This window comes from Enoplosus armatus, chromosome 17 (assembly GCF_043641665.1).
Source record: "Enoplosus armatus isolate fEnoArm2 chromosome 17, fEnoArm2.hap1, whole genome shotgun sequence".
Taxonomy (NCBI): Eukaryota; Metazoa; Chordata; class Actinopteri; order Centrarchiformes; family Enoplosidae; genus Enoplosus; species Enoplosus armatus.
Genome location: NC_092196.1, coordinates 14,790,039 through 14,901,164, shown reverse-complemented (window position 1 = coordinate 14,901,164; position 111,126 = coordinate 14,790,039). Strand labels below are relative to the sequence as shown.

The window sequence follows — 111,126 nt, the reverse complement described above, 5'->3', positions numbered from 1 at the left end:
TGTGCTCTAGTTCCCAGTGCTGCATGTGCTGGTAAGAGCACACACATTAATCCCACATACAGTACATTAACTACAGCAGACCCTCAGCTCAAACTATTGTGTAAAAAAAAGGACAAAATTAACAGTGTATTTCTGATGTAGTCTCTGACATTTGTCACCCACAGGAGAAATCTGTGGGTCTGACGGTTACTCATCATCACTGTGGTAGGACACAAATGTGGGTCACAATACATTTTGGAAGAGCCTGTGAACAACAGAGATTGTGGAGCAATGACTCAGATAAATGTGAGGTGAGATTTGAGTCTCTGTGTCAAAACAAGTGAGAATCACTCATCAAAGTGGCGCCTTTTCTATGACTGTGGTATTCTATGGTATTCACAGATGGTTCTCAGAAAAACCTTCCAGATAATAAAAAACATTCACAGATCCACGTGTTACTCTGGACATGATAAATACGTGGCTTAAATAGCATTGAAATTATTACTTTTACTCATTCGTCTTATAATAATACTACTAATGATAATAATTTTCCTAAACAAGTGAATATTTTAGATTCAAGGGTGAATTAACTGGATTTCTGTTCAATGTAATTTCACTTATTTTAGACATTCCCCAGAGACAAGCTCTCATATATCTAACCCAAAACTGACCCTGTCTGTGCTATCAACATGAAGAGGATAAAATAACAACAGAATCTGTGGACCACTGCATTCATATTGTTCAGGATGTTATTTGCAGGGCACACAAAAGCACATAATTCTGCAACAGAACAGATAAGTGATCAAAGCAAATAAAACCTAATTTCCAAGATTTTCAGTTCTCATAATCATATCATGTATTTACCACCTAATAATCTAGACTCTGACATAGGCTACTCTGAGGAAGTGAGTGGGCATCCAACACCCAGAGGTGAAGCCAGGGTCTCCGAGTGGGATCAGGGACATATAAAAGCGGGGATAATGGGGGAGGAAGGAGGAAGGAGGAAGAATGAAGACGTGCAGCTGGGCCAAGAGATCTGTGGAAAACTCCGGACAAAAGCACAGGAAAACTGGGAAGGCTGGGGCAGGTCCTCTGGGACAATCACAGGCCCAGAGAGGGGGAAGCCTCCTCAGTCCTGATTTAACTGACATAAACACACACACTCTTTGTCTATGGAAATAAAGTCAAGTTTTCCCCCCAGATCAGAGCACACATGTGGGGACGTTTCCTTACTCCGCTCATGGTTTGACAGCAAGCAAATATTGCCATGCAGGAGCAACAAATGGTTGGGAAATGTAATAGTGGTGAGGAGACAGAATGTCTAATTCAGACAAGATGACAGAAGTGAAACTAACAGAGTGGGAGTACAAACCCTGACAGCCTCCAGGAACAAATTACTTTTGATTTGCATTACTGTTCATGTTTGCTTTTGCCTTGTTCTGAGAGAATATGCTTCACCACATATTAGGCTTCAAGTGTGATGCCTTCACTATAACTGGGCGTGATCAACTGGGCACCATAAATGAGAGGCTTTACATCATTTTCCCTGGCACGCGGCATTACAAGCTCTGTCAACTGGCAAATGGAAGGGAAAGTTGGCACGGCTGTGAAGAGAAGCAGAGGCAGGAGAAAAGGAAGGCTGAGAGTTACAGGATCAGGTACTTGTTCAAATATGCCAGCGGCGCCTGGCTTGATGCCACGTAAATGCGTCTGACAAACATTAAACACAGTCGAACAGATCAATCAAAATCTATTTGTATAAAAGAAGTACAACTTAATAATAAAGTAGGACCCAAGATACACCATGGGCACACTTTGGTGACCTCTGGGCACTGGTATTTCAACACTTGCGTGGTTCAAGTTCAGTCAAAAGAAAAGAGCATTCAAACTGACTGAGATCCACCTCTTCCGAAAAAAGCCAGTAAAAGACAAGTCACAGAGGAGTCCAAAACACACCCTCATTTCTGGGAAAGCTGCTGGAGTGAGTTTGGCGCGTGGTATGTGATGTTGGTGGGACTGTTGAAATTGTCCAGATATAACTGTGTGTGTGCAGTTCCATTCAGGGAACTTGAGTTTAGCAGTCTGGTACACAATGAGGATTCACAGCCTCTGGGTATGACCACTGACTGTGCCAAAGATAGAGGGGCAGGGGGAGGAGTGAAGGGGGCTGGGGGAAGGCTATCCTATTTAAAACTGCACAGTGCTGGGATACTGTATCAGTCAGGGTGTTCCATGAGCTGGTCCTCTGGTCTGACAATGATCTGGGAAAAAGTAAACAATGCAACACAGTGCTGTCATTACAGCACTTGAGGCCTGTGCTGCATGCATTGCACTATGGTCTCCAATGTGGATTAGCAACACATAAAAGAGTATAACATTTTCTGGATGTATTTTCAATATTATGTTCTGGTCTATCTAACTCTTCTGTAATAAGTCGGACTTAAGAAAGGCCGACCATCAAGTTCTACTACTGTAAGCTTTGAAACAAAACCCTGTCAAGGGATTTCACCCAGGTAAGACTATGCAATTGCAACATACCTGAGATGTAGATTTCTGTCTCGAGGCACCTGGTAAAGAAAGATATTTATTGGGTTATCTGCGGACACGCCCTCTGAGAGCTCTTCACACTAAGAGAAACATCAAAGTTCAAGGAGCCATTTCTGCTTGTCTATAAGCACCAGCCTCCTGAGAAAAAAAACACAGCTTTCCCACAGTCCTGAAAATGAGCTTTGTCCTGAGGTTAACCGGCCTCAGACACCATGTCAGTGAGAACACAAGCTACGGTACCAAAAACACCCTGTAACTACCAACCTCAAATTAGATCTTTTCATCTCTGCTACAGCCTAATGTTGGCCTTCACCAAATAACTGTGAAAACAATTCATAGTAACCTGTACTTTCAATTTAGTCTCGCCCCTTTTCTCCAAACATGTGCATCAAAGGTTTCTAGTAAATTGTGTGAATGCCGGTTCATGTATGACTGTCTGGCTCATGACAGATGAGGTGCTGACTGAGAGAAGGGCTGGGTGGCATGCTGGCAGATGGAGGCCTTGGAGGCTCAGAGGTAGACCTGAAATAGCCCTGCTGCTGCATTACAGCATTACATCACAACTGACTTCACCGTCATGGCTGCCGCTGCATCACGCCACCGCCAAGATGTCATGGGACGCGAACAATTGGATGCAACGGCTGTGACTCACACAACCGAGCCGTCAACAGGGGAAGCACTCTGAGATCGTGCAATACCCAGTGTACTGTATTTCCAGGCAGACAAACATGATGATCTGTCAAGCAACAAACACCACACTTCCTGTAAAATTAAAATCAATGCACCACAACCAACACATGTTTTAGGCAGAATGTATCTGCTTACATTCCTTATTGCATATGCATGGCAGACACTTGAGACACAACATGGTTCCTGTTTTTCCACAAATACCACATTAGACACTGACAACTTAGTCAAAACCGTAACCACATCAAAGTCAAATAGGTACGAGTACCCGCGAGGACTAGATCAAACACTGCCTGTGGGCTCTCTCACCATCAGTCTCCTGTAAACCATACCTGACATGCCTGTTAAGCTAACGTCTCTTTGAGTCAGTTGTGGAAACAGTTATAGCCAATATATTAGCAGGAAAGCATGCGTATTGTCTCTAAAGTAGCAGAACAAGTTGGTTAACATGTTTGACCTCTCCAGATACTGCTGCCGTGCCCTACATTCACAAATCAACCGAGGAGGCAATCTTCACTGTAGCAGTTTTCACACAGAGCAGATGCTGGCTGTCATGACAGATACATGACAGTCTCAGAGAAATATGTAATTCAGCTCTATAATACAACCAACTCTTCAACACTATACACTCACAGGGAGTAGGTCAATTATTACAAACTTAGGATGAGTGGACGACCATTGTTCAAACCTACAGAAATGTATTTCAAGACCCCAAAGTCTCCAAAGATACAAAATATCTATTTTTGTGAAGGGAGTATAAAATAAGGCACAATGACTCCCTGCAGTGTAATGGTCCAGCCATAAAAGACATGGTGTCAACTGTATTGTTATATAGAATGGATTTTTTAACAGCTGCTTAAGGAAACTTTATGGGAAAATCGCAGCGTCCCGTCAGGGTGTAACAGAACGTGAACATGAGAAATGCTTAAATGAAAAGCATGCAGAATTATCAGATTACCCTAAAGGATAGAAATTGGTATAGTGGACTCCTTTAAGAAATGCATGCCCATTAGCTATTAAAGATACAGACAGACTTAATACACCTTACTATTTAATCTTACTCATTTAACATATGTTCAGAGCAAATTTCTACCTGGTCAGAAATAAACATAAACTTCAAGTCGCCTGGAAAACAGGATTGTTTGACTCGTGATACAGATGTGTTTGTTGGTGGAACAGCCTGAGGTTATTTAGAGAAGCATGTGCTCGGCACACATGGGACTGTTCAGCCCAGTGACGCTCATTTCGCCTGAACTCGGAAAGAGCTCAACCCAGAGACTGAAGAAAATGACCAACAATCACAGAGAGTACACCCATGTTCGGGAACAGGCAGATTCCAGGAAATCTAGTCCTACTGAAGACTGTGTCATCTTATCAGCAGTGCATCGAATCTACAAAGAGAGCTCATTCTGGACTAAAAAAACTGTGTCCTGCTAGTGAAAGCATCAGCTTGAAGTAATTAGGCCACATGTGAAAAACATCACTATGGTGCTATAGCATTGTGATGCATGCTTTGAAATGTATGGAAAGAAATGGCAATGAATGAAGGTGTTACATAACCACCGAGCGTAAAAATCTTGCTCTGTAGCTCTTTTGAAGGCAACACCATGAAGCAGTTGTACACGACTGTGCACTTGGCCAGACTGACGGACAGACAGACACCGCGCCATGAGTCATGCAGGCATGAGTACAGTGTGGCCCCCTCAGCAGCCCCCTGAAAAAACTCACATACCAGCCAGTCAACACAGGCCAGCCTGGATGGTCCACCTGCCTCAGCAGAGCTACACCCAGCTCCCTCCAAGTATCACATACCCACATGCACCCACATAAACATCCAAACACACACACACACACACATTGGGAATATTCTCTCTGGGGTGCAGTTGGAGCAGATACAGAGGATGAGCATGACTGCCACTATCACACATCAGGGCCCTGCTTTATCGGTGTGATTACATCACCGAGAGCAATGATCCCCCTTCCTCCATGTGATAAGGTTTCAGGAACACTGGGCACATAAACCAGGCCATGTGCTCCTATGTCCTGTCTGCCAAAATAACTCAGCAGTTTCTAATACAGTACGTCTATGGTTTCACTTCAGTCTGCCCAGGTATTGTGGGACATTGGAGCGCGTAACCTTTCCGATGTCAACAAGTTTGCAGTTTGTTAATATGTGAGCTGCCGTCTTGGAGCTTTCGACCTCTGATGAGTCAAATCTAGACATTTAGGTGGCCCCTCCATGCGTATGATTTAGTGGAATTTGTTCCCTTTTGTGACTGTTTGCCATGACTCACTTTGAGTCACTGTGCGTTAGTGCCTCATGAAACCCACAATTCAGAAGAAAACAAAGACCTAAGGATGAAATAATTCAGTTTCAAAGGGGACGAGTGCAGGGAGATGATATGAGGGGCACATGCTGTTTGCTGCTTTTTTCATCCACACGTCCATCATGAATTATGTAACATGTGTGGAGCCGTCAACAAAGCAAATGTGTGATGCTGCTATTTGTTGATTCACAGAAACATGCATAAACACTCATGGTTGCCTTTGAGGAAGATGGTGGTGATGCTGACTAGGAGAAGGTGGAAGAGGAGGGAGGAGGATGAGGAAGAGGTGGAGTGGGAGGAGGATGACATGGATGAGTGAGGTCATGGTGTGACTTTGTGCATGATGTGTTGCGTGATTATTCGGTTCATTTCTTTGTCCACCATTACAATTAGGCCGAGCTATCTTCCATCAGCCTCCAGAGATAATGTTGCCTGATTTTGAAATTTAATCATCAAGCCTTTGGCTCATGTGGTTCTAATGAAAGTAATCTCTCCTTAAGTTTAAGTTTAAAAAAAAAAAAGTACAGCCTGAGTCTCATTTTGGACATAAGGCTCATTTCACACCTCATTAATTCCACTTCACCATCTCTTGAATGTGTCGGGTATTTCACACTTTTTAAAAAGGTGATTGGGCCTAAAGGTAGACCCAATTATACTACACGAGCACTTTAAATAGTCATACGTTCACTATGAAAACTCCACTAAAAGCACCGCAAATGGCTCAGCAGCACCCTGTAACCTACACGATGCTCTGACTACGTCCAGCCTGTGTGTGAAGGATTCCCATGTCGACCAAATTGACCAGTAATTCAATCGACTCGTCCAAGCTCGTCTATTCCACACGATCACGACGCGTGAGTGCTTCCTCCGACTGCTGCCTTCCGTATGGCGACCACAAGAGACAGTCATGAAATAATGACACAACTTACCCTTAGAACAACCAGCTCAGATGATCTCCAGCAGTGAAACAAAAAACAAATCCGGTGTCACAGATTTTTCCCCCAGGCAGCAGATGAGTGGTTTGTCACATCATCCTGATAGCGGCGCAGGACTAAACGCGCTTCTTTTCCACCCCGCAGATGTTTTTAAGCCAAGCCCGGTGCCGTGGTATTAAATCTGGTCACTCTTGATCACACTGGCAGCAGAGGCAGTCCAGGATGATGTGGCCGAAATGTGGCTGCCGTCCGGTTCTCTGCTTCCCACCTAAGGATAGAGCATTCCCACACTGCTCCATGGATCGACCCGGGGTAAGTTTTCTTCTGCCGGTTGTAGCCTAATTCAGTTTGGCGGAGAGTCAGCCCCGCCCTGGACTGGAGACGGTCTGTGGAGAAGGCGAGCATGTCAAGATCACCAACCAATCGGTGTGTACACAGGGAGGCGCTGCCTCTCCCGGTTAACGGCAGTGACTAAGCGATATCCTCAACCAGAGTGGGGTCCGGGGACTGAAACCGGGGTTTAACCCTCTCCATCTGCAGTGATTCAATGTAAAATTCTCAGGGGCCCACCCTTACATTAACAATTAATGACTACATTTCAAATGTAATTTGTAATTTGTAATAATAAAATAATTTCATAATAATTTCGTGATCTGCAGGGAGGAATGGGAAAGGGACAACCCCGATTCAGTTTATACTTTACTTCATTGTGGATTTGGCTGCTTTTATTGACTGACATAAACATTTGTGAGGGAAAATAAAATTTAAAAAAATCATAGCATTTCAGACAAACTGATGCTATATTTTTTCCATTTGACATGGAAAAAATATAGCATCAGTTTGTCTGAAATGCAGCTGATTTTGTTAAGTAGCACTACCTGAGTGTCTGGAGCTGAAATTAATAATTATAAATACATAAATGTTGATAAATGCATTGTGTAAAAGGTGAAAGGACTTTTACAAAATTAAACCTTTCACCCCATTTTTGGTCTGTGTTAGACAAACCATGCAATGTTGCCACATGACACGATGATGATGATGATAATGAAATCACATGATATCAGTGATCAGTAGAGCAACCGACCATGAACGCTGTCCTCTCAGTTGAATTATACAGACCTGCTTTATTACTTAGCCAATGAAGAAACTGCTTGTCTATTAACTCTTATATAAATGCCATAAACTTTCTTCAAATCAATGAGCATCCACATACCGCATATTTGTCATATGATGCTAGAGTTCAGGTCTGCTGGTGTTAATATGGCCGACTGAAGATTATTACACTAAGCCTGAACACTTTGGTGTATTTTTTTCCTTCACATTACAGCTGCACATAACATTTCATTAAAATACAGTCAAATTAGTAAAGCTATTTAAACAGAACAGCAGAATGTCCCAGCTTTAAGAAAATAGAGCCAGCATTTCAGGCTTGCTTTGATGATTCCTATAATATTTTGTATAGTGTGCTGCAGTATTTTGCACAATTTTGCAGAGGAGCATTTATCTCTCTTTAACTCCAGTGTGAACTAAATACTGAAGTTCAGGTGCAGTTTTTGAACCAGCAGCAGCACCTGAAAGTTCTTAATGTTGAAAGTCGTTTGTAGTTGTTTTGCACTGCTCCTATCTAGGAGTCCTTTACATGTCTGTGCCCTGGGGGCCCTTTGTCTCATTATCCATCCATGAATGTAGGCATCAAAAATGATGATAGATAGATGGCTGGCTGGCTGGATGGCTGGCTAGCTGGCTGGCTGGATGTATGGATGGATGGATGTTTATAGGGGGATGAATGAATCCATCACAAATGCACACAAAAATTACATTCATGTGTGGCATGCCATTATTTTCACATCATTGTTGTTGAGATTCCTCCCATACTTGGCTTGTGGGATTCTGCAGCCATGTCTTAGTCATTAATTCACACCCAAGCCTCAAGGGCATTTCCAAGTGTGAGACCATTTACAGAAAGACAGTCCAAGGCATTTTCACAGCAATTATCTATGAGACTGCATATCTATACATTTCAGAATCAGAATCAGAATCAGAAATACTTTATTGATCCCCGGGGGGGAAATTGTACAGTACTGGTGCTCCCATTCAAGATTAGAAAGCAGCATAAATTTAGAAATAAAAGTATGTACAAAATATAAAAATAAGAAATAGAAAATAAAAATATACACATTTACAATATTTAAGTGAAAAATAAAAGTAAAATTATATATACAACAGCAATGTATATGTATGTGTATATATATATATATATATATATATATATATATATATATTGCACTGTCAGTATATGTAGAGGATTTCCAGTCTGTTTATTCTGAGTGACACTCAGAGGGAGGAGTTGAACAGTTTGATGGCCACAGGTAAGAATGATTTCCTGTGGCGCTCAGTTGTACATTTGGGAGGAATGAGTCTCCCACTGAAGGTGCTATATTACATTATTATATTATATTATATTATAATATTATTATTACTATTATATTATATATTAATATTGACTGTATTAAAAAAAAGTTAAGACACCAGTAAGACAGACAATGTTCCTTTGACAAAGTTTCGGTGTTTTTAAGACTTTAATAAATACATTTAATACATTAATACATGGCGGCTTCAGAATCATTTTGCTTTGTACTGTAAAAGAGAAGATTTTCATTAGAGAAAATGGAGCCCTTCTACTGCATTGGGTAATACACGCTGCTGCTCCATCTAATGAAAAGACCATTTCAGTGCATTCCATCATGGTTTCAGTGAAAGCTCAGATCCACCTGGGAATATTCTCCAGAAGAGAGATGAATGTTGGGAAGCAGAAGGTTTCTGAGGTGCTGACAAGGGGCACCAAGTGCGCAGTTCTCCTCAGATGAGGTTTCGGGGCACAAGCGTCTCAGGTTCCTGGAAAAGTCTACTTCATGGTTGCTTTGATGTACTTGACGATTAAGATACTCTCCACTGACTGTGGCAGCCAGTGCCTTTCTGCTATTAAAATAAAGGAAGACATAATATGATCCCATTTTTAAGCTGACAGGGCAAACAATTTGTTTGTGTTACGAGAACAAGGGATCATAAGAGTGCCTGACTTTTCTATTCAATAGCATTTTCTACAATTACAAAAGTAAAAGTAGCAATAATATAAAAAATTACATTCTTTATTTAAAAAATTACATTTTTAATAATAATATAACAAAATCACATTTTGTTATATTATTGTATGTACTATTATATTAATGATTTAATAATCCTGGTACACCAGTGTTGAGCTAATTTTAACTACTTTTTATACTGTTCAGTGATTTCAATAACAGAAATAAATGTAGTGAAGTAAAAGTAGCATAAAATAGAAGAACTCAAGTACAACCTAAATACTTAAATAGTACTTAAATACTGTACAATACTTGAGTAAATGTACTTACTCTATCTTCAAGATAGATATATATTCAGCAGAAGTGTACATACTTTCATTATAACTAACAGGAGTCTCTCTACAGGCAATGTAGTAGTCTAAGTGTGATTTTGAATTTTTAACACCTCCTCCGCAGCTCCACCACACCCAAACACAATCAGCAGCTCTCCTCCCAAACAGTAAGTGAATAGTTAGAAACATCCAATCGCTACATCACAACTGAATTTAGTCACCTCAAATGTGCAACTGGTCTGTATTTCACAATATGAAAGGCTCGAGCTTCCTCTCAGCTAAAGTCTCCTCTCCGTCTTGCACCCATGGGTCTCGTCCCTGCCAACATGACTGATCGCCACACTGCAAATCGAGCTGATTCAGAGACATGCTCCTAAATTAGGCAAAAGATAGTATTTCCACCACAGGAATGAGTTTATCGGACTTCATCGACTCTTTTACATGTGCTCAGCTATGTAAGGACCGTTCAGTGGCCTACCGGGAGTCTCTGATTGATATACCATGAAGTTGTAGTAATTGATGGTGAAGTTTCCCCTGGGATAGAAGAGGGTTGAAGCTGGGGCAAAGGCAGCAATTAGGAAGCAACACAGGTCCTGTAGGAGCACTCAAGGCCCCCTGAAGCCCCATCAATCAGATGCAGATAAAAAGGTTGAGTGCAAGGGTAATGTTTAACCAAAAGGACATCGTCAAACGGTTTCCTTGTTCTTCAACCAAGCACGGAAGTGGAGGGGAGACCATCATTTCTGGGTTGAAACCACAGAGAGGCTCTAGTTCGTACACGGTTGACATGGTTTACCACACCAAAGAAATATTCAGAAGAGTCCAAATGCTGTTTACAAGCATGTGATTTTCTTTTTAAGGATGCTTTGACGGGTCTACTGATTCTGCTACGACAAGAAATGTCGAAATGATCATTGATGGCATTTTGGAGCTCTGCATGCCTACAGGAAAGACATTGTAATGTCACAATGAAATAGGACGTTAATTTAAGGATTTGTTGGTAACTTGCACTGATCCTACAATCAATACCTGGATAGAGCTGAGTTAAAATACAGTGCATGCTGGTTTTCATTCAATAAAAAAACACATACTGTGCATTACTGGCAAAAGGTAACCAACTGTACTGCTGCAAAGAGTAGAGAAGCAGAAGGAGGCTGTTAAAGAAATCAAAGAGGGCAGAAAAGCTTTCACTGTGTGGTCATGTTGAGCAGATTTGTACTCCCTTGCTTTTGTGATAAGACCAGTAAGATCCTGCAGACAGCCCACTCTCCCTCCCTGCCTGACTCAACGGTTGTTCCCTCTGAGAGCCACAGGTGTGAGCTGAGACAAGAAAGCTGTTATCAGACTGGACCGGGAAAGGTCAGGGGGCTGGAGATTTTAGTGCAGGCTCAATCAATAAACCAAATAGCTGGGAAGCTGAGTTTTTGTCTTTTAATGATCTACTAAAACAGCCCTCCAACTGGTATTGACTCTCATTTATTCTTTCAAACTGATATATAGTATTAGAAAAACTACTATGGGTTTATTTACTTTGCTTGGTAGGTTTATAAAGTAGATTATTCAAAATTGATTCTGTTTCTCAAGTGTGTCTCTGCTGAACAGAAAACTATCTGAACCCGACTCTCAACTCGACTGATGCATCACTAATTTTCTATCATGCAGAACAAACAGAACAAAACCATGTGGTATTGACAAATATAAGGAAAACACAGACATACAGTAGACATATGCATGGTATCCCCCAACCTGTGTTTATATACCAGTGGTTCTGTTAAAACCTGTGGGCATGAGATCCCAGATGTGGAAAAAGACAAACCTGTTTCTCCATAAGCATGTCTCTGTTGTGCAGGTGTGTGAACATGGAGTAATCCTCCTGCTTCCCCCTCCCAGTGAGAACCCACCCACCTGTGCAGCACACACCACACCTCTGCAGCAAACAAGAAAAGAGACTCATGAATCATTAATTGTCATCTCTTAATAATTAATCCTATCAAACACTGAGGATGCAGATGACTACCAGGTTCTGAAAAAATAATTGCAGTTAAAGATGCTACTGGAAAGGTTTCCCGGAAGCCATTACGGAGGCTGATACGCAATATTTATATTTGAAGTGGCCTACTGAAAGCTGATCTTTGCGTTTATGTTTTAGTATTTTTAAACTTGCATCAGTTACTCAATCTGATGTATGGTAGAAAATGATAAGATAGAAAAAAGCATTAAGATTGCAGCAATTCATAGTGAAAAGGCCTCTGAAAGACCATTTAGACTATTATATGACAATGAGACTGTTTACCGCCACACCTTGCAATGAGGATTGCTAACACTAAAATCTGTTATAAATATGATGATGTCATGTAAGCAATACAAATTTAAACACAGTATAAAACAAGAGGTTATCTCAGCAGCTCAAAAGCTATGACACATTGCCCATAATAGTTTGCTGTGTTTATTTACAACAAGGAACGTGTCCTTTTTTAAATCATGACTCTCATATGAAAAAGACACAACAGCAAACTCTCACACAGTTATGATTGAAGTATAGTACCTACTGCTGAAACATTACCACTGTACCACTTGTTTTGTTTATATGTCGTATTTGACAGTTTATCTGTTTGAGGGCATTCATGCCACACTGATGCAGGTAACTATTAGTTTGGAAAGTTTGTCACACTTGATGGAACTGCCATTCAAACCTAAGACATCATGAACATGGCAGGACAAAATAGTGATATTATTTTGGTCGATCCATTCTTATCATGTGTTTGATGTAATATCTTCATACAGACAGTTATAAACCAAAGATAGCAATGACAGTCTGTCGCGGTATTGAAACTATATACAGTACATGAATATATATACAGATTCATGAAAAGTACATGAAACAAATTTAAACATTTCAATGTACATTTTAATTTACATAAAATGTATCAAAATAATCAGAACTTTGATCAAACAAATATGAAGAGTTTCTTCCTCTCTAAACACTGCATGCCGAGAGGATATTATAGGATTCTCTGACTCATGGTGTAGTAAGATATTTTCAGTCTGCCTGCATTCTGCTTGTCCATCTGCACACACAGATGAGTCTCTGGCGTCTCTGCTCAGCGTCACTATCACTGTGATGGCTGCTGGAGTTGAAAGTGATCCAGAATGCAACGCTACAGCCAAGCTGAGGCTGCTAAGATTATCAGAGGCAGCTACAATGAAAGCTGCCCGGCCCAGACCTCACCATCACTGCTGACAGGCAGTGGAAACACAGTCAAAGCAAACAATGGCCTTCACCGGTCCACCAGCCGCGACAAAGTCAACAACCCATGCCAGGACTCTACTGAGCATGCTCAGCAGATTTCTGTCTGCATCATATCCTGGCTCAATAAATCAGTCCAGGTCTTTATGTCCATAAGTACTGCACAACATTGTTCCATTAGAAATACAACTGCTCTGATCCTGCAGTAGCATAATGTCACTTACTATTTGTGAATAAGCAATAACTCTACTGTTTGAGAATTTTGACATTTTCTCTCAAATCAATATCTAATATTATACACTATATTTATTATTCTCTATTACCAATGATCCAATAACTAGCCATGAAAATATTTGAAGTGGGAATATTTATGATTTTTTTATTTATTTTCATGAGCATGCTGCACTTTCTGGCACCTCTCCAAAGATCTGAATCTTTCAAATTCAATGAATGAATAAAAGACTGAGGACATCAAATATCAAATTTATACTTTATTAGCAAAGCATTATACAAATAATTTGCACAATATTTTATTAAATGTTTGTTATGAAATGTGGAAATGAGAAAGCTTTTTTATTTGTTCTGAAACTCTTTAGAGGTTTGAGAAGGTGTAACTAATTTCTGGTGCAAAGTAAATGTAATAAAACCAATTTGATTAAAATACACTTCAATTAAGAGTGGAATGAACAACTCTCTGGCACTAATGCACATAAGGCTTGCTATAGTCTGTGCCTCTTTTGTAATCATAGTTTGTCTGTTTGTACAAAAGTATTGAGTATTTGGCATCGATTATGACATGCAATGTAATGTAAGATAATGTAATTTAATTTAATCATCAATGCTAATGTTAGAGCACAAAGGCTTTCCAGACTAAATACAGTAATGTATCAGAGCTCATGCTGCAGCTGAAGAAAGCTCAGGAGGATCTGCAGAAGAAAACTGTCAAAGTTGAGTCCAGCAGGCAGAAGAACAAGGCTGCTGAATATCAGAACCAAGAAAATACCCTGGCTGTATAAAGCTGCAGTAGAAACTGACAGTATTAATGAAGAAGCCCTGAAGTTTGTTTTCTGCAATGTGGGGAACAAAGCCATCTCCCAGCAGACCCAGTGTGCACAAACTGCAGAGATTGAGAGGGTCAATCTCCTGCTGAAAAGCCACAAATGCAGCTCAAAATGAATGGAAAGGAGTACCTTCCGCAGGATGATGAACTTGAAGAAGCCGTGTAGAACCAGAGTGAGCTGCAGCTAAAAAAAACGTGCAGCTAAACATGTTAATGAACACAAAGCACAATTAAGAAGTATGTGAAAATAATTGCAAAATGATTTTTAACCTTAACTAAGGTTTGTTGTCTGTCATCTGATACAATACATCTCAAAAACGTAGTATTTCCTTCAATTTCAATGACACAAGAAATCTATTTTAAACACAACATACAATGCAATCATCAACTATTCCAAATATCTATTCATTCACCCTATATGAATTTACCCATATATCTATCGGTCAATCCATTCCTATATCTGTCAATGCATGCATTCATGAGCTTTAGGATCAGCACAGTGCTTCCAGACAACAGCACGGCAAACTTGTAGCCTACTTTCCTGATAAAGTTGTAGTCTGTGGCATGGCACCATGTCACACACTGTTAGTCTTCCAGAAAGCCACATGGACCCACAGTGCCTGGGGCCAAACTGGCGCCATCCACTTCCTGGGCACAGGCAGGCATGAGCACACCAGCTCTATTTATAACCTGTTATTAGAGCGGACTGTTTTCAAATGAGGCTGAAAAGATAAGACAGCAGCGGGAAAAGGGCACTCTCAGGGAGGGTTTTACCTATCAGCAAATGTGGTTGTTATGTGTAGCAAGCAGACAACTTTGGACTGCAAAGTCATGTTTGAGACAAAAACACAAGATGGACCTTTTTCCTCACGTCCCGGATAGACTCCCTAAACAGGAAACACTGAATGGAAACATTCCCAATAATCAAACACTGATTTAATGTCCGTCAGCCTGAAAGGATGCGCGGTCCCTTTAAGAGATACAAAACAACATTTACTTCCTGTATGTTAGTACTAGCATAACTCTTCTATAACACTCAAGTAAATTATGAAGTAAATCTTTTAAAATGTATATAAAAGAGTTGCTGACATTATAAAAGACACAATGACAGTGTCGTAAAGGTGTTTTCATTTTTTAGCCCGAAGTGTTCCGCGGTAACATTATGGCAGGGAGAAAAAGAAAGATGCTAGCATTGACAGTAGCAGCAGCAGCAGCAGCACCTGAACAAGCAGTCAATAAACATAAAAAGCGGACGGGTTTTAAACTAAACGTTTCACCTGCCAGGACGAAGAAGCCCACTCAGTATGAAAATGCTCAAAGTGCTGAGACCGAGCGAAGCCATTATTTCACCAAGAATGACCTGCAGCTCAGACTCGGAGAGGATTTTTTCAACCAATCTTGCATCAGTTTGTCTAAAGCATTTCTCGGCAAGGTAACGTTTATGCTGCCTTAATTTTACACCAGTTTATGTTGTAAAGTTGATTTCTGAAAGCCATTAATGCTCTGTATGATATATGCGAGTAATAAAGTTTGTGTCAGTACAGTTTAAACGTTTTAAAAAGTCCATGTGCATTCAAACGATAAGGAGTTTTTTTAAGGCTGCTCGTAAACTGATACAGAACGGCGATTGACATCTTTTGTTCAGACAGTCAACACTTTAATCTGTCAAAGCTACAGGGACCTGAGACAAGAGTCTTATCTAAAAATGTTGCCACCTCTCTGGTTACTTTGTATTTCATGCAGGAGCTTCATTAAGTGACCTGTCAGCTCTGGTATTTGAGTTAATTACACTCAGCTACAATCTCACTTCAATCTACATGGTCTAACCTGCATCCATACCACTCCCCTTAAATGTAAGGCTGCAACTAAAGATTATTTTCACTATTAATCGATTAATTGTTTGGTCTATAATGTGTTAGCAAATAGTGAAATATGCAAGTTCAAGTTCCCAGAGCCCATGGTCACGTCTTCAGATGTCTGGTTTTGTGGGACCATGATCAAAAGATATTCAGTTCACTGTCAGAGGTTAAAAAACAAGCAAAAAACACTCACAAAATATTCACATTTGACAAGCTTGAACCAGCCATTTTGGCTTTATCGACAATCAGAAATGTTGCCAATTAATCTTCTGTTGATTGACTACTCAATGAATTGTCTAATCATAATAAAGCACAGTGTCTGTCTTGTTCCTTGTCCCTGCAGGTGTTGGTCCGCAGGTGTGCAGATGGTACTGAGCTGCGAGGGAGAATAGTTGAAACTGAAGCCTACCTTGGAGGGGAGGATAAAGCCTCACACTCAGCAGGAGGCAAACGCACTGAGAGGAACACCGCCATGTTCATGAAGCCTGGCACAATCTATGTGTATCCAATCTATGGCATCTACCTCTGTATGAACGTATCTAGTGAAGGTAAAAACATTACCCACCAAAGGTGCCATTTTGCCTACTGATTCGTGCTAACAGAAAAAAATATCATAAAGCCTTTAATGTGCCCTCCTCCTAGTGTTTATAATCATTATGACATAAAATCTATGCAGTGGTGTTTTCTATTTCCAGTGGGTAAAGGGCAAAAGGAAGGAGACAGAGTGGAGCCTTGCTGATTGATGCATATTGTGTGCCGTTTTCCACAGGGGAGGGTGCTGCCGTGCTGCTGCGCTCCCTTGAGCCCCTGCAGGGTCAGCCCGTCATGAGGCAGCTGAGGGCAGCCAGGCGCAAAGAGGGAGCCCGACAACTGAAGGACAAAGAGCTCTGTAATGGGCCTTCGAAGCTGTGCCAGGCTCTAGATATACCACGCTGTTTTGACCGTCGAGACCTAGCCTCAGACCCAGAGGTGTGGCTGGAGAGGGACCCCAACCCCAACACAAATCCAGCAGTACCCCACGGTATAGTATCAGCACCACGCATTGGAATTGAGTCCCATGGGGAATGGGCCAAGAAGCCGTGGCGTTTTTATCTTCGTGGGCATCCCTGTGTTAGCGTAGTGAATAAAGAGGCAGAAAGACAGTCTCTGTCTGGAAATGTAATGAACGATTTAGGTCCCTCAGATGTGCAGTCTGACACAGGACAGCACATTGTCAAAAGGAATATTCCTTAAACTACTTTGCCATCTGTTTCCTTTGAACTTCACCATTTAGACAGTATAAAAACTGTGCTTGCTTTGCTTTGATAGACTACGTCTTACACATAAGAAATTAAGACTTTTTGAAATAATTCCAATATATTTGTATAATTTTATAGTTCATAGAAAGTCAAGATGGTAAAATAATCTCCATGACTGGTTGAAAGTCTTAATTGTAATTGCATAGATTATACAAAATGTTTCTCATCCATTTTGTAAGATGCTTATTTTGACACAGTGTATTTAATGTACTGAGGCACAGTTGTACTGGAAATCATGATTAAGTCAGCTAGAGTAAGACTCAATTTATCAGTGCCTATAAACAAAAATCAGTTCTGAAACATACCTTTACTTACTGTTTTGTTTAGGTCTTCCATATGTGTTTTCTAATAAACATTCATACTTGAGAAATTATCTCCTCAGTGATTTCACAGATGTTTGGAACACTCTGCTTCCCTCAAATCAAAAACAGCCTGTCTGATGTTTAGAGTCTTCCCTTTCTTGCTGTCTTTCTCACCCCACCTCTGGGATTCCTGAGGAGAGGTAGCTGAGGTCTGGAATGATCATTACTCAGTGTGCCCCTCTGTGGTCAGAGCAGATGATCTAACACATCTGGGACAGGGGAAGATGAAGTTAAACCCACACAACACCAATATTTCCAATATTCAGAGTAAACACTTGAGTCATTTCTGGTATGTACAAAATAATTTAATATTGTAAACAAACATTGGCTCATAAAGGGAAAACACTTTCTACATTTTGTAAATCTGCACACAGTAATGCAATCATTGTGTCAGTTGATTTTAAAACAACACTGTTGAGCAATAGCACTTAGCAGTGAGCACAGCAGGCTATTAAGTGCTCTCAAACTGACATCTTTTCCTGTTGGTGAGAGCTGATACCGTCTCTGTGCCACTACTCCATGGGTGACTGAAAGATTGAAATAATGGGATCCTCATGGTTGGTAACCACAAGGACATTGCGGAACTTGTCAAACAGCGTCTTGAGCTGCGAGCGCCTCATGTTCTCATTGTACATAATCTCTTCCAGGTGGTGATGTCCCCGGAAATAGTGAAGTAGCCTGGAAGCAGTCAACATAACATGCAGAAAAAGGGGTTTTACTGAATCATTAGCTGTGAAAATCAACCATGAGGTAGGACTTTTGCAGCTCTGATGACATTTTTCACTAATGTGCAGTTGGTATCACACAACACAGATTACCAGATTGGTAAGCTTTCCCAACAATTTCTATTTTCAATATGCGCACAACTAACAGCTGCAAAGGGTCTTGACTCTCCAGACAATATTTCCAATTAAATTTCCCAGTATTCTGTGAATGCAATTAACTTAACATTATTTTCCAAACCCATGCACAAATATCTTCTTATTGCCTAAGAGACAAAGCATTAACGGCGATTCATAACATCATGAGTCACTTAAACTTATCCCAGCTGTTAAGGCGCCTTTAGACTGTGTGACAACAGCAACCGTGTAAGTTTATTGCAAGTCACGCTGTGCGAGACGGGTACAATAAAATTGTGGTTGCAATTTGTGTCAGACTGTACAATATCAATTTGAGGCTTGTGTAATGAATGTGTGGTAAACTGTAGCACCATGATGTAAATAGAAAACAGCATATGAGAGCTTTGGTCATAGTTCTCTGCCAGAGTCCCACAGGCTTGTTTTTTGTTTTGTCTCCATCGTTTTGGTTTGCGCTGGCTAATGTATTCTGATTGGTTGGAATGTGGACGAGGGTCGTAGTGGCAGTCACATTGTGAGTTAAGATTTTACCACGCTTCTCTCACGATTGTCAACTTTCAACTCAGACAGCCCGAATTCGCCAGATTAAAGGGGCCTTTAATATGACTAAAAGTAGAGACTAATGGAGCTAAGACTAACAAAAAAGCACAGAATATGCACTGGGTTTCTGTTATAGGCAGGCGTAATTACCTGGCAAACATCCGTAGATCCTCAGGATTTTGGGCAGCAGGGATGTTGAGAATAACCTGCCTCTCGTGCTCTGACAGGCTGGCAAGAAGCGTCTCTGTCATCCTCTTGTTGAGCGGAGAGTCCCCACCAGGCAGTAGCTCTGCACTGGAGTTGTCCATACTGGGACTGGTGAGGGTCATGTCATCACTGCTGGCTATACACAAAGGAAGCAGACAGATGATCATAGATTATCTATTACCCTGTTATACCTCTAAGAGTTTGGCAGAGGAGAGAGGTGACACGACATACTTGGAGAACCAAAGCTGAGAGCGCTGGGGGTGCTGAGACTGCGGCCTCCTACTCGGGCAGCCAGTGGAGGGTCTTCATCCCTCAACCCGGGCTCATCCTCACTGGGCGGTACCAACAGGCAGACATAAGTGTGCAGCTGGATCAGAAGGCGGCGCTGAAGCATCCACACCACCATCTGGATCAGCTGGGCCTGGTCAGGAGCAGAGCAGCAAACTGCATCAAAGCTGAGCACAGGATAAACATTTAACAAGAAAAGCTCAACACGCTCATGACCTGAACCAGGTCAAAATTTTTAAATCAGCCGTGGGTAACAAACAAGCTCAAAATAGAGCCTGTTCTCATGAAAAATACAGGCTGCAGACGCTGGCTGATGCTCCTTTGCCATTTATAATTCATCACCGATGCTCAAGCAGCTCTGCCAAAACAAGGTGGGTCTGAGGAGACCAAAAGGTTCCACTCTTACAATACAGTATCTATATATACTAGGTATTTACCAGGAAACTGTAATTTCACTTTTGTTTGCTTTGAATTTGTACAAAATGTCTTGTTCATAATGTCAGTCAATTATCCTTTAATCTAAAACTTTTTTTTTAATATTTCTTCAAAACTAGAAGCATTCTTTTCACAATTACAGTTGTGTCAAAGTAAGTTCACTTCAGTGTGTTCAGTGTTTTAGAAGAAAACTCTGACATATGTTCACCAATATAGGAAAAAAAAACCATAAGAAAGTGGACTTGCATTTAAAACCAGGGGAATTGTCTGACCTTTTTCATACTTAATATTTCTATTATTTATTTCATGTTCTATATAGTTTTTCTGCAAAAAAACATTTAGGGTGATAATGATTACTGGCTGGCTTAAGGTACATGTATGTGTAGTGTATGTGCATATGTGTTCCAGTGTGGAGGGGTAAGGTTATTTTCTGTGTATTTGTACTTGTACAATAGTCCTACCTCCTGTGCAGGAGCTTCCAGGGGGTTTCTGAACTCGGCCAGTGAGACAGGTAGTGAGAACTTGGCTAACATGGAGGGCAGATCATGACCAGGAAACTGCTGGGAAAACTGCTCAGCCAATGGTGAGTATCTATCCAGAGACAGATGGCACACATTATTCAACAACAGAGAGTTTTTCCATTAACTCAGCTTTTAAAAATTATTTTTTCACAATGTTGTAAAGGAAAGGCTATGACAAGTGCTGCCAATGCCAAAGTACAGGCCTTGGAAATCTGAATGTAATAACAATAAAACTGTGTTTTTGAGACCTATGTATGGCAATATCATAAGCCAGGCAATGGCATGGATGGGTGCTCAGCAATATTATGGCTCATTAGCCGCAATCATCATGAACACTCACAGGCAGATGTTGGCATGAGGAGACAGCATGTAGACATTGTTCTCACACAATGGGTAGATGATGATCGCTTTGCCCCAATAAACCAAGTGAGCAGCAATTTGAAAGATCTAAGAGAGAAAATTATTTGTAAATAATGTGATATAACACTAAATAACAAAGTGCTTTGCAACTGAAAACCATCTGTAGAAGGAAGATATAAGAACTTCTTGTGCTCCTCCGAGTTGTGTAGTCTCTTGAATGTACACACATTGTCCACTAGATGGCAGTAAGACACCATCAACACAGTAACCTCTGGGTAAACAACTTTCACTTTTCAGTCATACAATATATTGCTACATACAGCTAAATGGATCATGGTCTTTGATTTCCCCAATATTATATGATATAATATAATATATAATTCAATGCTTCAAATTTTAAGATAAAAGCCTTTTGAGATCAGAGAATGACATCTGGTGTTATAAAGTAACTGTCCTGCACCTGAAGTAAGGCCAGGTCAGCATCCTGTGCAAGCTGCTGCAGGTTTTTCACTGCTGAGCAGGTTTTGATGAGGCGCACCATCGCAGGTGAGCAGTCCAGAGGAAGCTGGTTTAGCAGAGCCTTCTCACTTTCCAGCAGCAGCAGGGCATGATAGGGTCTGGAAGATCAAACAGCACGTGATACAGCTTCTGAATCAACAGACCTCCTCTTTAGAGATCAAGAGAAGCCAGAAGGAATCAGCTTTAGTACCAGTCTGTGCACTAAAACAGCCTGTACATGTGTCCATGTACAGAACAACTATGTGTATCTGAGAACACAAACTGACCACTCTGATTAATTAAAAATTAAATCATCTTTCCCCACAGCTGTTACAATTTCATGGCTTAAATGCACCTGCACTAATTTCACCTTTGCATAATTTGTCAGCTTAAAAGGTCAGAAATAAAAGGAGAGGTAGAAGTTGATCACAACTCTGATGTAAGTATGCTGAAGTAACAATAGGTGGCAGTATGGCCCACAGAAAACTACATGGTATTTGGATGCTTTAAATAGTGAGTCAATACTGAAGCTCACAAAATAGACAGTCCTTAATCAGCTGTTAAACAGACTCCTTTGACATAACAAACTGGCGGGGACTGGACTGGCACTTTTGAGGATCTCAGACTTCTTGTTAAGCAAGTCGACCTGTAAATCAACAATACATCTAACAACACAGATTAAAGACTATAACAATCATGTGCTACTAGTATAGGTCTATGCAGGCTGGCTGACTAAATGTAAGTGTGTGTGTGTGTTAGGGTCATGAGTTCCTCACTTCTTAATTTTCTTTTTCCTCAGCCAGGTCGATTCTAGGATATTCTAGAGGAATTAAGTAGAGTATAAAGGAACAATATAAAAATGAGAGTAAATAGGAGGTGGTCAAATGTGTCTTCTATCCCCAAGAGATGTGGCATTTGTAGGCAGAAAAGAAGGAGACTATATTAAAAACTAATAATAAAGATTTAAAATGTATACATAGTAAAGTATGGCAGTTTATATGTAATATCTTAATATCAGTTTAAATTTTGCATAGAAAAAGTCTTTATCTGTAATAACACTTGTGATAACACTCCCTATTTGTGTTTATGCTTTGAGAAGGGGGCAGAGTATCTGTGGTTAGTTGTGATAGGCCATTTTTTTAGTGTCACAGTTGTCACTGCTGAAAGGGGTGTTGCCAGAAGTCTAATTTTAAAAGTTTCAACCCACATAGAGCAGTGTAGATGCTGGTGTCTGCCCTGTGTGATTTACTGTAAACAAGTTACTCTTCTCAAATAAAATGTTATATTAAAGTACAAGACAAACCAAAAAAAAGTAAAAACACACCTTATGGCCTTAAGACTCCGCTCTAATGCCTCTGGGGGGATATAGTTGCCGCCAATCCTGTGGATCTTGTGTGGTAAACAGAAGCTCACCTCGAGCCAGTTGTTAATATGTAGTCGCACCACACCAGTTGTACAAAGGCTGCAAAAACATCAATATTAGAGTCAGCTATATGAGCAATTACATACATTCTGCATGGTGAGAATAAGGGAGAAATAACAAAACAAAAATAACAATGTGTTTAATTACATACCTGTCGTAAGCCTCCTTCAGGTCCCTGGCCAGCTTACATTTAGGAAGAATTTGTCTAAATGGGGACTGGGGGCTTCCATCCGCTTAGATTGGAAAAAAACAGACAACACAGTCAAACCTTTCAAATCTCAGCTACTACACATCATCTCAATGTTAGTATATTGACAAGCTACACTGTTCAATAATAAATATGCCATTATGTAGAAGGATTTCTATGAAACTCTATAGATTGACTGACATAGAGCAGTAAATTGTGAGGTGAGAGAAGTGTGCATCTCACTCTCAGTCATCGTGGTAATCTCATCTTGGACGGCCAGCATCAGTTTGGCCTCTCTGGTCAGGTACTGGCAGCGCCGCTCTTCATGCTGCAGAGCGATCGCGATGCGGCGTGACAAGTTGTGCATGCAGCTGATGACGGACGGGTCAGCATTCGCCTGTAGAGGCCAAAGATGAGAGGGAGCCACTTTTTTAAACAGTGTCATTTTGACAGAAACATGTTTGTAAAACTCAGTGATGACCTATTACACTGCATTTACAACATCAGTGCTTTAATTTGTTGCTCAGTTAACATTTGTGTCAAACATTACCAGCCTTTAATATGTAAATGACTTTAGAGCACCTTTATGTGAGGTAAAGATCTTAGCATGTAACACACTTAAAAATGAATACAACACTTCATTTAATACAACATTTAATACAGAATGCTTGTCATTATTATGTTATAGCATTTAAAATATTCAACCATTGTCAATTGCCAGACTTAGCAGTTTGTTAGCTTCACCTGTACAATCATCACTTGTGATGCAATCCAATTCAGTTACCCTGTAATAAATCCTATCACTGTAATGCTTATTGTTCTGTTTTTATTGATCATATTATTGATTATTATTATTATGCCTCTACTCTGTGGTACTTCAGGTGGTGTTGTATTTCATTATACTGAGAGGTGTTTCTGATGTTCTGTACTCCTCAGGTATGTAAATATATAAAATGACATAATCTCTTAGGCATTGCAAAGTAGATCAGATGCCCTAATATTCTTGCAGAATATAAAATAAAACAACAAACAAAACTATATGAAAGAACATATACATATCATAATATAAAATCATCTACTGGTGTACACATTTGTATTGTGAATTAAGAAGAAATGTTAAATTGAATGGTTAAACCTTGTATAATGAATTATTAAAAACACAAAAATTACTTCCATTGGTAATATACCCTGCCATATTAAAATAACCAAATGGGACTGTTATTCTTATGGAAATTTACAGGGTACAATTACCACAGTTGCTGGGCAGATATCATTGACAAAACATGACTGAGCACTTCTCTCCCCATCTCAGCTGTACTGGGGTTTACTGGGTACAGTGACTCAGCATGGGCAGGAACAGGCTGTGCCTTGTTGGGCAGCATGATTAAGTATACTAAATTGTCCCCTCCTCCCCCTGAGTTCCCGTGCTCTCACAGATAGAGTATGCTGGAATATTATCACTCACACACACCCCTCCCATTCACAGAACACACAGATTAACAGAACACAAAATCTATGTGTCCCACCCACAGTCATCCGACTTAATTGTGCCATCATTTAAAATAAAGATATAAAGAAGTTAATTTGTAATATTAATATTACCATTTATACAGAAATTATTTCAACTGCAAAAGCAAAACAATTCAAATTTCAAATCCAAATTATAAGTCTTTTCATACCCTTAGTGCAAACACCACGTTAAACAAGATCATTGTAGGCATTTCTCTCTTAGGTGAAGGATCTGTCTTAGAAACCTGCACACAAAGACAAACATTTTATTCATAAGTTGCATAAAATAAACGTGTTAACAAAAAAATTTAAATCTATTTGTAGATTTATATACGATACATCAAGACTTATATAATATAAAAAGCAGTATAATTCACAAATTGAAAAATGTAACAACAAGCACAATGTTATGCAACATGCAATAAATCAACCTTTACCAAACCTGAAATGTTCCCTTTTTGTTGAGACTTTGTCAGAGGAGTGTTGATTGAGCTCTATGGTGATTTTTAAGTTATGTACACTAGGTGTTGTTGTATTGCATTACAGTATAATGTAAGTGGGTGATGGTGAAATGAGAAATGACCTCATCAACGCCAGATGGCAAAACATGTCAATATTATAATAATTAATAATAGAATTCAAGATGGAGCTTTTCACCTTTTAATTGATATTATCAATTACAGGTATCTAGTACAGTTTATAATAACAGCTACTGCAAAATACACATCACAAGTGATTCTCTGGACAATACATCACACCTGTTTTGTTGTGTTCTTATACTGTGCCTTCACAATCGATTTCTTGTTTCTGAACACTGGTAAATAGCTATCTGGTCAAAGGAAAACTACATAACCTCTTGTTTACACTCACTGGAACTCAAAAATGACTTTACATGTTTTTAGTAGGAGCCATTTTGTTCCTTACTTGAATGATGGGAGGATGCTGAAGGAGAGTAGGGTGACCCACAAATCGAACATTGTCTATCTTCAGTTCAAACTTCTTTCCACAAATATCAGATTTGGTGGCCAGGATGGTGGCGAGGATGATGTCAGAGAACCTTAAAGAAGGAAGAACAGACTCAATAAGAAAAGTGTGCAGGGTGGGATGAGAGGGCACAGAAAAAGCTGGGACGAGTAAGAAAGTGTAAATTAGCTCTGTTTGTTTACATTTTTCACATTCCTGTCTATAAGAGGGGCTGCGTTAATCAGATGCATCTGCCTGTAATTTAATTCAACAATGAGAGTACAAATAAAAAAGCTTGTGTGGCTACTGGAGAGGAGGAAAGAGGAAGAGGCCTCCTTGCAGAAACAGTGAAGTCGCTGTATGAATGAAGAATGTGAAAGACTCATGCTGGTTTGTCTTAAGTAACTCATGCTGCAATCAAAGGGATAAAAATCAAGGCGTTAACTTCCAGAAAAAAATTAAACACACTATAGACTTACCCCACCAACACAAGACTGTGTAGCAGTTGCTTTATTGTAGTTTGCAATTGTTTTGTAATACTGAGTCTACATGCTAGAGGTAATATAATCAAGGTGAATTAAAACTTTAATTATAGTTTTAAATTGTTGGATTGCTGTTGGCCTTTTTTTTTTTAAAAAGGCGAAAATCCCGAATTCACCAAAGCACTGATTCACTGGATCTGCTACTGATAATTAACAAGGATTTTTACTGAGATTAGGGTTGGGGATCCATAAAGGACACAAAATAGGAAAGAAGGGGATAAAAAAAGACAGGGGTGATCTAAGCGAAGGAAAGGTGGTTTAGAATGATTTGGTCTTACCCTGCTACCAACTGTTCGTCAGTTAGTGGAGATTGTTCTCTGAAATGGGAATTGGGCCATAAAAAAGAAGAAAAAAGCAAACAAAAGGGAAAATGCAACACACAGTTGGGCTGAAAGCATAAAATGGACATCAAAACAACCCGAACAAACATGTGATACTGTGATGTGAAAATGCTGGTCTGCATGTTGATTCAAGCAAAGTACCAGTTCACCCTGACTAAGCTTTAATGTCATTAATGTTGGAAAATTAGCTTAAATGCCGGCTGTCATATTGTCAACTGTCTTAAAGGCAACTAAAAATATTAACATTACTCAAAAAGATATAGTGCAACTACTGCAGTTTATGCAGTCATAACCAGCCACTTATATACTGCAAACCACTTTATACTGGTCTTCATAAAGCTGTCACTGCATGATTTCAAACTGCTCTGTTGTGCTGTTAACAGGTTGATATCCTCTCTCTAAAAGGTCACATATTCTTAAAAAGCTGTAAAACTGGAATACACACTATAAATGCCTGTTTGAAGTGGAGTGAGTAGGGAAAAACTGAGCCAAAAAAAAAAGAAGAAGCCAGTTTTATCTGATTACGCCAGGTAAGCTGAATTGATAAAATACTTTAAATGAACACTTGCAGCTGCTTCTTACAGCCCTGTGACCAAATTCATTTCAACCCACCAACGACTGACCAGCATTACCATCCATAAAGCGGCAGCATGATGAAAACTAAACACTGTTGGAAAGCAAAAGGACTGAAAGGTTCTCTGTCTGACATTTTTGTATTTCTCAGAAACAGATGTCAACATCTTTGAATGTGCAAACAGGGAGGAGCTCAAGTAGTTAGCAAATTCTGTTCATGTTTCATACAATTTCTGCCACAGTCAGGACCGACTGCTCAACCCTCATCATGAAAAGCTGATGAGGTTCACTTAAACTCACGCAGCTGGTGTTCAAAACACTGCTGGAAATATTCAACTATGAGATTGTCATCTCAATTTCTACTTGCTCATTTTTGTTTCTGCAAATTATCTGTGAAATTCTTACACTGGTCATTAACTTTATACTGTCTATTTGTAGAGTAATTTGTTCAATATCAATATTTGTTCTCATGTGGCTCACCACCAGCCCAGTTTATACCATAAACAACAGATGAACCTTATTCTAATATACTTTAATGACAAAACACATTTTCACACATGGTTTAGTGATTGTGGACTCATTTGAATATTATTCAACTTAACTTTTGTCATATCTGCTGCATCCATATACAGTTTCCTCTTTTGCTAAGGGGATAAACAAGTCATCCCCTCTTCTTTTCTTTTTTAACTTTTGTAAAATCATGATGTGACACAGAACTGCCACCATCATATTTTTGTATCTATAACCAATTCCTGTTTGCAGTCTTACAATCTTCAATGATTGACAGCTTCTTGTCCAAACATTCATGTCAAAAAGTCTGAAGTGGTTTAACAACACATGAATTTGTTTATTTAAAGAATATAGAAACAATCAGTGCCCCAGTTTCTCACTACTGGAGCTAACAAAAAATAAACTCATCTGAAGTGGAGGTTAAAGGCTTGTTTTTATTGCCAGTTCAGATAAGCGAGCATATCCAAACTCAACCACATGAGTTGAATTAAACATGGGCCAATTCCTCTTGGGAAATACAATGAGGTTTTTGAAAAAATAAAATAAGATACAACACAACGGGGGGGGGGGGGGGGGGGGGGACCTAATGAGAGTATCTCATGCAGATCTGAGAATGGGTTGTGTGTCCCTCTACAGTCAATTTCCCTATAATGAATCTATATTATATTATAAGCCCAGTAATATATAAAACAAAGACCAAAAAAATACCTTGAATCACCATCCTGATCTTCAAGGCCATCCCCGGTTGTGTTCAGTGCATATGGACTTCGTTGTTTTGCTTGTGGACAGAAATAATAGTGTCAGTACACACGATTATTGATGCCAATTAGAAACAAACAAGACGTTCAAATAAAAATCTGAATGTCAAACGTGTGTCAGAGAGGTGTTATGTAATACCAATGCTCTTTTACTGTATGAAGCCACTGTTTGTTGTTGTGAAGAATCTTTCTCTCTGTTGGTAATAAGAGTCTACTTGTGAACATTGTTGCCAATGCCAAAGTTTTCCAGTGTTTGGCAGGTCTTTTTAACCTATTTTTGCCATATTAAGCATAACTCTGCCTTAGATGTCCTATGTTGCCATGAAAACTAGCTTATATGAAAGTTATATAAAAGGTATGGACAAAATAACAAGTACACGTGAAAGGACACTAGCTAATGCTAAATTGAAGGAACTAAATCACAGTTACATTAAATTCATCAACATCCGTCATACTAAGTTCCAACAATCACAATGACAAATGCAAAGAAAGAGGAACAGTAGACACAAGTGCTATTTGCTATTAACCGAGACATGAGGCCTAAATTAGATTACAGTAATAATCTAATTATTACAAGCATTGTAGAGGTTAAATATTTTGCTGGGTTGATATATTGGGCTTAATTTTATTGGAAGGTTTTTGTTACTTTGTCTAGCCTATGTAAATGTAAATGTATGTGAAAGTGAAGCTTGAAGTCACGAGTTTTCCTGAACAAACAGCAACTAACGTTACCGTTAACTTAAGTGATGAACTGTGATTATCTGGTGAAAGCTAACTTAATGCTACGCCTACCTGTAAGAGATGACGGACATTCAGCCACTCTTTGGAATGGGTATCGAAAAAGTAGTTTGTTCCCTCGGCTGCCAGAGCTAACCAGTATGACGCTAATGGGGCTTGTTTTATCGCCAGTTTTGTACACGCTATTTTGTGACTGACTGTACATGGATTTTCGGTCATCTGGTAACCCGGCTAATGGGTTAAACATCATGTTAGCATTCTAGCTAACTTCACGTTAGCTGCGACACAATAACGTCTGTCGCGAGCTGTGGGCTACCTACGACCAAACTGTGAACGTTAGCTTGTTGCAGGCGATGCTTATTAATGTCTGCCATACACAAACACCGACGCTGGACAAATTACAGTCTAACTGCCTTTAATTTGGAAGCCTGGCCATTACGTCCTCCCTACCGGACATCCATGTACTGTTGCGGTTGTTTTGTGCCACTTTGAAAAACGTTCGGCTGGAACAGAGAAGACAGCTGTAAGATTCCCCCTACTTCAACAGTAGTCGGTGCTTTCCTCGATCCCAGTTAGCATTTAAACTATCCATCTATCTATCTTATGAACTGAGTGTTTCATTATGGATTATACAACCAATGCTACAACCGAAAAACCGTCCTGTAGACAATACAAAAAAAGCCAAATATCCAGTCGTAGTATAGATTGTCAAAACATGCAGTAATATGATTTTAAGATTAAATCCGACAACAAATTCCAAATTATTATTGTACTACACGTACCATATCATCGGTGCATTTGGCAGTTTTGCACTGAAAAAGATGCTCTTTATACAGTATTTCTATTTAAAAAGCCCCCCAAAATAACATCCTTTTTCTGATAAATATGTTCAATGCTATATTATATCCGCTAGATGGCGCATTTGGCAGATTGTGGTAGCTTTGAGGCTGCATACTGTAGGTATTATTTAGGTAGGTAGGTAGGTATGATTTTAAAAACGATTTAATTTCAGAAATTAATGCCCCAGACTTATCCACATTACTTCATAACGCAAGGGTCCCAGGAGTCACTCATTTCAATCTCGAAATTAACCATTTTAAATGTCAACAGAAGTCTAATAATCTGTCTAATATAGAAACTCTTTTGTGTTCAGTCAATGCACTTGCACCACACAACCTGTGTATGCAATTATCGGGCCTATAACCAGAATAGTGCAGAATTAAATTAAGTCTTAAATTCCAGACTCGCAAAGATAAGTACATCAAATAAAGACCCTGAACACAACATGAAAGAGACCAAACATTAATACTGACACTCGGTGTGTATTGGCAACAGTTCCACAGTTGGTCGCCCTCATGATGATACGGTATTTTTTGATGGACTGTTATCATTCATTTCAGATGACCGCACCCATTTATATCAAATTGCACATTTTAAAGAAGCCAGAATGACGGGCAAAAGTATTTTTCCTCAAAAAGATAAGTCATAGCAAATAATTTAATTTACCACTGACCCACTCATTAATGAGTTGTGTCAAATGGTGAAACACCTTAAATTCATCTACCTCTCAGATATTGATAATGTGAGGCTGTAAAATCACTGAAGATATCCCATTATTCATAGCTATTGAAATTATTTTAAAAATCCTGGATTATTCTACATCAAACGTTAACCTTGTATCAGAGCCCTATAATTGTTATGGTGGGCTCGGGGCTGTTAAGATTAAGATAATGAGTTTAGTCTCAGAGTGACAGAACTGATTATGATGATATGAATTTAAAGGTGAGATCAAAAGCCCCTAATCCACACTGTGCTCAAAGTATTATATAAAAAAAAATGTATTGACTCTGTAATTGAACAGATGGCCTCACCATTATAACTTTTATATATGTTGATATTTGTTTTTTGTTTTCGCCCACTTAAATCGATAATAGCTTGTTTCTAAAAAGCTTTTACAAATGATCACACACAAAGAGATATATTTAATTTGAGTTTTATTTGGTGCATTTGGCAACAGCTCCAAGGCAGTGCGTAAGACATTTTGAAAACACTTGTAGCACATTATTTGAATGTGAACTGCGTCTCCAGACTCTCAGTGGTACTGTCTGCCCAGGGCAGAGACGACCACAGCCAGGAACTTCTGCCAGGCTTCTTGGACATCAGCGGTGAAGTACTGACGTCCAAACTTTGCAGCCACACACACACTGATCATTTCAGCAAGAAGCTAAAACGAGAAGAATAGGATAATGATCACATTAAGTTCACAGATCAGTGATAGTCTAGAATGGACTGTGGATCCCTTCATGAATTTGGGTGTACAGAGCAACATAACAAAGTGAGTAACATACCCTGAAGTTATCAGGATCCACATGGAGCTTCTCAGAGTGCATCACGCTCAGCTTGGCGTAAACATTCTTGATGTCGTCCAAGTTCTTCACAGCTCTTTCCAGACCTCCCATCACTGTCCTACCATGTTCGGCCACCTTAGGGTTGCCGAGGATGGCGGCGTTGGTGGAAATGTTGCCAAATGTTGTGAAGTGTCTCTGAGTCCACGGATACACAATCATAAGCCTGGAGTAACACGATCCATGATAAAGAAAAACGTCAAACTACAACACATAAAAATAGTTTCTCAAGGAAAAGGCTAATAATGACAATTAGGCCTACTAATGTTATGGGGAACAGTATATAAAAAAATAAATCTGCCAATATGAAATGACTTTTTCATAAATGTGTATCTCACCTGGTCAGGGCCTGGGGTCCAATTTCAGCCACATCGATCTTTCCCCACAGGGTTGTGATTGCGGCGCGCTCAGCATCTGTCCACTTGACCATGTTGACGACTTTAAGATTTTCTCGAGCTTTTTTCCAAAAAATCTCCGATTTTGCCTTTTGCAAATGCCTGTCTTTTGGAGGTTTTTATTAATTACTCAATGCCACACCTCTCAGCCCTGGAAGCATCTGATTGGACTAGAGACGACCAAATACTGGGCTGTTACCTATAATGAGTTAGATAGGATCTTTGCCAGTTCTGTAAAAAAAAATGATAAGAATAAATTGGAAAATATCCACGAAATTTATGAATTGTTATGCGACTTAAAGTAATTTCCATAAAATATATAGATATGATAATTTAATTTGATATTATATTTTCCATTTATATTCCAAGAGGTGAAGTTTTTGCACCAATTTCTAAATGTTTCTAAATGCACCAGAATTAAATCCAAATCTTTATAAAACGTCTTTATACGTCCGTTAGTAATATTCATAGATTACATTACATACATTGAAACATACTGCACTGTGTTTATTGGCTACAAAGGCTGCCAAACTAAACACCTTGTGAAAAACAATTTGATATTAAAGTAAATCTCCATCACAGGCACTTGTCAACACTGTCCTTTATGATTGCATGCCTCCCTCATATCAGGTTATTTTCACTTTGTTAAAAAGTTTCTCTTTGTTGAGCAGTTTGTACGTTACCATTATTTTCATTATTATCATTAATTTCTTGATTTTGTTGTTCTGTTTTTTATTTGTTTATTTATTTGGTTGTCCAATATTCCTTTGAAAAGCTACATTTGTGTAAGTGTTTGTAGCCTACTAGCCTAAGTTGAGTCTGAGTTATTTCAGAGTTTAGGTTTTATTTTATGAGACATTTTTCACTTCTTTTCACCAGAACTTTGCCTATTCAAGATATCTTTGTGCACATTAAAACCTGTGGAAACTATTTGGCAGGGCTGTCCGCACTTTACATTAAGTGCAACCTCTCCTGTCGTTGGTCTTGCTGAAAATATATTTTTTGTATGTATTTCAGCATATGTTTATATCTGCATACGAATTAAAATCCATTATATATGAAACTATGTAAAATAACTGACACATAAAAATATATGTGAGAACAGGGAGTGGTTTTTTTTATCTCAAAAACTGTCTTGGAAACGTTTGGCAATTCCTTTCACGGAGGTGTGGTTTGGATTTGATACTGGGGTGTGGTGCAATTTGGGTTGATATAAAAAAAGACCGTTAACCAGCATCTTCATATGAGAATATCTTCTTTTAGTTAAGAAAACTTGAAGAAAAAGCAGCCATGAGTCTCACTGGAAAAGACAAGTCCGTGGTGAGGTCTTTCTGGGACAAGGTGTCCCCGAAGTCCTCCGAGATTGGAGCTGAGGCTCTGGGCAGGTAAACTGTTCTTTTCTCTTTTTTTTTTGTCATTGTCTAATATTTACATGCTATTCCCTTTTTCATCATTAAATGTTCTTTATTTCATCCATGTCTGACAGGATGCTGACTGTATACCCGCAGACCAAGACCTACTTTTCCCACTGGGCTGATTTGAGTCCTGACTCCCCACAAGTGAAGAAGCATGGTGCCGTCATCATGGGAGCAGTTGGAGAAGCCGTCGGAAAGATTGATGACCTTGTTGCTGGTCTGTCCAGCCTCAGCGAGCTGCATGCCTTCAAGCTCAGAGTGGACCCTGCCAACTTCAGGGTAAGCTCAGTGAATGCAGCAGTGGTCACGTTGTAGATCAAACTAAATGCATGGTAATAACATCAGGTCATCGTTAGTCGAGATATTTGTAAACTATCTTCTCTGGGTGTGTTTTCAATATTAAAGTTAAAATATGTCATATTTATGTCATAACGGTTTATCTCATGTATTTTTTTCCTTGTTGCTGACTTGAATTTTTATTTGTTTCTTGCACAACCACAGATGTTGGCCCACAACATCATCTTGGTTACGGCCATGTACTTCCCCACTGAATTCACTCCAGAGGTCCATGTCTCTGTGGACAAGTTCCTGCAGAACCTGGCTTTGGCTCTGTCCGAGAGATACCGCTAAACTCCAGCGATCCAGGAGCATCGACTTCATGCATGCGGCATGTCGTCCACAACAATGTCAATGTCCCTTTTAAAATAGAAGGGCTTGGTGAATAAAATAAATTGATACGAAATGTGCAGATGCCCGTGTCTTCTCTTCTACACTGACAAAAATAGATTATTTGATTATTATTGCTTTCATGGTAACCGAGTTTTATTGGGGTTATAATTCTTATTTAATAAAAATATTTGTTTTACTTTAGGGATTTTTTCCAGCAACATTTTTTATTTAATATTGTCACTTTTCATGAAAGTGATGTTGTCATTAATTCTCACCTCCTCACCATTCAGCCAATCCCCTGCACACTCCCCACAGTAGGCTCAGTGTGACCTATCATGGCCTTAATGAATACTGTTGAGGGGCTATAAGAACTTAAGACACTCCTTAATCGTACTTACAAATGACGTTGAGCGAATAGCTAATATTAATGTAATATTAATAAATTAGTGTAATTAATAAATGTTTATAAGATATATATCAATTTGTAAAGAAACATAAATGTGCCGGTTGGAGAGCACACCGAGGCGCTGGCCATGGTCCTAATGGTGTGGCTGTCGGTGGTGATGAAGCTGTCCGAGGTACACGGCCCGGTGTCCCAATGAATGAATACACCTGTTTCTGTTGTTACACATGTATTGTATGTTATCAGTTCTCCTCGTTGCTCAGTCTTGAGTAAATAAGCCTGGTGTTCTTTTTAATCTGCCCTTGTCTCCAGATCTGACCATTATTTACAGCGCGGGGGTAAAATAAGCCACCCTCTGTTATAGTTCCGGGCACACCCCAGAAATAATGTGCATCACTACAGTAAGTTTAATGTCTGAATGTGTGCCACTGCAAGATGTTTTGCTGTGGAGCTACATTTCAGAAACATTCAGAATTGGGTATGTTATAACAAAATAGGGCTATAAATATAGGACATGTCATGTCTTTTGAGCTTATGAATAATTACAATGACGCTTAATGGCAGTTACTTATGACAGGTACTACAGAACTGCATTTTAGTCAGTTTGTATGGTGTAAACTGTAGATCTAGATACAGTTTGGGATCAATTAAACTCAAATAAAGACATTTATGAGAAGTGATTTTACAAACATGATTTAATCGGCTGACAATGTTTCAATGTAGTAAGGCAGCCTGCATTATCCTCATCATCAGCAGATTGTTGCATCAAGTCTAGTTATGCAGCGGCCAGAGCTTCCTAGCGAGTAGGAGCGCCCTCTACTGGATTTATTACTTCCTTGTGCGAACACTGGTTTGGATGAGTAAACCACATCACCATTTATTTACATTAGACTCACATTAGACAAGTGGTTATACAGATGGAAAGTATTGTAAGACAGAAATCTGCTATTATTTCATTTACATTTGAGCTGAATCAGAATACTATAGTCTTTATTCGTTAAATTAAGACTGAGAGAAAAAGACTAAAAGTATTTTAAAATGAAAAAAAAAAATGTAATTTGTCAAGCATTTCAAGCATTTTCCAAATCTGATCCAATCCCTAAACATTAATTCGTTTCAGTACTGAGTGCCTAGGTCGTCTTTTGACTGCACATGGAATTCATACGCAATATCCTTCTGATATAATGGCAGACAAGTTGCTAATATCGAACACAACCAGCAATAACTGTTTCCTCAGCTTCAGACACAATCTAAGAAGCGCAGATTTGTCCTTTCCTTATCATTTTTGCAAATCCGTACAGCAGTACTTGGCCAACCCACTGCCCTTCTCCGTCCAATTGCATATTTTTGGGAGGAGTGAAACGGTTCTTTTAAAAGTTGCTTCTGGTACTGACCCAAGCAGGACTAGTGGAACAAATCTACAGCCGCAAAATGGTCGAATGGACAGACTTCGAGCGCGCCACCATCCAGGACATCTTCTCCAAGATGGACTATGAGGTCGTGGGCCCTGCAGCTCTTTCCAGGTGAGACATCTTTTTTGTTTTTATATAAAAGAAGTAATTTGTGCATTAACATAGACATTTTAACAATTGCGAGTTATGCATGTTTTTACGTGTTTCCTCAGGTGTCTGGTCGTCTACCCCTGGACTCAGAGGTATTTCGGAAACTTTGGAAACCTCTACAACGCCGTTGCCATCAAAGCAAATCCGATGGTTGCAACTCACGGAAAAACTATCCTCCACGGTCTGGACCGGGCTGTGAAGAACATGGACAACATCAAGGAAACCTATGCCGAGCTGAGTGTGCTGCACTCCGAGAAACTGCACGTGGACCCCGACAATTTCAGAGTAATGTTATATGGAATAAATAAGACTGGAATTGTTTATTCATATTCAAAGATTATTCCAAAAAATCGCCCCACCTTTCATGTTGTTGATGTTTTCTGATGCTTGTTGTGTTGCAGCTGCTGTCTGACTGCCTCACCGTTGTGGTTGCTGCTCAGCTGGGTAAACAGTTCACTGGAGAAGTCCAGGCAGCTTTTCAGAAGTTCCTGGCCGTGGTGGTGTCCTCCCTGGGAAGGCAGTACCACTAGAGAGCTGCAACAGAAGACCATCACATGTTGATCATTTCTTTAAAAGCTCTTTGTTTGTTTTTTTATCATGTCTTAAGCACATAAATAAATAAAACATTGAGCATACTTAACAAGTTGTACGTTTTTTTTCCTGTGGTTAGGGTCAAATCAGGAAGACGTAAGATTGGTATTACTCAAGAGTTCATTTGCAAAAACAGATAAATTCCATTCTTAAAATGAGTAAACCAACATCAGTTTGATTGATATTCCCTAGAGTGCACAAAAAAAAAACATGATTTAGGAAAATAAATACAAACGGAGATATCTGTTTTTCCAAATGAACACTTCATATATGTTCAGTGCTGGAAAAAGCATTTAAATCCAATCGAAGTTTCAATGCCACAACGTAAAAATAAGATTCAAGTAAAAGTCCTGCATTAAAAGTTGTACTTAAGTAAAAATACATTGGTATCATCAACATAATGCACTTACGTATCAATAGTACTATAAGTACTCATTATGCAGAATGACCAATTAAAAAATGTTATATTATCATGTATCACTACGTATTATTATTACATTACAGTATTATAACATTTTCCCCTGAAACGCAGTGGAATAGAAGAGAAGCCAAAATGAAAATACTCAGTGAAGTAAAGCACAAAAACACAGCAGGACCTACTTGTAACTATATATGTATACAAATATATATTTATATGTATATATAAAAAGCAAGAGGTTTCCATCTGAAGAAAGAAACATATATATATATATTTGTTTTTTTTTCTTCAGATGGAAACCTCTTGCTTTTTATATAAATGTGTGTATATATATATACAACATATATATTATTTTATTTAACACATACATGATTTAAGTATTGACATGAAAAATAACAATGATAATGATAAGACATCATAATATAGCATTAAGTGGCCATTGCCGCAGTGGTCTTTCTGTATAATGACTAACTGGAATATTATTTTCACATTGTGATATTATTTGTAACTTTGACCTAAGGATCTAAATACCACTGAGCAGTACATAGAACTTATCTAATAAATATGTTCTATATAGAGAGAGAATATTTGTTGATGTAATTATCGTAGTATTAATGGATATTATTTACATTTCTTCTGTATTGACTCAAATTCAAATTCAAATAGGTTTTTAACCTTTTTCATAAACAACTATAACGCTTCTTTCGGTATTGTACGAATATTGTTCTTTGAATTTTTCCTCCGCATGTATGAGAATCAGCATTGACCTGACTTGAACCCCGTTTAATCTACCTGCACCATAGAAATTCACTCCAGCACACAAACAGTTTCATTGTATTTGATCTTTTATTCATATTCAGACTGACAGAGAGTTTCCAAGCCCATGCTGCTGTCCGTCATCTGCTCCTGCTCCTGTTTGCAGTTTATCGGTATTTCTCTGCCAGGGCACGAGCCAGGGCAGCCAGGAACTTGTCCATAGACACATGGACCTCAGGGGTGAAGTCGTTGGGGAACATGATGGCCAGGACCACAAGGATGTTGTGGGAGAGAATCTGCCAAAAGAGGATAATGACACTTAATCCAATCGCCAGTCCTAAAAGAATCGATGTTCATAATAATCGTACATTAGGCATACTGAGTGTAAAAGACCCAAATATTTCAAATGACCTTCTTTTCAAGATCTTGAAGAGACGGCCAAAGAACAGCAAACCAACCTCCCCTGTGCATCACTGATTTTCATCTTCCCCCTTTCTCTTCTTTCTCCTCTCACAGCGATGACTGCACAGCACTTCGATGGAGATTAATGCAGTCCACTGAATCTCAATTCAACCATATGTTGGCGCGAGCTTTAACTCTAAATGTAAACCCTTAAATGAAAGCTGAGTCTCACACAGTGTTTTATTTCAAACGTGCAGGAGTAGCAGTGCTACACAGACCACCCTAAAAACGACCACAGTGTTAATCATCTACCTTGAAGTTAGCAGGGTCCACACGCAGAGTGAAGGCGTGCAGCTCGCTGAGGTTCAGAAGACCCGCAGTCAGGTCGTCGATCTTCTTCACAGCATCAGCAACTCCAGACATCACAGTAATTCCGTGCTTCTTCACAGGGGCAGAGCCGGCGCTCAAGTCCTTCCAGTGGGAGAAGTAAGTCTTGGTCTGCGGGTACACCACCAGCATCCTGGGTAATACATGTGAGTAAGTGAATAAGTCATAAATGGATCAAAAAAAATCAAAGGGAATTTTAGAATCAGGTCAGTTTGGGGTCATGTTTACCTGGAAAGAGCATCAGTGCCGATGTCCTCCGCCTTGCCGGACACTTTAGACCAGAAGGCCTTGACTGCGTCCTTGTCCTTAGCAGTGAGACTCATCTTTCCTGTTGATTATTTGGTTGAAGTTGAATGCCGCGATCAGCCCGCACAGTGCGGGGTTTTTATGCATAAACCAGGGTATGGGCACACCCGGACCACCTCCAAGATAGGCTGCGTGGCATTTGGACGGGTTCCAAATGATATGTTGCAGCTTGATAAACACAAAAAACACAGCATGATGGCTCTGAAGACTAGTTCGAAATACACGAGGAAACAACAAGTTAATCATAAGTAGTTTTCAAGTTCTCTTCACTTAAGAAACTCAAGAAGTTAATGGAATTCAGTGTCCGTACTTTATGAAATCCAAAACACATATGTCCAGTGACAGCAGGAATATATGGCAGGAAGACGAGTTAGAAATTCAAACTTTTAAATCAATTGGCCATGAGCAATATGGGCTCTTGTGTGCGAGCTTGTTTCAGATTTGTGCCAAACTGGAAATAAGCTTTGTGAGAATTTTTACATAATCTTGAGATTTGATTCACGACCCTGAAGTAGCATACTTCTGTAAATATATACTTCTTACACTTAGATTAAATAAGTCGAAAACTTGACTTGACTTTGACTCTGATGTTATATTATTCATCCTCTGACGTTTTTACATGATTTACGGAAATCAATGCTTTTAGTAGTTTCATTGTTTACAGAACATCCCCAACATATGCTATGACACATTAAAAGTAAAATAACTTGTATGATGTATGAAAAGTTAAACCTATACGGTGTCAACATCTTTGACAGTCCAGGCGAACTGATTTGAAATCTAGGCTCTGCAATTAATTAATATTGAAGGATTTAGTTATCAGTTGATACCAACGTGAAGACCGGGGTCATGTGCGGTGAAGCTTATCTGAGGACAACTGGAGTCTTCACAGGGTGGATCCGCCCAGAGGGGAACGAGATAGTTTGCAGTAGCTTCTGATATAGACTGCAGCACGACTAACATTTCTCATTTCATTTGTGGTTGAAGTTGAAGTTTCTTCACTATCTATTTCACTTAATCGCATTATACGGTTTTATAGATTACCTGGCTGCCTAATATTCGTTCAAATGAGTCATTTTTTAAGGCTAAAACTTTATTGAACCACTGGGATGTGATGACTGTTCCACAAATCCAAAAGGCTCCAATTTTAGGCCTTGTTTGTGGCTACTCATAAAAAGTTTGTTAGTAGTTTCACGTGAAACAATAGGCTGTAACCGTTCACATCTGGAGACACACCGTCAGAAAACACCAATGGACAGATGGTGAGCGTCACTGCAGAGGTCTCATGGAAAAATACAAAATCTATTCAACCGTAACACTTTACTGATCATTTTCAAGTGATATCTGCTCAGTGTTCTCGGTGTTTTTGTACATTTGTAACCCAGAAAATCTCTCATGACAGGCCAACATTTCTTCTTTCTTCCAAGTGGCTCGTTACTATCAAGGCTTATTTCAACCTGCACTTAAGACAGATAAGACAGAACAAAATGTTTTAATTAAGCGATAATTAAAAGATTTTTTTTTCTCTCAGACACAGTAATCAAACTGTTTCGTCTGTTGCCTTTTGATTGTAATTCGATTTCCTCACTGTTCACACTCCTTGGCATGAATCCCACTCGCTTGGAAACCCTCTGAAACCCTCTTTTTCATTGTAATCGACCTAAGCAGTGATACTTTCTCTACACATGCAAAAACCCTTTAAGCATATTGCAAAAAAAATCAAGTTTATCTAACATAAATCCATCTGTGTTTACTGAGGTTTCCTCAATGCATGTGCTTTGATAATAATAATGTGAGTTCTCTATATATCTCATATATGACGTTAATAGTCCTGGCAGTAACCCAGCCAACCCCAATGCAGTGATTTGGCTATTGGTCTGAAAATTCAAGATTCAGGTGGCTAACACTACATGTTACGTGCTGTTAAATGTTCACATATGTAATACGTAATGTCGATGAGTTCAGACACAAAATCATCTTTACATTTTAAGTGGGCGTATACCCTGTAAATTGAATAGGACTATACTTGTAATTCCTATGAGAAAAATGTATCTGGCCATCAACAGAGTACACATTGAGCCCCTTAAAACAAAACTGAGAGTAGAACTTGGTCGTACATAATTGAGCTGGAGCCCCCCAGTGGACTTGCAATCGTCCCTCTCCTCTCCACCATCATTGTATTCGTACATGCTCCATCTTTAAATATTGTAGCGACATGGACCTCCATTATGTGAGTATAAGGATTCAGATATACAAAAAACTATGAACGTGAGGCACAACATTGTTGGAAAAAACTATCAAAGTAGGACTAGTTTGGGTCCTGATCCTGCTGTCCGGCTGTCAGCGGCCACGGGAGCTGTCCGAGGTCCTCGCCTCTGTCAGAGCCTGCGCTTATAGTAACCACTAGGGGGCAGCGCCAGCCCGTGACTGCTCTTATTCCAGCTGTTTCCCTTGGACTTTTACAAACTATTAATTATCCATGTATTATTTATACACGACAATAAAACTCTATTTTTAAGCATCTTTAGTCTCCAGGCTTTTACTGCATCTGCACTTAAAGTATGTCCACATACTTGACACTGTTTATGACGACTCAACTTCCCCTGAAAAAACCTTTGTCACCTCAGGATGCCTTGGTTAGAGAAATCACAGTATTGCTGTACCATCACCACTCAGTGATTTATCAACAGTGGACACACTGGAGTGTCACCAGGTCACTAACTCTATGGTGGTAAGAGCAATTCTGTATTTTGGACCTTTGGTTGAGTAAAGCATAAATCCGATCATAAGATAAGATAAGATAAGATAAGATAAGATAATCCTTTATTCATTCCTCAGCTGGGAAATGTGTATTTCTTTCTTTCTTTCTTTCTTTCTTTTTTTTTTCTCAGAACAGCAATCTGGAGTTTTGGGATGTACTTGATGACACAGCAGCTCCACACCCAAGTCTTATTTCATTGATTTACTTCCAACACCTGATGTGAAATAAAAAGTGTAACTGACTATTGATGAAGTTGTCTAAAATAGCTTCATACTTATTTGTAAACAGTGTAAATCTCCTACTACATAGAGAACCACTTGAGTATCTAGAGTTTCTAATTGGTCTGTGATGGTTACATGGTGGTTATGTGATTAAGGCTCATTGACTGATCATTACAATGTGTTGAAAAACAGACTTGAGGATTAAGAAATTAATTAATTAATTAGCCATCTCTATTGTGGTATTACAAAACATGAATGTACTGTTGTGAAATGACCCACCAGAAGAGAGGAGCTCATAACATCCATCATCTTTTCAGCACTATAGTGGTAAGGACCTGATGTGCCAGACTAATCACTCCGTTGATATACAAAACACAACATTGGATCCCCACTGAGATGCTATTTATTGTAACATATTCTATAATTCAGGTCAGAAATTCCATATGTGGAGGGATAACAAAAAAGACTGAAGATCTTTATTCATTCTATATACACGTTTTATTACCGACAATATAGTGAATTAAAATGTATAGTAGTGACATCAAATGGTTTCCCACACAGGTAAAAACTTGTAGTTCCACTAAGAACCTCAGGAGGTCTCTAAACCCCATAAGAACCACTAAAAGTATTTGTACCATATATTGACGTTGTTACCACATACGCAAACTGGATTACTCAGTTAGCATATTGAATAAATATTATATACCTTGCATGATTAGGCTACATACAGGGTTTAAAGATGAGTTTTATTTTTTCTCCAGCTGGGTTTGTGGAGCTCTTCAGAAGTACTGACTGCTCATAGCCTCGACCACAGCAGACAGAAACTTCTGCCAGGTAGCTTGGGCCTGAGGGTTCAGGTCGCTCCTGAGTTTGCAGGCGATGGCGATTGTGATGCAATCGGCCAACAGCTGTGGACAAAACAAAAAGACACCACGACTCCAGGCTGTGTAGGAATATGGACGTTGTTTAACATTAACGTATACAGTATTGCTGTAAACTACTTGGATTGCTTACTTTGAAGTTATCGGGATCCACTTTGAGTTTTTCGCAGTGCATCCGGCTCAGAGCAGCATATGTGCCCTGGATGTTGTCCATGTTCTTCACTGCTTTATCCAGCGCCTTCAACACCACCTTACCGTGGGCTGCCACTTTGGCGTTATTCAAAACTGCAGTCACAGTGAAGATATCTCCAAAAGTACCGAAGTACCGCTCGGTCCAAGGGTAGACGATCAAAACCCTGTCAATGTGAGGGATGCAGTTATTTTGCATGCAGGGGTTTTGTATGGTTTATTCAAGCATTACTCTACACTTAATTCTTCAGTAGACTATTATTTAACCAAAACAGTTATGTTGCAAACTAGACAACCTGCCGACTACAAATAAGGGGTTTCTTTTGAATTTAAACATAAACCGAACAGCATTAATCCTGCAATTTGTTTTTTAAGAAACATTTAAAATAACATTAAAACAAGCCTCTTCCTACATATCACTGGCAATAAAAGAAGCCCCACAATTATACTTCATATCCTCGGTTTCACATCCTCTACCTTGCCAAAGCTTGTGGTCCAATCTCATCGATATTAACTTTTTCCCAAACAGCACTGACCGTGCTGCGCTCCTTGTCTGTCCACTCAACCATGACGTCAGTGTAATCAATACACAGCCGGTTTGTATTGATCACCGTTTGCCTCTACACATTAAACTGAGGAGTGATCAGCTCTTCTGTTCAGTTACAACACTAAAGGATGATGGTGATGAGCTATCAGTACTGCCACTGCTAACATCTACACCTGTCATGGAATAAAAACTGCCCAGAGATTGCGGACATTTTTAAATGTTTTTCTCGAGAGCACTTTAAATTTACCATTCGCCCTGGTTCCAAAGTTACTTGCCAGGGGGCTGTTAAACTGAGATTATGCAAAACTTTCATTATCTGAACATTCAGGCGTCCTCCGCCCAAATAAATTATCTATAGGTCCACTTAATATCGAAAGTTTCCTTACTGCAGCACTTTCGGGCCATGATAAACGGCCATTTCTTGTCCTCAAATGACCTGATGTTTTTAAAGCAGAGAAATAAACCGAGGACAGTTGTTGCTTTGTTGAGTGGCAGCACAACTCCAGCGTCTTTAATCGACCTGGAGAGGACACTATTCCTCATGTGTTGATGAGAAGAATAAACGTATAAGAAGCGTATGGTAATATATGCAGTATAGCCACTTCGTTTTAATGGGCTCAGATGAAAGGTCATTTTGATATCAATTTCTTGACGTCATCAAATGTGTTTATCCGTTGCGCACATATTTCACACCGTTATCACCAAATTAAGATCATGGCCGCGCACATTTTGACCAACATGACATTGCCCGATGTGCTTTCAGAAAAGCCAGACAAAGGTTTTGTTAGTATAAAGTCATTACATTACGGAAACCAGTTGATTTTACTATGGGGTAGCCCATCACCACAACAGACTGGGAAACACCTGCTGTTCCTAACAGCCTTTAGATCCGGGGACCTTGAAGTCGTATCATTTGTTAGCCGAGGACGTATTTGCATTACGTTTTGAGTATTTTGTTTTACGCAATAATGTGTAAGAATTGATGCACACTCTGACGAAGTCTTTTAACAGTATAACTTTACACCAGACAACACCAACTTCTCACACAAAGAGAGTTTTCATTGATGGGATTTAACGTTGGCGAGATTAGAAGCCGCATGTTTTCCTCCTGTAAAAGTGATCGATCAGTAAACAAAATCAACTCTTAAATCGACAGTGAAGGCGTAGCGCATTTAGCGTATAATAAAATACATTTTTGATAAAAAAGTCAATGTTTTACAAATGTTCAGTTCACACACACGTGTATTTTATTGAGTTTTCACTGATGGATTTGGCAACAGTTTCAAGCAGTTCATGAGATGTAAGACCACAACCTGACAAAATGGCCATAGGTTTACATCAAATATTAGCTTAATGTTGGAACTATAATGGGCTCTTATGATGCAAATTTTTACACTTTTCATGCCGAGGACTAAAATGACTGGACACTCCAATATTACAGGAAGAGACGGTGAGTAATAGTGATTGGCATTAAACACACATTTGATTGACTCTGTCTTACCTTGGGATTATATACTTGTTTAGTCGTAGGGTGTTTTTATTTTGCAGTACCCCTTTCATGTAAATGTAAATTATTATAAAATAAATCTGCAACGAGTGCCATTAAGGATGAGAAAAACTGAACAGGTTTTCTTTTCCAAATGATCGCACAAACAGATGTGAAAGCTGCATTTCATGTGAGCTTTATTTGGTGGATTTGGCAACAGCTACAAGGCAGAAAATGAGACAATTCAGAAGCACGCGTATGACTGCTGCACGTCCGTGTGGAGCTGCGTCTCCAGACCCTCAGTGGTACTGTCTGCCCAGGGCAGCGACGACCACAGCCAGGAACTTCTGCCAGGCCTCCTGGACATCAGCGGTGAAGACAGAGGGACCAAACTTGGCGCCCACACACACACTGATGCATTCAGCCAGAAGCTAAAATGAGAGGAAAGTGACAGGGTTGCGTTAAGGGAGAAACTCACTTAGATCCCTTCATGAATTTGGGTGTAGGGAGCATGAGGAGGTAACATACCCTGAAGTTATCAGGATCCACATGGAGCTTCTCAGAGTGCATCACGCTCAGCTTGGCGTAAGCATTCTTGATGTCGTCCAAGTTCTTCACAGCTCTTTCCAGACCTCCCATCACTGTCCTGCCGTGTTCGGCCACCCTAGGGTTTCCGAGGATGGCGGCGTTGGTGGAAAGGTTGCCAAATGTTGCCTTGTCAAAGTGTCTCTGAGTCCACGGATACACAATCAGAAGCCTGGAGTAATATGAATCACAAGGACGGGTAAGTAAAAGTCCCCAAAGGAGCAACACAGCAAGGATCCGTGACCCACTAATAAAACAAGGTTTACCTGGTCAGAGCCTGGGGTCCAGTTTCATTCACATCGATCTTTCCCCACAGGGAAATGATGGCACTGCGCTCTGCATCTGTCCACTGCACCATGTTGACGGTATGAAAGTCTCCTGAGACTTTTGTCAAGCAAGTTCTTTGATCTCAAGCCCTTTTCTAAAAATGTATATTGGAGATTCCAATTTTTATTCATAACGGAATGCTCCGCCTCTCAGCCGAGGAAGCATCTGATTGGACAAGTTGCATCCTCCGATTAATGACGTCCATATTATGCCACTCATTTACCTCAGTAATTTGGCAACTATCAGTGCCCATCAGGTAGTGTGACGTTATTTGAAATAAATGTGTTTTTTTAGATGGTACCATGGTAAAATTGGTAAAAAAAATAAATAAATAAAGCCCGTTTAGAAAACTTTTATTTTAACAACAGCACGAATTACATCCTTACGATACAGCTGGATCAACACCTCTCTAAAACTGTTTCAACAAAAACTAAACATCATAACCATCATAAACATGAAGATTTAGTGCAGGGCTGTTCTATTAGTCTATTAAAAGAAAGTTAGATTTTTCTGGAGACCTTATGACTTTATTCTCTGTTATCAATCTAATTTTTCTTCCACAGTGGCCCAACACTTTATGTTTTTAAGTCTGAAAAACTTACCAAACATTAACCATTTTGCAGGCATATCCACAAAACAAGACAACATTTCATCTAAATGACCATCAGTCACGTGGCAATTACGGGATAATGGGGAGTGGTAACTTTTATCAAAACTGGCAATGAAAACTTCGAGCAGTTTCTTTATCGGAGGTGTGGTTTGGATTTGATGCACGGGCGTGGTGCCGTTTGGTTTGATATAAAGACTCTATGGCAAATTCACTTCAACTGCATCTTCTGATCCATATTTTCTCTAACTTCCTGAAAACCCGAAGGCAGTCATGAGTCTCTCTGCGAACGACAAGGCCCAGGTCAAGAAGTTCTGGGCCAAAGCTGAGACGAAGGCCAGCGAGATTGGTGGTGAAGCTCTGGGCAGGTAGGCTCGATGTCATGCATATTAATTCAAAAGTGAAATGACATTCTCATTAAGGACAATGTATAGTGAAGTAGAACAAGCAGGGGCTTGAATCCTTTTCTTAATTGTCACGACTAATCATTTATCTATTTTTATTCCTGCCTATATTCTTTAGGATGTTGGTTGCCTACCCTCAGACCAAGACCTACTTTTCCCAATGGGGGACGGATCTGACTCCTGAAACCCCACAAGTGAAGAAACATGGCGCAGTCATCATGTCTGGCGTGGCGAAAGCCGTCAAATGCATTGATAATCTTTCCAGCGGTCTGAGCTCCCTCAGCGAGCTGCATGCCTTCAAGCTGCGGGTGGATCCCGCCAACTTTAAGGTAACAAAAAAATGTGAGGAGGTCGTTGAGGTTGTTGAGGTTAATAGCCATTTTTTACCTCTTTTAATCAAATGATTATGCAATATAAACCTCAAATACAAATGGCAAAAATACCATAGAACTACTGAATGAGATTTTCTGGTCTTCTTGATAAAAGAACACCTGTCCCATGAGGTCACTGTTAAAAAAGGTGCTTTCAATGGCTGACTTAAACTAATATATGTTTCTGGAACAACCGCAGATCCTGGCCCACAACATCATCTTGGTTATGGCCATGTACTTCCCCGCAGACTTCACTCCAGAGGTCCACGTCTCAGTTGACAAATTCCTGCAGAGCCTGGCCTGGGCTCTGTCTGAGAAATACCGCTAAACTCCAGCAACGCAGAAGCATCGAATGCCTACATGAGGCCAACAATGTCAGCAACCCTTCAGGGGCTTGTTCAATAAAAACACAAACATAAAATGCCTGGCTGTCATTTTTTTTTGTTGTCTTATCTGAAAGAAACATGTTTCCTTTTATTAAATTTTGTTAAATTGTAACCGCGATGCTTGGTTATGGCGAAACCCCAAATATAACAAATGCTACGAAGAGTTATCATACGTGTATGGAGGTAATTTAGTCCCTCCGAAGATCCTTGATGATTAAAATAAAAATAAACGCCATAGTTTGAATCTCTTACTGATTTCACACACACACACACACACACACACCAACATGACCAGATTAACCCGCTAGGGGGCCCCGTGGAAAAATACTGTATAACTGCGGGGCCCTATTGAGCCCCTGTTTGGGGTGATTTAGTCAAACAGAAATGTATTTAGGAACATATACATTTTGTTCCAAAAGACATGCAATGCATGACACACGTTAAAGCCCAACCTTGGTTTATATGTTGCTGCACGGGTGAATATTCCCAAACAACTCAAATGACCACAAACCAACTAACACAAAATAAATACTTCAGGGACTCTGGACGTGTTGTCGCTCAACCCAACTGCTAATCCAGCCTCGCACGAAAGAAAGGATTCGCTTGGGCTTTTAATGATGGTTTCACAGCAAATACAAGGCAGTTCATAAAAGGTGTCCGAGACACTTACTGTTGCATGTCCTTGAACTGTCATGCGTCTCTAGCAGCTCATGGTTTACCCAGTGCAGAGACAAAGACGGCCAGGAACTGCCAGGCCTCCTGGTCATCAGTGGTGAAAATGGAGCGGCGAAGACCTGGCGACCAAATACAAACTTATCAGTAATGAGCTAAAATGAGGGCGATTGATCCACGACAGAAGTATTGGACCTATATATCAATCGATCGAGGAAGGTGAAAGATGCGTCAGACTGACTGTTTCTGTGAGTGCAACACCCAGCTCTAAACATTCTTGATCCATGTTTCATACACCCAATATATAATAGTTTGTCGTCAATAAATGCTGTCTCAGAGCGCATACAGAGAAAATGGTGTGTTGTAAGTAAGAGATTATTGTAAAAATTGTTGTAATTATTGACTGAAGCGCCCTCTGCTGGTGATTTCACATGAAGTTGGGTTGGAGGTTTAGGGCTCTAGTAAACAAACTTGAGTCATATTGCTTGCTTCTGGGGCACTTAAATTGTCTGATAGTGAAACACAGCTTATAACATGTCTCAAATCCATGTCCGTATAATTTCAAACTGCACAATTTACAACATGTATGTTGCCACAGGACAAATAGAGATATCTGTGCGGAACCACCACCACTAAAGCCATTTGTGTTTCTGTCTCAGAAGCAATCTAAGCGGAGCAGATACTCTTATCATTGTTGCAGATCCATAACACAACACTTGTCAGGCCCACAGCCCATCTAATCGCATGCTCCTGGGAGGGTAGCAGGGTTACTTTAAAAGCTGCATCTGGTGCCAGTGAGCACAGGATCTACAGACCCGAACAGGAAAAACCAGAGCCGGCAAAATGGTTGAATGGACAGACTTCGAGCGCGCCACCATCCAGGACATCTTCTCCAAGATGGACTATGAGGTCGTGGGCCCTGCAGCTCTTTCCAGGTGAGACATCCTTGTTCTTTTGCATTAATAATATTTAAGATTATTATTCACGTAGGCCTACTGTGATCACAGATGTCCATTAACTTGGCACACAGATTTCATGTCTCAGTGTAACTCTGTAACATTTATGTTTTTACGTGTTTCCTCAGGTGTCTGGTCGTCTACCCCTGGACTCAGAGGTATTTCGGAAACTTTGGAAACCTCTACAACGCCGTTGCCATCAAAGCAAATCCGATGGTTGCAAATCACGGAAAAACTATCCTCCACGGTCTGGACCGGGCTGTGAAGAACATGGACAACATCAAGGAAACCTATGCCGAGCTGAGTGTGCTGCACTCCGAGAAACTGCACGTGGACCCCGACAATTTCAGAGTAATGTTATATGGAATAAATAAGACTGGAATTGTTTATTCATATTCAAAGATTATTCCAAAAATCGCCCCACCTTTCATGTTGTTGATGTTTTCTGATGCTTGTTGTGTTGCAGCTGCTGTCTGACTGCCTCACCGTTGTGGTTGCTGCTCAGCTGGGTAAACAGTTCACTGGAGAAGTCCAGGCAGCTTTTCAGAAGTTCCTGGCCGTGGTGGTGTCCTCCCTGGGAAGGCAGTACCACTAGAGAGCTGCAACAGAAGACCGTCACATGTTGATCATTTGTTTAAAAGCTCTTTGGTTTTGTCTCAAAAGCAAATAAAACAATTAACAAATTCAACAAGATGTTTGTCTATGATGATGTCCAAAATGAATCATATTATGACAATACACAAAGAAAAAAAAATGATAGGCTGCCACATGTGCATGACGTGAAAGCAACATATGTTTAATTCTGCATAGTCTATTCTGTTAGAGTTTATTGCGTCGCTGAATATCCAATTTATTATTTAAAAAATAGTAATTAATTAAAGTGTAATTTCCATGACATTAATCACAAAAACAAAGCAACAACTACTAAAATATTAGCTTATTTCAGGTAATATGTAAAAACACATTACTATAAGTTATATTTTTGGAATATAATAATAATAACAACAACTAGTATTTATTTTATACTCTTACTTAGCGTGTTTACTCATGCAGGCTGCACATCAACTCTTCTTTATAGCTGGGCTAACACGTTATTGCTGAAGATTTTCTTCTTTGCAACTGTTAGTGTGTCACTAGTGACCACGTGGGTGTAAAAACACTGCATTATCCGCAATGCATAGCCTATTACATATAAATATTGTCACATAAAGAAGACATTTGTAGCACAATTACTTAAAACTAATGGGTTTCTACCATATTTTGTTTGCGACCATACGTTTGAAATTCTTCTAATTTAATACCATGTGTTGTTGAACTTAAACAACAGCGGAATTCTGATGCACACCAACATATAACAAAGACAAACAAAACAAACAAGACGAAACATGCAGCAAAAAAAGCCCCAAAACGAAAGTTTTTTGTATTTATGTATTAATTTATTATATGCGGAGTAGGCTCATGCTGCAGTCTCCGTCATCTTCTCCTGCTGTTTATCGGTATTTCTCAGCCAGGGCCAGAGTTAGGGCAGCCAGGAACTTGTCCATAGACACATGGACCTCAGGGGTGAAGTCGTTGGGGAACATGATGGCCATGACCACAAGGATGTTGTGGGAGAGAATCTGTGAAAACAAGACAATCACACAGATGTTACTTATATGGAGTTTTCGCACCTAACAAATATCTGTCACTGATATTTGCTGCAACATTGAATGCTCAGTCCATACTCCAATCTTCATCTAGCCTACTGGCCCATTTGAACAACGACAGGTTTATCTGAATGGAGCAGCATTATCTACACTGTACATAGGGACATTATGTGCATGGTAATGACAGATGGACTTGTTGCAAGTTTGGAAACTCCTCAAGGTCGTAAGTTTGAGGATTGCTTCATACAAATGACAGGCTACCATCTTGTATTAGAGGCTATCTCTGCACCTTGAAGTTGACAGGGTCCACACGCAGAGTGAAGGCGTGCAGCTCACTGAGGTTCAGAAGACCTCCTTTCAGGTCGTCGATTTTTTTCACAGCATCTGCAAATCCAGTCATCACAGTTATTCCGTGCTTCCTCGCCGAGGCAGAGGTGGGGCTCTGGTCCTTCCAGTGGGAGAAGTAAGTCTTGGTCTGCGGGTACACCACCAGCATCCTGGGTGAAAAGAAATACATGAGTGAGTGCGTATGTAAATGAATCAACCAGTGTTGGAGCAGATTACATCAGTCAGTGTTGGGTCATATTTACCTGGCCACAGCATCGGAGCCGATGTCCTCCGCCTTTCCGGACACTTTGTCCCAAAAGGTCCTGACTGTGTCCTTGTCCTTAGCAGTGAGACTGGTCATCTTGACTGTTGATTGAGAGTTGCTGAAAGCTGTGCTGAGCCCAAACCGTGAGGGGTTTTATGCTTGAGACAGACCATGGACACACCCCGGGACCTCCTCCAAGATAGGCGACTCAAGGCGTTCCACATGAGGTTGCAGCCTCCATGAGATAATAAACTAAAATATTTTCATGTTGGCTCTGGATTTTCTGTGAATTTCACCGTACAACGTCAAAGTGGCAAAATCTGTTCAAATCGTCTGCATTCATGTGTGTAGACTTTAGAAAATCCAATCTAAAAGTCCCAGTGAAAACAGCCAACAGCTGAAATGTGCAGCATAATCTGAAAGTTTCGGGCCACTAAAATTAGGCAGGAGAGCTGCACCAAAAAATGGAGTCCGTTTTATATGGAGTCCGAGTAAACATAACCTTTGTTGCTATGCTTATGTTGCTAGGGATGATCCAGCCACTTTTATCTTAAGTGATTCATGCCTCTCTACTTGTTCTCGTGTATGAAACTGAAATGTCATTAAAAAAGTTGAAAACATCAGTCAAAGAGTAGCATTACTCAGTCTAGAAGACAGGCTACATTTTTTAAATCAGACTGCTATATATTTCTTATTTTACTGTCACACAGCTTTCCATTTATAGCCATGACATAAAATGTGTTTAATATGCACACCGCTATCGTTTCTAAAACACGACTAAAGACGTTTTAAGCGTCTGAAACGACGATTTTAAGCTGTTAGAAAGCTGTGTACATATTTTAATGTGACATGGGGGCATTTCCTCCCCTTGTAATCTTATTTTCCAGCAGGATCAGGTAAATGTGACTTTATCTGTATGTATCACAGCCACTTGTCGGTGTACTGAAAACTAAGCTGAGCTAAAATGACATGTTCAGATGAGATAACATTTAAAGGCTATCAATAGAACAGCCTGCAGTTCGCATCGTCCTGCCTGTCTGTTCAGCCCAGGTGGTGATTCAACATGTTTCATGCATTCATTTTTTAAACATGTGACCATTCAGCATTCAGGGTGAAGTTGTGGAACTAGTGAAAATTACAGGTCTCTGTCCAAGGTGCTGATCCCGGGACCTCCGGAGATGTGGGAGCTGTCCGAGTTACCAGCTGGTTTTCACACTGATGAGATTCAGGTTCACGGCTGACTTTGGCCGCGTGGGTAACTCAGCTATTGAGACAAAGTATGCTTCAGTAAAGATGAACAGTTTTTACATCCTTGCCTCTTAAAACACACTTGGTGTTTGTACCCTATCGTTTTTTAATTCAAATGATTGTGTGTCTGAGGTCCTTCTTTGCATTGTTGAATGGGCTCTGCGGGGCTGCGAGGGGTTATACTTTACAGCCAGACTGGAACTATTTCCTCTGTCTCAGAAACAATCTAAGAGGTGCAGACACGCCCTTATCTTATCAGTGTTGTGGCCCACCGCCCATCCACTCGCATGCTCCTGGGAGGGTAGCAGGGTTGCTTTAAAAGCTGCATCTGGTGCCAGTGAGCACAGGATCTACAGACCCGAACAGGAAAAACCAGAGCCGGCAAAATGGTTGAATGGACAGACTTCGAGCGCGCCACCATCCAGGACATCTTCTCCAAGATGGACTATGAGGTCGTGGGCCCTGCAGCTCTTTCCAGGTGAGACATCCTTGTTCTTTTGCATTAATAATATTTAAGATTATTATTCACGTAGGCCTACTGTGATCACAGATGTCCATTAACTTGGCACACAGATTTCATGTCTCAGTGTAACTCTGTAACATTTATGTTTTTACGTGTTTCCTCAGGTGTCTGGTCGTCTACCCCTGGACTCAGAGGTATTTCGGAAACTTTGGAAACCTCTACAACGCCGTTGCCATCAAAGCAAATCCGATGGTTGCAAATCACGGAAAAACTATCCTCCACGGTCTGGACCGGGCTGTGAAGAACATGGACAACATCAAGGAAACCTATGCCGAGCTGAGTGTGCTGCACTCCGAGAAACTGCACGTGGACCCCGACAATTTCAGAGTAATGTTATATGGAATAAATAAGACTGGAATTGTTTATTCATATTCAAAGATTATTCCAAAAAATCGCCCCACCTTTCATGTTGTTGATGTTTTCTGATGCTTGTTGTGTTGCAGCTGCTGTCTGACTGCCTCACCGTTGTGGTTGCTGCTCAGTTGGGTAAACAGTTCACTGGAGAAGTCCAGGCAGCTTTTCAGAAGTTCCTGGCCGTGGTGGTGTCCTCCCTGGGAAGGCAGTACCACTAGAGAGCTGCAACAGAAGACCGTCGCATGTTGATCATTTGTTTAAAAGCTCTTTGGTTTTGTTTCAAAAGCAAATAAAACAATTAGCAAATTCAAAAGGATGTTTGTCTATAATTATAACCAAAATTGATGTAAACATGAACAATAATGTATTTGAGATGAAAAGAATATTGAAGACTGACCTTTAGACACGTGAAGTTTATAAAGAGAAACAATAGCGACGGTGAAATGTGGTAACAGTGGATAAACTGTCCTAAAAAACATACTCCGGGTGAAAAACAGGAGGTATGAAGATGAACCACAGTTTCCTAAACTATGATTGAAATAGATGAAGAAAATAAACAATATTTTGATCATTTTAGTGTTGACGTTGTTATCGTTACAGAGGAAACAGAGGGCAGGCTGCCTATCTATAGATGAAGAGGAAACAGAAATATTGTTATTTAAATGCTCGTGATGTTTTGGTTCATCACTTACTAGGCTGTATCTATGATTTATTTTATTATTATTATTATTATTATTATCAGTAGTAGTAGTATCGTTATAAACAATAATAATAATAACAATGAACATGAACTCTTTTTTATGGCAGACAGTTGTCACATGATTTTAACTAACGCCACATAAGGTGTTAATTTATTCCAATATTCTGGGAAAAACGTTGTTTTCACCAAATAAATGTTTAGAAAATTGTAAGATTTGTACAAAGAGACGACATATGTAGCCTCCAATGTGTTTTCTGTTCTCTTTTGTTTTATAAAACAATGGGAAAAATGAAAATGTTACAATTAATCTGTCCCTCTAAGTTTGATATTAGGCTATGCTAAGTAGGGCTGTAATTAATGATTCTTTTCATTATTGATTACTCTGCCGATTGTGTAATTTAAATGAATCAATTAATCGACCAGTCCAGTGATTCCCAACCAGGGGCCTACTTGTACCACAGGGGGTACTTCTGCAGTTGTCAGGGGGTAGACCTGGAAAGATTGCAAAGTAGGCTAGCTCAACTAATTAAAAAGATTAACTCATTAAAAGAATATAACCACATATTAAGTAATGGACAAATGGTTGAAATAGTTAGCTAAAAGTAATGGATAAAAGGTCGGCGCATTTAGCTTCACCTGATTGGTAGGCTAGTCGGGCGAATGCAAACTTGACCAAAGCAATCTTATTATTGAAAACCACTGGTTTAGTTTATACAAAAGTCTATCTATTAAAAAAAAGAGTCAGAGGTTAAGTCTTCAAATGTTTGGAGTTTTTACCCAAAATATTACAATAACAATCGATGGCCAAAATATTACCGATTCACTTTCTATCGATGGACTAATCAATTCATCGACTAATAGTTGCAGCTCTAATGTTAAGTGTAAAATTTGACTTGCTTATTTTCAAGTGAGCTTTGTGCTGGAGCCTAGTTGTGATATTTAACAAAGCCTACTCTCATATAGGACACAAATCATCATAAACGAAACAGAAAAACAATTGCTTTGCTTTTTGCATTCATTTATTAATCATTATGCAATGGAAGCTCATGCTGCAGTCTCCGTCATCTTCTCCTGCTGTTTATCGGTATTTCTCAGCCAGGGCCAGAGTTAGGGCAGCCAGGAACTTGTCCATAGACACATGGACCTCAGGGGTGAAGTCGTTGGGGAACATGATGGCCATGACCACAAGGATGTTGTGGGAGAGAATCTGTGAAAACAAGACAATCACACAAATGTTACTTATATGGAGTTTTCGCACCTAACAAATACTTGTCACTGATATTTGCTGCAACATTGAATGCTCAGTCCATACTCCAATCTTCATCTAGCCTACTGGCCCATTTGAACAACGACAGGTTTATCTGAATGGAGCAGCATTATCTACACTGTACATAGGGACATTATGTGCATGGTAATGACAGATGGACTTTTTGCAAGTTTGGAAACTCCTCAAGGTCGTAAGTTTGAGGATTGCTTCATACAAATGACAGGCTACCATCTTGTATTAGAGGCTATCTCTGCACCTTGAAGTTGACAGGGTCCACACGCAGAGTGAAGGCGTGCAGCTCACTGAGGTTCAGAAGACCTCCTTTCAGGTCGTCGATTTTTTTCACAGCATCTGCAAATCCAGTCATCACAGTTATTCCGTGCTTCCTCGCTGAGGCAGAGGTGGGGCTCTGGTCCTTCCAGTGGGAGAAGTAAGTCTTGGTCTGCGGGTACACCACCAGCATCCTGGGTGAAAAGAAATACATGAGTGAGTGCGTATGTAAATGAATCAACCAATGTTGGAGCAGATTACATCAGTCAGTGTTGGGTCATATTTACCTGGCCACAGCATCGGAGCCGATGTCCTCCGCCTTTCCGGACACTTTGTCCCAAAAGGTCCTGACTGTGTCCTTGTCCTTAGCAGTGAGACTGGTCATCTTGACTGTTGATTGAGAGTTGCTGAAAGCTGTGATGAGCCCAAACCGTGAGGGGTTTTATGCTTGAGACAGACCATGGACACACCCCGGGACCTCCTCCAAGATAGGCGACTCAAGGCGTTCCACATGAGGTTGCAGCCTCCATGAGATAATAAACTAAAATATTTTCATGTTGGCTCTGGATTTTTTGTGAATTTCACCATACAACGTCAAAGTGGCAAAATCTGTTCAAATCGTCTGCATTCATGTGTGTAGACTTTAGAAAATCCAATCTAAAAGTCCCAGTGAAAACAGCCAACAGCTGAAATGTGCAGCATAATCTGAAAGTTTTGGGCCACTAAAATTAGGCAGGAGGGCAGCACCAAAAAATGCCTACGATTTATATGGAGTCCGAGTAAACATAACCTTTGTTGCTATGCTTATGTTGCTAGGGATGATCCAGCCACTTTTATCTTAAGTGATTCATGCCTCTCTACTTGTTCTCGTGTATGAAACTGAAATGTCATTAAAAAAGTTGAAAACATCAGTCAAAGAGTAGCATTACTCAGTCTAGAAGACAGGCTACATTTTTAAAATCAGACTGCTATATATTTCTTATTTTACTGTCACACAGCTTTCCATTTATAGCCATGACATAAAATGTGTTTAATATGCACGCCGCTATCGTTTCTAAAACACGACGAAAGACGTTTTAAGCGTCTGAAACGACGATTTTAAGCTGTTAGAAAGCTGTGTACATATTTTAATGTGACATGGGGGCATTTCCTCCCCTTGTAATCTTATTTTCCAGCAGGATCAGGTAAATGTGACTTTATCTGTATGTATCACAGCCACTTGTCGGTGTACTGAAAACTAAGCTGAGCTAAAATGACATGTTCAGATGAGATAACATTTAAAGGCTATCAATAGAACAGCCTGCAGTTCGCATCGTCCTGCCTGTCTGTTCAGCCCAGGTGGTGATTCAACATGTTTCATGCATTCATTTTTTAAACATGTGACCATTCAGCATTCAGGGTGAAGTTGTGGAACTAGTGAAAATTACAGGTCTCTGTCCAAGGTGCTGATCCCGGGACCTCCGGAGATGTGGGAGCTGTCCGAGTTACCAGCTGGTTTTCACACTGATGAGATTCAGGTTCACGGCTGACTTTGGCCGCGTGGGTAACTCAGCTATTGAGACAAAGTATGCTTCAGTAAAGATGAACAGTTTTTACATCCTTGCCTCTTAAAACACACTTGGTGTTTGTACCCTATCGTTTTTTTAATTCAAATGATTGTGTGTCTGAGGTCCTTCTTTGCATTGTTGAATGGGCTCTGCGGGGCTGCGAGGGGTTATACTTTACAGCCAGACTGGAACTATTTCCTCTGTCTCAGAAACAATCTAAGAGGTGCAGACACGCCCTTATCTTATCAGTGTTGTGGCCCACCGCCCATCCACTCGCATGCTCCTGGGAGGGTAGCAGGGTTGCTTTAAAAGCTGCATCTGGTGCCAGTGAGCACAGGATCTACAGACCCGAACAGGAAAAACCAGAGCCGGCAAAATGGTTGAATGGACAGACTTCGAGCGCGCCACCATCCAGGACATCTTCTCCAAGATGGACTATGAGGTCGTGGGCCCTGCAGCTCTTTCCAGGTGAAACATCCTTGTTCTTTTGCATTAATAATATTTAAGATTATTATTCACGTAGGCCTACTGTGATCACAGATGTCCATTAACTTGGCACACAGATTTCATGTCTCAGTGTAACTCTGTAACATTTATGTTTTTACGTGTTTCCTCAGGTGTCTGGTCGTCTACCCCTGGACTCAGAGGTATTTCGGAAACTTTGGAAACCTCTACAACGCCGTTGCCATCAAAGCAAATCCGATGGTTGCAAATCACGGAAAAACTATCCTCCACGGTCTGGACCGGGCTGTGAAGAACATGGACAACATCAAGGAAACCTATGCCGAGCTGAGTGTGCTGCACTCCGAGAAACTGCACGTGGACCCCGACAATTTCAGAGTAATGTTATATGGAATAAATAAGACTGGAATTGTTTATTCATATTCAAAGATTATTCCAAAAAATCGCCCCACCTTTCATGTTGTTGATGTTTTCTGATGCTTGTTGTGTTGCAGCTGCTGTCTGACTGCCTCACCGTTGTGGTTGCTGCTCAGCTGGGTAAACAGTTCACTGGAGAAGTCCAGGCAGCTTTTCAGAAGTTCCTGGCCGTGGTGGTGTCCTCCCTGGGAAGGCAGTACCACTAGAGAGCTGCAACAGAAGACCGTCGCATGTTGATCATTTGTTTAAAAGCTCTTTGGTTTTGTTTCAAAAGCAAATAAAACAATTAGCAAATTCAAAAGGATGTTTGTCTATAATTACAACCAAAATTGATGTAAACATGAACAATAATGTATTTGAGATGAAAAGAATATTGAAGACTGACCTTTAGACACGTGAAGTTTATAAAGAGAAACAATAGCGACGGTGAAATGTGGTAACAGTGGATAAACTGTCCTAAAAAACATACTCCGGGTGAAAAACAGGAGGTATGAAGATGAACCACAGTTTCCTAAACTATGATTGAAATAAATGAAGAAAATAAACAATATTTTGATCATTTTAGTGTTGACGTTGTTATCGTTACAGAGGAAACAGAGGGCAGGCTGCCTATCTATAGATGAAGAGGAAACAGAAATATTGTTATTTAAATGCTCGTGATGTTTTGGTTCATCACTTACTAGGCTGTATCTATGATTTATTTTATTATTATTATTATTATCAGTAGTAGTAGTATCGTTATAAACAATAGTAACAATAACAATGAACATGAACTCTTTTTTTATGGCAGACAGTTGTCACATGATTTTAACTAACGCCACATAAGGTGTTAATTTATTCCAATATTCTGGGAAAAACGTTGTTTTCACCAAATAAATGTTTAGAAAATTGTAAGATTTGTACAAAGAGACGACATATGTAGCCTCCAATGTGTTTTCTGTTCTCTTTTGTTTTATAAAACAATGGGAAAAATGAAAATGTTACAATTAATCTGTCCCTCTAAGTTTAATATTAGGCTATGTTAAGTAGGGCTGTAATTAATGATTCTTTTCATTATTGATTACTCTGCCGATTGTGTAATTTAAATGAATCAATTAATCGACCAGTCCAGTGATTCCCAACCAGGGGCCTACTTGTACCACAGGGGGTACTTCTGCAGTTGTCAGGGGGTAGACCTGGAAAGATTGCAAAGTAGGCTAGCTCAACTAATTAAAAAGATTAACTCATTAAAAGAATATAACCACATATTAAGTAATGGACAAATGGTTGAAATAGTTAGCTAAAAGTAATGGATAAAAGGTCGGCGCATTTAGCTTCACCTGATTGGTAGGCTAGTCGGGCGAATGCAAACTTGACCAAAGCAATCTCATTATTGAAAACCACTGGTTTAGTTTATACAAAAGTCTATCTATTAAAAAAAAGAGTCCGAGGTTAAGTCTTCAAATGTTTGGAGTTTTTAGCCAAAATATTACAATAACAATCGATGGCCAAAATATTACCGATTCACTTTCTATCGATGGACTAATCAATTCATCGACTAATAGTTGCAGCTCTAATGTTAAGTGTAAAATTTGACTTGCTTAATTTTAAGTGAGCTTTGTGCTGGAGCCTAGTTGTGATATTTAACAAAGCCTACTCTCATATAGGACACAAATCATCATAAACGAAACAGAAAAACAATTGCTTTGCTTTTTGCATTCATTTATTAATCATTATGCAATGTAAGCTCATGCTGCAGTCTCCGTCATCTTCTCCTGCTGTTTATCGGTATTTCTCAGCCAGGGCCAGAGTTAGGGCAGCCAGGAACTTGTCCATAGACACATGGACCTCAGGGGTGAAGTCGTTGGGGAACATGATGGCCATGACCACAAGGATGTTGTGGGAGAGAATCTGTGAAAACAAGACAATCACACAGATGTTACTTATATGGAGTTTTCGCACCTAACAAATATCTGTCACTGATATTTGCTGCAACATTGAATGCTCAGTCCATACTCCAATCTTCATCTAGCCTACTGGCCCATTTGAACAACGACAGGTTTATCTGAATGGAGCAGCATTATCTACACTGTACATAGGGACATTATGTGCATGGTAATGACAGATGGACTTGTTGCAAGTTTGGAAACTCCTCAAGGTCGTAAGTTTGAGGATTGCTTCATACAAATGACAGGCTACCATCTTGTATTAGAGGCTATCTCTGCACCTTGAAGTTGACAGGGTCCACACGCAGAGTGAAGGCGTGCAGCTCACTGAGGTTCAGAAGACCTCCTTTCAGGTCGTCGATTTTTTTCACAGCATCTGCAAATCCAGTCATCACAGTTATTCCGTGCTTCCTCGCCGAGGCAGAGGTGGGGCTCTGGTCCTTCCAGTGGGAGAAGTAAGTCTTGGTCTGCGGGTACACCACCAGCATCCTGGGTGAAAAGAAATACATGAGTGAGTGCGTATGTAAATGAATCAACCAATGTTGGAGCAGATTACATCAGTCAGTGTTGGGTCATATTTACCTGGCCACAGCATCGGAGCCGATGTCCTCCGCCTTTCCGGACACTTTGTCCCAAAAGGTCCTGACTGTGTCCTTGTCCTTAGCAGTGAGACTGGTCATCTTGACTGTTGATTGAGAGTTGCTGAAAGCTGTGATGAGCCCAAACCGTGGGGGGTTTTATGCTTGAAACAGAGTATGCACACTGGACCTCCTCCAAGTGCGGAGGGCGGTCCAAGTGACTGGTCGCAGTTTGTATAAGATAAAAAAAAAATCTTCTCACCGTGACTCCAAAGCAAACCTCAAATTATCATTGTAATGAAGATTGAAATATGCAATTACAAGCGTTAATAAAATGCATTTCTGATTTTTAGAATGTTTTATTGTTGTCTGGTACATCACCTTCCTCTGTTAAAAATGTTGAAACATACAGAGACCAAGCTGGCCTAATTCGAACAGGTTTCAAATCTAGCCTCTGCAAACAAAACAACAATGTTAATAGGTTTGTTTATCAGTTGGAAATCTTCCAACATGATGACTAAAGACATTTTCTGTGTTTCCTGCCATAACATGGTGTGTGGCTTATCTAAGCCACTACACTGCAGCTGTGAGGGTGGATCCACTCAAAAGAACAAACAGATAAGCTTTTCCAGTGTGCAGTTCATCTGATATCTAGTGTAGTTATATGACGCTGCGTTACACAACTGGAAACTGGCAATTATAACCAAATGAGCAGAGTAATTGTTTTAGGGTAAAAGGCTTTTGGATGTAGACAACCTTTTTGCCTTAAAATAATCAAAAATAGCCAGCTCATTTCTGATTGTGTGTCCTCTGAAATGTTATATTGTCAGATATATTGTGCAGACTTTGCATACAGTAGCATGTTATCTTACGACTCCTCCCAAAGACAAGCAGCTGTCTGAGGAAACCAGCTGGTGTTATGACACACTCCTTGAGCTTGTCACCAGACCTTCAAAATGCTAATGGCATAAAATAGGTCACTTCACATAGTCTGTAAACACAAATGATTGTAGAGCACCAAACACCACACCACACATCTGACTACTCTGCTTCCTCCTCTCACCAGCCACAACACCATGTGGAAACCCAAACTCGTCTTGATTATAGTGATGGTTTCAGGTTGGTTTGAGATCTACCAACAGCCTTGATTCAGGTCAGGGGTCACAGTCTCCACATGCCCAGTCCTGGACTATCACCTAAAGAGCTAAGATGAAAAGGAATCCCATATCTTCTTCATTTTAACTAATAAATCAGTGGGATAGCCCCAACCCTCAATTTAGTTTTTGTTACGAGTCATCCACAACCAAGGTATTCGTGGCTCTTTTCGCTAACTGCTGTGAGGCTAAAGCCTCGAAACCAAGTTAACACCCAGATGTACACCCTGCAGGATGTGCTTACTTAACTTCAGGAGCCGCCTGAGAAGGTCAAACCAGCTCCAAAGTAGACTTAGCATCTGTGACCACAGCTGGCCACAACTGGTGAGAAGCCATTTTTGACACATGATCAGTGGCTGAGGCCTCTCGCTTCTTGCCTGGTCCCGTTTAAGACTTGGTTGTTTTTAACCTTTAGAACAGCGCTTCAGCACCTGAATGTCAGTGTCTTTGAAGAGGCAACTTTTCCACTGAAAGAGAAAAGGGATTTGTATGCATTTTCAGTGCATCATTCTTGCCTGAACATCAGCGTGGAGGCAAGGTAGAACGTCCGCAAACACAGTCAGCGCCATAACAGTGATGTTTACAGTTAGCACTGGGCTGGCAAGTTGAAAAAGAAAACCAATCAGCTTACAGCAGGAATGCAGGAGGTCAGGCCGTACACCATTTGATTATTCCTGGTAAGTGGGGGGGTTAGCATAGGAAGGAAATCAGACCCCTTTCTTCCCTCTGTCTTTTCATTTTTGTTTTTCCAGGCATGAAGCAGTATTTCAGTAACCTGACCTGGTATACAACACTTAACACATCCATTACAATGGACATGAAGAAAATGTGTGAGAGCTCCATCTACTTCCTGGTGTGTAATGAATAGGCTGAACCCCAATTCATGCCCTGATTTGCCATGCTTTTAAGAGCCGCTGGACCAGGCTCCATTTAGGATGTTGCCCAGTATAACAGCTCTGTTGTTGGCGCTGACTTCTGCCAAATGTCTCAGCAACTTGTGGAAACCCTCTTTTGTGGCGTCCTGCCTCATGATTCAATTGCTGTTTCAAAAGAAATCCTGCATTCTTGCCTAAAAGCATAACTAGTACTTAAAGTCCAGATTATTTCACTATGGGGGTTCCCCCTTAATAACATGAATGCATGGACAGCAGCTTTGGCAGTATCAGTATTTGCATATACACTACAGGGACCATCCTATAAGATATTTGCATTGGGAATGTAAGGCAATCCCTTATACAGTTTCCTTTGGGTTTGTACCCCTGAAGGCAATCAGGGCACATTGTCCCATCATATTCCTCTGTAGCTTTCCATAGAGGAATGAGGATGTTACACATTTGCACGGCAGCATTTTGGTCCTCCATATATGCATACACAACATAACCTTACAGAGCTTCATGTTTCAGATTTTATCATTTTTCTTTTAAAACAATGTTGTTACAAATTGATCATGCAGTTGTATTATAATCATTTTCCACTTGGTTTCAGGAGAATTGAGTGGGAGTGTGTTTTGTTTACCCTGTTGTGTCATATTATTAATTTCATGTATACTGTATTAATCGTTTTTGTAGTAGTGAAGGAATAATTCAGCTGAGTATTGAATACCACAGAACAAAGACCGATATTAAAGTCTTTTTGTGTTGGCAACATCACAGGAAAACTCATCTCACATCTTCAGTGCTGTTGAGGCCGAAATGGATTAAATTGAGTTGAAATGCACATATGAAATAAAACAGTTTTGATGGTTTGGGGCCTCATGATGATACTGGTGGGTCTTTAAATGAGTAAACAGTGCTCAGTGTTACAGAGCTACACCAACCAAGGATGTGATGTAGACAGAGGGAAGAACGGTTTGAGTTGGATTGCCCTCTAGTGGAGATTTCCTATCATGCATGTATGAAATATACATATACAAGGAAAATGGTCTTTTCAGCTATGCTTTCCCCCCTAAGAGATCCATTGTTATTATGAGCTACATTACTTTAATTGGAACTAACTATGATGTATCACATTGGCTACTGTTTTTACCTTGTTTTACATCACTGATGGCAACTTACATGCAAATAAAAGTAATATTTAATAAATGCAATAGAAACAGTGTGGTCCACATTTATTCATTAATAGAGAAACACAATCTAGAATTTTACATAAACTTCCATAAAACAAACTGAAAGAGCTGTGCGATTACATAAAGTAGGTGTGAGCTTAAAATGTCTAAATGTATAAAAAGATAGATACTTAAATTAAAAAATTGAAAGTTTATAAAAATTGCTTAAAAGTGAATATGAAAACTGTGAAAAAAATCTTCAAAAAGTAATAGAAATTTTGACATCAATAGCCTATGCACTTTTGTTCAAGGAATTTGATTTTAGTCACAATAACTACCAGTTTACATTGACATATATTATTTTGATATTCACATCTTACATGGCACGTCCTTTAAAGACCTCAATCAGTCACTTTCTGGTTCCCTGACAAATCTTACCAGCACGACCACAGCGGAGGTGGCTTCACCAGTGCTTTGAGTCATTTCTCAACAAAGTCTTGTTAAATCATATAAGCACATTGTATTACAAACACAGATACACTCCAATCTTTCCTTACAGCCATCCAAAATACCTTCACGTATAAAAATACAAAGACCATAGTACCGTAGCCTTCAGAAAGTAATGTTGACGTCTTTCTTCCTCCACAATGATGCCAGGCCTGTGTTAATATTATCACCGTAATATTGTTACAGATCTGGTAGGAGAGGTACATCTTTGGGCTTATTTTAGGAAATGTGGTCAACACATAAAATTAATTTTTGTCCTCTGGTTAAAAAGGTGTATTGAGTAAACCATCTTCTGGGAAATAAAAATCATGATCCTTGTAGGTCCTGAATTAAGTCAGATTAAAAATTAAAATCAATATCAAAAATACTCTGGAGTAATTAAATGTTGTGTATAAATATTGATAAACTGTTGAAGTGGTGTTTTCTGTATTATATTTTTTGTAGCACCAATGAGCTAGTTGATGCAAGGACACTTATCCATGAGAGGTGGCTTTTGTTATTCCGAATGACTGTGATGGTCACACACACATACAGTAATGATGCTACTGTGAAAGAGCTATTGTACACATTACAATGAAAACACATCACTCTATGAAGCAACTAATACGACATTCTTATGGAATAAAACAAGTATATAATAATGAACTGTATAATGTAATTTAGTGACCAGTTTTGACTTGTAAGTGCCACTAAAAACAGGGCTGAGAACTGGATCACTGCAAGACTCAGTGAGACTTCAGTATTTCAGATTGTACCACACAAGAAATCCATGTTTTCAACCACCACTGTGATTAAAAAAGACAACTGTGTGCAAAAAGCAATGGATAACAATGGTGCTAGCTGTCATGTAATTATCTGCACATTACAATGTACTTAAATTATGTAGGGTGAATAGAAACGCACAAACAAACTGTTTCCTAATTACAGATGAAGAAAAAAAAGAAAAATCACACTGTAAATGAGTTGTTGCTGTGGATGGGCCATAGAGTTTCTGTCACCTGCAGAGGGAGCAGGCTTCATTTTGTTTCACCGGCAGGAGGAGAGGAACCCAAGAGAGGAGACTTCGGTGAAACCTACACGGGTTAAAAAGGTGTTATCAAATGAATGTTGGTGGGATTTGGAGCTGAACTGCTGGAAAAACTCATTTGTACCCATTCTGTACTGTACTCATAGCTGTCGTAAAGCTGTAGGAAAAATTACAGCTAATGTGTGAAATTAAAAAAAAATCCCAAATTCAGATACAGTATGTTCACCATTGTATCATGTAGCTTAGCATCAAATTTGTGATGCTTTATGATCTCTTCCAGGAGTTTTGGTTGAGCTGATGTGCTATGTTCTCCTGGTACTTTCAATCTGCTTCATCTACCTCTTCTTCAGTCAGTGATTTCCTACATTTCCCAGAATAACCCTCTACTTTCGTTGAAAATAAAAGAAGTCACATGGCTGCATTACACTGTGCCTTATTGAGACAACAGTAAGTGGACAAATCAAGTCATCAATATCTTCTTCTATGACAGATTTCCCCCTGTATGATTGTTGAATGTTGGCAAAACAGTTACTCTAAAAAGAAGGAAAGAAGAGCATTAAGTACTCACAGGGGAAGGAGGCTTTGCAAAGTTGAGGTGAGCATACAGAAGCACAGCAATGTCGTTCTGGCTGGCTTCCAGGGCAATGGACAGAGCAGTGCTGCCATCCTGTAAGAAACAGGCGGTGATGATGGTGAGATGATCAGCCTGGGCACGATTTGTCAAAAAGAGGAAGGAAGAAGGAAGGGAAATGTATGCTTACATTATCGGTGAGAGTGGCATCACAGCCCGACACAGACAGTAGCTGACGCACGATGTCTACATGACCGTGTTCACAGGCACACATGAGCGCCGTGGAGCCGTCGTCATCACGGATGTTGACCTGTGCCCCGCAGGACAGCAGCGCCCGCACCATGTCCCCTCGACCGTGGCTGACCGCTAGCATCAGCGCTGTCTGACCGGCCTACAAACATGCATCAAAATCTTTAAACTCATCTTCAACATGAAGATCTAATTTTAGAACTGCATTGCTGTCATTTACACTGCATTTGTTTACATGCATCTGGTGACAAACTGCAGTGTCATCAGACACATTAGAGCAGAGTTCATAAAAGCACATGTAAATGCTCTATAAGTCCAGTTCTAACATGAGTTTGGTTGTGTGTGAAGGTGCAGTAAAAGCTAATGAGCAGTAGAGGGCGCACCTGGCTGGCCTTGGCATTGACGTCTCCTGTGCGCAGCAGCTGCAGGACCGTCTGAAGGTCACTGTCAGAGTGGAAGGCAGCCAGAGCTGTCAGCATGATGGCCGTGTAGCCCGCCTTGTTCTGCTTGTCAGCATTACACAGGCCTGTCAGGTATATAGGGCAAACAGTGTGACAGGGGATATGACAGCAGCGCAAACAATGACAGGGATGTTTGAGACTCAAACCTAATGATTGAATACAGGAAAACACATCTGACTCAATGGGAAGAACATTAGTTTAACTTTCACATTTCGAATGCTTTAGTTAACATCCTTAACTTTTGGGTAATGACATTTAGTGCCTATGTCACCCACCTCTACATTTAAATCACCCTTCTGTAATCTTGTCTCTTCTCTCTCATTACTTTTTTCTCACACACACACACACACACACACACACACACACACACACACACACACACACACAGCTCACCAGTGTCCAGCAGCAGTTTCACCACGGGGAAGTTGGAGTGGGAGACGGTGTAATGAAGCGCTGTATTCCCATTGCCATCTGCCATGTTGATCACAAACTCCAGCAGCTGAGGGGAGATGGAGGAGAAGGTGCTCATATAGGCCTTGACGACAGCCGTGTCCGCTGCTTTGTGACAGGACACTCGCAGCCACTCCTGCAGCACGGTGGTGTAGGCTGCCCTCTGAGATCAGACACAATGAGGACGATTAGAGACTCATACACACTTGACAGACAGCTGGAGAAATGCAAGAGCACAGCTCACAGGCCTTCAGACCGACCATGATAGTGTAACAAAATCAAATACAAGAAAAGGATTTGTTGGAAACCACAAACCTCTGGAGAAACACACAGGAAATATGTTGTTTGCTCTTCACAGTACAAAAATACTAAAATCAGTGCAAAATAAATTGGGTCTAGAGCCAGGTTTTCAACGCAGCAGACCCTTTTCTCGTTTCTTTTAAGCCCCTTGTATTACAAAAGCTTTAGCTATGTTTTCTTGACTAATTCAAACATTAAGAGATGCAAAGCTCATCTTATATTGCAAGAAACCTATAACCTCAACTTTAAAGATCACAGAGTAAAAAACATGCCCCTTCTGTCAAAGTGATGTTCTGAAAATGAGTGCACTTAAGATAAATCAATTTTTGAGGGGCTGTGTTTTTCCTTTGGTTATGCTTCTGTTTGTTGTTGTCAATACGATTGCTTTTAAGAAAGAAAAACTCCTCCTTCTTACATTTCCTGGAAAGCAGTATTGATACTGAGTGGATTATACTGATTAAATAAAGTGAATTAACTGAACACCTACTGCTCCTTGTTGACTGAAGGCATTGGGTTCCCCCAGGGCTTTCTGCAGGGCATGAAGAGCTGACATCAGGCCGTCACTCAGGTCCAGTCTGAGACAGACAAGGAGATCGGTCACTGATGCTCACACACAGACTTGATAGACATTACCACTATATCAGCCTGTCTGTTAACCATGTGTACATTTACCTGACTTGTTTGGCAGATACTGTGTCATTTGCGATGCTTTCAGGCGCTGGCTTTGACTCTGATTGGCTGGAGAGGACGGTTGTTTCTGACTGGACGGTGTATTGCTGCTGGTTAATCTCAGTGGTTTTAGTAACACACAGCGATGAAGAACAGGTAACTAAGGACGTTGTGGAGCTTTGTTCAGGAGTGGGTTCAGTGCTTGATGATGTGGAGGTGATCTCCTGGGTGACTGTGACAGTTTCTTTACAGGCAGGATCGTTTTCTGGACATGGAGGAGTTAGAGTGAAGTTGGAGGCTGGTGGCTGTGAGGCACATTTTTGCACAACAGAGTCCGTCGCTGGTGACTGGTGGGCTTTGTCTGGCAGTGTCGTGTCTGCAGTTGCAGACTGGTTGGGACTCTGCTGTGAGTCTGGAATGACGGCTGGTACTTTGATGGCAGTCTGTTGAGGTACACTGTTGCTTCCTGGAGGCTGGGAAACCTTGCTGTGGGTTATTTGCTGGTGCTGGACCGCCGACTCTGGTAGTTTTTCTCTGGCTTCATGATATTCGCTAGAGTCACTCCCCTCGTCTGAGCTCTCACTACTGCTATCGTCTGATGATGTGGACTCGTAGCTGCAAGACAAGAACGCGTTTCACTGTCAAAAGGGTCTCAACTCACACCTGTTATGTCACTGTGCATAAGCAGGGAATACAATTACTCTGGCAGTATAACCTTGGCTAGCGCAGACTCTTTGTGAACACTCACTACTTTTTTCCAAATCTACGATGAGACACAATTACCAGGGAAGGGTAACTGACGCTGTGCTCAGCGGAGGAAACTGACTGACACTTACCCTCCATTGACTCCAATGAACTGTAGGTTTTTCTTTGTAGAGGGAGATCCTGGTTCACCTTCTGCTTTCCGCTTCATAATGGACCTCAAAGAAGACTGGGGAGATGAGGCTGGAAAAGATACCAGTGATCACACATACAGGAGGAACACAGTGTGGTTCAAACAAGTTAAGAGTGATTTTCAAGGGGTGTTTTGAACAGAGTTCAGTCCAGTTACCTGTCTGAGGGCCTTCTTGTGACGGGACAGCCTCTGTGGACGTATGCAGGTGTGTCTCTTCTTCTTTAGAATGCAAGAAACCAATGTGATTACCAGACGTGCCAACAGCGATGACAGGATTAGCTACAGGCACCGAAGTGGACACTTCGCTCTTCAGGACGTCGCGCACCTGCTTGGAGCTGACTGCAATCGGCAACTCAACTGGAGCATCTGTGAGACATAAAGACTTTTCAGCCTAAAGTAATCAAATATCTTATGGAGAAATAAAATAAAATAAAAGTAAACTACTTTATACAACACTTTGTAGAAATTGAGAAGTTGTTAACACAAGCTCATTTACCCTGAGTTATTGATTACACTTCTACAATCTAAGGCAATTCAATACAATGGCATTTCAATAAATCCTGGTTTATAATCTGACGTTTTAGTGTCAGAGGTGTTGTATTAGTCTTTAACCTGAGAAGTGTTTCTAATGTTTTGATGTGTGGGTGACTGTTGACTGTGTCAGAGAGGTTTTGAGCCCCTGGTGTTTTCAAATATTGAACATGATATGCTTCACAAAGGGCTGCATTAGACTGTTCAGGTAAGGGTAATACATTTGTAACTCAAGTGTCCTTGTTAATACACTACCGACTGAACCCAGACCTTCAGCTTTTCCTCTGTGATGACCCTCCGCGACCCCACCAGCTGGTTGAAGGGAGGGGGAGCTGCAGGTCTCTGCTCGGAGCAGAGTGCCCACCTCCACCACAGTAGGCTGTTCCAGTGTGTACACCTGGATTCCCACAGTTCTCTGTTCCCTCTGTTGGGGCAGCTGTGTGAAGCTGACCAAAGTGTGCAGGCTGCAGCCTTGTGGCTCCTGCCAGCCCATGCTGGTGGCCATGACTGGATGCTCTGCCTGAGGGACCTTCTGGGCTGCTGCAACCTGCTGCTGTGCAGCCTGCAGCTCCTGCATCGTCCTCTTTAGCTGGCCCTCAAGCTGACCCACTTCATTCCTAAGAGCATCTGTCTCTGGCAGCAGCCCCAGATCCTCCTCCCGAACCCCGACTCCCACCTGACGACTGCCCCTCGAGTCCTCCGGTCCCACTCCGATTGTGCGCACTTCCCGCTTTGCATCTGGTCGCGCTCCACCCACAATCACAGTGTCCTCAATCTCACACCCTGAGTCTTGCTTGGAGCCCTCAGGTGTGGTGGGAGACAGTGGCCCTGTTGGCTTGATGCTGCTCTTAGCTCCAGTGCTCACCTCTTCTTCAGGGATGTCGATGTATAGCTCTCCTCGGGGACGACCTCGGTTGAAACTCAAAGTATGGCCCAGGAACTTCTGGCTCTTCAGCTGGACGCTGAGCTGGCGTTTCTCCTCCTGCAGCACAGAGATTTTGACCTGCAGCACAGGGATGGTCTTCACCTGCTCCTCGAGCTCCCTGATCTTCCTGAGGGCCGCAGCCATCTGCTCCCTGACATGCTGCAGGTGGGCTGGTGTTGGAGTCACTGGGGTGGACAGGCCAGAACTCATTGGGGTGAAGGATCCGCTTCCACCCTGGGCTCGGTTGAAGCTGTGTGCACTGCTGAGAGAGGTGTTAGAGCCTACAACGCTGCTGTGCATGCTGCCCAGGTTGGAGAACCTCCGCCCCTCTTTCTCCTCCTCCAGCTTCCTGCGTGCATCCAACAGGGTCTTTTCCACCCGGGCAGTGCTGAAGCTGGGCCTATGCGACGTGTGGTAGCCTGGGGCACAGTAGGAGAAGGAGGAATGCCGGCTGTCCATGCTGGTGTTGGAGCACAGAGACTCTGTGGAGGTCCACCAGGAGCCGGCGTAGCCATAGCCACGGGGCAGGGAGCCATAGCGTGGCCGGCGTTGGATAGGCACTTTCTTGATAGTGTTTCCCTTCTCTATGTCGTTAACATATTTGAGGAAGTCTAGGTCCAGACGGTAGCCATAGGGGGTCTCCACTGAGTAGGGTGCCTCCTGTTCTTTGCCATGCAGGGAAGGGGGAGCAGGCGGGTTGAGTTTCCCTGAGGAGGAAGGAAATCAACTTTAAACAAACGGAAATCTGTGTGTAATCTTGGGCTCAGACTTCAGAAAATTGTATTAACTTTGGGCCACTGTGTATTTATGTATGTACTCAGAAACAATCACCAAATTAGGTACAAAGTGGAATGACACAGTCACTATAACCCAACCTTGTAAAGTTTCTGGATAGTACAACTGTTAAATGTCTGACAGATTAAATCCGAACAAAAAGAATGAATGATCTTAAAATAACTAATATCAGTAAGAATAACTAGAAGCTGTACCGGGGAAGCCGGGGTCCATGTGCAGCACCTGAGCCATGATGAGCGGCTACTCAAACAGTCACCCACTAACTGTCACCTGTGGAGAGACAGACACGCGTTGAATAAATAAATAAGTGCACAAAATTTTTTCAAAAAGAACAAGAGTTGCTTTTCTGGCAGTAATAACAAGACAGAGGTGAATGCAACAATACATGATCGTGTACGCCCAATAGAAACCTGATAAAATCAGCGTTCATTTATATGCACATCTTGTATTCCTGCTATAAATGATTGCTCTTTTCTGACCGCATTGTTCTTTTCGTGTGGTCAGAAATAGTTTTTCTGTTTCTTTCACTACTTCACCCTCCTTCCTCCCCATCTAATTTTATCCGCCCATTTTTCGGAGCATAGTGGGTCACAGTCGATGTGTGTGTTTGTTTCTGTTCTTAGCATTCACAGAAGAGGAGTTACAGGGGAAAGTTTCCTGGCAGCTAATTCTGGGACAGAGGTTTGAGACTGCCAGTTACAACCTTATTAGGAATCATCTGTGCACGCTAACTTTGCCTCTCAATTTAGGGTTTACAGACACTCTCTCGTCTTTCGCTCCCTCACTTTCTCCACATCTTCCCCCTCCAGTTTCTTCTCTATTTGTCCTCTTTTTATGTTTTTCTGGTGCTTTCTCCCTCTCTCAGCATCAGCTGACGATCAGGAGGTTTCAGCTGGTCACTGTCTCGCTCATTCCCTCTACATTCACTTGCTCATTATTTCAACACAGAAAGCATAGTGACTTCAATGCATTTTTCATACCAGAGGTAATGCATTTTGACTCTTTATAAACAAAAGATTGTGCTTTTTCCTCCCACAGAGAGCGACACAGCAACAGCAACGACAGAGCCCACAGCACCAATGCCTCTGAGTTTGTGTCTGCTTGGAAAAGATTAACTTTCTAGGTCATCACTTTGTGGGAACCGGGGATGTAATGTTTAAGCCATCCACAGCATTAGGCAGTTGAACATTGTTATATTACTTTAAGGAGCTAAGATCAGAAGTTTGGACTGCAAACCTCCCTTTTGTTTTTTTTAAGGCATACTCAATTCACTTCACTTTAAAGCTGGTTTTCTGTTTCTTCAGCAGGAACTGAGTCTCTCTTCTCTAAGTCAAGCTCTCTCCCTCTCTCCCTCTCTCTCTCTCTCTCTCTCTCTCTCTCTCTCTCTCTCGCTATCTTGTGACCCTGGACAGTGCTTGCTCGCTTGTGAAAAGTAGGGCACTTGGAAACACTGACTAAATTGACTTGGTATTTTTGAAGTCCTGTAGTCAGTTTAATGTCTTGGTGCGATTCCCTTTATCTGTGCCCCTTCATCACCCACTCATACCAAGATTGCCACACACTATGAGGCATGGAAATACTGTTGGCATGCACACACAGACCCATTTTAACATTGACATCAAAAGAACTCATCACTCATGTTGTGATAAGAAAAGATTACAGTGTTAAACGTATAGGGCACAGACACTAAGCCAATTATTCTAGCTTACAGTAGAGGAATTTATCAGATGTCAATTACTTCAACTCATCTGGAATAATTGCATGAAATGTTGTGAGTGTCTGTTTATCTCAAGTATGGAATGAAAGATAGATTATGTGCGGTCTGGGTATGACTACATGTGTGAGAAAGTGAGAACAGGACAGAGAGAAGGGGTGTGGTTGGGAGAAAGCGAGCATGTGCATGTGTGTGAGAGAGTATGTGCACAGGAGGGTGGAGGACAGCGCTGACAGGGGACAGTTGAGGAGATATAATTAGAATCTGCAGTTTAGCAACCAAACATCCCAGCCCAGCAGACGAGACGGCCGACACGTCCACTTCATTCCCCTTTGAATTCCAAAATTCAGTTTTCTACTCCTTCAAATCACATCTACACACACAAACTCACATTATTCTCTGCTTATTGCTTCTCTGGGTGCCATTCCCCCCTTATCACCCCCTCAAAACGCCCACAGCACCAGGCCTCCACATCTGCTTCTCCAACAGAGGCTCATTGGGTGTTTCAGATGTGTTAGCATGTGTGTTCGTACTCGCCTGAGTGTGTGTATGTGTGTGGCTGGGGTGGAGTGGTTGACCTTCCTCCCTCTCACTCGCTCTCAAACAGAGTTCCTTTGAGATGACAACTGAACAGAAACCAGTGTGCGCCCTTCCCCAGCGACACACTACCATTCTTCAGATGACTTTCCCTGGCCAGCTTCATCCAGGACAAATGCCTTGCCCCCATTACACCCCCCTACCTCCCCATACAGCTGCATACCACTCGAACGGAAGTTAACATCGCCTGGTCTACTCCCTCCATTCCCTGCTATTAAGATTAAGACAACCCTCGAGGGGTAAGATGCAGGTCATCCAGCACAAATTACACATCTGTGGTATGTCCTGAGAATAACTGCATTATACTGTAGCTTCTTTGACTTCTCGCAGCAACACATGCAAAACGCTTGTTTATGTACATGCAAGGCAGCTTCAGGTTTATTCATTTACAACCAAACTCTTGCATGCTAGTATCCGGAGGATTAAAAACTGGATTGGATTTACAGCATGTATATAGATTCTCGTGTCTTTGGTGTGTCGGAGGATTGAGACCACCCTGAAAAGTAATTTAAGATGCCAGGCTTTGTTTCGAGGTCAGCTCTCCCAAGTTTATCAAACTCATTGCTTCCATTCATCGAGTCACCTTATTATTATTGCCATTACAAAGGATTAGACCTCAGTATTGCGAAGTCAGAAATACCACTCTTCCCACCACCCAAAGAAGAACTTTATGGATTTTTCCATTGCCATACTGACTCTCTCAGCCTTCTGTGATTACTATTCTGCTCAAGCTTGGGAATGGTTTGTGAATTAGGAAAAGAGGGATTTATTTTCCGCTTCATACCAGCTGCTTGCGCTGCAAGGACGGGATCTCTCCTCCCCAGGCTCCTTGCTCTCCCTTCCTTTTCTTGCACTCTTACAGTCAGCACCTGTGGGAAACAAGAAGAAAGGAAACTTGAACTTTGGCAGTCACGGCTTTTGATTGTAGCAGTTTGTAGCCCAGAAAAATGTAAATCACATGAAAATAAAAGGAGATATCTACAACTAGAAGTCATCAGGGGATGTCAGTAAAACTCCATTAAGAAGGTGTGTAGCTCTGTTGACACAGATACAAACAGACTTATGACAGGTTACAAAAGAGTGGCCCCTGCAAGACTATAAACACAGGTTGCAAAGCCTGAAAAAACATTCCAAAACATTCCAGTGGTTTTGACTGACACGCCGGATGTGAACAATATACCCCCATGAAATGCCAATCACTCTCTTGTTGTGCAGCCTGATCCATGCATAGCTGCTCTCCTCCTCTCCCAGCTTTCTAGAAACACTTTCCCCCACCCCATTCCTCCTTCCACTTCAAGGCTCTCTAATCAATTCAAGGCAGGGAGCCTCCCTGCCATGTGATTGGGAAATGTTTTTGCCTCTGTGACTAACACTCCCAAATCCACTGGCACACACACGCCCTGCAGTTTTTGTGGGAACAGCTGTCATTTGCTCAGATCACCTTTACGGACGCAAAGCCAGACTGATTTCATGAACCTTAAAGTGAGTTCCCATCATGGACAACTCAGATTTGCAGCGTGCGCTGTAACTACTGCGTGCGTGTCCAGCTGATAAGCTGCATGACTGCATCTGCTGATTCTCATACTTTGGCTCAGGCCGCTCAGAGTCAGGCTGCTGTGGAAGTGTCGACATTTTGTAGGAGGGTCTCGCAGCCTAAAAAACACTGATGGGTGACCTTTACATAATATCATAACAAGACTTGCTGTTGTTCAGTCCATTGTTTCATATCGTTGTCATGCCAGTACCACAGAGGGTGGAGGGGTAGGGGGAGAAACAGACCTTTTAGACTGGAACGACGGCCAAATCACAAAGAACCATTCATTCAGCCTCTAGTTCCACAGCTGGTTCTAATATAAAGCAAGGAGGGGCATCTCAGAGAGAGAGAGAGGCAGAGAGAAACAGTGTGAGTGTGAGTGTGTGGCAAGGAAATTTGCCTCAAAACAAACAAACAGAGGATGAAGTGCTGTTATGGACTCACACACTGACAGACACTGGAAATACAAGGAGAGGGACTAAGTGATTGATGTCAACAACTAATAGTGCCTGCGGCTCCAAAAATGACCAGCTATCTGTGCTGCTAATTATGTAAAATAACACAATATTATGAATGCATCTCTACCGGATTATAGAAGCGTATACATCAATGCCAAAAACTACTCTCAAAGCGTTTAGAGCGTTTAGTTATAACCCTGTGTTGGTGCAGATGTAAGACAAATACCAAACTTAACAGGAGACTACTTGAACTCCCATTGCCTCCCACACAGCACAAATGAAAACACACAGATCCTCCAACACTGGCCGAGGCCTAAAGACTCCCACAGATCAACAAACACAGCTGTAGCTTTTAAGTTGATTTCTTCAGGTAAGGGCACCGATGATATGAAAGGCAAGTGATTTAGCTGTTTTTAATTTGTCTGTCTTTGTGATGATAAATCAGACGGTGTGATGATACATTTCAGATTTATTAACCCCCCAATAAGTAGCAATGTTTTGGCAGCAATGACAAAATGCACCTTTTTCTAATGTCAGTTTAGCATAGAAAGGCTCTCAGATGGTCACTGCTGCAGTGCATGAGCCACTCTTGTGATACCAAGCTAATTGATGTGGCAAAACAGAGATGTTGCAATGGTCTGAGGTCTGATGAAGAAAGGGTTACAGGAAAGGGAGCTCCATCTTTCTATTCCCAAAGGATCTAGAAACAACTCAGTCACTTCCTCCCAACCCAGGAGAAAGAGTAACAAGGAGAAGGAGAGCGTAAGCAGGAAAGAAAAAAAGGAGCAGGGGTAAGACAGAGAGAAAGCAGAGGAGAGCAGTACAGTATGTGAGGGAGGGTGGGAGAGAAAGAGTGGGAATGTGAGGAAAGAAAGGCAAAACGGCGAGAGGAGGGGGGAAGAAAAGAGAAATGCTGCTGAGAGTTTTAGATGGAAACTTCTCGAATGAGAAGACCATGACTGTTCTCAGATCTGGACTCCACCAGTATGAATCACTGCAAATCCTGCTGCTGACACCAGAATGTAGTCTGCTGCTGTTAACGCAGGAAGGACATAAGAAAGATCACACAGAGGACTGCAAGAACCTCTCACAATGAGTATATAAAGTTTCAAAGGACCTTTCCTCATAATCCTAAATGGCTCCGCCTAGAAGATTACCATCATTTGTGCATTCCACTCCTAAAAATAGACCGACAATAGAGAATCCCTACAAGAAGCTGCACTTTGTCTGACTAAATAAGGATGATTGTTGTCCAGAGGTTTTTATCTCAGAGCAACAGGCCACAAAGACCTTGATATAGACATGCAGAAGAGTTTTAAATGTTACATAAAGATCCCAACAGTCATGGTTGTTGATGTATTTACTAAGACTTCTTTGTCCTCTTCCTCACTTGGCAGCACAGATGGCTTCATTCAGCCAACTGGTCCTATATGAATAATATATCAGGAAAAATTATAACTCCTCTGAACAGCTAAAGAATACTAAATGTAGAAGCAACAACAGCCATTTGTCACCAAGCATAATGTGGCTAAATGGTGTACGTCACTGCCTTACAGACAGGCCCTTCACCATGTGTAACGAGGCCAGATGATCTCATATCAACATGGCAATACAGTCTGCGCTTGTGCTGCTGCTGGACATGTGGTTTTTGACTAATTTGGGCTTTACTCAGGACAGTGAAATCATAACCCAATGGGACGTCCCCTCCAGGACTCTCTACCCTTTCACAGAAAGCCCTGTTTTTTACATTAAGGAGTGGTGGTATGGAGGAGCAGACGGCGCTGGGCTGAGCAGTCTGGTGCTGGCTAGAGTACGGCCAAGGGGAGGGGCTGGCCAGGTCCCATTACTCCTGGAACAGGAGCAGAGTAAACACCCGCCAGTCTGCTATTGGTCATTGTGCTGACCTCCAACAGGAAACTGAGCAAGGGTGGGGCTGAGCAGCAAGGAGCGGCACCGGAAAAAAAGACAAAAAAAAGGCATTTGGGAGAAAATTCCTGTGCAGTTGTGGAGTTGGGGATTAAGAATGATGCCGAGCTGAGAGGCCAGAGAGCTGCACTGTTTTGAGGAAACTGCGGGGTCTGGAGGGGAGAAAGACGAAGTCCAGATGGCAGTAAGACGGGTGGTGGAGAGCTGGTCAGAGCAGTGTTGGGGTTAAAAGCTCAGGTCAGCGTGTGTTGTGGTACTGAGCAGACGACACAGCAGAGCAGAGGAAGTAATCTTGCTGCAGCGGCGATGTAGTTAAGTGGCTCCCTCTCAGGGATCTTATCAATTACTTCCTGATTCAACGAGAGATGTTGATCAAAAGACTTTGTGGACATAAAGACAACAAAACAGGCTCCGGAAAACATCCACTGACTCTTCACTGGACAGAAAAGTCCATCTTGCTTTTCTGAGTGATTAATGTATTAAAGGAGATCAAGTCAGATTATTCGAGCAGATAATGAATTACAGTCCATAGTACCTCAAAAGCCAGATTAGACCATATGTTCACTGAAAGCTTGTCTATACTGTTTGCCCCAATCAATATAGTTAAGTAGGACTATTAACCCTCACTGTCTTGACCAAATCAGGCTGATACTACTTCTGCAATACTGGGCCATATGTTTATCCCTAGTTTATAAACAAATTAACCTCTAATACAACTAAGAACTTTGGGTTTAATCATCATAAAAGAAGATGTTGTGATGGTGTGAAAAAGGTATATTTAGAGACTTTAGGACTTAATTTCTAACTTTCCTCATCTGAAGTGATGAAAATGATCACTAAGGCTGTGTATTGTTTTAGCAGAACAGATAATTCATCATGCAGTAAAACTGTCCAGAGTAGCTCATCAGTGGTAGACCCTAGACAGTGACAGACAGTCTCATGCAGGTTCAGGGTGTAATTTCATTAGCCTCGCTAAACCATTTAAATGCCCGGCGTGTGGCCCAGTGTGCAAATGGAGTTTATAACCCTGCATTCCACCACAGCACCCCTGGGTCCAAATGCTGTAATGAGAGAGACAATCACATTCCAGCTCTGTAAAAAAAAAAAAAAAAAAAAACTTGCTGAAGGAAACTCCAGCTGCAGACAAACCTGACCAGAAATTCCCAAACTGCAGTCTGGAGGATTCCCAGGGGTCTCTGATGGAGTTCCAGGGGGTCCCCAGACAAACCAGGAAGAGTCAGTTTTCACTATTATTACACTCATTAGATCTCAAAACAATAAGGAAATATTCAGCTGCCTATTTATAAGGGAAACCTAGCTAAAACTAATACAAGAGTCCTGCAATAAATCCTACCTTCATGAAGGTTATAGTGTTATACAGTTTCACTAAATATATTAGACTTATCACGCCACAGACCACCAACCTGCCCATGTAACGCCATGAACGACAGGACAGAGTGAGCGAGTGCCATGCAGCTGCTACAGTCTTTGGCTGTTCACTGGAAGGTGATTTAATACAGCCAGCAGCCCATTACACAACAGCAGGACAGTGGTGTATTGTATGTTGCAGTGTAACAGGCTGATGACTACACCCCCACATCCTGCCAAGTTCTGCATGTCCTTCATCAAAACAACATCTGACGTGTTTACTGATCAATCTGGAGAGTCTACCACACATATCATGAGACATCCTGTCACTTAAAGATTGTTACTAAACAAACACTCAGATTGACACAAAACCAATTACATATTCAGGGGGGAAAACGTTAATTTGTGCATTTTGCCTAATAAGATTTAACGAATCTGTTTATTAAGGGAAATCAAGGAGGGTCATCAGTTCAGAGCAAGTGTCCCTAATAGCTTTTGCATTGTCTGAAAAGCACAAATGCAGTTAAATAGAGTTTTATTCTCCTCCAGCCCAGCTGACAGACAACTCCATCAGCTCATCCATCTTCTGAGGATATAAACTCCCCTCAGTGACCATTGACCAGCTACAGGCGGCGAGAAGAGCACATTTGAGGGCAAGAAGCAGCAACGAAAAGCTGATGAACATCTGGAAGTAATGAAAACTTGCAGAATGCAAGGACCCACCCTCTCCCCTGAGTCTGTAGTCTTCACTGAGCTTCATTTTATCAACATGAAATTCTAAAATGGTTAGATTGTTGCAACAAATCATGTGAGGCAACAGGAAAAGTTTCATAATGAAGAGCAAACAGAAACAGACCAACCAAATGTGTTGCTCGTTCAGAAATGACAGGAGGGAAAGATTTGGCGATGCAACATACTGTAAGCTCGCTGCAACACAAAACTCTCCTTCAGTCAGTTGGGACAAAAGTCCCTCTCTGCGAGCCCTCTGCGAACAACAATACAGCCTGTACATGAGGATTTAACAGATACTGTACAGAAGATACACTGCTTTTATGCAGACAATTTACTATTTCATAATAAGTAAACCTAATAAAATACAGGGTCACTGTAACCTCACGCCAGTTTGACAGAACCACCTTTAGTTAATAAAGGATTATTATTATTATTATTATTATGAAATTATAGAGATTTTTCGTTAACGGCGCTCCTCGCCACCGTGCAGCGTGAGTTAGCCTCCAGTGATGCTCTGAACAAAAAGGCACGCACCGGAGGAGCGACCATGAGACTCCGTTTAACTGTCCCCTAAAGGTAAAGAAATACTAATGTTAAATTATAAGCCATGATTAGTCCGAGCCGCAGGTAGTAATATGACTATAACTGAAACAGCCTGGGTGGTTTTGGAGGATAAAGGACCCGTTACTCCGGAGAGAGAGGACCGGGGGAATGGGCAGAAATTCACAAAAGAAGTCTCACTCACAAGGCGCCTCGTGCGGAGCGCTTTCAAATACAGTTAGACAAAGAGAGGCCAAGACAGTTTTCACACAGAGGAATGGGAACTTATTTGCTGTTCTTACCTGCCCTCTGGAAATCCTTTCAGCCGCCTCGGCCCAGGAGCGCTCACTGACAGAGAGACAAAAACACCGCAGCCAAGACGCCCCGCGCCTCCTCCCGCTCTTCTTAAAGGGCCAGCAGCCACGAGGCCGAGCAGGGACCTCCAGCATCCTACCGGGCTCTTCAATCTTCTGAGAGGCCTTCTTTTACCCCCAAGGATCCATGCTTCTACCTGGACCTAAAAGAGAGGACCTTCAAGGAAAACCAAACACCTCCATCAACCTTCAATGACTTTAAAGGCCGTTCAAGGCCCCTTATGGACACGGAGAACCTCCAAGGAAGCATCTGTCAGTACCCCAGTGGTGGTAGAAGTATTCAGATCTTTTACTTACGTAAAAGTAACCTAGTAATCAAGGTACAATTACTCCACAACAAGACCTGCATTCAAAATCTTAAACAAAAGTACAGAAGTATTAGCAGCAAAATATATTCATTTTGCAGAATGACCACTGACTACTTATTATTACGGATGCATTACTGTATATGCAGCATTTCACGTTGTAGCTGGTTGAAGAAAAGCTAATATACTGTTGGGTAGTTTATTCTATAACAGTGCATCATATTTTATAAACTCATCATATAGTTTGCATATAAAATGTATATAGTATCTGCCTCTGAAATGTAGTGGAGTAGAAATATAAAGTAGCATAAAATAGAAATTCTCAAGTAAGTAACAAGTAAACTGACCTCAAAATTGTACTTAAATACAGTACTTGAGTAAATGTACGTAGTTAACTTCCATCACTGCATGACCCTCTAAGGCTTAGAGGTCCTTGATAAGGTCCTTGATACCCTAAGAGCTTAGAGTCTAAGCTCTTAGGGTATCAAGGACCTTCACGGCCTAACAAGGAAGTCTAAGGGCCTCCAAGGTTCTCCATGGCCATGAACCTCAGTGGAAGGAGCTGCCAGAACTTTCAAGGTCCTCCAAGGACCTGCAAAGACTACCAGAGAAGTATCTTGAAGTACAATAAACCTCCCAGGAATTAAAATAATATTCAAGATTCCTTGAGTACCAGTAAGGAACTCCAAGAACCTCCAAGGACATTTGAGGACCTGTACAAACCTCCAAGCTCCCTCAAGGAAAACAAGAGAGGGGAAATACAAACAGACACATAGAATAAAACATAAAATGAAATCCAAAATGTGAATATTTGACAAAAACCTACAAATGATTTCATTAAGATCCATTCTGAAAAGACTTGTCTACAACTTAGAAACAAACGAAACTTAATATTTACAGTAAGTTTTTAAAAAATATATATCACAACAGCTGATCTAATAATGTAATCCTCTACTTCCTTGTCATCTTAGTCGCCAGTACATCTGGAAAAATTGGTTTGAATGATCTTGTTAACTAGAAAACTTCTGGCCCTTAGCTCTGATTGACAGAGCCACTGCAAGTACCTGATTATAAACACGGGGCCTCGTTCTGGTAAATTAGACAAACATTGCAGGCTATAAAGTGGATCGTTCTACTGCCACAGGAAATTAGAGTAATGGTATGGAAAAGGAAGGCCAGGAAGACATCTGGATCAAATACATCTTTGCCTTGCCTTAATGACAATGTAACACAAACTTCAGTGATTAGTGCAGACCTGTGTGAACGTAGAAAGCTGTGTGATTTAGCTCAGGGCCCCGAGTGCTGAGGTTTTCAGGTTGCATGTTTTAATGTTTTAACTTCCACCTGTTCTGTCAGATAATTAACTGAAGGGAATTCTGTTCACCACAGAGGGATACCAGGTGCTCCCGGTTAGTTCTGAATTACAAAGAAAGCCAGGATAAAAAAAAACACAGGGGAGTTTATCGGACCATAATTGACAAACAGGCTGATATATCATAGGTTTTTGCCTCAGACATTAACTCTTTAATCTAAGAATAAGACTTTAGGCAAGTAGCAAGAAATAGCTTTAACTAACTTCACTAAAAGAGTTAAGTGAAGATAGATGAGTTGGTGAATGAGTATGAGATAGGGTCAGATGGGGGACAGTGTTTCATTTACCAGTGTTTTTTAGTTTTTTTCTTTTGTTCTTTTTTGGTAATGTCTGAATCTGTCTTTTTTTCTTCTGCTATGTTGTTTGTTTAAATATACAATACAGAATCAATTTAAAAACTAATTCACAATAATAAAACTTTTAAGTCTGCTAAAAAAAAAACCAGCATAATAGTACAACAATAATTAGACTGATAATACAGAGACATCTCAACCAAAAGTCCCTTATGTAATATTACTGTGGTCTAGAAGCATTAGAAATACTAAACAGGCCTACTATATTACAATGTGATACCAATATTATAGAGTCACTATTGAGGAGCACACACTGAACTACACACACATAAATATATTACGGTGAGTGACATTAGCAAGTAGACTACTCCACCACAGTTTCTATTCCTCAGCTCTGTAGCCCCACAAATAAAAGCTGACCAGAGTCGTAGGAAGAGAAATTTAATAGAAGGCAGTAAAAAAAGACTGTAAATAAATAAAAAAATGTTGATTTAATTGATAAAAAACAGTTTCCAGCCTCATAAAATAACAAAAGCTCAGACATTTTAGTAGTTACAGTGTTAATGTGCTGCAGTTTGTTTACAATAGTGCAATATAATAGATACAGTAGATGGAAATCGCTACAATGAATATATATAACCAGGGTGTCGGACACATACAAGACATCTGGAGTGCTTTTTGACAGTAGTTCAAGTACAGTCAAAAGAGGACAGTTTGGACATATTTGTGTGGGTGAGGGAGACGGCCTGGCCGAGGGCAGTGCTTCTGTGATAAACATCTGATGTGACTGCAGTGCTTTACAAGAGGATTTCACAGTTAAAAAAAACACATTTAAACATCCCATCCTGCCTTTTCCCCCGCTACAATAATCCATTTCCTTCTTAAACTGCTACTACAGTTAATTCCTGCTGGACTAGGACTAGGACTGAGGCCTGAGCTTGGACAGAACAACCCCACCTTCACTCTATAATGAATTCTTATAATGAGAGATAGGCAGATAAATGTGACGACTTGAGGAAGAAGGAATGTCAGTTATTTGGTCTGTTGATAACAAAAGAAAACTCCCTGGGACTATTTAATAACTAAGTCTGGCAGTGACTACTCCCAGGCATAGTTTAGAAAATATCTCTTACAAATTAATTAAGGCCACGACACAAAACAGACAAACTACAGCCTCTTCAAAAGCAATCGCTCCAAGCTAAAGGAAAAACAGAAACACTCAAGAACAAACCCCCCCAAAAAACCATTTGGATGCAGAATGTGTTTGGCAGCTCTAGTCCTGTAAAAACTTAAAACCAGATCAAGCTCAGAGATTACTGCGAGGAGACTACTTTTTAAAGCTTGGTTTAAAACGCTGACATGTCAGAGCCTTGCTCCAAACGTTTACAGTGCAGATAACCTTCCAGTATAAACAGCCGAGGTTTTCTCCTACAGAGGTATGAGTGGCGGTGATGGGAAAGAGGTGACAAGTGTGTGTGTGTGTGTGGTTGTGTGCGTGTGTGTGGTGGTGGTGGTGGGGGATTATGGCATGACTGGGTGGCCAGGGGGGTTGGTGGGTACAATAACGAGCTAGACGAGGAAGAGGACGGTGCGTGTGTGCTTGTGACAGTTGGTGTGCAATACAGTGGGGGGAGGGGGAACAGACGGCATGAGATGTGGCTAATTTCTAAAGCTTGTTTTTCTGTGCTGTTATCCAGTTTTCTGTGGCTCAACAGTCGACTCTGCGGAGACTGGACCTACTGTAGGAGTTCCTGCGAGAGAAAAGCAAGACGATAAAGAATGTTTTACTTCAAGTGTTTTGGTTTATTTTGCTGAAAAGTGTGTCCGCAAAATCTGCTCAATTGAGGTGTAATGAGTGTATTTCTGTGACACTATTTGAAACATTTGTGTCATTTCTTTTAGACAATAAATCTGACTAAGCGAGTGAAAGAGTTACAGTGAAGCTGTGAATAATGACTTTTTGTGGCCTCCCACTATAATCCTGCATGACTTTGAATGAGTATTTGCTTTCAAAGAGTAATACAGAAGTAAAACCACCTCATTATGTTATTCAGTGTTTTCTGTTTCCAGTTTCCAGAGCAATATAACTATAAAACTATATAATCATATCATATATAATATACAAAAACAACTACTTCTAAAATATACGTGTCCTCAGTATTGATGCATCGCTCTGGCAGGTGTCGCTGACTGTAGCTCTGGTTTTAATTATGAACCAGCAGTCCTCAGACCCTCACGTGCAAACATAGAGCCAATGCCAAAAGCAGACGAAAACAAGAAAACATATGGTGATGGTTTCCATAGTCAAACAGTCTGCAATACTTTAAGAAATGCACCAACTTCCTTTTTACTGAATATTGTGTACACTCGTGTTCACTGGTGACAAACACAGAATGTATGAGTCTATGACCTGGGCTGAGATAAAGGTTTTATGTTGCTCTTGTGTTGGTTTGATGGAGTTGGAGAAGCAGCATGAGCTCATTTTGTGTGTTTCTGTGTGTAGGCGTGTGTGTGTGTTTAATGTCTCAAGTTACCGTTGTGTTTGCGTAGTCTGAGCTGGCAGGGTTCTGTATAGCTGGGGGATCTTGCGGTTGATGAGAGGACCCAGAGCTTCTTTCAGTTTATTGTAGTTCCTCTCCAGTTCTCTGTGGTACTCCTTCTGATCTGGTCCAATCAGAGCTTTATTCTTCCTCAGGGCGTCCTCACACCTGCATGAAAAAGCCCAGAAAAGACATAGAGAGTTGGGACTTGTTTTTATTAGTTACATAGCAGTCTGCGTCTGGGTCGTGGAGTGTGTCATCACCTCTTTGTGAAGTCTTTAAAGCAGAGACGCAGTTTGTTGTGATGGCGAAACAGCTTTGGGTCATCAGGAATGTCGGAGAGAAAGACCTGCGCCACCTCCAGGGGGCCCTGTGAGGGGGAGAAACTGTTACATATCTGCTCAGGAATGTCTGTCACTACTTAAAACACTGACCCAGACTTTTGACCCCATTTGGATGGGATTAATATTCCAGGGGAAAGTGTAAATGCATTATGGTTATACATCATCAATTCTAGCAGTATCTAAACAGGCACCTGGTTGACAGTGGTGCCCACACTGCCCTGCAGCACCATCTGCAGCATCTTGGAGTCTGCAGGGTCTTGGTTTGTGGCAAAGGCGAGCTCCTGAGTCTTCTTCTGCATATCCTCAATGGCCACCTCCATGGGGACGAGAATGATCTGGAGAAAAACAACAGAAATAGTTGACTTTTGCACTACATTCATATAACTGACCAAAAATCCCTACAGAACAGACACCCACCTCCTCCTTGTGGATAACATTGATGCGTGTCTTGATGTAAGGGAAGGCATGAGATGTTGTTAGGATGGTTTTGCGTTTGTACTGCTCGTTTAGGTCACCGTGGGCTCGGCCATCCAGAGTGAAGGGAGTACAGTACATGAAGGTCCGCAGGTTGTAGTTCTTGTCAAAGTAGGTGATTCTTTCCTTTAGCTCGTATGTGTCAAAGAATGGTTCAACATAGGTGATCTGGAGGTAGGCCTGAATCAAGCACAAACAGTACAATTAAACCTTTTGCAAAATATGTACTAATATACTATTAGTCAAATACTGTATATACATATCCTGTTACCTTGTTGGGATCCAGTTTGTTTTTGTCCACTGGGTTGGAGTCCTTGATAATTTCAACCACATAATCCCCAAATCTCTCTGAGTAGAACTCCTGTGCACCAAAGAGATTCATCTTTAGAATTGCGTTTCTCATAAATCACAAGTGGCAGCTTCATTACCATCGTGACGAGTTAACATGCCTCAAGTCTGTGGGAGATCTCTGCTAATTTGGTGATTGATGGCTCCTTGTAGACGAATTCTTGTTCATCCAGGTCTCCAAACCGGCAGCCGTAGAAACCCACCCGGAAGTAGGTTCCAAACATTCTCTAAACACTAAAGACGGGATGAAAAGATGAGATGAATTAAAATCAGCTGACTTAGAGGTTTGGAGGTTCTAGCAGCCTAGGATAGTTTAAATAGGTAACAGAGCACAAATTGATATAGTGAAGCTGCAAGTCTATCAGTTTCCTCTATTAAAAATGAGATTTGTGTAGTTTGTGACTTTCTTTGAGATTTTACAGCTTGTCGCTTGTTTTGTATTTTGTATTTGTGAGGTACACATTAACGCTAAACAGATGAAAAGGCTAAAGTAACTGGTCTCTTGTTGCTGTATAAAGACGACAGATTCTTAGTAATAGAAGAGCAACTGTTGTAGGACAAAGGTAAACTATATATTTAGGCTGGAATGGAAACTGTTTTGTAACAGTGGTTGGACTTAACTATGTCAAAGTGTGACAGAAAGTTTTGTATCACTCACCAATAACATGTCAATCACAGAGGAGAGGAGAAGAGAACAAGCAATGGGGAAGGAAGAAAACAGCGTCAATACAAAATAAAAGGAATTGCTGATTTAGTTTTACCTTAAATGTACTGAATATGACAAGTGAAGTTGTTACCTCCCATCCTGAACTCTGGAAAAGTTGAAAAAACAGAAAAGATACATATAAGGAGGAATCCAGGATAAAGCGAATTTTCTCATCAACACTAACAGCCCAGTTTACTCCTGGTGATTTCAGGTTCAAACTGTCAACTCACTTGGTTGTAGACTTTGTTGAAGGCATCCTGCAGCTTCCCGTGGACAGTAGCTAGCTTTTTGAAGTCTCTGTTGGCTTCATGGATTGGCAGCAGAATCTTATACACTTCATTTATGGCTTCGTACATGGCAGCCTGGAGTTACAGCACAATGGAAGGCAGGATTTACACATACCACCCGATCACATAGCACTCCTTCAGCCATGTTAATGCTGTAGCCTTGTGCTGTGTTAACATGCAGTCTGTCACCATGTGGTTGGGGAATGTGAGTCGTACCATGTTAAAAGAGGCAGCTGCTTGCTCCAGGAGGCCCACCAGGCCAGACTCGCTGAAATACTTCCCAGCACAAATCCCCTCCTCCTCTGGAGACAGGACGTCATCGGATACGGCTGACTCCTCCAATACATTGGATGAAATATTCTGAGGGAAAAAAACAGAGAAGTCAGAATAAACATAAAACCTTTATATTTGTGGGATTGAGTTTTGGTGCTCCAGTCTTGGGACAACATCCTATCTCATTCTGCCATACTGCAGCCAACATGTCTTGTTTGTAAGTAGAATGAGTCAACAAATTAAAACAGCATGCACTGACCTGAAACGTGACACAACCAATTGGCAGGTAGCGGCAATCCTCCAGCATGTTGAGGTATTCTGCCACCAGAGCTGCGCTGTGGACCAGACAGTGGGCAGCTTCAGCATGGTTCCCTCTCTCACAATGTTTTCCTGCCATATTCTGAAGCCACGTCAGACGCAGGTCAGGGGAGTTCTGGTAGCCCTTTGCAATCCTGAAAAGGAAAAAAAAGAGAGAATATCAGAGATTTTAGTTGTGACACTTAATTGTTGTATGCAGGCCTTATTAATGTGCATCACAGTACCTGTACATTAGGTCAATGAGCATCTCTGGATCCTGCTGATGCTCTTTCATCTTAACAGTGTCAGTGAGAATCATGTGCAGGTTGAACACCAGATCCTGGACCTGCAGTTTCAAAAGTGCAACACAGCACATTAGAGAAGTCGTATCCACTCTAGCAGCTCCAGATGGGACTCTGCACAGAGGCTGTTACATACCTGCTCTGGGAAGGGCGTCTCACGCAGCTCCACGTCCTCTTCAGCATACGTCAGGATCGTCTTGAGTGAGCGACGAAGATGCTCTTCGTTGAAGTTTTGTGAAGTTCCCACCAGTGATGACAGGGACATGGTGACCTGCATCTTTACTCGAGCAAAGTTCTGGTCCAGGAACAAAATTAGAACAGATAGTGACTCAAAACATTAAGATAGCGTTTATTCCTCAAACATCCCGTATGTGTCCTGTATATCCATTTTGTTTTATTGGCATGTCCCTGGTTGTAACAAGAAAGTCAAATTAAAATGCAAAGACAGTGTTTAGACTTACATTTCCAATCTCAAAGTTCTGCCTCATGAGCAGGTAAAGAGAGGCGGAGGCGTGACTTCTGACAGAGCCAACACTACTGCTGCAGTGACGCAGGAGACGCAGGCACAGGTCTGCACAAAGCTCTGTGTCCTCTTCAAACAGCATCTCTGGGAACTACACACACAAACACGCCCTCTCACTTTGTATACTCCTTACACTAACCTCAAGTATGATTTAATAACAAATAAAGCTCTTTGTACAATCATAAAACACAGAAGTTAATATACACATTAATATTTGTTTGTTTCCCTGAAAAGTGTTAAAATAATTCAGTAGGTCAATGTGTGAGACTGTAGGGAGATCAATTACATGTGTTGCGTTACTGTGACAATAATTCAAGCTGCATTAATGTTAGATTGTTAAAAATGTAACTTCTGTACCTTGAAGACCAGAGCTCTTTGTGTAGTGAAGCAGTGCTGCAGGAAGAGGGCGCTTTGGTTGCCTGCCATGCTGTGGAGGAGGACTCTCAGAACTCCACCCAAAACACTTTCCTTTAGCTCTGATGCCACCACAGTCTGACAGAGGACAGATGGAGAACCACAACAAATTACAGCGAGGTAATTCTACATAAAATGGACAGTACTGTGCGTGAACAGCAGACAAAAGTCATGACTTCTACTATGGTAAATTTTCCCCCATTGCTTCACCTTGACTATAATCTCCAGTGTGTCCAGGACTATCAAAGAGGCTTCAGTAGCTAAGTTTCCATCCACCACAGACTCCTGCTCCACCTCAGCTTTAGTCCTGTAAGAGGTGTTATTTCACAATCATCAGTATCACACTATTTAGATGAAGTGACAGCATATTATATCATGTTCATGATTTAAATTAGAGTCCACAAATCTATCATTCTATCATATCTATCATTTTTCCATACAATGTGCACACATCAGGTAAGACTGCTTTTATCTGGCATTGATGTAAAGTTAATGTAAAGAACATACTTGTCGACTCTGTCTGTATTTTGTCTCCAGTGAGTGACATTCTTCCTCCACCTAACATTCTCCTGGCTGCCATACGGACTCCTTTCTGGAAGAGTAAACAAATTACAATTTCCATGAACACGAACTTATAAACACCTCAAACAGAAACAGCTACTGACACACACACACACACACACACACACTCACGCTCTCATACTACTTACCTCTGCAGCGGCGGACCATCTCCTGACGAGCCCCGATGGTTCCCAGTATGGCCTCCTCCAGTCTGGCCTTCATGTCCTGAGACTTTTTAAATGTCAGGCTGTTGATCCTCTCCAGAGCCTTCTTCCCCTACAACAGCCATCAACAATTACAGGACAAATAGCAAGAAAGAGATCAGAGAAAATCAAGATTTAAAACAACTTTTAAAAACTCTATTTGGTCAAACAAATGTCAATTCATCTAAAACCTCCAGTTAAAGTGAGAGGGAGCTACCTGTGTATTTACTTAAATTAGACTAAATACATGAATGCCTAGGAACAGTTAAAAACTCCCAAAAATTATGATTACTTTTTAAATAACAGCACGATAAGTAATAAAAAAAAGGTAACTGGTCAATAAAACAAACATTTTAGAAAAACAAAACTACAGCATGCCACACTACTGACAATCAAGACAGGTAATTTTCTTGAAACACTACATATCTGTAAGGATGTACTGTCGCTCTGGCATGTCCAAATTAAGCTTCAGTAAATTGGTTTTGACTCGTATCGGGTGTATGAGTGATGAAAGACTCTCATAGTAGTGACCGTGCCTGGTTATTGTACCTTGTATTCAAAGCAGGAGACACAGAGATGCAGCAGATCCAGCAGGCGGTTGATTTGCAGTACAGACAAATCAGACACCCAGTGCTCCAGGAGAGCTGCATCTGCATTCTTCAGCACCCACAGGAAACACACCAGCAGAGTCCTGCTGCACTCGGCAGACAGCGAGCTGGACTGGCGCCCAGTCTGGTGAAGACAAACACACAAACTCAGTGCCAGTCATCTGCTTCAGTACAAAATGGCACTTTACAGCGATCTATAAAGGAAAAGGACAGAGAGCCACCTACAGGCTAAGAGGAGCAGTTGTACTTCAGAAAAGAAGACTAACACGAGAAGAATGCAAATGCTTTTTGAATGTGTTTGTGTGGAGTTACAGAAGGGGCAGAGTGATCGTCTGTCAAACAGCAGCCTCCCACACAGAGGCAGATCTGTGACCTGTCAGTCTGTAGGGCCCGGGGGAACAGCCTGAACCCTGCCGCTATCACTCACCACTGTGGGCAGTGCGAACGGGTTTGCTTTGACATGCGGCAAAGGGGAGCCGGCAATCGCCATGGCAACAGACTGACTGATAGTGTTGCCGCTGTCTGGGTCAGTATCGTCGGCGTGGGCTGAGGCATGGCGGACCCGAGCAGGCGAGGCGTCTACAAAGAAATAAGAAAAGCACTGTCAGGTGCAATAATACTGGAAATGAAACCATTTTGCAAATGAAATAAATGTGCGGAGGAGGTGGATAGCTATAACAATATTAGTGGATTGCAAATATGTTATGCTGACCAGAGAAGTCGTGGAGCTGATGCAAAGACTCCATGACAATGGGGAGGAGGGGCAGATAGAGCTGAGCGACATGGGCTCTGACCTGTGGGTCAGTGTAGCGAGGGTCTGCATCGTGGCTGCACAGCAGGGAGTGAACAGCACTAATGGCCTTTTTATGAAGGAAGAAAACCCTGTGGGTAAAAAGTAGGAAGTAAAATGTAATTATTATTATTTTAAAGTTCAAACCCTGACAATCCCCATAGGAATAATCCCTACCCTTCTCCATCAGGATCAAGGATGAGAGAGAGCTCAGTAAGCAGCAGGCCAGACAGGAAGTGCTGCTGGCGAAAAGGGACGGAGAGCTCAAACATGGTGGCCACACCGTGGTCTTGGACCATACTGGAAAACGCTGAACTCTGTGGATACAATGATAGATGGGAGAGTGAAGATCAGATAGAAGGATAGAAGAAAATGAAAATAATACACGAGCAATTTAAATGAGTTACTTTCCAGCCTGCTTCAGTACCTGAGAGGTTGTGGAGGAGGTGGAAGGGGAGGGGGAGGCTGGAGGGCTGAGTGTGGAGCACGGCAGATTGAGGATGACGTAGTGCTCGTGGCTGCAGACAATACGAGTGAAGTCCATCCTCAGGGCATTCAGAGAGCTGGGGTTCTGTGCTGTGTGAAGCTTGTTGGCAATCTGTTTAACACACGTTTGTTTGAGACAGTAAAAGCCGTTTTAAAATATGCATGGAAACATTGGGATGTGTGTTTGATATTAAAGGCAAACGGGGAGGGGAGCAACAGGCACCTGTTTGTAGTAGGAGCGGATGAGGTTGAACACAAAGCCCCGGTCCATGAGAGACAGCAGGTCATTCAGGAAGAAGGCCAGACTACTATTTAACCTCTCCACAAGCTCCACATCCTGAGAGAGATATTCACAAGGAGAGAGAGGAAAGGAATGAGCAAGAAAGGGAGTATATGTGATTAGACAAATGGGAAGATATGATATCAAACAGAAAACATACATGATGACTGGTTTCTGTACATTAGGTTATTTAAACTACTGTCACATCTGACTTATTAGTCAATACTTTGCTCATTGAAAACAAGCAGCTTTGTGGGCTGTGTACCTTGTGGTATCGACTGGCAATGTCTGCACTGATGGCACACACAAGGGCAGCAATGTCGTCCACATAACGGTCTGGGAACCGCTGACGCCTGGGAATGTCCAATTTCGATGTCAGGAATAAGTGATGGGTCATGCTCTTTGTCTGGAGGAGAGTGCAAATCAGAAAAAATCATCACAAAATGTTGCCTTTCCTGCTGTAATAATGGTTCCTACACTATGTGTATTTGAGGCTTGTGTTTGTGGTATTCTCTTTAGACTCTTAAGTTTTAGACTCTTTGATAATTTATATAAATGTACAAAGGAATACTCACCATAAGCTGGAAGAAAAACCAGGCCTGCTGCAGCGCTGCTTCCCTCACGGTACTGGTGCTGACCACCCACTGCAATGCCAGCTCCTCATGGAGCAGCTACATATGAACCAACACAAACAAATTATAGCTGACATGAGGAAACCATTTTAGAAACTAGATGAGCTATTAAGATTAAAACAGTGTGTGTGTGTTTGTTTTCACAAGACGCAAGATGTAATCTCTAACTGTGGTTTGTTAAGATAACAGTGCAATTGTTTGATGGTTATTCAGTCCTTAATTCAGGTAAAACAATCCGAAATAAAATTATCTTTATTAAAATAATTTATAAAGTTATAATAAATTTAACACATTAATCAGACAAACCCAGACAGTAGACTATTAAATGTCAACAAACACAGTTTGACACCAACTAACACAACTGTTAAAATGTCATGAATGGTGATGAAAGTTAATGATACTGAAAGCTGATGAATGTTAGGACATCAAAATGTGTTAGTTTGTTATGAAGAATGTCACTTTTACAGTTTGTTACAGTAGGTGTCAGTTTTACCTTCTTGGTAATCTGCCTTGTGGGAACTGAAAACAAGGCCACGCTGTCCAGGAAGGCAGACATGCGATTGGCACTGCGGTCATTTGCCTGACATGGAGTGACGGTGAGGTGAACACACAGAGATGAAGACAAAGTGATGTGAAAACGGATGAATGGAAATGGACGGGTGGCCTGAGAACTCTGTGATGAGTGCAAGGCTGGTAAGAAATCTGACGAGCCCCAGGCAGAGATTAAAGAAAACAGATACGGTCTGTTATGCGGCGGTGAGAGGAGGAATTGCGAAAGACGGACAAGGTGAAGTCATGGATAAAAAGGTGTGACAGGTAGGACATTGCTAGCAGACAGAAGCAGATACAACCCCCGAGAATTGAGGTAAGGAAACGACACAAGAGAGTTGATCAGAGATGGTTGAGGATGGAGGTGGTGAGGAGGTGAAGGTGAGGAGGAGGAGGGATTTGGCACCTGCTTGAGCTCACAGCTGGAGTTGGGGTTCCGGCGTAGCACAGATCTGGAGCCCCCAGGGGCATAAGCAGAGTTTACCCAGGAGTGGGAGCGGTCAATGCCCTTCCGTAAGCCACCAGACACACACACAAAACATAAACACAAACACACATAGTGTGGCAAGAGGCAAGGGCACAGTGAGTAAAGGGACGGTAATCACCATACAAGAGATTATTTGAAGGATAAAACTGGGAAGCAATAAAAGTAAGGGACGTGGAGAAAAGTGAAGCTTCAATCAACAAAGAAAGCAGGAGAGGGGAGAACAAAGGAGGGGCTGGAGGTACCGTATGAAACACAAGGGACAGAGGCACAAAGTATAATTGCATCGTTGAGATAAGCAGCATCATTAACTGCTGGCACAGAGTTCTCAGTCGACCTGAGCTTCAATCAATCTGCTGTGAAGAGTCGAGACACTATCATTACAACAAAATAACTGACTGAGAGTGGATCAACAGAAAGTGGGACTACGGCACAATGGGGTACCACAAAAACAAAAAAACAAAGACTTGATCATTTTGTGCTGCCGTTTCTTTTTCTCAACTGGAGAAAGAAATGGGGTAACAGGATGGGAATTCATTCAACACGACCTTTAATGCTTGACAGAATAAAGATGAGTCAATCTGCAAATTAAAATTAAATAAATGAGCAAATTAAACAGCAATACATGTAATGCTCTAATAAAAACACCACATTTTGAAAGACAGGCGCAACTCACCTTGCTCCCTATGATCCTCTGCACCTCTTCGTCAGGAGAAACTGGTGTGCTGGCCAGGTCCGGGTTGGAGTTGCTGATACTCTTAGAGCGGGACAGGTGCAGGCTGCTTGGGCGGGCTGTTGCTCTTGATAAGGTGGCGTACTGCAGAGGCATCTCGTAGGACTGCGTGCCAGCTCCTCATGGAGATAAACGAATAGAGACATGATTGGTATTAGCAAGTCAGCAGCCATGTGCCCCAATCAAATGATGCTGTCTGTCTGCCTCTCAGATACAGACTGCACAGTTCAGACTGGTGACTCACCTGTAGGGGGCACTGTAGGTTCGGCAGTTGGCAGGCGGAAGCAGTAGTGGATGTAGGACGCCAGCAGGTTGTTGCGGCCATGCTGGTCCTGGTTCCCCTCCAGGTTCTTGTGGATCTGGTTGACTAATAAAGCCATAGCTTCAAAGGCAGCCCGGCCCAGGTTCACTGTAAATAAATCAAGAGTGAGAGCGGCAAGAGGCAGAGCTTAAAACTATGGCTGAGGAAAAAAAATGACATGATTGTAGACTGAAATTTTAAATTGCCATTGGCTTCACAGATTAAAAACATTGACGCAAATTGAAGCATTTATAAATAGGCATTATATTGGCACATAGCATATCTGAGGTCCTGAAGTTGGAAATAATAAAGATTTGAATGTACAGTAAGATGCATAAAGTAGATGAAACAGTTTTACAGCCCAAATCATCAAGAACAGTAATTATTAATCATTATCACATTATCTACTCAAATGATCAGAATTAGCATTTTAGCTGTGTTCCCAGAAGTGCACTTCAAATCTCCAGAAGTAGTATTGATGTAAAACAGCTGTCCTTCAGAACTCACTTACCAATTTGGCCCGCAATGACCGGCGGGTAGATGATGAGCTGAATGAGCTTGTTGAGCAGCTGGTGCAGGAACCTGACACAGGTATCCAGCAGAGCCCCTCTCAGTGCAGCCATACTGGCCTTCAGCTCCCCCTCCATGTTTGCCTCAGTAATGATGACGTCCTTCAGGCGGAAGGGGAAGAAGTACTCCTCCAGAACATACACTAGAGTGAAGAACTTATCCAAGTGGGGGTCCTAGAGTCACCAACAGATTGAATATTAAGTGTCACTTGAACTGGATGAGTTTTAATTTAGCAGCGATTTTGCGGTTGAAAAGCCAATTGACTTTTAAGACAAGATTGGGGGTCTCTCTGACTTTCTGAATGTAAAGTGTTCAGGCATTACATGCATACACTGCTGATAGTATTATAATCCTACAGACCTGTAAAACACAGTAAAGATGTAGTTTAAAAAACCCAAACATCCGGGTTATCTGTATCTCGACTGTTTGTTTTATTTTCTTTCCAGAGAGAAACTATGGCTATTAACATTAACAATACATGAAAACTATGGATGCTATTAGTAATAATTAATTACAATTTCAGAACCTCCCCCAGTAACACTAACCAAATTCCAACAGGGTTTTTAAATGTGGGAGGAAAAAGCACATGGAAAGGCAGAAACCAGAGTCTAAAAAGCATATTTGTGTACCTGAGTGTGAACCGAGGAGGCTGCTGTCACCTCAACATTGAACACTCCTTTGTGATTATCCACCCACTTCATGCCTGGGAGCTGAACCTGCCACAGAGTGACATCCAACTCATTTAACACTCAAGTCACGTCACAAAAAAAGAAAAGTAGGTAATGGCAGGCAGACTGATATTCACACACTCACATCAGGAGTGAGTACAGAGTAGCTCGGCGGAGGCTTTTCCACTGAGACAGGCAAACTGAAGGAGCCGGTGCGTAGTCGTCCATGCTGCATCAGAGGGATCCACTGCAGGCAGAAAGAGAGACACGCGATCTTTCACCGATGGCAAGACAACAGAAGGAGCTATCAAACAAGCACCTGAGTGGGTGGAAGTATTAAATGTGGGCCAGCTGAAGGAGTGTACTCACAGTGTAGCCCACGGGGGTCTCCAGAGGGGTGTTCTGTTTGGGCTGGCAGCTGATGTGGTGGAAGGTGAACAGCAGATGGTGGTTGTCTGTCAGATTGGCAGGAATCTTCATCTTTATCTCCTCATAGAACTCAGGAGACCTTTTGAGTAAGAGTTAAACACACTGTTTAAGGAAGACACTGTGAAAGAAGAAAAGTTGGGCAGACTCCAGTGGAAGGTCAACAGCGAGGGTCAACTGATGACTGAGCCTTACTTGTTATGGTAGATGATAGGAGTGTACGCCTCCTTCATGAACTCAGCACAACTCGACTTCCCAAAGATGACCTGGTCAAACGGCAAAGTATAAATATAGTTGTTCCATGACTGGTAGGAGGAACTCTTTTGATAAGAGTTGTCAATATATTGCCCATATACAACACTTTGCATTGTTTGTATCTGATTTGAGTTGTAAAAGCACTTTCTTAAAATTATATCTACTCCTTCTCCTTCATTGTATGAATCTATGAATGAGGAAATATTGTTCATTTCAAATGTTTAACTGTTGGACAGACAGCCTACTGGTGTTAAACTCTGCACAGTGAAGGTCACCCAAACACCCAAGAGAAGGAACAATAAGCAAAAAACATTTCTGAGTGGAAGGGACTTAAAAGTTAGTAAGCATTGCTATAATTCTTACCTAACCAATCTAAGAAACCTAATAGGCAATATTAATAGGCTTATTTTTAACTTCTTAAGAGACAGTTTACATGAGGCAACACTTTGAAAAAAAAACATTTTGAGTATTGTACACCTGTAAAAGGACATGTTCTGCCTTGACTTGCCACCACTGACTGACCACAGACATGTTATCCTTAAATCAGCAAACTACAAATTTTAGCCTTCCAAGTATACAGGGGGTAGGTGTCTGATACTAGCACAGATTATCACTTTAAATACATACTGCATAGTTTAATGTCCAATAAACAAAACTACGTCAGAGTTACAACATGAAAGATTTGCTGTAGCTCTCCAAATGTAACCAGACTTTTCTTCCCTCTGAGCAATAAAATATGCCCCTTTGAAGAAGTTCACTCTTACAAGAAGACAGCATATAGTATTTCACTGCCTCAAAGCTGTTCTTTGTGGATGGAATTTCATTTTCCTGAGAACATCGCAGTCAGGTCACTTGATTATCCTCGACTGTGACTCACCGGCAAAGCTTGACTGGGGTCCTCTGCTGCCATGAACTGAACCTTCACAGCAATGTTCCTCACTGAACCCTGACGACTGCTGAAGTTCAGACTTTGAGGATAAACATAGAGCAAGTTCCTGAAAGGCAAAATGATGCAAGACAGAGAATGGGAAAGACAGAAAAGAGGACAGAACACAAAAAAAAAGCTAAGTTAAAGGAACATTTTTTGTTGGTTAATTTTACTTAAATGACAATCACAATCATATCATAACATTAATCATATATTAAGCTTGTTATGTTGTCAACTTTTGTCAACTATATTACACATCACTCTGCATCAATCAGTCCTGAAACCCACAAAATTATATAATATTCTTCTTCTCAGCAAAGAAAGAGATAAAAAGTTTCACGTGTGCACATGGAACGAGTGTGATCCAGTATTGGATTTGCATGGTGAAAGTCACCTTAACTCCTATCCAAGGCAAACATTAGAGGTAACTGTTGTTCATAATTTGAAACAGCTGATTTCATCCACTTGTCAAGAGGCAACGATGCACCACAAAAATCACATATCTTTAAAATTACATTAAATAACATTTACTGAGCCAACTGTGATACTGCTCATACATTTTCTGTGTCAAACAGAAGACTGCTACATACATTGTTATGTATGTTTGTGACCTAAATGACAAAATGAGTATCTCAGGGGTTAAACTTCAAGGCAAGGTCACTGAGACTAAGGCCATGGACAAGACCAGTGATCGAACCACAGCTGAGCTAATGTTTTACCATGGTATTGCATGTACACATCCAATATAAGGAGCTCTGACCAACCTCCAAATTCATCATCCACAGGGTTCATTCTGATGATGCTGAACTTCTGCACAGCCGTGACAGACAAATACGTATTTTATAGCCTTCCTTCCTCATTTGCAAGATTTTAAGTCAAAGAAACTTTCTCTTTAACTGGCTGAATTTCTGGAAAAGAAATCACAAACCTTTGAACAACTGAGTGAAACAGACAACTAAACAACAGCGAGTTTGTAAGCGACTGGTATCATGAAGATAATCTGGGGCCTCTGCCTGCTTTGTTTGGCTGGGGCTTTAAGAGCAGTCCATGCAGGTCCGGTCAGGAAGGCAGGCAAGATGGAAAACAAGGCTGCGCCACAGGAAGAAGTCAACGTGCTCATGTTTGGTGTCATACAGTTCAGTGAATCCCTCAACTATGTTTATGAAACCACTGAGGCAAAGATAGCTAAAATCAGCCAGGCTTTGAAGAGCCATGAGGGGACTCTCCAAAAGCTGGGAAGGCAGACTGAGCAGGCAGCACAGGTGGAGAAACAGATGAAAGAAGTGATGCACTTGCTACAGGTAAGAAAACACAGAAATATGTAAACAACGGATTTCCCATGTGCTGTTGAATGGCTGTGTTATAACTAGAGAGATAACCAATGAGAATTACAATCAAACTGCAGCATCTAAAAGGCACAACATGCAGAAGCAGAGGTAGATACAGGCAGTGTGTCAAGTATCTAAAATCCCCAACAGATTAAACTTCTCAGATCTCGAGAGAAAAAACAGCTGAAGAGACATAACAAAGCAGATGTGTAACAATGCCTATACTATGTCTACATTAACTCCTATGTAACTGCTCATGCTTGGGAATCTCACTCTTACTTTTATAAGACCCATAATCACCATATGATTCTTTCATTAATTTTCCTCATGTTTATGGATAAATCGAATTCTTTTATCTGAGATAAGAGAGTCAGTGTCACTAGAAAGCTGCATGTGACACTGTGGGGCAGGCAGCTGCCAGCTGCACTGGGATCATTGTTGGGGAAAGAGGATAATATGGGCAGATGCTCTTTTGACAGGACCAGCTGGTCAAGCAACAGACTCAGACCAAGATGACTAAAGACTGGCTGGCCAACATGGAGCAGGAAGAGGTGGAGCTGAAAACAAAAGTGAAGAGGTTGGAGATGTATCTCAACAACTCCGTACCCACCAGCATCAAAGAGCTGCAGGTAACTGAAAACTAAAAACACTTTCCCTCACTGTCACGCCAGCCTGCCAACAGTAACCAGTAGTTACTTTACATATTTGAATACCAGCCAGTGAATTATTGTCATACTGTCAGTTAGTTTAACTATATTCCTGTTTTTAGGAGAGAGCAGAGGAGCACTCCAACGTCTTGAAAGGTTTACAGCATTTGACCAGATTCCAAAAAGAGAATATTGAGACTCAGAATGAGCAGCTCTCCAAACTGCAGAAGATGGTAAGTTACTTGTTCAAAACATTTCATGAACATCTGAACTTTTGATGTTTTCATTTAATTAAATTTACCGTTTTATTTCCTTCTTCCAGAGTGAAACTATGACACAGTGGTTTTAAGATTCATCACTGAAGTCCTTCCAGATCTAAACTCTGTAACGTCACTGCACTCCCTTCCAACTCTGCTATGTATGCTATAGATCTACTGTATTGCCAGAAAATGTCCTTGTTGCGGCTCTCATCTATTTCTCATTTGACATTTTTTTGCCTTTAGTTTGTCTTGACTTTGATGTCCTTTGAAAACTTTGTTTTTAAAAAGAGCCATTCAAATCAAATTGTTAACTTATTAAAGATTTTGTTTCACCAAACAGAATCTTGTTATTTTTAGGCACATGTATAGAAAAATAATAGCTTGTTTGTGTATTTATATATTCTACAAAACAATATCAATAAAAATGTGTTTCAAATTCAGAACCGGCTGTCGTTTTTGCTTAAAACTACAGACTAAAAAGAGCAGAAAAACTCTGGCTCTGTCAAAAATCAATATCCAAAAAGGCACAGTAAACCATGAGTGCAGTGAAGGGGTGAATGTATATTTGTTCTATAGGTTAACTTGCACTGTGTGTGTATATGTGTCTTTGTGAACACTCACCTGTAGGTGGTGTGCGGCGTGTATACGTAGCGAGCAGGGAACTCCAGCACCTCTTTGGTTGGGCGAACACGCAGGTCCGGGTAAGGCTTCACATGAAGCAGCTCTGGTGACAGACAGTAATGAGGCGAGTCCGGAGCTGGAGAGATGTCAATCTTCAACTGGGCTGAGGGGCAAAATAAGTCAGGGGTACACAACAAGACGGTTAAGAAAACATCCATAAACCTTTATACATGAATTCAGGCAACTTTACATAAATATCTTGACTATGTGTGCATATCACGTTTACCTGTGACAGGCCTCAGACGCCGCAGAACAGAGGATGGTCTACGCATATCTGCCAGAAACTTGTAGAGGTCCTCATCACTCAGTCTGTCCCCCTCCTTCATGACCACAAACAGAAAAGCAGAGTTTGTATTAGGTTTAAAGTAAAATCTTATATTATAACATAGTTATAGATATCCTATCTTGATTGATACGTTGTTAAAAATATCCCAGGTTAATGAGTTAATAAAAGTTAGACATTTTAATGTTGTTTCCTCTGTCTCTTCAGTGACACGTGGTGTAAGTCAAGACTCAAATATGAACTCATTTCGTTATTAGCAGGTTCCTCACCATTTGCAGTTACAGTGACAATACTCGGCTTTATCAGTAAAATCATTAGTAATTTGGCCACATTACATTACACATCAGAGTCAGGATACCTGTAACAATTAACTACTAAATGAGTTATAAGCATTACCACTAGACAGAGTCTGACCTGTTTGAAGAAGTTGGTGACGGTCAATGTTGCTGGACGGAAAGTGGCAAAGTTACACATGTCATCCCCAACACTCATGCGCTCAAACCCCTTTTTCTTTCTCTCATTCCATGTTCCATGACCTTTTCGCTCTGGCAGGAAGAAAAATCATATAACTGTTAATAGCTGAATGCTCTGTGTACGTGCATGTGTGACACTGTATAAAATGGAGGATGTGTTTGAAGTCCAGCAGTACCAGAGTCAGAGTCAGGGTCCGACCGATCCAGACCTCCCACACTGCTGACGATGTTGAGAAGGTGAATGGCCGTCCAGGCAAAAGGCATGCGAAAACAGCCAAGACGATTACATGACTGCTCTGCCTGCAGACGCAGCTTCTCCAGCTTCTCCTTGTGCTGAAGCAAAAAAAAAAAATCAAAAGATAAAGAAAGGCTTAAAATATCGACAGTGGCCAACAGAGTTGACCTGCCAAAGAGGCTGGTAAATATTGCGGTTACCCAGACAGAATTGAGTAATGCTTGTGACTAGACAGTAAAAAGGGACCCACATGCATGCTGGCGACGGGCCCTGAGCATTGCAACAGTTTAAAACACATATTTGGCCCGATTACCTTGGAGGAATCTGATTCTTTCATGACCATGTAGGGTTCACAGCATTCTCCAATGTCTCCTTGTTGAAGCACTTTCTCAAGCTGAAATACATGTACACTACTGTTAACACATTAAAGCAATTTTTTTTAATCACGTACTTGAACATTTTGTATTCAAATTAAATTTAAGTTTAAGTACCACATACTAGGAAAAGGTAACTTCTGTATGAGCTAATAAGAAATAATCATTTTACATTCTTCTATGTAAGAGTGGGTTCTCGTAGTACCTTAATGACCAAGAAGATATCGGCAGAAGGGTATGTGATGGAGAAAATGGCAGAACGGGCCAGCGTGGAAATGGCTATGTGAGGTGTGTGGGGTTTAAGCAGCCCTTTCATCTGATCCGAGTTCAGGTCGAAGTAGAAATTCTCAGAGATCTGTTTGAGGGAAGATTGAGATAAGCGGGAAACAGCAGAGGGAGGGGAAGGAAAGATGATAATGGAAATGAAAGGATTTTAATTCAGTTTTGACTCAATGATCTAAACCGCAAGACCACTTAGACCTTTTTGAGACAAGGGAAATTCAATTAGTTGAGCATGAGCTCAGCATTACGTCAGTGGTTTTACAGAGTGAAAGTCATTGGAAGAATACTGATTGAAAAAAGATCTACTGGAACAAAAACAATACCTTTTTCTTTTCCTTAACGTCATACAGGGCAAGTGTTCCAAATATTGGCTCAATTTCTATTTCAAACCTGAAAAACATACAAAATATAGTAATGTGGAGAGCATCATGAGTATTTCGAAAAATGAATCAGAGGGTGAAGACATAAATGTCAGTTATATACCAAATGTTACCCACTTCAGAGACAGACACTTGACCATGATCCTCTGGCCACAGTGGTCCTTGGGCACTTCGATGACAGAGCATCTCTCGACTGCTTCATCCTGCCACACAGACAACAAAGCCATGTACAACACACACACCAGCATAACATTTACACAGATGTCATGGCAACGTAGCGGCAGAGAAAGTCACAGAGTGTACACAGATATAAAGAAAGAAGGACATAGAGGAAAGAAAAGCAAACAGTTCGCTAGAAGTGGCTGGGTTTGCAGACATTATTGAATGTTCCCATAAAGTGAATGTCCATAATGTTATTCTGAACAAATGGCAACTACATTTACCAACATTTCCAACTGAGTGTTTAAGTAGTGATTAAGTTGCAGTCCATCTGTGTGGCCGGTGCTGTAAACTCCATTTTATTAGATGACATTTGGCTTTCCATAGATTGTACCCTTTACTTTGCTCAGCTAAGAGGTGGAAATCACGGATCCCTTCTTTCAGTTCGGTTCTAAGATTCGTATTCACTGACTATGTAATTGGTTCACTTTTTTTCCTCAGCTAAGCAGTTGCATCACCGTTCACAAGCACTTAAGAATGTATGTCAGTAATTGGACGCATCACCATTCAAAGTGACTTCGGAAGGTAAGTCAGTAAGTGAACGCATCCCTGTTCCTATGGCGGCGATGTTCAGTGCTGTTGCTATCAAGTTGTCAAGCTATCAAGTTCACTTCAGTACAAAACTAGCCTAGCACTGTACATAAGAATAATAGCTCAGCAGCCTATTATCTATGACAGATTTATCACATTATGAGTTTCTGTGGCTCTCGTGGTCTTTACGTGTTTTTTGTTAAACATTTACAAAACAGTGTTTCTTCCAGGAAACTGGAGTGTTCATTATCAACATAGTTAGTTACCAGATGATGGTTTATACAGTAACCTTACTAAACAATATGTGGCCTTTGCTGTGTGATGAAGCACTACTATGGCTAATATTAATTATTACTTCATAAACATTTTTAAAAATTCTTCTGATTTTGGTCAAGGCCAAAAGGGTACAGGAAACCCTGCATTAAGTGGGTCAAGCTTAAGAAACTGTATTAATTAATATAAACCAGTGATTAAGAGTCATTAAGAATACTTGTTTATATGATAAAGTCACATTTTTTTATGGTTTAATATGAACCTCATCGGGGGGAGGGTACAGGCCCAGTAGGTCACTGTGGCGCCCCTGCAGGCGTGCCTCAGTATTGCGGTGATCCATGTCCTCAGCAGCTGTACGTTCTAGCACAGACGGCAGGAGAGCGTCTGGGGAGGAGTTCTTCAGGTCAAAGATACTGGAGGCCCAGCTGCCCCGAGGAGTCTCATCGATGCTGACTGACCGCCGCTTTGCGTCATCCTGAAGAGAACAAGAGTGAGACGGAGAGGTGAGATCATGAGTTTTTTTTTCTTCCAGGCAAAGATGTCACCCTTAAATGCTCACTGCAGATGTTTTAGAAAGATAAGGAGATCCCATTACCTTATTGCCGATACCTATTTCATATGATTCATATGGAGTTTAATGGATAATAGACATGGAATATCCATTACTCTCATCCATTACTCATTATTCTCCACATGATCAACTCGCTGAGCAGAGTACAACTCAAACTGCCTATCATAATGAGACACAAGCTTCAATGGCTGGCTATTCTCTCCATCTCTTTGTCCAGGTATTATGTGATTGGGGTTTCAGAAGTATTGGCAACACTGTATGTACAGTAGATCAATAAAATGTGTTTAATGAACCTAAAATGACTGAATGTTCAGTGTTTAAGATAACGAGTCCTTTGAACATCACCAGCGGCTACCTGGTCTTCCTGGCGCTCAGCAGCAGCAGCCTCATCCAGTTCAAAGGTCTGTTTGACCAGCCCTCGCTGCCTCTCCCTCTGTCGCTCAGAGTTGTGAGGGGTGTATGTGGTGCTGTAGCGCTGATATCTACAGGAAAAAAGAAAAACGTTGTCCCAGTAATAATGCAACTGTCAATTACGTGAACAGCAAACAGGGAAAAGTGGAGCACATTATTAAACAGTAGACGATACTGGAGGTTAATTCAACTGCTACTACAACTGACAGCACTTACTTTCTTTGAATGACGAGCCAGTCATCTGTGTAGACTGTCAAGGCATCTCTCACTCTGGGATCCAGTGAGCTACATAGAAAAACACATTAATAATTGAGCAAAGCATGCTTTTAATAGGTGTACTCATTCAGTGTCACAGAGACAAAGGCTTTGTTCATATCTGTAGTGTTGTTTGTTTTCCATTACAGTAATATAAATCCCTCTGTGTGTATGGTAATGTAAAGCCCATAGAGGGATATGTGTGTTACAGTATGAGGGTTGTGCCCATTAGCAGTTGGACTCACTCCTCCTCCTCAGGAAGTGGGGGCTCCAGTGTAATGCACTCTTTGTCCAGGTGGAGGAGCTCCAGGTCATCCTGGGGGAACTCCACTAGTTGTCTGAGGGGGCCGGGCTCCACCCCAGGAGCGTGACTGCTCACATACTCCTCATAGTCCACCGGCTCAACCACCTCTGTCAGGGGTAACTGTCAATCAAAATTACACTATTATGTACAAATAATTATACATGAACACAATGATCAGCAGGATCAGAAGGACTTGCGAGGCGCAGGGGATATTTGATTTATGTATGTACAAAACACAAGAAATGGACAAAAATGAAACAGAAAGTTCGAAAAGTAAATTCAGCAAACTTCCTATTTAGAGACCTTATATATGTACATGAATCACAAAAACTGTAATTAGCTGATAACAACTTCCTGCACATTGTACATGTACATGTTCACAAGATACTAAAGGATAAGATTAATGTTGTATTTGAATGGTGTGGTCAGTTGATAATAGTTCTCAATTTTTCAATGTCCTGACTTTCTTTTGTTTACAGCCAAACAACGATCTGCTACAGCCACTACTGCTGGCAGTCGCTTACTGGCTGTCCAACCACACAGGTGAGCGAGAGCAGGTATATCATGTTTCAAAAGCACCCCCCTTCACGTCTGCTGTCAATACTAATTAAAGCTACACTCATCTGTATACCTTGCATCTAAACTTAAATCACAAAGTTACACCCAACTGTCGGTTGATGTACACATCAACCGACCTTGTTAATTGGAGCTTTAAACCTGCTGGCCTGAAACATAAACAACAGGTTAAACACAGGGTGACTCACAGGTTGGTGTGCGCCTCCTCGTTTCTTGGTCAGCTGAGGAGAGCCATAGTCTCTGGACACTTGTTTTCTGACCTCTGCAGCTACCGTCCTGAGCAAGAGAAACATATGAACGATTTCAGTCAAACAGAGAACAAAAGCACAAATTAACACACATGACAACTAGCTGTAAAAATCCTGTTAATGGTCAAGATGTGGGGTGTTCAAGATAAATAAAATATAAAGTGATTGATTTTGGTGGATGCATAATTTTATCATGCCAATGATCGCATACTCCACTGAGGTAAGGATCCCAGAACTAAAACCACGGCCAAAGAAACTAGGCCTTATGAATGATCTTACAATACTAGAGAAATCTGCATTAACAAAACTTTTTTTAATTCTTCACTCACATTGAAGATTACAGATTCTGTGTTAAAACTCTGCTAGGGAAACAGAGTTAACTCTGTAACTCTAACTCTGTAACTCTGTTAGGGTTTTAACACAGAATCTGTAATCTTCGCTGTCCATCTGCACTTGCATGGCTCAACCTGTAAGTTTCAGAGACATGTCCTATGTGTCTGCAAAGCCCTCTTCCTATCACAAGTTTTTAGCTTCTGGTACTCATAGCGATGCTGAAGGCCAGCAGCTGTTCTGAATAGAGACTCAAGCGGATCTCACAGAGAGGTGGCGAGCTGGCTCCAGGGAGCAGGCACAGAGCCAGAGCTCTGTCCCTGGCCTTTATGGACTAACGGCAAATGAGAGGCTTAAAGAGAGAGACAAAGCAGGAAAAAAAAACAATCCTCTCAAGCAGCTGCTACTCAAGAACCACAAAATATCTGTTTCTCTCATATACACAGCTGCAAAGGCTTCAACATTTCCCAAACCATGGTCCTCATGATTACATAGCTATGGTTCATGCTCTCATTCCATCAATACATACGGACTGTAAGAAAGAGAAGACCTATGATCTCTACATCCCCAAGATGTAGCTAGACTTTTTAACTTCCTGCTGATGACATAGCCTTCTTGTTCTGTTTCATGTTTAAATTTTATGAGCACTATATCCTCCAAAGATGTGGAAACAGTTTCTGCAGCTCTGTACACCTCAATTTAAAACAGGAAAAAGGAAAGCTATCGACTGCAACGGCAATAGCCAGAACACCCCTTCCCACCCTTTCCTGCATCCGGCACTAAACAATGGTCTGGGTCCCACTAAGGAGGACATACAGGACTTGGGGAATGCAATGGTGCAATTGTTAAAGAAGCCAATATCTCTACAGTATACATATGATCAACTGTCATATAAATAAAGAGACAGGCTACCAATAGTGAGATACACTATTCAAAATAAAACCGCCTTGTGATGGAGCCTGGTCCAAAATTTATGGACAGACAGACTGTACAGGTGAGAAAATATTCACTTGCAAGATAACAATCTGTCATCCTGTTTGTTTTTTCACAGGCTTCTAGAGAAGCTATCTGGTGTTGCTAGGCTAAGGTGTTTCCTAACAAAGTAGACCCCAAAATCAACTGTGATGACAGACTGTAAAACATAGGCAGAGCACAAAAATCAAGGTTTGGAGGAGCCCCTTTTGTAAAAAGATCTATTGTGCAAACAGGCAGGCACACACACACCCGTGTTGTTAACTTAAAGCATGAGAGCCAGTTGACAGATACGACTTGCCTTTACGATTTCTCCTGAAATCTGATCAATATTTATTTAGCATAATAAGACTTGCTAGATTTCCAGTCCATGCAGTACTATAGCTTTTTCATGAAGAGGGAAAACCAGTTTACAACATGTGGAAACAGGTTGCTACAATAATGCTGCGAGGCGTTCACACGACACAAGAACAAAACATCTTAATGAATATCACTTGTTATAGCTTTTTTTGATATTTGTAAAGCATTTCCTTCGGTGTTACTACATTTTAATACTCCCATATGACATAACTCAGTCACAAGATTAGCCCTCAGCGTGACAATGTTATCCCTAAGTAGCTCAATCATTGTTGATGACAATGCTCTGACGATGCTAGGATAACGTACATAAAACAGGATTTTAAACTCAAAAAGTGCCAGAGGCCATTAATGAGAGCGCAAAGTGCTTCAATACACATTTGTTTCATTCCAGGAAGGCGCAGTTGTGTTAATACTGACCGCTTTATGGTCAGTGATACCTTACAAATCCTAGCATACTGGCTATATGTGCCGTCTGTCCAGCAGGTCACTCTCACGCACTGCGAGCGGCACAACTGTAGCTGCTAAACAATAACTTCTGTCACTGTCTCACCGGTTGATTTTGTGAGCAAACGCCCTCCTTTCGCTCGCTGTAGATGACATTTCTTGTCCCCATGTAAAGAAGCTCTTCGAAGTCAAACTGAAACTACTCTCCTCCTCCTGTGTGTTTGGCTATGTCCCGTCTTGTGCGGGGATGCGGACTCTCAGACCGCTTCCTTCTCCACGCTGGGACTGGGCATGGATCTCTCCTTGTTCCTCCTAGCGGCTGGGAGCTGAACCGTGGCCATTAATGTCAAGTCCGCCATGATACATGTACTACAACCGGTGAAACTTCAAAATAAAATAAAACTACCTTTTATTACACAAATTCCATTAAGTTATACATCACGAGATAACATTGTATATTTTTTGTAGCATATATTTCACAATCTTTTTTTATAGAGATTTAGAAATTTCAAATGAGCTGTAAAATGTTGATGTATTTCAATGTCACATCGCCGTGAAAGTCATTACTTTACTTCCGGTGTTACTATTCTCTCCCACTAACTCCCAGCTTGTACCAGGTGTCTATATCCACCATCTGTTCATGCAGAAATCTCACCTGACCGGTTTAGAGCGACCTGATAATGGCACATATCCACCTCAGTTTAAGGTTTCACTGGTTTCATTTCTGTATAAAATTAAGGAAGCAGGACAAAGAAGTTTTAATCCTGACGTTATTCTCACAATGTTTCTGCTTTAGAGATGACTTCTTTAGTACAACACGACTTTGACACCAAACGGCATGAAATGTTATATTTGAGAGGAGCAGAATTTGATATTTCACGTTTACTCTGTTACCTTCAGTTCACAAGGACGGTCCTATTGTTGATACCAAATTTAATCTCATTAGAACAAGAACACGCACAATAGCAACATCTAGAGGACTGCACTACATCATACCTCTACAACATAACAGTGGGTGTTGTATCGAGACTACACCATCAGGTGGGGCTGTTCACCATGATTGGAAAAGAAAGAAAGCCTTGCCTCATCGGTGATTGTTTAAGATTCAGTCCTCAAATTTGACCTCTACAAGGAGACGAGAAATAGCTGCAGCTTTGTTTACTGGCCTACTATCTAACAGTGACTGAGAGTCAGATTAGTGAGTCAACTGATAAACAAAATACATCCAAATTACAGTTCATAGCTGTAAAAGGATACTATGGATTCTTCAAGGTGAAACCAATATGTCAGAAACTGTATATTTGACAGGCCTCTTTCTTTGTCTGTTTGAGCAAATGAGGGATGACATTGTCAGTGACTCTTCCCACTAATGGAAGACTTGTCAGTTTATTGTAATGGCAGGTCTACATCTCCCTCCTCCCTGCCTGCAATCACTCCATACCCCTATGCCTACTATGAAGAATTAATATAGCAATGATCCCTGCTGCAGCAACCCCCCCCCCCCCCCCCCCCCCCACTCACTCCTTCTTCTACCCCACAGTCATCCCTATTCAGCACCCTGGAGAGCTGCTGCAGGTACTCGGCTCGTCCTCTGTGAGATGGTTGATGAATGGCATGAATTGTATTGGAGAGATGTGAAAAATGGAAAGAGGGGAGACGGAGGTAAAATTAACCTTGCGTGACAGAGGCTTGGCTGTAGCCGAGCAAGGACAGACGTCTCGGGGATATATGTTTATGCATGGAGCAGCAGTCAGAGCAGCATAAGAGCTCGCAGCAGGCATGAGTCTGGCCCATAGACACTGCTAATGAAAATAAATGAAGCTCACGCTCTCCACCTCTCCCCTATACAGGCACACTTCCATCACAATGCCAAAACTCATCTTTCTTGCTCTAAGCTTCAGCAAATTCTAATCTATTGTGCAATGGTGCTTCCCATAATTGATTTCTTTATTACTGAAATATAATATTATTCTTTTCCTGGCATTCATATGTACATACATCTCAGACATATCCAATTAAACTAACCTGAAGAAATATATTTCTAAATATTTACCATGAACATTTCAATGTGAATTCATTAAGTAGATATATCATGTGTTTGTGTGACATTGCAGCGTCCTTGTATACTTGGAAAACCCACCTACCATAAGTGGGCTGAACCCATGCCCGCTTTATCCTTCTGTCTGCACCTTCCCTGCCTGCTTCCTTGCCTTTCTGTTCATCGAAGGCTTTCAATTCCTAGATCGGCACTATTGTTTGAGCGCCCAGCCCCCACGGCAGCAAGAGCCCCCCCCCACCACCACCATCACTGCTGTGTTACCAAAGAACAAAAGAGAGAGTGTCAGACACCACCCACTAGATCTCTTTCACACCAGAGCCCCCACCTCAGTTCCAGATGGGGTTGCCTTTTTTCAGGGTTTCTCTCAACCCCAAGAGTCCTCCAAAATGGAGGCCCCCCTCCCCCTGGAGCCCACTACTCAGCTGCCCGTCATCCACCTGCTCCGCCGCCACGCGCCTGTGGCCAGGGCACGTCCCCTCTCTATCCCACCCCACCAGGGAGTCCTATTAAAATCATTAACCACTTTTTACTGGGGTCTGCTTCCAGGACATTACTCTGCCAGCAATAAAAAAACTTTAACAACATTAACTCCTAAAAAAGAAGGACAAACCTACAATTTATCTTTTGGATAAAAGGAAAAACAATTACCCACAATGGAAAAAATACAAATGCAATAGCTGTTAAAAAAAGATAAATGGTGGTGGTTTTCTGCAACATTATGATATGTGATATAATAAATCATTAAAAGTTTAAAAAAAAAGAAAAGAAACTATTGCACATGTCATTCTAGATCTTCCTAGTCCAGCTGCTCTTAAAGTAGGATAGAGGAATTACACCAGACTGAATATAGTAATCAATAATGCTAATTCTAATTTCCATCCTGTTTTGGTGTCCTATACAAGAGGCAGGCAGATGCTCATTTGTTTGTTTCCCTCAAAGCATCAACATGTAGCATCTTCAAGGGAATCTCTCCTTCAACCTCCACCCCTGTGTTGACCTTTCCCCTCCAGGGACAGAGAGTGAGGTGAAGCAACAGGGCACATCTGCTACAAGACAGCTGTTAAGTCTCCTAATGTCGGTCCTACAGTCAGGGTTGGGGGGCTGGTGGGGCTAAAAGTAATCATTGCTCAATCACGTAAAATCTTCTTAATGGCTACAAAACACAAACCTACACCCCTCTTGGTAATACACCCCTCCTCTGTATATTGAGCTAATCAGACAGAAGAAAATGCTGCAGTTCTATGCTTATTCACTAATACA

General features: G+C 41.1%; 18 protein-coding genes across 20 annotated transcripts; 8 read left to right on the top strand and 10 right to left on the bottom strand.

Moving 5' to 3' along the window:
• The first annotated feature begins 15,284 nt into the window (after positions 1 to 15,284).
• On the top strand, positions 15,285 to 17,715 carry mpg (N-methylpurine DNA glycosylase). The gene is made up of 3 exons (XM_070923723.1): positions 15,285 to 15,629; positions 16,400 to 16,604; positions 16,826 to 17,715. Exons 1-3 carry the CDS (start codon positions 15,360 to 15,362, stop codon positions 17,287 to 17,289), a joined length of 939 nt encoding a protein of 312 aa, XP_070779824.1. The 5' UTR covers positions 15,285 to 15,359; the 3' UTR covers positions 17,290 to 17,715.
• Positions 17,716 to 18,015: 300 nt separating this feature from the next.
• nprl3 (NPR3-like, GATOR1 complex subunit) lies at positions 18,016 to 29,380 on the bottom strand. 3 transcript variants are annotated; one of them, XM_070923217.1, is made up of 14 exons: positions 29,021 to 29,380; positions 28,179 to 28,248; positions 26,325 to 26,363; positions 25,466 to 25,598; positions 24,712 to 24,786; positions 23,276 to 23,429; positions 22,997 to 23,078; positions 22,747 to 22,884; positions 21,385 to 21,541; positions 20,905 to 21,011; positions 20,505 to 20,634; positions 19,552 to 19,741; positions 19,264 to 19,456; positions 18,016 to 18,394 (listed from the first exon to the last, which is right to left on the bottom strand). In XM_070923217.1, exons 1-14 carry the CDS (start codon positions 29,214 to 29,216, stop codon positions 18,229 to 18,231), a joined length of 1,830 nt encoding a protein of 609 aa, XP_070779318.1. In that variant the 5' UTR covers positions 29,217 to 29,380; the 3' UTR covers positions 18,016 to 18,228. The 3 variants fall into 3 exon arrangements, with proteins under 3 accessions (XP_070779318.1, XP_070779319.1, XP_070779320.1); XM_070923218.1 differs by lacking the exon at positions 26,325 to 26,363; XM_070923219.1 differs by lacking the exons at positions 24,712 to 24,786; positions 26,325 to 26,363.
• A 1,563-nt stretch (positions 29,381 to 30,943) lies between these two features.
• Positions 30,944 to 31,870, bottom strand: LOC139300206 (hemoglobin subunit beta-A). The gene is made up of 3 exons (XM_070923222.1): positions 31,710 to 31,870; positions 31,315 to 31,537; positions 30,944 to 31,190 (listed from the first exon to the last, which is right to left on the bottom strand). Exons 1-3 carry the CDS (start codon positions 31,799 to 31,801, stop codon positions 31,059 to 31,061), a joined length of 447 nt encoding a protein of 148 aa, XP_070779323.1. The 5' UTR covers positions 31,802 to 31,870; the 3' UTR covers positions 30,944 to 31,058.
• Positions 31,871 to 32,995: 1,125 nt separating this feature from the next.
• LOC139300762 (hemoglobin subunit alpha-A) lies at positions 32,996 to 33,923 on the top strand. Its single transcript, XM_070923942.1, has 3 exons — positions 32,996 to 33,151; positions 33,253 to 33,460; positions 33,683 to 33,923. Exons 1-3 carry the CDS (start codon positions 33,057 to 33,059, stop codon positions 33,809 to 33,811), a joined length of 432 nt encoding a protein of 143 aa, XP_070780043.1. The 5' UTR covers positions 32,996 to 33,056; the 3' UTR covers positions 33,812 to 33,923.
• Positions 33,924 to 35,673: 1,750 nt separating this feature from the next.
• On the top strand, positions 35,674 to 36,450 carry LOC139300811 (hemoglobin subunit beta-2-like). The gene is made up of 3 exons (XM_070924002.1): positions 35,674 to 35,776; positions 35,878 to 36,100; positions 36,217 to 36,450. Exons 1-3 carry the CDS (start codon positions 35,685 to 35,687, stop codon positions 36,343 to 36,345), a joined length of 444 nt encoding a protein of 147 aa, XP_070780103.1. The 5' UTR covers positions 35,674 to 35,684; the 3' UTR covers positions 36,346 to 36,450.
• A 1,223-nt stretch (positions 36,451 to 37,673) lies between these two features.
• Positions 37,674 to 38,692, bottom strand: LOC139300208 (hemoglobin subunit alpha-1). Its single transcript, XM_070923224.1, has 3 exons — positions 38,598 to 38,692; positions 38,295 to 38,502; positions 37,674 to 37,876 (listed from the first exon to the last, which is right to left on the bottom strand). Exons 1-3 carry the CDS (start codon positions 38,690 to 38,692, stop codon positions 37,748 to 37,750), a joined length of 432 nt encoding a protein of 143 aa, XP_070779325.1. The 3' UTR covers positions 37,674 to 37,747.
• Positions 38,693 to 41,946: 3,254 nt separating this feature from the next.
• LOC139300209 (hemoglobin cathodic subunit beta-like) lies at positions 41,947 to 43,346 on the bottom strand. Its single transcript, XM_070923225.1, has 3 exons — positions 43,205 to 43,346; positions 42,672 to 42,894; positions 41,947 to 42,565 (listed from the first exon to the last, which is right to left on the bottom strand). Exons 1-3 carry the CDS (start codon positions 43,294 to 43,296, stop codon positions 42,437 to 42,439), a joined length of 444 nt encoding a protein of 147 aa, XP_070779326.1. The 5' UTR covers positions 43,297 to 43,346; the 3' UTR covers positions 41,947 to 42,436.
• A 1,594-nt stretch (positions 43,347 to 44,940) lies between these two features.
• LOC139300205 (hemoglobin subunit beta-A-like) lies at positions 44,941 to 45,775 on the bottom strand. Its single transcript, XM_070923221.1, has 3 exons — positions 45,612 to 45,775; positions 45,289 to 45,517; positions 44,941 to 45,191 (listed from the first exon to the last, which is right to left on the bottom strand). Exons 1-3 carry the CDS (start codon positions 45,701 to 45,703, stop codon positions 45,060 to 45,062), a joined length of 453 nt encoding a protein of 150 aa, XP_070779322.1. The 5' UTR covers positions 45,704 to 45,775; the 3' UTR covers positions 44,941 to 45,059.
• A 713-nt stretch (positions 45,776 to 46,488) lies between these two features.
• Positions 46,489 to 47,475, top strand: LOC139300207 (hemoglobin subunit alpha-B-like). Its single transcript, XM_070923223.1, has 3 exons — positions 46,489 to 46,647; positions 46,802 to 47,012; positions 47,254 to 47,475. Exons 1-3 carry the CDS (start codon positions 46,553 to 46,555, stop codon positions 47,380 to 47,382), a joined length of 435 nt encoding a protein of 144 aa, XP_070779324.1. The 5' UTR covers positions 46,489 to 46,552; the 3' UTR covers positions 47,383 to 47,475.
• A 644-nt stretch (positions 47,476 to 48,119) lies between these two features.
• Positions 48,120 to 49,726, top strand: LOC139300810 (hemoglobin subunit beta-2). The gene is made up of 4 exons (XM_070924001.1): positions 48,120 to 48,360; positions 48,813 to 49,047; positions 49,197 to 49,419; positions 49,535 to 49,726. Exons 2-4 carry the CDS (start codon positions 48,956 to 48,958, stop codon positions 49,661 to 49,663), a joined length of 444 nt encoding a protein of 147 aa, XP_070780102.1. The 5' UTR covers positions 48,120 to 48,360; positions 48,813 to 48,955; the 3' UTR covers positions 49,664 to 49,726.
• An 800-nt stretch (positions 49,727 to 50,526) lies between these two features.
• LOC139300444 (hemoglobin subunit alpha-1-like) lies at positions 50,527 to 51,419 on the bottom strand. The gene is made up of 3 exons (XM_070923554.1): positions 51,305 to 51,419; positions 51,004 to 51,211; positions 50,527 to 50,687 (listed from the first exon to the last, which is right to left on the bottom strand). Exons 1-3 carry the CDS (start codon positions 51,400 to 51,402, stop codon positions 50,559 to 50,561), a joined length of 435 nt encoding a protein of 144 aa, XP_070779655.1. The 5' UTR covers positions 51,403 to 51,419; the 3' UTR covers positions 50,527 to 50,558.
• A 1,472-nt stretch (positions 51,420 to 52,891) lies between these two features.
• On the top strand, positions 52,892 to 53,667 carry LOC139300823 (hemoglobin subunit beta-2). The gene is made up of 3 exons (XM_070924020.1): positions 52,892 to 53,032; positions 53,182 to 53,404; positions 53,521 to 53,667. Exons 1-3 carry the CDS (start codon positions 52,941 to 52,943, stop codon positions 53,647 to 53,649), a joined length of 444 nt encoding a protein of 147 aa, XP_070780121.1. The 5' UTR covers positions 52,892 to 52,940; the 3' UTR covers positions 53,650 to 53,667.
• A 1,511-nt stretch (positions 53,668 to 55,178) lies between these two features.
• On the bottom strand, positions 55,179 to 56,069 carry LOC139300453 (hemoglobin subunit alpha-1-like). Its single transcript, XM_070923565.1, has 3 exons — positions 55,956 to 56,069; positions 55,655 to 55,862; positions 55,179 to 55,338 (listed from the first exon to the last, which is right to left on the bottom strand). Exons 1-3 carry the CDS (start codon positions 56,051 to 56,053, stop codon positions 55,210 to 55,212), a joined length of 435 nt encoding a protein of 144 aa, XP_070779666.1. The 5' UTR covers positions 56,054 to 56,069; the 3' UTR covers positions 55,179 to 55,209.
• A 1,502-nt stretch (positions 56,070 to 57,571) lies between these two features.
• Positions 57,572 to 58,318, top strand: LOC139300812 (hemoglobin subunit beta-2). Its single transcript, XM_070924003.1, has 3 exons — positions 57,572 to 57,683; positions 57,833 to 58,055; positions 58,172 to 58,318. Exons 1-3 carry the CDS (start codon positions 57,592 to 57,594, stop codon positions 58,298 to 58,300), a joined length of 444 nt encoding a protein of 147 aa, XP_070780104.1. The 5' UTR covers positions 57,572 to 57,591; the 3' UTR covers positions 58,301 to 58,318.
• Positions 58,319 to 59,820: 1,502 nt separating this feature from the next.
• Positions 59,821 to 60,716, bottom strand: LOC139300417 (hemoglobin subunit alpha-1-like). Its single transcript, XM_070923519.1, has 3 exons — positions 60,602 to 60,716; positions 60,301 to 60,508; positions 59,821 to 59,984 (listed from the first exon to the last, which is right to left on the bottom strand). Exons 1-3 carry the CDS (start codon positions 60,697 to 60,699, stop codon positions 59,856 to 59,858), a joined length of 435 nt encoding a protein of 144 aa, XP_070779620.1. The 5' UTR covers positions 60,700 to 60,716; the 3' UTR covers positions 59,821 to 59,855.
• Positions 60,717 to 63,841: 3,125 nt separating this feature from the next.
• Positions 63,842 to 80,386, bottom strand: kank2 (KN motif and ankyrin repeat domains 2). Its single transcript, XM_070922655.1, has 13 exons — positions 80,347 to 80,386; positions 74,271 to 74,355; positions 71,370 to 71,445; positions 69,726 to 71,087; positions 69,081 to 69,290; positions 68,866 to 68,974; positions 68,033 to 68,644; positions 67,848 to 67,935; positions 67,004 to 67,223; positions 66,533 to 66,675; positions 66,091 to 66,291; positions 65,898 to 65,996; positions 63,842 to 65,375 (listed from the first exon to the last, which is right to left on the bottom strand). Exons 3-13 carry the CDS (start codon positions 71,404 to 71,406, stop codon positions 65,319 to 65,321), a joined length of 3,138 nt encoding a protein of 1,045 aa, XP_070778756.1. The 5' UTR covers positions 71,407 to 71,445; positions 74,271 to 74,355; positions 80,347 to 80,386; the 3' UTR covers positions 63,842 to 65,318.
• Positions 80,387 to 82,850: 2,464 nt separating this feature from the next.
• Positions 82,851 to 107,963, bottom strand: dock6 (dedicator of cytokinesis 6). Its single transcript, XM_070923129.1, has 50 exons — positions 107,914 to 107,963; positions 105,642 to 105,729; positions 104,819 to 104,997; positions 104,535 to 104,603; positions 104,263 to 104,389; positions 103,599 to 103,811; positions 102,431 to 102,516; positions 102,257 to 102,323; positions 101,857 to 102,006; positions 101,591 to 101,671; positions 101,219 to 101,375; positions 100,984 to 101,114; positions 100,513 to 100,606; positions 100,227 to 100,389; positions 97,320 to 97,437; positions 96,383 to 96,453; positions 96,131 to 96,269; positions 95,907 to 96,008; positions 95,723 to 95,809; positions 95,035 to 95,266; positions 94,467 to 94,631; positions 94,166 to 94,341; positions 93,412 to 93,513; positions 92,950 to 93,036; positions 92,400 to 92,495; positions 92,090 to 92,230; positions 91,768 to 91,881; positions 91,486 to 91,656; positions 91,236 to 91,375; positions 90,981 to 91,150; positions 90,696 to 90,847; positions 90,210 to 90,392; positions 89,607 to 89,733; positions 89,404 to 89,488; positions 89,107 to 89,203; positions 88,840 to 88,974; positions 88,421 to 88,573; positions 88,096 to 88,254; positions 87,903 to 88,003; positions 87,620 to 87,812; positions 87,304 to 87,447; positions 87,031 to 87,162; positions 86,892 to 86,906; positions 86,196 to 86,321; positions 86,018 to 86,107; positions 85,690 to 85,926; positions 85,464 to 85,607; positions 85,192 to 85,298; positions 84,923 to 85,096; positions 82,851 to 84,139 (listed from the first exon to the last, which is right to left on the bottom strand). The coding sequence occupies exons 1-50, from the start codon at positions 107,961 to 107,963 to the stop codon at positions 84,097 to 84,099; spliced, it is 6,363 nt and encodes a 2,120-aa protein (XP_070779230.1). The 3' UTR covers positions 82,851 to 84,096.
• On the top strand, positions 98,447 to 99,694 carry angptl8 (angiopoietin like 8). Its single transcript, XM_070922783.1, has 4 exons — positions 98,447 to 98,671; positions 99,178 to 99,327; positions 99,468 to 99,578; positions 99,668 to 99,694. The coding sequence occupies exons 1-4, from the start codon at positions 98,447 to 98,449 to the stop codon at positions 99,692 to 99,694; spliced, it is 513 nt and encodes a 170-aa protein (XP_070778884.1).
• Positions 107,964 to 111,126: the final 3,163 nt, after the last annotated feature.

What these genes read in the sequence shown, in the direction of transcription:
- LOC139300206 (XM_070923222.1), bottom strand. Translation starts at nt 31,801, where the DNA reads ATGGTCAAGTGGACAGATGCTGAGCGCGCCGCAATCACAACCCTGTGG. An exon ending in GGACCCCAGGCCCTGACCAG is followed by an intron (nt 31,538 to 31,709) that starts GTGAGATACACA and finishes GTGTTACTCCAG; the next exon opens with GCTTATGATTGTGTATCCGT. An exon ending in TGGATCCTGATAACTTCAGG is followed by an intron (nt 31,191 to 31,314) that starts GTATGTTACTCA and finishes TTCTCGTTTTAG; the next exon opens with CTTCTTGCTGAAATGATCAG.
- mpg (XM_070923723.1), top strand. Translation starts at nt 15,360, where the DNA reads ATGGCAGGGAGAAAAAGAAAGATGCTAGCATTGACAGTAGCAGCAGCA. An exon ending in CTAAAGCATTTCTCGGCAAG is followed by an intron (nt 15,630 to 16,399) that starts GTAACGTTTATG and finishes TTGTCCCTGCAG; the next exon opens with GTGTTGGTCCGCAGGTGTGC. An exon ending in TATGAACGTATCTAGTGAAG is followed by an intron (nt 16,605 to 16,825) that starts GTAAAAACATTA and finishes CGTTTTCCACAG; the next exon opens with GGGAGGGTGCTGCCGTGCTG.
- angptl8 (XM_070922783.1), top strand. Translation starts at nt 98,447, where the DNA reads ATGGAAAACAAGGCTGCGCCACAGGAAGAAGTCAACGTGCTCATGTTT. An exon ending in CCAGCATCAAAGAGCTGCAG is followed by an intron (nt 99,328 to 99,467) that starts GTAACTGAAAAC and finishes TCCTGTTTTTAG; the next exon opens with GAGAGAGCAGAGGAGCACTC. An exon ending in TCTCCAAACTGCAGAAGATG is followed by an intron (nt 99,579 to 99,667) that starts GTAAGTTACTTG and finishes TCCTTCTTCCAG; the next exon opens with AGTGAAACTATGACACAGTG.
- LOC139300209 (XM_070923225.1), bottom strand. Translation starts at nt 43,296, where the DNA reads ATGGTTGAGTGGACAGACAAGGAGCGCAGCACGGTCAGTGCTGTTTGG. An exon ending in GGACCACAAGCTTTGGCAAG is followed by an intron (nt 42,895 to 43,204) that starts GTAGAGGATGTG and finishes TCACATTGACAG; the next exon opens with GGTTTTGATCGTCTACCCTT. An exon ending in TGGATCCCGATAACTTCAAA is followed by an intron (nt 42,566 to 42,671) that starts GTAAGCAATCCA and finishes TTTTGTCCACAG; the next exon opens with CTGTTGGCCGATTGCATCAC.
- LOC139300762 (XM_070923942.1), top strand. Translation starts at nt 33,057, where the DNA reads ATGAGTCTCACTGGAAAAGACAAGTCCGTGGTGAGGTCTTTCTGGGAC. An exon ending in GGAGCTGAGGCTCTGGGCAG is followed by an intron (nt 33,152 to 33,252) that starts GTAAACTGTTCT and finishes CATGTCTGACAG; the next exon opens with GATGCTGACTGTATACCCGC. An exon ending in TGGACCCTGCCAACTTCAGG is followed by an intron (nt 33,461 to 33,682) that starts GTAAGCTCAGTG and finishes GCACAACCACAG; the next exon opens with ATGTTGGCCCACAACATCAT.
- dock6 (XM_070923129.1), bottom strand. Translation starts at nt 107,963, where the DNA reads ATGTCATCTACAGCGAGCGAAAGGAGGGCGTTTGCTCACAAAATCAAC. An exon ending in GGACCCTGACTCTGACTCTG is followed by an intron (nt 101,115 to 101,218) that starts GTACTGCTGGAC and finishes TCTTCCTGCCAG; the next exon opens with AGCGAAAAGGTCATGGAACA. An exon ending in AGATCTCCCACAGACTTGAG is followed by an intron (nt 86,108 to 86,195) that starts GCATGTTAACTC and finishes TTTGGTGCACAG; the next exon opens with GAGTTCTACTCAGAGAGATT.
- kank2 (XM_070922655.1), bottom strand. Translation starts at nt 71,406, where the DNA reads ATGGCTCAGGTGCTGCACATGGACCCCGGCTTCCCCG. An exon ending in CATGGACCCCGGCTTCCCCG is followed by an intron (nt 71,088 to 71,369) that starts GTACAGCTTCTA and finishes CTTCCTCCTCAG; the next exon opens with GGAAACTCAACCCGCCTGCT. An exon ending in GTATCTGCCAAACAAGTCAG is followed by an intron (nt 67,936 to 68,032) that starts GTAAATGTACAC and finishes TGTCTGTCTCAG; the next exon opens with ACTGGACCTGAGTGACGGCC.
- LOC139300444 (XM_070923554.1), bottom strand. Translation starts at nt 51,402, where the DNA reads ATGACCAGTCTCACTGCTAAGGACAAGGACACAGTCAGGACCTTTTGG. An exon ending in GGCTCCGATGCTGTGGCCAG is followed by an intron (nt 51,212 to 51,304) that starts GTAAATATGACC and finishes CTTTTCACCCAG; the next exon opens with GATGCTGGTGGTGTACCCGC. An exon ending in TGGACCCTGTCAACTTCAAG is followed by an intron (nt 50,688 to 51,003) that starts GTGCAGAGATAG and finishes TTGTTTTCACAG; the next exon opens with ATTCTCTCCCACAACATCCT.
- LOC139300812 (XM_070924003.1), top strand. Translation starts at nt 57,592, where the DNA reads ATGGTTGAATGGACAGACTTCGAGCGCGCCACCATCCAGGACATCTTC. An exon ending in GGCCCTGCAGCTCTTTCCAG is followed by an intron (nt 57,684 to 57,832) that starts GTGAAACATCCT and finishes GTGTTTCCTCAG; the next exon opens with GTGTCTGGTCGTCTACCCCT. An exon ending in TGGACCCCGACAATTTCAGA is followed by an intron (nt 58,056 to 58,171) that starts GTAATGTTATAT and finishes GTTGTGTTGCAG; the next exon opens with CTGCTGTCTGACTGCCTCAC.
- LOC139300205 (XM_070923221.1), bottom strand. Translation starts at nt 45,703, where the DNA reads ATGGTGCAGTGGACAGATGCAGAGCGCAGTGCCATCATTTCCCTGTGG. An exon ending in GGACCCCAGGCTCTGACCAG is followed by an intron (nt 45,518 to 45,611) that starts GTAAACCTTGTT and finishes ATATTACTCCAG; the next exon opens with GCTTCTGATTGTGTATCCGT. An exon ending in TGGATCCTGATAACTTCAGG is followed by an intron (nt 45,192 to 45,288) that starts GTATGTTACCTC and finishes CTCTCATTTTAG; the next exon opens with CTTCTGGCTGAATGCATCAG.
- LOC139300823 (XM_070924020.1), top strand. Translation starts at nt 52,941, where the DNA reads ATGGTTGAATGGACAGACTTCGAGCGCGCCACCATCCAGGACATCTTC. An exon ending in GGCCCTGCAGCTCTTTCCAG is followed by an intron (nt 53,033 to 53,181) that starts GTGAGACATCCT and finishes GTGTTTCCTCAG; the next exon opens with GTGTCTGGTCGTCTACCCCT. An exon ending in TGGACCCCGACAATTTCAGA is followed by an intron (nt 53,405 to 53,520) that starts GTAATGTTATAT and finishes GTTGTGTTGCAG; the next exon opens with CTGCTGTCTGACTGCCTCAC.
- LOC139300810 (XM_070924001.1), top strand. Translation starts at nt 48,956, where the DNA reads ATGGTTGAATGGACAGACTTCGAGCGCGCCACCATCCAGGACATCTTC. An exon ending in GGCCCTGCAGCTCTTTCCAG is followed by an intron (nt 49,048 to 49,196) that starts GTGAGACATCCT and finishes GTGTTTCCTCAG; the next exon opens with GTGTCTGGTCGTCTACCCCT. An exon ending in TGGACCCCGACAATTTCAGA is followed by an intron (nt 49,420 to 49,534) that starts GTAATGTTATAT and finishes GTTGTGTTGCAG; the next exon opens with CTGCTGTCTGACTGCCTCAC.
- LOC139300417 (XM_070923519.1), bottom strand. Translation starts at nt 60,699, where the DNA reads ATGACCAGTCTCACTGCTAAGGACAAGGACACAGTCAGGACCTTTTGG. An exon ending in GGCTCCGATGCTGTGGCCAG is followed by an intron (nt 60,509 to 60,601) that starts GTAAATATGACC and finishes CTTTTCACCCAG; the next exon opens with GATGCTGGTGGTGTACCCGC. An exon ending in TGGACCCTGTCAACTTCAAG is followed by an intron (nt 59,985 to 60,300) that starts GTGCAGAGATAG and finishes TTGTTTTCACAG; the next exon opens with ATTCTCTCCCACAACATCCT.
- nprl3 (XM_070923217.1), bottom strand. Translation starts at nt 29,216, where the DNA reads ATGATGTTTAACCCATTAGCCGGGTTACCAGATGACCGAAAATCCATG. An exon ending in ACGTGGTGTTTGCACTAAGG is followed by an intron (nt 23,430 to 24,711) that starts GTATGAAAAGAC and finishes TGGCCTCTACAG; the next exon opens with GCGAATGCTGACCCGTCCGT. An exon ending in CTGAAGGAGGCTTACGACAG is followed by an intron (nt 22,885 to 22,996) that starts GTATGTAATTAA and finishes ATGTTTTTGCAG; the next exon opens with CCTTTGTACAACTGGTGTGG.
- LOC139300811 (XM_070924002.1), top strand. Translation starts at nt 35,685, where the DNA reads ATGGTCGAATGGACAGACTTCGAGCGCGCCACCATCCAGGACATCTTC. An exon ending in GGCCCTGCAGCTCTTTCCAG is followed by an intron (nt 35,777 to 35,877) that starts GTGAGACATCTT and finishes GTGTTTCCTCAG; the next exon opens with GTGTCTGGTCGTCTACCCCT. An exon ending in TGGACCCCGACAATTTCAGA is followed by an intron (nt 36,101 to 36,216) that starts GTAATGTTATAT and finishes GTTGTGTTGCAG; the next exon opens with CTGCTGTCTGACTGCCTCAC.
- LOC139300453 (XM_070923565.1), bottom strand. Translation starts at nt 56,053, where the DNA reads ATGACCAGTCTCACTGCTAAGGACAAGGACACAGTCAGGACCTTTTGG. An exon ending in GGCTCCGATGCTGTGGCCAG is followed by an intron (nt 55,863 to 55,955) that starts GTAAATATGACC and finishes CTTTTCACCCAG; the next exon opens with GATGCTGGTGGTGTACCCGC. An exon ending in TGGACCCTGTCAACTTCAAG is followed by an intron (nt 55,339 to 55,654) that starts GTGCAGAGATAG and finishes TTGTTTTCACAG; the next exon opens with ATTCTCTCCCACAACATCCT.
- LOC139300207 (XM_070923223.1), top strand. Translation starts at nt 46,553, where the DNA reads ATGAGTCTCTCTGCGAACGACAAGGCCCAGGTCAAGAAGTTCTGGGCC. An exon ending in GGTGGTGAAGCTCTGGGCAG is followed by an intron (nt 46,648 to 46,801) that starts GTAGGCTCGATG and finishes TATATTCTTTAG; the next exon opens with GATGTTGGTTGCCTACCCTC. An exon ending in TGGATCCCGCCAACTTTAAG is followed by an intron (nt 47,013 to 47,253) that starts GTAACAAAAAAA and finishes GAACAACCGCAG; the next exon opens with ATCCTGGCCCACAACATCAT.
- LOC139300208 (XM_070923224.1), bottom strand. Translation starts at nt 38,692, where the DNA reads ATGAGTCTCACTGCTAAGGACAAGGACGCAGTCAAGGCCTTCTGGTCT. An exon ending in GGCACTGATGCTCTTTCCAG is followed by an intron (nt 38,503 to 38,597) that starts GTAAACATGACC and finishes TGTATTACCCAG; the next exon opens with GATGCTGGTGGTGTACCCGC. An exon ending in TGGACCCTGCTAACTTCAAG is followed by an intron (nt 37,877 to 38,294) that starts GTAGATGATTAA and finishes CTCTTTTGGCAG; the next exon opens with ATTCTCTCCCACAACATCCT.